Genomic DNA, 138,261 nt, shown 5'->3' on the forward strand with positions numbered 1-138,261 from the left:
GATGTCTCCCCAAGAGGGGCCTCTTGCGTTCCTCTGGCCAGAACTTCCAGAGCTCTCTCTCCCTTAGCTGAACTACCCCCCACAGCACTCCAATGGCAAGACCTCGAGCAGAAGGGTCAGGAGCCCTCTGTGTTCCTATCTACTCCAACCCTCTGGTTTTATGGAAGGAAAAGAGACAGGCCGGGGGGGCAGGAAATCTGAAGTTTAGAGGTGGTCTTGGATGCCCAAGTTCACCCACCACTGGGGAACTGGACGTGTTGCTTTGTACCAGGTACATGCCCGTAGGGAGCTGCCCTAAGCAGCAGTGACCAGCCCTCCAAAGGGGCAAGATTGAACTTTGTAGCTAAAGCAGCTCGTGGAGGAAGCAACGACTCTGAACTGAGGAGATCAGAGGCTCTAGAAGGGAACCCAGGGCTGCCAACAAGTGAACCAGTGAGCAGGAGAAAGCTTGCCCTCCCTTGTGCTTCTCCACTTATCCCGCAGAAGCTAAAGGAAGGTCCAGATGCAGGCTGTGTAAGACAGGAAGTAGAGCTGCTCACATTCTAGCTCCTCCATGGATCGATTGGGTGGCCTTCTTTCCCTTGTGCCTCATTTCCCTCTTCTGCAAAAGGAGCAGATCCGACGAGTTGACTCCCCAGGTCCCTTTCCTGCCTCCCACTGTCGGGCGGTGACCTGATTTCCCAAGATCACTCAGGGCTGGAGAAAAGCCCTCCAGAGCAGATGAGGCAGCTATTGGTTACTGCCTGAGCTCGTGGACTCAGCCTCTAGGCCACGAGCCGCATAGTGGTGGATGGCCTCCAAATTAGAAGGCGGCCATTTGTTGGGAAGGCCAATGGAGCTGATCTTGTTGGTCACTTCTTGCCTCTTCCTTACCATCCTTCTCCATCCCTTCCCATGCCTCCCCCAGCCCTATCTCACCAAGGGAGCCATGTCGGAGAGGGACGTAGGAAACCGGGCCTAGAGGGAGGCAGGGTTCAAGTGCAAGGGGCTTGAGAACCTCCCAGTCTCTTTCCCTGTTTCCCCTCAGTAGCAGCCGTTTTCTGCGGGTGGCACCCAAATTAGAAAGGACTTGATTAATGTTCTAAGCATCCCCACCCTTAACACACCAGAGTCCCTCACCTCAGCCCAGACTCAGAGGATGGCCCATGGAGGCGCCTCCCAGCTTCTCCATTGCCAGTCCCAATCTTCTGATCCAACAGGAAAATGGACCAAGCTGCCTTTCCCATGAGGCCTTTGGGAACCTCCTTTTGTCTTTCCATGAAATGGTAGAAGGAGGTTGGATGGGATTAACTCCAAGACCTCTTCTGGTCTTGTTCCCCCGCCATAGCTCACATCCATCCCTTTCTGGGGACTGACTTCTGCCATAGCCTCCTCCTTGGTCTCCCTGCCTCAAGTGATTTTTCCACAGCTCAGATCTGACCATGTCACCTCAAAGAACTCCATGTCCCGTCTTTCCTTGCTCTGACCCATTGCACTCCCAGAATTTCTTTCAGCACGACACTGGAACTTCTACATCATCTGCATCCCCGCTTCCTCTGGACACTCCCCATACCAAAGATGGAACCTGGCAGAAGCCTCCATCACCCATCTTCCAGGCCAGAAAGAGTCCTTGTAGCTCATTCTCCTTGGAGACCGTGCTGGATCCTGGGAAACCAGGCACGGTTCTACCTCTATCTCCAAAGTCTTTGCCCTGGCTCCTTGTATAATCCCTTTGCCGGGGCCGCCCACACACCTGCTCCCACTGACCACAGGTCCTCTCGCTCCAGCTCCCCACACACACACTCGCAGCCAGAACGTGATCTTCCCGTAGACATCAGAGTCTGTGGTTCCCGGCTTGAGGGGACCCGTAAGCCAGTTTAGTTTGTAAATTGGTAACACTCGTGACACACACAAAAACAGGGTCTCCCCGGGGGGCTTTGCCCTGGTTCTTTCTTTCTCAGATAACCTGAACTAGCCCTTAGCATCACCCCCAACCCAGCTGCCCCCGGAACAGAATCCTGGGCTTTCCTGCGAAGCACAAGCTTCTGAGAAGAAGAGAAACTTTAATTTGTGCAGCAAGGAAATCCCATTGAACTCTCATTGGAGTTCCTGGAAAAGAAGCTCTCCCAGGAGGAAAACGTCCCCCAGAGGCGCAGGGCCACTGGGCCCCAAGTGGACACACATGCCAGCAAATACAAATGAGCACGCAAATATTGTGTGCCCACATGTGGCACATGCACACACACGTGTGCATGCAAGTACATGGCACAATGCTTTGCACAATATACATACACAAACACACATGCATTACAAGGCACATTAGCCACACGCCCAAACACCTAGACACGTGTGTGCTCATGTTCACACTCAAACGTACCAACGCTCATGGGTCACACACAAGCACGCACACCCCTTTACCCACTCTTGACACGAGCTGTTTTTCCATCTCTTTTGTCCTTGAAGACCCGACCACACCCCCCGGCTTGCAGGCTTGGAGAGAGTGAGCGTATTCCCTTCACCTCATTTCCACTCGCACCCAGGTTCAGACGCTGCTGGCTGTTCCCTGCCAGCCTCCAGCTTGGGTACCAGTGCAGCTGAGGGCTCACTATCTCCCTTCTCTGCCCCAACCCCGTTGGACCCTGTTACTTCCGGACTTCCTGTAGGCAAGTGTCAAGCCCCAAGGCCCCCCACCTCCTCATCCCCTTTCATCCTCCAGGTCCTTCTCCTAACAGTTTTTCCCAGTGGCTTCCTATTGCCTCCCGAAGAACAGACGAGTTCTTCAGTTTGACGTCCAGATCTCTCCCCACTCTGCTGGGAGCCTGGCGTCCCGGCAGATTTCCCACAACCCCCTTAGCACGCTCCATTGCCATCAAACCCAGCATCCCATTTTTCATCGCCGGGCCTTTGGCCAGACAGCCCATCACCTTCCTCCTTCCCTCAACCTCTTCTCTCGGGTCTCCCTCAGGAGGGAGCCTAGCCCAGCCCCCTCTGCCCCAGCCGCTCCACTCCCAAGCAAGGACTCAGTACTGGGCATCTCTCCATGCTCGTGGCCTTGCATGTGGCATATAATACTATAGTAGGGGCCTCTTAAAAGCCTATTGGATCACATGTTTAACATGTATGGGACTGGCTGCCATCTGGGGGGGGGAAGGAGGAGAAAAGTTGGAGCAAAAGTTTTTCAAGTGTCAATGCTGAAAAATTACCCCTGCATACGCTGTGTCAATAAAAAGCTAAAATAAAAATGTAAATAATAATACTAATAAGCCTATTGGATGAAATTGGCCCCAGCCCCAGCCAGCCTGCAGCTCCTCTGCTGGCTCCAGCACGTAGCTCTGTTCACTGGGCTCCAGCAGATGGCACTGCCCCCCTTCCACCAGCTCCCAAGCACCGGGACCCAAGCATGGCGGAGCGCCACACAAAGGACCGGACCACACGGCTTTGTCCAGCTCTCCCCTCCCCATGCTGCGGGAACGACCCCCTTGCCCTTCTCCCAAGCCTCTCCCCACCTTGGGGCTGCCCTTCTCCCCAGACCAGGTGAGGGCCCAGGGAGCCAGACAGCCAAGAAAGCAAGGAACCCTTCAGGACCAAGATGGACTTAATTTGCATTGGTCTAATTATTGGGTTGAAACACCCCCCTCCATACCTGCCGATAGTTCAGCTACTTTCTTTTCAGAACTGCCCATTTCTCTCCTTGGAACATTTAGCCCCTGGGCTCCAGGCTGCCCAGATCTCGATCACTTGCTTAGCTAGCTAGGAAATGAGACTTGGCAGACTGGGGGGAAATCGGTTTCCCAGTGACCTGTTTCCCTACTCATTTTTACTACCTGAGATTTGTGCAAAAACTGAAACTGGTTCTTTGTTTAACCTTTGAAAACAATTTCTTACAGCTTTAAAATAAAAATTTAACAGTGTGTACTGGGCTTACATCCCAAAGAGATCTTAAAGAGGGGAAAGGGAGCCCCATGTGCCAAAATGTTTGTGGCAGGTCTCTTTGTAGTGGCCAGAAACTGGAAACGGAGTGGCTGCCCAGCAATAGGAGAATGGCTGAATAAGTGATGGAATATTATTGTTCTGTAAGAAACGATCAGCAGGAGGCTTTCAGGGAGGCCTGGAGAGACTTACCCGAACTGAGGCTGAATGAAATGAGCAGGACCAGGAGGTCTTTATACACTTCAACAATAATACTATATGAGGATCAATTCTGATGGACGTGGCTCTCTTCGGAAATGAGAAGATTCAATTCAGTTCCAATTGATCAGTGACGAACAGAACCAGCGACACCCAGTGAAAGAACTCTGGGAAATGAGTGTGGGCTGCTTGCATTTCTGTTTTTCTTCCCAGCTTATTTTTACCTTCTTTCTAAATCCAATTTTTCTTGTACAATAAGAGAACTGTATATAAATATGTGATTTGGAAACAGTTAATATAATAAATAAAAATTCAATACAACGCAAAAAAGTAAACTGTGAAATGGAAATTCATCCTTTGAGATGGAATTCTCTTTTTATGCTGTGCTGTACACATGGAAATGGATTTTGACGTTCAAAACGAATACAAATTTTCTTAAAAGATTGACTCACGACAAAGAGGGAAATCCCTTTTAACTGGTTCTTCTCGTTGAAGCGGAGTGCACTTTGGGCAGCCTTCCAGGGTTAGCTCTCTGGGGGCTGCCTTCACTAAGGGAGAAAGCTCTCCTCCATTCCAAGAGGCTGCAGTCACCTTTAAAGGGACAAAACAAAACGCATTTTGTTTTTAGCACTAACCTTCCCCATTCCGATCATTCTGAGAAAGATTTTCTGCAGGATAACAGCCCGGGCACCAGTCCCCCTGATGCCAGCCTTTCAACCGGGCACATTCTCCTACTTCCCATGTCAAAAGGTCAGCTTAAGAACTCTCCAACTGTGCCTGGGAAACTGAAACTTTGGCTAGATTAAAATTGACCTTTTTTTTTTCCTCTGGGGCACATAGCCAATCCCCAACTTTTCCTCATCCAAAGATATCAAAGGTCATCTGTTTCTTTTCTCCTCTAATTTGATTCTGGTATGACGTTTTACATCCAGACCACATAGCCATTCAGAGTTTACCTCCCTCTGTGTTCTCAGCGATTGGTCTAAACCCAATTTCTGACTAGTTTTTGCAGCCATTTCTGTCAAATATGGAGTCCTTCCCTTGGTTAATCCAAGATAACTTTTTTTTTCTTTTTTGCTGAGGCAATTGGGGTCAAGTGACTTGCCTAGGGTCACACAGCTAGGAAGAGTTAAGTGTCTGAGGTCACATTTGAACTCAGGTCCTCCTGACTTCAGAGCTGGTGCTCTATCCACTGTGCCACCTCACAGCCCCCCAAGATAATTATTTTAGAGAAACGATTTCACTTGGTCTTCTCATCAGTTCCCACTATTTCAATTAGCATTTCTATGCAGAAGACCCTCAGATCAACTTGTCCAGCCCTAACCTGGCTGCCAACCTCCAGTCTTGGATATACCAAACTGGATGTCTCTTTGTGGTTGCTGCTTCTGCTACTCGGTCATTCTGTGGCATTCTACTCTTCGTGACCCTATGAGCCATACTATCCATGGAGTTTTCTTGGCAAAGGTACCGGAGTGCTTTGTCATTTCCTTCTTCAGTGGATTAAGGCGGACAGAGGTGAAATGATGTCTCAAAGACATCTTAAATTCAACATGACCATAACTGAGCTTATCCTTCCCCCAAGCCCTGTCTTCTTCTTTACCGTTCCCTGTTACATTCTCAGCCTTTCTATATATTACCAACAAAATCCAGTAAGAATAGATAAAAAAAGGAAATTCCATTTAAAATAACTAGAGATAATACTGTGTATACCAGCTAATGCAGAAAGTTGTTTTACATCCCTATACATATTCATAAAGGGCTTTGTTGTCATGGCCTTCTCAAAGGAAGGAAGAGGAAGAGAGAGAATTTGGAATTGAAAATAAAATAAAAATCATTTATTTTCATTTTTTTTAATTAATTTTTTAAAACTATCATTGGGGTGGAAGGTCTAGAGCTAAGAGTCTGTGGATCAGAATAAGCTCTTCCACGTAAATCCATCATAATGGAAACCCCTTGTTCTGTAATCCCATTTACAGAAATTCCAGAATCACTCACAAGTAGACAGCACTCTGAAGGACCCCACCTAACTCCAAACTCCTTCATTGTACAGATGAGAAACTGAGGCTCTGGAGTATGGCAAAGTTGTTGCTCCAATTCTTGTCTTGGGCATGAAAATCTCACAACCAAACAAAGAAAAGAATGTAATAAAATTCCATTCAATAAGGGGCCATGGAAAGATAAAATAATATTTTCCTCTCAATTACATATAAAAACCAATTTTTCAACATTTGGGTTTTTTAAGTTCTGAGTTTCAAATTTTACCTCCTTCCCTTACCTCCTCCTTGACATGGTTAGCAATCTGATATAGATTATGTACATACATAGATTAAAAATTCATTGGAAACAAAATAATCTAATCCTAAAGAATGTCATATCTATCTAAAACCATTAGCAAGCATTATCTGTAATGGGGATAAGCTATAAGCTTTTCTAGTAAGCACAAGGATGAAACAAGGATATCCATTATCACCACTATTACTCAATATTGTACTAGAAATCCTGGTTATTAAAATAAAAGAAGAAAAAGAAATTGAAGTAATCAGAGTAGGCGATGAGAAAACAAGACTCACTCTTTGTAGATGATACAATATTAGGTTTAGAGAATCCCAGAGAATTAACTGAAAAACTAGTTGAAATGATTAAAAATTTCAGCAAGGATATAATCCGCATAAATCATCAGCATTTCTATATGTATTACAAACAAAATCCAGTAGCAAGAGACAGAAAGAGAAATTCCTTTTAAAATAACTGTAGACGATATAAAATACTTGAGAGTCTAATCACCGATCAAACCCAGGAAGTAAGTGCAATTATAAAATACTTCATACAAATAAAATCAGGTCTAAACAGAAGAATATGAATTATGCGTGGTATATGATTGTGATGGAATATTATTGGGAATGACAAGGAATAACAAGGGGAGTGGTTTCAGAAAAAAGAAAAAAAAACATGGCAAGATCTATATAAACTGATGTTTACATCAATAAATTTCTAAGATAAGGTTATCTAGGTATTCTGTTCCCTCTTATATTAATCAGGGTATAAAGTGAAGCGAGAAGAACCGGGAGATCATTGGGCATAATAACAGCAATGTTGAGCACCTTTGAAAGACTTGGCTACTCTGATCAGTGCAATAATACAAGACAATTCCAAAGGACTCATGGTGAAAAAAATTGCTAACCAGCTCCAGAGAGAAAAGGGATGAACTCTGAGTGCAAACGGAAGTATAATTTTCTCGCTTTTTTTGGTGATATGTCTAATATGGAAATGTTTTGCATGATTTCGCATGCCTAATTGATATTAAACTGTCTTCCTTCTCAGTGGGTGGGAGACAGAGAATCTGGAACTCAAAATTTTAAAAAGCAAAGAATGTTTTTTTAAAAAATTCAAAAAACTAAAACCAAAAACACAACTCTAGCAATTAGGCAAAACCAAGTAATGCCATCAATTGTCTGGCACTGAGTAACTTTGGTGTGTTACATAGACTAGGTATTTAATAAATGGTAAATTTGATTGAGAAGATTCTTTTTACAATTGCCTTCATTTAGCAATTCCAAGGCCAACTGACAATTTTGGGGACTTAGCATCAGTTAATCGATGTTTGTTGGCTGTTGATTCATTAAAATCGAACGACAGTTCTCCCAGATGTGAAAAAAATGAAGTAAAGCTGGAATCCGGGTGTGGGACAAAGTGGGGAGGAGGTTCCTAACCTACAAAACTGACTGAATTGGAAGGGTCTCTCTCTGTTTCTATAAATTCTCCTCTGTGGTATTTTCTTGCCCCTTTGGTCAAACCCACAGTCTGTCATAATGTCAGCCTCTCTGCTGGGAAGGGGAAGGCGGAAAGAGAAGGCTTTCATCCAGACTGGCCTTCCAGTAGGAAGCTCTTTAGGCTTGGGCTCGCTTTGCAAAATGAGGCTCTGTAACTAACTACTAATTAAGGCTTAAGAGCAGCTTAGAAAGGGTTCACAAAGGACACAATTTGGTGTGGATGCTGACAAATGTCTCAGATACTCCGCAAGATTCTGGACCGCTCCCGGTGGTAAAAGGGAGCCTCACTGGGTACATAGTCTTTCTGCCTTCCTTCCATTTTTGTTTTTAAGATGAGGGGTTGGAACTTCAGCTGCAATAAAAAATTCTTTCCATTTCTGAAAGTATTTTTGCACCAAGTAAATTCTTGCAGCCTCCAAATGATCCGGGCCAGGTTTTCTGGTGACTAGTATGTACCCATCATCCTCCATCTCCTGAGAATATGGGGAGCTTGCTTGGGTTATCCAAAATAGGTTCTCTGCCCTTTCATCCCTGGCTTGTCCCCAGCATGAAAGCCCTGGGGTCTTTGTTACAATGAGGACTTCACTCTCAGCTATCCTGCTTAAGATTACTGCTGCCTGTAGAGAAAAAAAGGCACCAAAATATTTTCTTAGGGTAATTCTCTCAGTACTTCTCAGCATTCTAATTCAACCAACCAATCATCTGAACATCTATTTAAACATTTATTAAACACCTACCAAGTGCCAGGTGCTGGTTTAGGCACTGGGAGATACAAAGGAAACAGTCCCGGCCCTCTAGAAGCTTACTTTCTATGGGGATGGGTGGCCCATGTGCCTGACTAAATATAGAACAGGTATGATGTGTATGTGTGGTAGCTATCCAATATCTTCATATTGGACCTGTGTGTGACCTGGTCAATGTTGGCGTGGGGATCTGGTCCAAAGGAGACGGCGGTTTCACCTTTTGTGGGGTACAGGAAGATGGCTGAGTGTTCTGGTCTTTCCTAGCCTCTCTCCAAGAGAGGAGTGACCCTGAACTCCTGGATTCTGTGGGAAGCTTCTTTTCCCAAAATAGAACCAAATGGGCCACAGGTCTCCTTCTATTCTTTGTGCCCCTTGGGGTTTATGCTATTAATAAGCCCCAGAGTTAGAGATGAGGCTGGTGGTATTTCTGTTCCTGGGAACACAGAATCAGTCCAGACCACCATTCCCAGGGATGCTAAAGACATCGTCATCTCTCACCATACCGTGGACTGTTTCCTGATTTTGTGACTGTCTGGCCCTGTATATTCATGGGTTCTGTCGATGGTAGCTGGGCTGGGACACTTCTCCCATTCAGCTCTTTTTTATTTTTTTATTTCTTTTTTTAAAAATTATTTTATTTGAAAAAACAGAATAAGAAAAAAAAGAAAACAGAAAAGGAATGCAAAACAAAATAAAGCATTATCATGTGCCCAGCAGAATATCACGGAGGTTCCAAAATATATAACAATTTACCAGATCAAGAAAGTATATCTGTATAGTATGTACGTAGAAGAAATTATATTTGTGAATGTCCATCTTTTTCTTTACTTCCTTGTAAATCGTTTTTGTTCTCTGCTGCACAACTTATGTACTTTATTCTTTCCCCCCCTTTCGTCCCCCACCCCCACTCCGAGGCAAGCTATAGTTAAGAAAAGATATGTTTATGTATACATATGTAGACACACACACACACATACCTCCCATACACACATCTTTTTTCTATCCCTGCTGACTCTTTCATTAATTTCTGCTCCATAACTTGTCTTGCTTTTACTTTGCCTCTCCAACCCAGGGATCCCTCCCTTGTCTTCTTCCATTTCCTTTTGCTTCCTCATTCCCCATCCTTTCTCTCTTATTTCTTTATAGGTTTTGGAGGGTCCTATACCCTTTATGATATATATTGTAGTATTACCTATTAAACCCATTCCCAATGTGAGTAGATTTTCAGAACTGCAAGCCCTCCTCCCCTCTCTAATGTCTCTGTGTCTATTCTTCCTCCATACCTCATTTGTATAACATGATTACCATTTTTATCTTAACTCTGCCAATCTTTCTTTTGAGTTATCCTATTTTTGATGAGCTTAACCAGGTGGTATAAATTTCCCATAATTTGTCCATGTTGATCTTAAAATTGATCTTTGATATTGGCTCTTTTCTGTTAAATTTTCTATTAAATTTGGGTTCGGTTCACAGAAAGTCCTGAAAATCTGCAAGTTTGCTGAATGTCCATTTTTTTTCTCATTTAAAGTTATAGATAATTTTACTGGATGTGATATATTTGTCCGCAGGCCTAGTTCCTTAGATTGTCAGGAGATACGATTCCAAGACTTGTGGTCTTTTATTATAGCTGCTGCTAAGTCTTATACAATTCTAATTATAGCTCCAATGTATTTGAGTTGGGGTTTTTTTCTTGTTTCTTGTCAATTTTTCTCTCTGACCTGGGGGTTTTGAAATTTGGCGGTAATATTCCTATGTGTTTTCCACAAAGGATTTCTTTGAGGTAGTGATTGGTGAATCTTCTCTATTTCTACTTTCTCTTCATGTTCTATCACTACAGAACAAGTTTCTTGGATTATTTCCTACATTGTTGTGTCAAGGTTCTCTTTTTGGTCACAACTTTCAGGCAGTCCAATCATCCTTACATCTTCTCTTCTTGATCTGTTCTCCAGATCTGTCATTTTTCTTATGAGATGTTTCACATTCTGTTCTATTTCCTCATTCTTTATAATCTGTTTTGTCATTTCTTGGTCTTTTATAGGTTCACTGGCTTCCCCTTGCCCGATTCTAATTTTCAAAGAGTTATTTTCTTCTTTAAGACTTTGTATCTCAATGTGGAATGTTGGAGGGGATGTGGGAAAACTGGGACATTGATACATTGTTGGTGGAATTATGAATACATCCAGCCATTCTGGAGAGCGATTTGGAACTACGCTCAAAAAGTTATTATGTGCATCCCCTTTGATCCATCAGTGTTACTATTGGATCTGTATCCCAAAGAGATTTTAAAGAAGGGAAAGGGACCTGTATGTGCAAGAATGTTTGTGGCAGCCCTGTTTGTAGTGGCCAGAAACTGGAAACTGAGTAGATGCCCATCAATTGGAGAATGGCTGGGTAGATTGTGGTATATGAAGGTCATGGAATATTATTGTTCTGTAAGAAATGACCAGCAGGATGATTTCAGAAAGGCCTGGAGAGACTCACACGAACTGATGCTGAGTGAAACGAGCAGGACCGGGAGGCAACAACAATACTATATGATGATCAATTCTGATGGACGTGGCCCTCTTCAGCAATGAGATGAACCAGATCAGTTCCAATGGAGCAGGAATGAACTGAACCAGCTAGACCCAGGGAAAGAACTCTGGGAGATGACTAGGAACCACTACCTAGAATTCCCAATCCCTCTATTTTTGTCCACCTGCACTTTTGATTTCCTTCACAGGCTAATTGTACAAGATTTCAGAGTCTGATTCTTTTTGTGCAGCAAACTAACTGTTAGGACATGTATACATATATTGTATTTAACTTATACTTCAACATATTTAACATGTATTGGTCAACCTGCCATCTGGGGGAGGGGGTGGGGGAAAGGAGGGGAAAAGTTAGAACAAAAGGTCTTGCAGTTGTCAGAGCTGAAAAATTACCCACACATATATCTTGTAAATAAAAGGCTATAATTAAAAAAAAAAAAAAAAAGATTTTGTATCTCCTTTTCTTGTTGAATAACTTTTTTTCATTATCTTATTTTTCTTGGATGGTTTTATTTATTTATTTTAGTTTTGCTTCAATATCTCTCATTCGATTTTAAAATTCTTTTTTGGTTCTGTAAATTCTCTCTGGGCAGGGAGCCATTTCACGTTAATCTTTGAGGTAGAAGTTTTTTATTAAAGGTTTTTATTTTCAAAACATATGCATGGATAATTTTTCACCGCTGACCCTTGCAAAACCTTGTGTTCCAATTTCCCCCCATTCCCCCATGCCCTCCCCTAGATGACAAGTAATCCAATATATGTTAAACATGGTCAAAAATATATGCTAAATTCAATATATACATATACATTTATACAATTATGTTGCTGCTGAAGAAAAATCAGATCAAAAAGGGAAAAACATGAAAAAGAAAATAAAATGCAAGCAAACAATAACAAAAAGAGTGAAAATACTATGTTGTGGTCCTAAGATCTCTTTGGAGATCTTAAAGGAAGGAAAGGGACCCACATGTGCCAAAATGTTTATGGCAGCCCTTTTTGTAGTGGCCAGAAACTGGCAACTGAGGGGACGCCCATCAGTTGGAGAACGGCTGAATAAATTATAATATATGAATGTTATAGAATATTACTGTTCTGTAAGAAATGACCCGCAGGAGAATTCCAGAAAAGCCTGGAGAGACATGAACTGATGCTGAGGGAAATGAGAAGAACTAGATCATTGGACATGGCAACAACAAGACTATATGATGATCAGTTGTGACGGACGTGGCTCTCTTCAACAGAACTGAGGCCAGTTCCAATGATCTTGTGATAAAAAGAGCCATCAACACCCAGAGAGAGAACTGTGGGAACTGAGTGGGGATCACAATGTAGTTTTTCACTTTTTGTTGTTGTTCCCTTGCATTTTGTTTTCTTTCTCATTTACTTTCTCTTTTTTTGATCTGATTTCTCTTGTACAGCAAGAGAATTGTATGAATATGTTTGTACATATTGGATTTAACATATATTTTAAGTTGTTTAACATATATTAATTGCTGGCCATCTACAGGAGGGGGTGGGGGGAAGGAGGGGAAAGTCTGAAACACAAGGCTATGCAAGGATCAATGTTGAAAAATTATCTGTGCATATGTTTTGAAAATAAAAAACTTTATTAAAAAAAAAAAAAGATCTCTTTGGGATACAGATCCAGTAGAGACACTGCTGGATCAAAAGGTGTGCACAGTTTGATAGCCCTTTGGGCATAGTTCCCAATTGTTCTCCAGAATGGTTGGGTCAGTTTACAACTCCACCAACAAAGCATCAGTGTCCCAGTTTTCCCACGTCCCCTCCCACATTCGTCATTCTCTTTCCCTGTCATTCTGACGGTGTGAGGTGGTAGCTCAGAGTTGTCTTAATTTGCATTTCTCTCATGAATAGTGATTTAGAGCCCCGAGTTTTTTGTTTGTTTGTTTGTTTGTTTTTACTTTAGTGTCCTCGTCAAGCTTCCCTTCAGTTCTCCCCACTCTGAGCAGGAACCCCAAACCTGCCCTCCTGCAAATGCCAGCAGCCAGCAGTGCCCCTGGCCCCCTGCCTCTACCCTCACCTGGGGCTGGGTCCTTCTCGCCTCTGCAGCACAGCTAGGCCCGAGTTCCTAATCCTGGGAGGTTCCCTCGGCTCCGGGACTCTAACCCCGACTCCACAAAGAGCACAGGAGGTGAAAGTCTCCTTTGTTCCTGCTGAGACTCCAGCCAAGCTCGACTAGCCCCAGGGGTCCCCGCTTGGTGTTTGTGTGGAGCTAGCCTGGAGGTGTTTGCACTTCACAGGGATTAAACCCAGCCCCTGCTCTTTCTCCAAATTCGCTGGAGCTGTGCTTGGAGGCCCCGGGCTGAACAAACCTTGATGTTTCCCCTGAGGCACAAATTTGTTCTATGGGGGATCGGGAGAGCTTGAAATTTACCAACCTAATCCGCCATCTTCCCATCATTCATTCATTCATTTATTTTTTTCCCCCTGAGGCAATTGGAGTCAATTGATTTGCTGGGAAGCCTTAAGTATCTGAGGTCACATTGGAAGTCAGGTCCTCCTGATTTCAGGGCTGGTGCTCTATCCTCTATAGCGCCCCCTAGCTGCCCCCCAGCTCTTTTTTAAAAAAGGAATTTAAACCATAACTTCAATATTAAACATTAAGACAACTGGTTAGAAATGGGGATTTGGGGGCAACTCTTTCCACCAATTGACGTTAGCACCCAGAATGGTGTGGCAATTTGGGGTCACCCGGGAGGCTTCCACCCAGCTTCATGGCCATTTCTCGTGTTTCCCTCTTGTCTCACAGGGTGAGACCTGGGTCCGGTGCAGCTTTTTCCGCTTTGTGTGACTCCCTAAAACTCTCGCCGGGTTGCACTCTTGCCTTCCTTCACATTACCGTACCCCCTAGTCCATTCAAGCCAGCCCCCCCACCGTTGCTTCCAGAGTTGGGGCTGGGGTTATTGTCCTTCATTTCCCAGGAGGCTGCGTGTGGCTAGGCCTGCCCATCACGTGAACATGGTCTGTTCCTTGGGCTACATGATGCCGGAGCAAGGAAAGGGTGGGGAACAGGGAGGAAGCACCTTTTATTACAGAAGAAGGAAGAGGGAGAGGGAGGGAGGACTGTGGGCGGACTCCAGCACTGCACCTCTTCCTCCGCGGTTCCTTCCTCAGATAGAGGGGATCGTTAGCTATGGGGTGCCGCAGCACACAGGGCACCGGGGTCAGGAAGGCTTGAGCTCCGACTCTTACTAGCTGTGTGACCCTGAGAAAGTCACCTAACCCCCGTTTCCCTCAGTTCCTTCAGCCGCAACATGGAGCTCATAAGAGCATTGACTTTCCAGGTTTGGTGTGAGGATCAAATGAGATCGAATTTGTCAAGTGCTCGGCACGTTGCCTGGCACAGAATGGGCACTATGTAAGCGATATTATGGTCAATCCCTGGGGGCTCTGCTGATGTTTCTCTGGATTTCTCGTGTGCAACATGTCTGACTGCATTTTAGTACATTCTTACACCTCCATTGAGCTGTTCCCCAATTGGGGGCGGGGGGAGCCACCACTTCCATGTAAACAACGCGTCTTCTCTGTCTTTCAGTTCCTTGACATGGGATCAGAGTGGCCAGTTTAGTCACTTAGGATACCTGCCAAGGAGACCCGTCCCCAAGCTCAGTCTTCCCTTAGGCCCTCCAACTTTCCCCAGGCCCGGTCTTCTTCCTCTTAGCCACTTTGGCCTTGGCATGGGCTGAAGCCTGAGTGCTTTTAATTTGCTTTGCCCTCCTAGGAGACATTCAGAGGCAATTTGGGGACCATTTCCCCCCATTCCAGGGTCTCTCGGTTTTTTGCTATTTCCACCATTTTTTTCAGGCGGAAGCTTTTCTTTCAGGGGTCACAGACATCCCTGGTGCTTTCCCATGTCCTCTAGCCCATTATGGTTAAGAATTTTCCCCCTAGACAAGAGGGTTGGGAAACCTGAGGATCTCATCTCATTCTTCAATATTTTAAAAGAGTGTGTAACCTTTTCAGATCTAGGTCCTGCTCCCGTTTCGAGCTTACTGTGCTATAGACATAGGTCTAATCTCAATCTAACTTCATCTCAATAGTTCCGGTCGAGTTCCAGAAAGGCAACGAGACCCCTGGGTTCCGGGACTGTCACTGCCCCCGACTGGCCGAAGGCTCTCTGCCACAGTACTCCTCGGGGCCTTGGGCAACTTTCGGTGAGTGAGCCATAGAGAAGGCTTTGAAGCGGTTTTGAAAGAGGGGGCAGCCTTACCTGGGGGTTCCCTAGACCAGTGACATCATGGGACCAAGCCTAAGTGTCTCCAGTCAAGAGCCAGTCTATGGCAGCTCTGGGAAGAACCAGGGGTAAATTGTCACTGTGAGCATTGGCCCGTCAGAAACAGGCGATCCAGGGCTTGATTTACTGTATTACTGACTAGCAAGACTTCAGAAAGGCTTCCTAAGACAGATCCACTTAGGAGGCTGTGCTCGTGGATTGTTTTTCCCCAATGAGGCCGGTTGTTGAACATTTACTAGCAAACACCTTTACTACTTTTAATAAAGATAGGTTGCTGTCCCTTGTTCTTGTAGCGGACCAAAATGATATCGCCATGTTAGGGTTGAGTCCCAGAGTGTCCGACCGTGGCCGGGCAGAACAACAGGAGCCGGGGATGCTCCACCACAGCTTGGACACAAAGGGTCCCTCTGAACATTCGGGGGCTTCTCTAACTTTACACATCTCATATTTCTTCAGATCTAATTCAATTCTGTTTTGCTCACAGAGCCCAGCACCTTCTCTGGTGAGGGCACGCCAGGCTGGGAGGTCATACCCACTGTCTCCTATGTTGTAAAATCACTTAAGAGAGACCTTGAGAGGGCCCTTGTTCCACTTTTTCTGACCACCTTGAGGACGCTTGGACCATGAGATTGACACACACGTAGCCAGAGCTGGCTCAGTGTTTGAGGCTCCGAAGGAAAGTATGGGAGAAGAGAGGGATTAAACAAATAGAAAGATACATAGATGGATGGACAGATGTGGTAGCCAGAGAGAGAAATAGATAGACAAATATAGTAGATGGACAGATAGGTAAATGGATAGATAGATAGTAGATAGACAGATATGGTAGACAGAGAGCTAAATCAATAGACAGATATGGTAGATGGACAGATAGATAAATGGATAAACATGGTAGAGAGATACATAGATATAGACAAAGAAATGGATAAACAGATATGGAAGACAGGCAGAAAGACAGATGTTAGCTATAGACGTATGGGTACATCGAGGTTGCTAGAAGTGAGATACAGGCAGTATATAGACAGACACACAGACAGATGTAAAATCGAGAGAGGAAGTTGACATAAAGAGGTCAAATGAGCAGCAAAATAGAAGAGAGAGGTGGAAAGAGAAAGGGAAGAGAGACTGTTTCCATTCTGGGCTAAAAGGGTGACTCACTGGAATAGAAGACGGATGATGGTTGGACCTCAACCACAGGGTGACATTATGAGTTCATGAATGATTGTTTTGGACTTTGTGGGAAAGAGAGATTCTGCGATATTGGGAGGGGGCCCGCTGGCGACTGGGAGTTCATTTTCCTGTTGATGGCAAAGGTTTGGGGAGGAGAATTGTATTGATTGCTTACAGCTGTGAGTCCTTTCTGGGTTTCCGCATGGTCTCTAGGCTCCCATAAGTCTTTTGAGGCCAATTCTGCAATGCAATAACCGAATCGTTACTTTGAAATAAGCCTAGAAGACCCTGTTGCCCATATTTGCAGATACCTCGCCATATGCTTTCCCAGAATCATCTCCGGCTGGGGCCAGTACGAGCCAAAGACCTTTGAAGTCATCGCCAGGACCACCCGGAGCCTTGGGTCACATGTAAGTTCAGGGGATTGAAGCAGATGGTCTTTAAGCTCCCATAATCCTAAGAGACTTTCCTCCTTTGGGCCCTTATTCCCTAAAAAGAGGGAGTTGGACTAAATGGGCTCTAAATTCCCACCTTCGCACTAAAGAAATAAGCAATTACTCCATATTGGCAGAGGGGAATTTATTTCAACACGACCACAATGTTTCAGAGGTCAGAAACTGTCCATGGGGAATGTAGAAATCAGCTTGAACATTCAGAAAAGATCTTCACACACACACATGCACCCTTGCTCACACACTCACTCAACACACACACGCACACACACACACACACACACGCACGCACACACACATGCACACACACACACACACACACACACCACTCATGACGATATCAAAAAGAGAAGTGGATGATTCCAAAGCACTTCCACATGGCAGCAGATTGCAGCGTGATGGCGTCGGTGGGAGTGGGTGCTGGCTCTTCCCTCTGGCTTTAAACATGGTACTTTTGGAGAAGCTCGCTCTGCCATGGCCTTTTCTTGTTAGGGAAAGTGCACGGGATCTTAATTTTGCGAAACTCCTCAATACATTTGTCCAGTTCCATAGCCATGCGTCTCCTCTCCTCGCTGACCTGGTCTCTATCCGATTCGTTATCCATTACTGTCTCTGGAACACTGGAATCCTCGCTATTCCATCTCTGGGTCAACTGTTTGACCTTCCTCACACGCTTGAAGGGCTGGCAATAATGAATAGATTCTGGCCTCGAGGGGCAGGGACCCTGCTCGGGCCAGACAAAAGGGACCAACAGCTGGGGCTCAGGTCTCCTAGGATCTTGAGAGGCCTGGTCCTCGACGGAGTCGATGTTAGCCAGACTGGCCACACAAGCCACGTCCCGATGACTCGGCTCGTGGATCGAAACCGTGAATCTGTGGGGCCCGGAAACAACTCCCACGCTCAGGTCATCCGCTGGGTGCGGCTTTGGCTCCCAAATGGTTTTGAACTTGGGTACCTCCTCTTTGCTGTCTCCTAGACAACAGGGTAGGGAAAGAGGGGAAGGAAAATAGAGGGAAAGGAAACAAACCGTTAGAAGCTGGGAGGAGACCACTCTGACCTTTTCACTTCTCCGCAGTCATGGAAGGAGTTACTTTGTGTAAGCCATTCACTTTTCCTAGCCTCAGTTTCTTAATCTATACAATGAGGGGGTTGGATCAGTCGGGATCTAAGATTCTTTTTCGCCCCAATGATCTCTAAAGGATGGCGGCCTAACATTAGAACCAAGAGAGAACTCACTTGGCTCGATCCTAACACGGGACAAGTGGACGGGAATCCTCAGCTCTACGACTTGCCTGATGAGCAGTCATACAACCTCTGCTCGTGGACCTCCAGTGAGCGGGAACCGAGCTCCTCCGTGGCCCGCTTCACTGGGAACAGATCAAATCGTTAAGACTTTTTGCCTTTTTATCGGCCTCTCCCAAATAGCCACCCTGTTTTCTCCCTTGGTTCTCTAGAGGCCAAACTCCACTGCAGCTCACGACAAATCAAATCATCCTCGAAATGCATGCCCAGATCATCTCCACCGATATCTACATTATCGGTTCCCTTAATCGACCCTCATACGTCATGATCTCAAAGACCCCCAAAGTGCTCCCCCTCTAGCAATGGCCATCCCAAAATGCTTCTGTCTAAGCCCATGACCTTCATCTCATCCTTCTGAAGCTTCTAAAGAGAAGGCTTCATACGCATCCTAAATGCTTATAGGTGAATGAGGGGGACTAGGATTCAAGAGGGAAGGAGGACGGTGATTTGGGGCCACTGAGTGCTGAGCTCTCTCTAAGTGAATGCAATGAATCACACCCCCATTCGATTTAGCCCAGTCCTTTATAGCCAGTCAAGCTCTCCGGGAAGGCTGAGCCTGCGCCACAACCCTCCCGGCACGGAATGAACTGCATGCACTTTCACCAAGCCCACCATCTCGGCCTTTACCCGTAGCACTAATGAGAGCTAGGGAGCATGGGGTCAAGCACCTCAGGGACGCCCACTAGCGATCTCATCTCAGAGCAAGGTTGGCCATTTCAAAGAGATGCGCTACTTGCCCGGCCCTCGCCCCCCTTCCCCAGATTAGCAGCTGAGCCCATTTCTCTATGTATCTGGTTTAGCCCCCGGGCTCCCACAAGGCAGATCGAGATCAGGAGTGAATGGCACAAACCAGAAGCCACATGGTACAACTTCCCCATCAATGGGACATATTTAAGTAGGGCAGTGAGGGGCCTCTTGGTGCTTGAGGATGTCTTCAGCTCGGTCCAGGTGGGGAGAAGCCTCGCCCCACGGCCATGTACATGTGCGACTGATGAAAAAATACACAGGCGGGTCAGAAGCTCAGAGTGATCGTCCTCAGGAGCCCTGCCCAAGCATTGGTGGGCACTGCCTCCCTACCCACCAGACCTTAGGGAATGGGCTTACTTGAAACTTTCTGCAGCTTGTTTTCAGGTGAACAGCTTGACACGGGGTCAGCACCTTGCTCTTCGACTGCCAAAGGGCTCCCTAAGAAAACAAAACATGCAGCTGCCCAAAGGCTCCGGCTTCCTGGCTCCTCCAGGTTTTACCCCCCCAAGGGCAAGCCCCCCCCCAGCGAATGACAGGAGATAGCCGGCCAAGCTTTTGGGTGAATGAGGGGGACCTAGGATTCAAGAGGGAAGGAGGGGGCCCTCCAGGGGGGGTTTGAGGTCTCTCTAAGTGAACGCAATTAGAAGCTATGAGCCGTGGGAGCATGAGCCAGGGAGAGCGCACAGCGGCCCCAGCCAGGGTCAGGGAGGACCGGAGCTCAGCCACCCAGAGGCAGCCCAGGGACCCAGTGATCCACTCTCCAGCCAGCCTGCCTTAAGCCCGGGGAAATCCCCTCCCACACCCTAATCGGACATAACCTTTGGGAGTTCCTGACCAGATTTCTGCCATGCCGTGCCTGCTTTGGGAGAGAGACAGAGACAGAAACAAAGACGAGACAGAGGGACAGAGCTAGAGACACAGAGACACACAGAGGGAAAGAGAGACAGAGAGAAACAGACAAGAGAGACACTGACAGAGACAGATGAGACAGAAGAACAGAGAAGGAAACAGACTTATTATAAGTTCTAATCACTACTTAGGATCAAGTAGAAAGTTCTCCATTTTGCCTCAGAAGTCCTTTCCAACCTGGCCCAACTCCCCCCGCCCCATTCCAGCCTGGTCTTACCTCCCTCCAGGCACTACAATCCAGTCAAACTGACCTCCCTGATGATCCTTACATACAACACTATGTCTTCTACCTCGGGACCTTTGAACTGGCTTTTCTCTGGGCTAGGAATCCTAGCCCTCCTTCCTCTTCCTTTATGTAACCCTGTTTCCCGACTAGCGCTTCAAATGTTTAAAAAAAGAACAGAATGAAGGTATCTCTTTTTTCTGGATCTCTTTTGTTCTCCATCATTTTATTTCCCAGAGAACCATTTCCAGGAAGGAAGGAAGGAAGGGAGGGTGGGAGGAAGGAGGGAAGGAAGGGAAAAAGGGAAGGAAGAAAGGAAGGAGGGAAGGAAGGCGGAAGGAAGGAGGGAGGGAGGGAGGAGGAAGGAAGGAAGGAAGGAAGGAAGGAAGGAAGGAAGGAAGAAGAAGGAAGGAAGAAGGGAAGGAAGAAAGAAGGGAAGGAAGAAGGAAGGAAGGAAAGAGGGAAGGAAGAAAGGAAGGAAGGAAGGGAGGGAGGGAGGGAGGGAGGGAGGAAGGAGGAAGGAAGGGAGGAAGGAGGGAAGGAAGGAAGGAAGAAGGGAAGGAGGAGGAAGGAAGGAAGGAAGGAAGGAAGGAAGGAAGGAAGAAGGAGGGAGGAAGGAAGGAAGGAAGGAAGGAAGGAAGGAAGGAAGGAAGGGAGGGAGGGAGGAAGGAAGGAAGAAGGGAAGGAAGGGAAAGAGGGAAGGAAGAAAGGAAGGAAGGAAGGAAGGAAGGAAGGAAGGGAGGGAGGAAGGAGGGAAGGAAGGGAAAAAGGGAAGGGAAGAAAGGAAGGAGGGAAGGAAGGCGGGAAGGAAGGGAGGAGGGAGGGAGGGAGGAAGGGAAGGAAGGAAGGAAGGAAGGAAGGAAGGGAAGGAAGGAAGGAAAGAAGGGAAGGAAGGAAGGAAGGAAGAAAGAAGGGAAGGAAGAAGGGAAGGAAGGGAAGAGGGAAGGAAGAAAGGAAGGAAGGAAGGGAGGGAGGGAGGGAGGAGGAAGGAGGAAGGAAGGGAGGAAGGAGGGAAGGAAGGAAGGAAGAAGGAAGGAGGGAGGAAGGGAAGGAAGGGAAGGAAGGAAGGAAGGAAGAAGGGAAGGAAGAAGGAAGGAAGAAAGAAGGGAAGGAAGAAAGAAGGGAAGGAAGGGAAAGAGGGAAGGAAGAAAGGAAGGAAGGAAGGGAGGGAGGGAGGGAGGAGGGAAGGAAGGGAGGAAGGAAGGGAGGGAAGGAGGGAAGGAAGGGAAGGAAGAAGGGAAGGAAGGGAAGGGAAGGAAGGGAAAGGAGGGAAGGAGGGAAGGAGGAAGGAAGGCGGGAAGGAAGGAAGGAGGAAGGAAGGAAGGAAGGAAGGGAGGGAGGAAGGAAGAAGGGAAGGAAGGGAAAGAGGGAAGGAAGAAAGGAAGGAAGGAGGAAGGAAGGAAGGAAGGAAGGAAGGGAGGGAGGGAGGGAGGGAGGAAGGAGGGAAGGAAGGAAAGAGGGAAGGAAGAAAGGAAGGAGGGAAGGAAGGCGGGAAGGAAGGGAAAGAGGGAAGGAGGGAAGGAGGGAAGGAAGGGGAAGGAAGGAAGGAAGGAAGGAAGGAAGGAAGGAAGGGGAAGGGAGGGAGGAAGGAAGGAAGAAGGGAAGGAAGGGAAAAGAGGGAAGGAAGAAAGGAAGGAAGGAAGGAAGGAAGAAAGAAGGGAGGAGAAGGAGGGAAGGAAGGAAAGAGGAAGGAAGAAAGGAAGAGGGAAGAAGGGAAGAAGAAGGAAGGAAGGAAAAGGAAAAGAAGGAAGGAAGGAAGAAAAGAAGGAAGAAGAAGGAAGAGGGAAAGAGGAAGGAAGAAAGGAAGGAGGGAAGGAAAGAAAGGGAAGGAAGGGAGAAGGGAGGGAGAAGGAGGGAAGGAAGGAAAGGAGGGAGGGAAGGAAGGAAGGAAGGAAGGGAAGGAAAAGGAAGGGAGGGAGAGGAAGAAGGAAGGAAGAAGGAAGGAAGGGAAGGAAGGAAGGAGAAGGAAGAAGAAGGGAAGGAAGGGAAAGGGGAAGGAAGGAAAGGAAGGAAAATGAAGGAAAAGGAAGCAAGGAAGGAAAAAAGAGGGATTGGGGTTTGGGGGGAAGAAGGAAAGAAGGAAAAGCAGGAGCCATTGGCTAAGAGTTAGGGAGGGAAGAGGGGGCCCTTGAAGGAAAAGCCGCCTAGGAAGCCGGAAAGTCATTTATGGAAGGGAAGGGGAAACGAGCCGGCTTAGGCCCCAAGCAAGGGCTGGAGGGAAGAGCAAAGGGAAGGAAACAAGGAGTGGAGGGAAGCCAGAAGGAAGGAAGCAAGGGAAGGAAGAGCACTGGGGGAGGAGAAGGAGAGACTGAAGGGGGGCCCAGTCTTGGGAAGGAAGGGAGAGGGAAGGAAGAAAGGAAGGAGGGAAGAAAGGAAGGAGGAAGGAAGGGAAGGGAAGAGAAAGGAGAAGGGAAGAGGGAAAGGGAAGGGAAGGGAAAAGGAAGGGAAGGGAGGAAGGAGGAAGGTCCAGCAAACTGGAGGCATCAACAGTGTATCCCGGTCCCTCGACTTTCAGCCCCCTAGAGAACAAAGATGCACTTTGTCCTTTCTGGGTGGAGAGGCAGCCAATTACAATCCCACCAGCACGCAGCCTTTATTTGTTGCTCTTTCCACAGACTCTGTTCTAGTTATGATATCGCTTGTCTTCCTGGCTGCTTCTGCTCCCTCCCTCTGCAGGAATCCACAGCCGCCTCCAGGAGGTTTGCTGCACTCTTCCTGTTCATTCTTTATTGTAGCCCCACAGCTGTCCGTGAATTGGAGCTCGGCTCTTTTAGCCGCCTCTCACCCAGCAGGCTGCTGTGATGTCTCTGCCATACTTGCTATCACAAGGCAGAACTGAACAGTTTCCTCGTGCGTGGAGTTCTACGCCCAGATGGGATATCTGAGTCCAAGGGCATGGACACCGAGATGTCACTGGTGCGCTTGGGGCATTGTAATGGGAGAGACCTTGGAGAAGTCCTCCTTTCTGGGCTGCCTCAGTTCTCTTGGCTCTCTTATGAAGCAGCAGTCTGCTCGCGTGCTTTCCCTCTGGAGAGTGGCCTTCAGAACCCCCCGAGGAGAATCTGGATTCTCTCAAAAAGAAGTCTGGGCACTATCTGAGACTCGAGCTCTCGTGCGGCCCGTCTGCGTCGGGATCCTCTTGGGGGAACCAGTTTCTAGGGCCCTTCAAGGAGGAGTAGGAAGAATGATCCGTGCAGTTCCCGTTTTCAGAGGGGCGAAGCCGAGGGTTTTGTCTCAATCTAACGGCCCTGTCTGAGGGACATTGCGCAGCATCAGCAACACAAACACAGGAAGGGACAGCCTCCCTGAAGCCAGCAGCCGGAGGGGCTGTTTCCCAGGCCGGGAAGTCATTAGCCAGGCCAGGAGCAGAAAAGAAAGCGATAATCAGCCAGCCATCTACTGGACCGTTCTGTCTCTGTGTCTCTCTATCTGTGTGTGTGTGTGTCCGCCTTTGTCTCCGTCTCTCTGAGCTCCCCATCTGTCTCTCTCTAATAGTTCTGTCTCTGTCTCTTTCTCTGTCTTCCTATCTCTTTGTCTGTCTCTTTCTCCCTCTGTCTCTGTATCCTGTGTGTCCCCCACTCTTTCTGCCCTGTCTTATCTGTCCGTGTCCTCCTTCACCCACCTGTCCCTTGGGGCCAACCTTTCCACTGCCCGTGGGCTCTCCGGGCGCCCTAGGGACCCCGGGACTTACGAGTCCAGAGCGGCTGGGGACGGCGGTGGGAGGGGAGGCGGGGCCGGGGAGCCGCCACTTTTGGGTGGGAGCCCCGGTTGCCCGGCAGCCGGTCCGTGCGTCACTGCCGACTGCCATGGAGCCCGAGAATGTAAACAGGAAAGGCCCGTCTGCGCCCGGGCCGTGACCCTCCCCTCTGGCCCGCATGTGTCCCAGGCAGCCAGATGTCCCTCGATCTTCTGACCTTCGGCCAGATGTTTTCTTACTCAAAACAAGCCAGCGACCAAGGCGACGGCCCCCACCGGGCGGGCCCTCGGGCGCCTGGATCGGCCTCCTCCATAATCCCCGGGAGCTTCTCAGGCCTCCACCGCCCGAGCCGGCCCAGAGGCCGCGACCCCAGGGAGAAGAGCGGCCCCCGGGGCCCCACGGCCCCTCCGCCCTGGCCAGCGACCGCAGGGAGGGGGATGAGGGCTGCAACGGAGCCGGCTCCGAGGCCTCGCCTGGAGGGTCCCGCGGATTGGGGTCCAGGGATGGGGCTGCCCAAGGGCGGCCCGGCCTGTCACAGGGAGGGGAGAAAACGGAGCCGGGGACAGACTTCCTGGGGGAAGGGGGCACTCCCGCCCACTTCCTGTCCCTCAGAACCGCGGCCGGTCCAGGACCCTGGAGAGCTTCCCGGGGGGACCCAAGGCTAGGCCGGCGCTCCTCTGGCCTTTCGCAAAGGGCAGCATGGGAAGAGAGGGAGTCCCCCAAGTCCCCAGATGCGGAGAAGACAAAGAACACCGGGAAGACAGAGGGGCCCCAAGCTCCCGAATGCTTGTATGGGCCCGCTCTGGGCTCTCGGGCAGGCTAAACATTCACTCTGAGGCCTCGCTGGGAAGCCCCAGGACTGCCCAGAAACCTCGGCACACCGTTCAAGGCCTAAGGCTTCAGTGCTTGCTTATCTGCACACCACAACAGACGTCATGGACAGGCCACTGAGCAGCGATGTTCTTTCTGACCCGGGGGGCCCAGAAATGGGCCCAAGCAACCAGAGCGAAGGAGCAGGGCGGCTGCCTCCTGGGCCCAGAAGCTCTGTCTACCCCAGACATGCCCAATAAGCCGCCACTTCCCTCCATCCTGGAAAATCAGGACACGGGGGGCGGGGGCGGGATCACAGACAGGCTCCCCAAAAGCTTTCAAACGGGCCCAAAAGATCGGGGGGGGGGCAAGCCCTAGGTTCTTTAAGACAATAGCCGACACTCCTCGGGCCCAGGGGAGATCCCGGAAACATGGACAACGGAGGGACTTCTCCTCCGCCCATTGCGAACCCTGGGGAGGCACTCACGGCCACACTCCTCGGCTCCCCTTCCAGGCCAAAAGTCATAGCTGACGGCAAAGAAAACAAATCCCAAAGGCCAAGGGGGACAGCAGGAAGCTCGCACTGAATGCCAAGGTCAGCCCATTCACCAGACACAGATCTCCTAGCAGGGACAGAGACACAAAAAGAGAGATACACAGAGAGAGAGAGACAGAGAGACACACACGAAAGGATATAGAAACACAAGCACAGAGAGACAGAGAGAGAGACAAAAGGACAGAGAATCGTACAGACAGAGAGACAGAGAGATAGAGACAAAGGGACATAGAATCATAGAGACAGAGAGATAGAGAAATAGAGACAAAGGGACATAGAATCATAGAGAAAGAATGATAGAGAGAAAGGGACATAGAATCACTGAGACAGAGAGACAGAGACAAAGAGACAAAGGGACATAGAGTCATAGAGAAAGAGAGATAGAGACAAAGGGCCATAGAATCATAGACACAGAGAGATAGAGAAATAGAGACAAAGGGACATAGAATCATAGAGACAGAGAGATAGAGACAAAGGGACATAGAATCATAGAGATAGAGAGATAGAGACAAAGGGACATAGAATCATAGAGACAGAGAGATAGAGACAAAGGGACATAGAATCACAGAGAAAGAGAGATAGAGACAAAGGGACATAGAATTATAGAGACAGGGAGATAGAGACAAAGGGACATAGAATCATAGAGACAGAGAGAAAGAGAGAAAGGGACACAGAATCATAGAAAAAGAGAGACAGAGAGACAGAGACAAAGGTACATAGAATCATGGAGACAAACAGATAGAGACATTGAGACAAAGGGACATAGAATCATAGAGAAAGAGAGATAGAGACAAAGGGACATAGAATCATAGAGACAGAGAGACAGAGAGAAAGAGAGAAAGGGACATAGAATCATAGAGAAAGAATGATAGAGAGAAAGGGACATAGAATCACTGAGACAGAGACAAAGACATAGAGACAAAGGGACATAGAGTCATAGAGAAAGAGAGATAGAGACAAAGGGTCATAGAATCATAGAGAAAGAGAAATAGAGACATAGGGACATAGAATTGTAGAGACAGAGAGAAAGAGAGAAAGGGACATAGAATCATAGAGACAGAGAGACAGAGAGATAGAGACAAAGGGACATAGAATCACAGAGATAGAGAGATAGAGACAAGGGGACATGAAATCAGAGAGACAGAGAGATAGAGAAATTGAGACAAAGGGACATAGAATCATAGAGAAAGACTGATAAAAAGGGACATAGAAAAACTGAGACAGAGAGACAGAGACAAAGAGACAAAGGGACAACAGTCATAGAGAAAGAGAGATAGAGACAAAGGCCCTAGAACAAGACAGGAGAGATAGAGAAAGAGACCATGGAAAGAACACAGAAAGAGAAAAACAAGGGAAAGAAAATAGAGACAGAGATAGAGACAAAGGGGAATAAATTATAGAGACAGAGAGATAGAGACAAGGACTAGACCCAAGAGAAGAGAGAAGAGACGAAGGGACAAGAATTATAGAGACAGGGAGATGAGACAAAGGACAAGAACTAAGAGAAAGAGATAGAGACAAAGGGAAAAGAACCAAGAAAGAGAGATAGAGACGAAGGGACATAGAATTATGGAGACAGGGATAGAGACAAAGGGAATAAAATCAGAGAGACAAGAGAAAGAGAGAAAGGGAACAGAACAAGAAAAAAGAGACAGAGAGACAGAGACAAAGGTACATAGAATCATGGAGACAAACAGATATAGACATTGAGACAAAGGGACATAGAATCATATAGAAAGAGGGATAGAGAAAAAGGGACATAGAATCACTAAGACAGAGAGACACAGACATAGAGACAAAGGGATATAGAGTCATAAAGAGAGATAGAGACAAAGGGTCATAGAATCATAGAAAATAGAAACATAGGGACACAGAATCGTAGAGACAGAGAGAAAGAGAGAAAGGGACATAGAATCATGTAGTTAGAGAGATGGAGACAGAGACAACGGGACAAGAATCATAGAAAAGAGATAGAGACAAAGGGACATAGAATCATAGAGACAGAGAGATAGAGACAAAGGGACATAGAATCTATGAGATAGAGATGAAGAGGGACATAGAATTATAGAGACAGGGAGATAGAGACAAAGGGACATAGAATCATAGAGACAGAGAGACACAGAGATAGAGACAAAGGGACGTAGAATCACACAGAAAGAGAGATAGAGACCAAGGGACATAGAATTATAGAGACAGGGAGATAGAGACAAAGGGACATAGAATCGTAGAGACAGAGAAAAAGGGAGAAAGGGACAGAGAATCATAGAGATAGAGAGATAGAGAAGAAGGGACATAGAATTATAGAGACAGGGAGACAGAGACAAAGGGACATAGAATCATAGAGACAGAGAGACACAGAGATAGAGACAAAGGGACGTAGAATCACAGAAAAGAGATAGAGACCAAGGGACATAGAATTATAGAGACAGGGAGATAGAGACAAAGGGACATAGAATCGTAGAGACAGAGAAAAAGAGAGAAAGGGACAGAGAATCATAGAAAAAGAAGACAGAGACAGAGACAAAGGTACATAGAATCATGGAGACAAACAGATAGAGACATTGAGACAAAGGGATATAGAATCATAGAAAAAGAGACAGAGAGACAGAGACAAAGGTATATAGAATGATAAAGACAAACAGATAGAGACATTGAGACAAAGGGACATAGAATCATAGAAAAAGAGACATAGAGACAAAGGGCCATAGAATCATGGAGAAAGAGAGAAATAGAAATACAGACCAAGGGACCAGCAGATCATAGAAAGAGATAGTAACAAAGGACATGGAATCAGCAAGAGACAGAGAGAAAGAGAATTGAGACAAAGGGACATAGAATCATAGAGATGATGAGAAAGGACATGGAATCACTGAGACAGAGGACAGAGACAAAGGACAAAGTGACATAGAGTCATAGAAGAGATGAGACAAAGGGCCATAGAGATCATGGAGATGGAGATGGAAAAGGACCATAGAATCATGAGAGACAGAGATGAGGAAATACAGACAAAGTGACATAGAATCATAGAGAATGAGAAACAGAGACAAAGGGACATAGAATCAAAGAGACAGAGAAACAGAGAGATAGTGACAGAGAGACAGAGAGATAGAGACAAAGTGACATAGAATCATGGAGACAGAGAGATAGAGACATTGAGATAAAGGGACATAGAATAATAGAGAAAGAATGATAGAGAGAAAGGGACATAGAACCATGTAGTTAGAGAGATGGAGACATAGAGACAACGGGACAAAGAATCATAGAAAAAGAGAGATAGAGACAAATGGATACAGAATCATAGAGACAGAGAGATAGAGAAATAGAGACAAAGGGACATAGATTCACAGAGAAAGAGAGATAGAGACAAAGGGACGCGCCGATAGAATTACAGAGACAGAGAGATAGACACAAAGGGACATAGAACTCATAGAACCTGAGATAGAGGGGTGGGACAAAGGGACATAGAATCATAGAGAAAGAATGACAGAGAGAAAGGGAAATAGAATCACTGAGACAGAGAGACAGAGACTAGGAGACAAAGGGACATAGAGTTATAGAGAAAGAGAGATAGAGATAAAGGTACATAGAATCATAGAGATAGAGAGATAGAGACGAAGGGACATAGAATTATAGAGACAGAGAGATAGAGACAAAGGGACATAGAATCATAGAGTCAGAGAGACAGAGAGATAGTGACAAATGGACATAGAATCATAGAAAAAGAGAAACAGAATGAGAGAAACAAAGGGACATAGAATCATAGAGAAAGAGAGATAGAGACAAAGGGACATAGAATCATGTAGTTAGAGAGATGGAGACATAGAGACAATGGGACAAAGAATGATAGAAAAAGAGAGATAGAGACAAAGGTACATAGAATCATAGGGACAGAGAGATAGAGAAATAGAGACAAAGGGACATAAATTCACAGAGAAAGAGAGATAGAGACAAAGGGACATAGAATCATAGAGATAGAGAGATAGAGACGAAGGTACATAGAATTATAGAGACAGGAGATAGAGAGAAAGGGACATAGAATCATAGAGACAGAGAGAAAGAGAGAAAGGGACACAGAATCATAGAAAAGAGGGACAGAGAGACAGAGACAAAGGTACATAGAATCATGGAGACAAACAGATAGAGACATTGAGACAAAGGGACATAGAATCATAGAAAAAGAGAGATAGAGGCAAAGGGACATAGAATCATAGAGACAGTGGGATAGAGACATAGAGAGAAGAGGAAATAGAATCATAGAAAAAGAGACAGAGAGACAGAGACAAAGGTACATAGAATCATAAAGACAAACAGATAGAGACATTGAGACAAAGGGATATAGAATCCTAGAGATAGAGAGATAGAGACAAAGGGACATGGAATCATAGAGACAGAGAGATAGAGAAATTGAGACAAAAGGACATAAAATCATAGACAAACAATGACAGAGAGAAAGGGACATAGAATCACTGGGACAGAGAGACAGAGACATAGAGAAAAAGGGACATAGAGTCATAGAACAGGAGATGAAAAGCCAGGAGACAAGGACATAGAATCATAGAAAGAAATATAGAACAAGGGACATAGAATCAGCCAGAGAGACAGAGAAAGAGAGATGAAGAAAAAGCATGAATCATAGAAGAGATAGAGACAAAGGGACATAGAGATCATGAGACAGGGATGGAGAGCCACAAAACAAGGGACTTAGGAGATCCTCCAGAAAGGGAGACCGTAACAAGGGACATGGAATCCATAGGAGACAGAGATAGAGAATTGAGACAAGGGACCCTAGAATCATAGAAGAAGATAGAAACAAGGGACATGGAATCTTACACAGAGACAGAGAGACAGAGACAAAGAGACAAAAGGGACATAGAGGCATAGAAGAGAGAGATAGAGACAAAGAGACCCATAGAATCATACAGACGGAGAGATGAAATGAAAGCATTACATAGAAGATCATAGGACAGGAGATAGAGAAATAGAGACAAAGGGCCATAGAATCATAGAGAAAGAGAAATAGAGAAATACAGACCAAGGGACCTAGAATCATAGAGACAGAAAGAAGAGATAGAGAAAAAGGGACATAGAATCATAGAGACAGATCAATAGAGAAATACAGACCAAGGGACCTAGAATCATAGAAATAGAGAGATAGAAACAAAGGGACATGGAATCATAGAGACAGAGAGATAGATAAATTGAGTCAAAGGGATATAGAATCATAGAGAAAGAATGATAGAGAGAAAGGGACATAGAATCACTGAGACAGAGACAGAGACGAGAGACAAGGGACACAGGTCATGAGGTCACAGAGACAGAGATAGGAGACAAAGGGACGCAGGAGTCACAGAAAGAGATGAGACGAAGGGACATAAAATCATAGAGACAGAGATAGAAATAGAGACAAAGGGACATAGAATCATGAGACAAAGAGACAGAGATGAGACAATGGGCATGAGACCCATAGAGAGCGAGACAAAAGGACATGGGAATCATGAGAGACAGGCGATAGGATCATAAAGACAAAGGGACGTAGAATCGCAGAGAACGACAGATAGAGACAAAGGGACAGAATTACAGAGACAGAGAGATAGAGACAAAGGGACATGGAATCATAGAGACAGAGGGAAAGAGACATAGAGACAAAGGACATACAATCATAGAAAAGAGATGAGACAGAGACAAGGTACCATAGAATCATGAGACAAACAGAGAGGAGACACATTGAGACAAGGGACATGGAATCATAGAGAAAGAGTAAGAAAGGAGAGAAAGGGACATAGAGAGATCACTGAGACAGAGAGACAGAGACAAAGAGACATAGGGTCATAGAAGAGACAGAGACAAAGGGCCATAAAATCATAGAGACAGAAAGATAGAGAAATAGAGACAAAGGGACATACAATCATCGAAATACAGAGATAGTTACAAAGGGACATACAATTATAGAGACAGGGAGATAGAGACAAAGGGACATAGAATCATAGAGACAGAGAGACAGAGACAAAGGGACGTAGAATCACAGAGAAAGAGAGATAGATACAAAGGGACATAGAACCATAGAGACAAGGAGATGGAGACAAAGGAACATAGAATCATAGAGACAGAGAGATAGAGAAATAGAGACAAAGGGACATAGAATCATAGAGAAAGAGAGATAGACACAAAGGGAAATAGAATTATAGAGACTGAGAGATAGAGAAATAGAGACAAAGGGACATAGAATCATAGAGACAGAGAGATAGAGAAATAGAGACAAAGGGACATAGAATCATAGAGACAGAGATAGACACAAAGGGACATAGAATTATAGAGACTGAGAGATAGATAAATAGAAACAAAAGGAGACAAACGGACATAGAATCATAAAGACAAAGACAGAGAGATAGAGACAATGTTACAGAGAACCATAGAGAAAGAGAGATAGAGACAAAGGGACATAGAATCATAGAGACAGAGAGACAGAGCCATAGAGATACAGGGACATAGAATCATAAAGACAGAGAGATAGAGACAAAGGACATAGAATCACAGAGACACAGAGACAGAGAAATAGAAACAAAAGGACATGAGATCATAGCCAGAGAAGGAGATGAGACAAGGGACATGAGATCATGGGGCATAGAGACGGAGAGAGAGAAGGCCAAGAGATCATGGAGGAAAGGAGATAGAGACAAGGGACAAAAGAATCCGTAGGACAGAGATGAGACAAACGACATAGAATCACAGAGACACAGAGACAGAGAAATAGAAACAAAAGGACATAGAACCATAGAGAAAGAGAGATAGAGGCAAAGGGATATAGAATCATAGAGAACCAGAGATAGAGACAAAGGGATATCGAATCATAGAGACAGAGAGATAGAGACATAGAGACAAAGGGACATATAATCATCGAGAAAAAGAGACAGATCCATAGAGACAAAGGGAAATAGAATCATAGAAAAAGAGAGACAGAGAGATAGAGACATAGAGACAAAGGGACATAGAATCACAGAGAAAGAGAGATAGAGACAAAGGGACATAGAGTCATAGAGACAGAGAGACAGAGAGATAGAGACAAAGTGACATAGAAGTATAAAGAAAGAGAGATAGAGACAAAGGTACATAGAATCATAGAGACAGAGAGATAGAGAAATACAGATAAAAGGACATAAAATCATAGAGACAGAGAGATAGAGACATATAGACAAAGGGACATATAAGCATAGAAAAAAAGAGATAGAGACGAAGGGACATAGAATGATAGAGACAGAGAGATAGAGACAAAGGGACAGAGTCATATAGAAAGAGAGCTAGAGACAAAGGGACATAGAATCATAGAGACAGAGAGATAGAGACAAAGTGACATAGAATTATAAAGAAAGAGAGATAGAGACAAAGGTACATAGAATCATAGAGACAGAGAGATAGAGAAATAGAGAGAAAGGGACATATAATCATAGAGAAAAAGAGATAGAGACGAAGGGACATAGAATGATGGAGACAGAGAGATAGAGACAAAGGGACAGAGTCATATAGAAAGAGAGATAGAGACAAAAGGACATGGAAACAGAGACAGAGAGATAGAGAAATAGAGAAAAAGGGACATAGAATCATAGAGACAGAGAGACATAGAGATAGACAAAGGGACAAAGAATCATAGAGACAGAGAGATAGAGACAAAGGGACAAAGAATCATAGAGAAAGAGAGACAGGGACAAAGGACATGGAATCATAGGGAATGAGAGACATAGACAAAAGGGACATAGAATTATATAGACAGAGAGATAGAGACAAAGGGACCTTAGAATCATACAGGAGACAGGTGACAGAGATCAAGGACAAAGTGACATGGAATCCTAGAAGGGGCAAGGGACATACAGAGATCATAGAGACAGAGAGATGAGACAAGGGACATGAGATCACAGGACAAGGAGACAGGAGAAATAGGAACTAAGGGACATAGAATCATAGAGAGAGATGAGACAAAGGGACATGAGAATCATGGGGAGAGGAGATGAGAGACAAGGGACATGGAGATCATGGGGCATAGAGGACAGAGGAGAGGCCAAGGATCATAGAAGGATGGACAGGACAAAGGGACAAAGAATCCTTGAGACAGGATGAAAAGGGACATTGAATCATAGAGACAGAGTGACAGAGAGATCGAGACAAAGTGACATAGAATCCTAGAGAAAGAGAGACAGAGGCAAAGGGATATTGAATCATAGAGAAACAGAGATAGAGACAAAGGGATATAGAATCATAGAGACATAGAGATGGAGACAGAGAGACAAAGGGACATATAATCATCGAGAAAAAGAGACAGAGACATCGAGAGAAAGGGACGTAGAATCGCAGAGAACGAGAGATAGAGACAAAGGGACATAGAATTACAGAGACACAGAGATAGAGACAAAGGGCCATAGAATCATAGAGATAGAGAGATAGAGAAATAGAGGAAAAGGGCCATAGAATCATAGACACAGAGAGAAAGAGTGAAAGGGACATAGAATCATAGAGACAGAGAGACAGAGATGAAATAAAGGGACATAGAATCATAGAAGATAGAGAAAGCAAAGGGACATATAGAAATCATATAGTTAGAGATGAAACCCATAGAGACAAAGGGACAAAGAATCATAGAAAAAGAGAGATAGAGACAAAGGGACATAGAATCATAGACAAAGAGAGATAGAGAAATAGAGACAAAGGGACATAAATTCACAGAGAAAGAGAGATAGAGACAAAGGGACATAGAATGACAGAGACAGAGATAGAGACAAAGGGACATAGAATCACAGAGATAGAGAGATAGAAACGAAGGGACATAGAATTATAGAGACAGGGAGATAGAGACAAAGGTTCATAGAATCATAGAGACACCGAGACACAGAGATAGACACAAAGGGACGTACAATCACAGAAAGAGAGATAGAGACCAAGCGACATAGAAATTATAAGACAGGAGACTGAGACAAGGGACATGAATCATAGAGTTAGAGAAAAAGAAAGAAAGGGACATAGAATTATAGAAAAAGAGAGACAGAGAGACAGACACAAGTACATAGAATCATGGAGACAAACAGAGACATTGAGACAAAGGGATATAGAATCATAGAAAAAGAGACAGAGAGACAGAGACAAAGGTATATAGAATGATAAAGACAGATAGAGACATTGAGACAAAGGGACATAGAATCATAGAAAAAGAGACATAGAGACAAAGGGCCATAGAATCATAGACAAAGAGAGATAGAAATACAGACAAAGGGACATAGAATCATGGAGAAAGAGAAATAGAGAAATACAGACCAAGGGACCTTGAATCATAAAGAAAGAGAGAGAGTAACAAAGGGACATGGAATCATACAGACAGAGAGATAGAGAAATGGAGATAAAGGGACACAGAATCAAAGAGAAAGAATGATAGAAAGAGACATGGAATCACTGAGACAGAGAGACAGAGACAAAGAGACAAAGTGACACAGAGTCATAGAGAAAGAGAGATAGAGACAACAGGCCATAGAATCATAGAGATAGACAGATAGAGAAAAGCGCCATAGAATCATAGAGACAGAGAGATACAGAAATAGAGACAAAGGGACATAGAATCATAGAGAAAGAGAAAGAGACAACGGAACAGAATCGTAGAGACAGAGAGAAAGAGAAAAGGGGACAAGAATCAAGAGACAAGAGACAGAGAAAGACAAAGGAAAGAATAAGAGAGAGAGATAAGACAAAGGGACATGGAATCATAGAGACAGTGAGAGAAATTGAGACAAAGGGACATAGAATCATAGAGAAACAATGATAGAGAGAAAGGGACATAGAATCACTGAGACAGAGAGATAGAGACATAGAGAAAAAGGGACATAAAGTCATAGAAACAGGGAGATAAAGAAATAGAGACAAAGGGACATAGAATCATAGAGAAAGAGAAATAGAGACAAAGGAAATAGAATCGTAGAGACAGAGAGAAAGAGAGATAAGAAAAAGGAAAGAATCAAGAGAAAGAATGATAAAGAAAGGAAAAGAATAATAACAGAGGGACAGAGACAAAGAGACAAAGGGACATAGAGTTTAAGAAAGAGAGATGGAAAAGGCCAAAAAAATAAGAGATAGAGAGATAAGAAAAGAGACAAAGGGACATAGAATATAGAAAAGAAATAGAGACAAAGGGCCATAGAATCATAGAGACAGAGAGATAGAGAAATACAGACAAAGTGACATAGAATCATAGAGAATGAGAAACAGAGACAAAGGGACATAGAATCAAAGAGACAGAGAAACAGAGAGATAGTGACAGAGAGACAGAGAGATAGAGACAAAGTGACATAGAATCATGGAGACAGAGAGATAGAGACATTGAGATAAAGGGACATAGAATAAAAGAGAAAGAATGAAGAGAAAGGGACAGAAATTAAGAGAGATGGAGACAAGAGACAACGGGCAAAAATCATGAAAAGAGGGGAGAAAAGGGATATAGAATCATAGAGACAGAGAGATAGAGAAATAGGACAAAGAGAATGATCCAGGAAAGAGAGAAGAGACAAAGGGACATAGAATTCAGAGACAGAGAGATGACACAAAGGACATAAACTAAGAACAGAGATAGAGAAATTGGGACAAAGGGACAGAATTAGAAAAGAAGAAGAGAAAGGGAAAAGAATCACTGAGAAGAGAGACAGAGAAAAAGAGACAAAGGACATAGAAAAAGAGAAAGAGAGATAGAGAAAATACATAGAATCATAGAGATAGAGAGATAGAGAGAAGGGAAATGAATTTAGAGACAGGAAGATAGAGAGAAAGGGACAAGAGCAGAGAGACAGAGAAAGGGACAAATGGACAAGAATCATAGAAAAAAGAGACAGAATGAGAGAGACAAAGGAATAGAATCAAAGAGAAAGAGAGATAGAGACAAAGGAAAGAATCAGGAGTTAGAGAGATGGAGAAAAGACAATGGGACAAAGAATGATAAAAAAAAGAGATGGAAAAGGGAAAGAATCAAGGGACAAGAGATAGAGAAATAGAGACAAGGGAATAAATTAGAAAAAAGATAAAAAAGGGCAAGAATCATAGAGAAGAGGATAGAGACGAAGGGAATAGAATTATAGAGACAGGGAGATAAGAGAAAGGGAAAGAATCAAGAGACAAGAGAGAAAGAGAGAAAGGACACAGAATCAAGAAAAGAGAGACAGAGAGACAGAGGACAAAGGAATAGAATCATGGAGACAAACAGATAAGAATTGAGACAAAAGGGACATATAACAAGAAAAAGAGAAGAGGCAAAGGGATATAGAATCATAGAGACAGTGGAAGGAAAGAGAGAAGAGAAAAGAATAAGAAAAAGAGAAAGAGAGACAGAGACAAAGGACATAGAATCATAAAGACAAACAGATAGAGACATTAAGACAAAGGGATATAGAATCCTAGAGATAGAGAGATAGAGACAAAGGGACATGGAATCATAGAGACAGAGAGATAGACAAATTGAGACAAAAGGACATAGAATCATAGACAAACAATGATAGAGAGAAAGGGACATAGAATCACTGGGACGGAGAGACAGAGCCATAGAGAAAAAGGGACATAGAGTCATAGAGACGGGGAGATAAAGAAATAGAGACAAAGGGACATAGAATCGTACAGACAGAGAGAAAGAGAGATAGAGAAAAAGTGACATAGAATCATAGAGACAGAGAGATAGAGAAATACAGAACAAGGGACCTAGAATCATAGAGAAAGAGAGATAGTAACAAAGGGACATGGAATCATAGAGACAGAGAGATAGAGGAATTGAGCCAAAGGAAAGAATCAAAGAAAGAAATAAGAGAAAGGGAAAAGAATCATGAGACAAGAGACAAGACAAAGAGACAAAGGAAAGAGTTATAGAAAAGAGAGATAGAGACAAAGGGCCATAGAATCATAGAGATAGAGAGATAGAGAAATAGAGAAAAAGGGCCATAGAATCATAGAGACAGAGAGATAGAGAAATAGAGACAAAGGGACATAGAATCATAGAGAAAGAAAAGAGACAAAGGGACATAGAATCATAGAGAAAAGAGAAAGAGAGATAGAGAAAAAGTGACATAGAATCAAGAAAGAGACATAGAGACAAAGGGACATAGAATCATAGAGACAGAGAGATAGAGAAATACAGAAAGGGACCTAGAATCATAGAGAAAGAGAGATAGAAACAAAGGGACATGGAATCATAGAGACAGAGAGATAGAGAAATTGAGACAAAGGGACATAGAATCATAGAGAAAGAATGATAGAGAGAAAGGGACATGGAATCACTGAGACAGAGAGACAGAGACAAAGAGACAAAGGGACAGGGAGCAAGAGATAGAGAGATAGAGGAAAAGGCAAGAATTAAGACACAGAGAGATAGAGAAATAGAGAAAAAGGGCCATAGAATCATAGAGACAGAGAAGAGAAATAGAGACAAAGGGACATAGAATCATAGAGAAAGAGAATAGAGAAATACAGACCAAGGGACCTAGAATGATAGAGACAGAGAGAAAGAGAGATAGAGAAAAAGGGACATAGAATCATAGAGACAGAGAGATAGAGAAATACAGACCAAGGCACCTATAATCATAGAGAAAGAGAGATAGAAACAAAGGGACATGGAATCATAGAGACAGAGAGAAAAAGACAAAGGGAAAGGATAAGAGAAAGAATGAAGAGAAAGGGACATAAAACTTGAGGCAAGAGACAGAGACAAAAGACAAAGGGACATGAGCCACAGAAAGGAAGATAACAAAGGGCCATAGAATCATAGAGACAGAGAGATAGAGAAATAGAGACAAAGGGACATAGAATCATAGACAAAGAGAGATAGAGACAATGGGACATAGCATTATAGAGAAAGAGAGACAGAGAGATAGAGACAAAGAGACGCAGAATCACAAAGGAAAAGAGATAGAGACGAAGGGACATCGAATCATAGAGACAGAGAGTTAGAGAAATAGAGACAAAGGGACATAGAATCATAGAGACAAAGAGACAGGGAGATAGAGACAATGTTACATAGAACCATAGAGAAAGAGCGATAGAGACAAAGGGACATAGAATCATAGAGACAGAGAGATAGAGACATAGAGACAAAAGGACATAGAATCATAGAAAAAGAGAGATGAGAGACAGACAAAGGTACATAGAATGATAGAGACAAACAGATAGAGACATTGAGACAGAGGGACATAGAATCACTGAGACAGAGACAGAGACAAAGAGACATAGGGTCATAGAGAAAGAGAGATAGAGACAAAGGACCATAGAATCATAGAGACAGAAAGATAGAGAAATAGAGACAAAGGGACATACAATCATAGAGACAGAGAGATAGACTAAGGGACATAGAATTATAGAGACAGAGATATAGAGAAATAGAGACAAAGGGACAGAATCATAAAGATAGAGAGATGGAGACTAAGGGACATAGAATTATAGAGACAGGGAGATAGAGACAAAGGGAAAGAATCAAGAGACAGAGAGACAGAAAAAGAGACAAAGGGACATAGAATCATAGAGAAAGAATGATAGAAAGGGACATAGTAACACTGAGACAGAGAGACAGAGACAAAGAGACAAAGTGACATAGAGTCATAGAGAAAGAGAGATAGAGACAAAGGGCCATAGAATCATAGAGATAGAGAGATAGAGAAAAAGGGCCATAGAATCATAGAGACAGAGAGATAGAGAAATAGACACAAAGGGACATAGAATCATAGAGAAAGAGAAATCGAGACAAAGGGACATAGAATCGTACAGACAGAGGGAAAGAGAGAAAGGGATATAGAATCATAGAGACAGAGAGATAGAGACAAAGAGACATAGAACTAAATAAGAGATAGAGACAAAGGACAAAGAATCATAGAGACAGAGAGATAGTAACAAAGGGACATGGAATCATAGAGACAGAGAGATAGAGAAATTGAGACAAAGGGCCATAGAATCATAGAGAAAGAGAAATAGAGAGAAAGGGACATAGGGTCATAGAGAAAGAGAGATAGAGACAAAGGGACATAGAATCATAGAGACAGAGAGATAGAGAAATAGAGACAAAGGGACATAGAATCATAGAGACAAAGAGACAGAGAGATAGAGACAATGTGACATAGAACCATAGGGAAAGAGCGAGAGAGACAAAAGGACATAGTATCATAGAGACAGAGCGATAGAGACATAGAGACAAAGGGACGTAGAATCGCAGAGAAAGAGAGATAGAGACAAAGGGACATAGAATTACAGAGACAGAGAGATAGAGACAAAGGGACGTGGAATCATAGAGACAGAGGGATAGAGACATAGAGACAAAAGGACATAGAATCATAGAAAAAGAGAGATGAGGGACAGAGACAAAGGTACATAGAATCATAGAGACAAACAGATAGAGACATTGAGACAGAGGGACATAGAATCATAGAGAAAGAATGAAAGAGAGAAAGGGACGAATCCTGGAAGAGACAGAGAAAAGAGACAAGGGCAAGGAAAAGGAGATAGAGACAAAGGGCCAAAACTTTAAAGAGAAGGATGAAAAGAGACAAGGACAACAACATGAAATACAGAGATAGTTCAAAGGGACAACAATTATAGAGACAGGGAGATAAGAAAGGGATAGAATCAGAGAGACAAGAGACAGAGACAAAGGGACTGAATCACGGAAAGAGAGTAGATACAAAGGGAAAAGAATAAGAGACAAGATGGAGACAAAGGGAAAAAATCATAGAGACAGAGAGATAGAGAAAAAGGGGCCAAGAATCATGACGGAGATAAAGAAATAGAGAAAAGGGACATAGAATCATAGAGAAAGGAAGATAGACACAAAGGGACAAGAATTTTAAAGAATGAGAGATAGAGAAATAAGAAAAAGGGCCAGAATCACAGAGACAGAGAGAAGAGAAAAGAGACAAGGGAATAGAAAAGGAAAGAGAGAGACAAAGGACAAGAATTATAGAGACGAGAGATAGAGAAAAGGACAAAGGGCCATAGAATCATAGAGACAAGAGATAGAGAAAAGAGACAAAGGACAAGATTCAAGAAAAGGAAATAGAAAAAAGGGACCAAGGGACCAGAAATGATAGAGACAGAGAGAAAGAGAGAAAGAAAAGGAAAGAATAAGAGACAGAGAGATGGAAAAAGACCGGCACCAGAATCAAAAGAAAGAGAGAAGAAAACAAAGGGACATGGAATCATAGAGACAAAGATAGATAAATTGAGACAAAGGGAATAGGATAAGAGAAAGAATGATAGAGAGAAAGGGACAAAAATATTGAGAAGAGAGACAGAGACAAAGAGAAAAGGGAAAGACAAGAGAAAGAGAGATGAGACAAAGGGCCATAGAATCAGAGACAGAGAGATAGAGAAAGAGACAAAGGGGAACATGAAAAGAGAGATGAGACAATGGGACAGAATAAGGAAATAAGAAGAGAGAAGAGACAAAGGACGCAAACAAAGAAAGAGAGATAAAAGGAAGGAAAGTCATGGAAGAGGTTAGAGAAAAGAGACAAAGGGAAAGAACAAGAGAAAAGAGACAGGCAGAAGAAACAATGACATAGAACCAAGAGAAAGAGGATAAGACAAAGGGACAAGAATCAGACAGAGATAGAGACAAGAGAAAGGGACGGAATGCAGAGAAGGGAAGATAAAGACAAAGGACAAGAATTACAGGACAGGGAAGAAATAAAAAAGGACAAGAATTAAGAAAAAGAGATGAGAGAAGAGACAAAGGTAAAGAATTTAAAGACAAAAATAAGACATTGAGACAGAGGGGAAAATTGAGACAAGAGAAGAGACAAAGAGACAAGGGTAAGAGAAAAGAGATAGAGACAAAACCATAGAATCAGAGAAGAAGAGGGAAACGAGACAAAGGGACAGAATCAGAGAAGAGAGATGGAGACTAAGGGACAAGAATTAAGAGACAGGGAGATAGAGACAAGGCAAGAATAGAGAAAGAAAAAGAAAGGGCAGAAACACTGGAGACAAAGAGAGACAAAGAGACAAGGACATAGAACTAGAGAAAAATAAAAAGGAATAAAGAAAGAGGAAGAGAAAAGGGAAGAATCATAGAGACAGAGAGAAGAAAAGACAAAGGAAGAATCATAAGAAAGAGAAATGAGAAAAGGGACATAGAATCAAAAGACAGAGGGAAAGGAAAAGGACATAGAATCAAGAGAAAAGATAGAGAAAAGGACATAAAACAAAGAGAAGAGAATAGAGACAAAGGGACATAGAATCATGAGACAGAGAAAAGAAATGAGACAAAGGACAAGAATCATAGAGAAAAAAATAGAGAAAAGGGAAAGAATCCTGAGACAGAGAGAAGAGAATAGAGAAAAGGACAAGATCATAAGAAGGGAGATAAAGAAATAGAGACAAAGGGACATAGAATCATAGAGAAAGAGAAATAGAGACAAAGGGACATAGAATCGTAGAGAAAAAAGAGGAGAAAGGCGAATAAGAAAAAGTGAGACAAAGGGAAAAATAGAGAAGAGAGATAGAAAATAGAAAAGGGACTAGAATCTAGAGAAAGGAGAAAGAAAAAAAAGGGACAGGAATCATAGAGAAAGAGAGATAAGGGAAAATTGGGGGAAGAAACAAAGGGACTGGAATCAAAGAAAGAGAGATAGGGAAAAAAAAGGGAAACTGGGGAATCAAACCCAGAGACAGAGAGAAGACAAAGAGACAAAGGAAAGAGGTAAGAGAAAGAGAGAAGAGACAAGGAAAATAGAATCATAGACACAGAGATAGAGAAATAGAGAAAAGGGCCAAGAATCATAGAGAAAGAGAAAAGAAAAACAGACCAAGGAAAGAATTTAAGAGACAAGAGAAAGAGAGATAGAGAAAATGGACAAGAATCAAGACAGAGAAATAGAGGAAAGGGACATAGGGCTAGAGAAAAGAGAAGAGACAAAAGGCCTAGAATCATAGAGACAGAGAGAAGAGAAATAGAGACAAAGGAATAGAATCAAGAGACAAAGAGACAGGAGATAGAGACAATGAAATAGAACCAAGGAAAGAGCGGAGAGACAAAGGACATGTATCAAGAGACAGAGCGATAGAGACAAGAGACAAAGGGAGTAGAAGCAGAGAAAAGAGAAGAAAAGGGAATAGAATAAGAGACAGAGAAAAGAGAGAAAGGGACATTAGGGTCATAGAGAAAAGAGAAGAGACAAAAGAATCATAGAGACGAGAGATAGAGAAAAGAGACAAAGGGACAGAATCATAGAGACAAAGAGACAGAGAGATAGAGAAACAAGGACATAGAACAAGGGAAAAGAGCGAGAGAAAAAGGACATAGTATCAAGGACAGAGGATAGGAAAGAGACAAAGGGACGTAGAATCGCAGAGAACGAGAGATAGAGACAAAGGGACGTGGAATCATAGAGACAGAGGGATAGAGACATAGAGACAAAAGGACATAGAATCATAGAAAAAAGAGAGAGGGACAGAGACAAAGGTACATAGAATCATAGAGACAAACAGAGAGAGACATTGAGACAGGGGGACATAGAATCATAGAGAAAGAATGAAAGAGAGAAAGGGACATAGAATCACTGAGACAGAGAGACAGAGACAAAGAGACATAGGGAAAGAAAGAGATGAGAAAAATAAAATCAAGAGATAGAAAGATAGAGAAAAAGACAAAGGGACATACAATCATGAAATCAAGAAGTTACAAAGGGACATAGAATTATAGAGACAGGGAGAAGAGACAAAGGGAAAGAACAAGGAAAAAAAAAGGAGAAATAAGAGAAAAGAGATAGATACAAAGGGACATAGAACCATAGAGAAAAGGGGAGATGGAGAAAAGGAATAGAATTAAGAGACAAGAGGAAGAGAAAAAGGGCCAAAATAAAAAACAGAGAGATAGAGAAATAGAGACAAAGGGAATGAATCATAGAGAAAGAGAGATAGAAAAAGGCTAGAATTATAGAGATGAGAGATAGAGAAAAGAGAAAAGGGGACAGAATCAAGAGACAGAGAGAGAAATAGAGACAAGGGTAGAATCATAAGACAGAGAGATAGAGAACAGAGACAAAGGGACATGAATAAGAGACAGAGAGATAGAGAAAGAGACAAAGGGACAAGAATCAAAGAAAGAGAGATAGACACAAAGGGACATAGAATTATAGAGACTGAGAGATAGAGAAATAGAGACTAAGGGACATAGAATCATAGAGACAGAGAGATAGAGACATAGAGACAAAGGGACATATAAGCATAGAAAAAAAGAGATAGAGACGAAGGGACATAGAATGATAGAGACAGAGAGACAGAGACAAAGGGACAGAGTCATATAGAAAGAGAGATAGAGACAAAGGGACATAGAATCATAGAGACAGAGAGACAGAGAGATAGAGACAAAGTGACATAGAATTATAAAGAAAGAGAGATAGAGACAAAGGTACATAGAATCATACAGTGAGATAGAGAAATAGAGACAAAGGGACATATAATCATAGAGAAAAAGAGATAGAGACGAAGGGACATAAAATGATAGAGACAGAGAGATAGAGACAAAGGGACAGAGTCATATGAAGAGAGATAGAGACAAAGGACATGGAAACATAGAGACAGAGAGAAGAGAAATAAGAAAAGGGACATAGAATCATAGAGAAGAGAAAAAGATAGAGACAAGGGACAAAGAATCAAGAGACAGAGAGGAGACAAAGGACAAAGAATCATAGAGAAAGAGGGAAGGAAAAGGGCTAACTAGGAATGAGAGACATAGACAAAGGGACATAGAATTAAGAGACAAGAGTTAGAGAAAAGGGAAAGAACAAGAGACAGGTGAAAGGAGATGAGAAAAGTGACAAGAACTTTGGAGAAAGAGAGATAGAGGCAAAGGGACATAGAATCATAGAGACAGAGAGATAGAGACAAAGGGACATAGAATCACAGAGACAGAGAGATAGAGACAAAGGGACATAGAATCATAGAGGCATAGAGACAGAGAGAGAGAAAGGCCAAAGAATCATAGAGAAAGAGAGACAGAGACAAAGGGACAAAGAATCATAGAGACAGAGAGATAGAGACAAAGGGACATAGAATCATAGAGACAGAGTGACAGAGAGATCAAGACAAAGTGACATAGAATCCTAGAGAAAGAGAGATAGAGGCAAAGGGATATTGAATCATAGAGACAGAGAGATAGAGACAGAGAGACAAAGGGACATATAATCATCGAGAAAAAGAGACAGAGACATAGAGACAAAGGGAAATAGAATCATAGAAAATGAGAGACAGAGAGATAGAGACATAGAGACAAAGGGACATAGAATCACAGAGAACGAGAGATAGAGACAAAGGCACAGAGAATTATAGAGCTAGAGCGATTCAGACGAAGGGACATAGAATCATAGAGACAGAGAGTCAGAGAGATAGAGACAAGGGATAGAGAATCATAGAGACAGAGAGACAGAGACAAAGGGACCTAGAATCAGAGAGACAGAGACAAAGGGGCATAGAATCATAGAGACAAGAGATAGAGGCAAAGGGCCATAGAATTATAGAGACAGAGAGACAGAGACAAAGTGGCATAGAACCACAGAGACGGAGAGACAGAAGAAGAGAGACTGAGAGAATGAGAGAAACACAGAGATTGAGAGATAAAGAGTGAGACAGAGCGATAGAGACAGCGACATATAAACACAGAGACAGACAGACAAAGATACAGGGAGATAGGGACAGTGAGATTGAATGACAGAGACAGAGAAAAAGAGTGAGATAGAGACAGAGACAGAGTGACATAGAAACACTTTGACAAAGAGACTGAAGACGAGAGACCGAGGGATAGAATGAGAGAAATGGAGAGATAGAGACAAAGAGAGAGACTGAGAGATAGAGACAGTGACATAGAAACAGAGACACACATAGTCAGAGTGAGACAGAGACGTACCAGCAGAGCTCATACTGTTGTATTCATGGGGAAGTGAAGCCCTCTGTCCCCTCCTTTCCTGTTTTACCTGTGCCTCCTGCAGTCTCTCATCTCCCTTTATGAGGGGGTCTCCAACCCCCGTGTGCCCCAGTGGTCTTTTCCTCTGTTGGCTGATTCCCCCCCGTCCCTTTCCCTGGTCCCGGTCCCCATCCCGTGTTCACACTCCGGGAATCCCCCTTTTCTCCTGTGTAGCTCCCTTGCGTCCCCATGTGTTCCACTTTTCCCATTGCCCCCTTCCCCCTCTGCTTGTTTCTTTGGGGACCGGAGGATTCCAGGGTTTGGGGTCCCCTAGGCTGCCCATGTGATCCCGTTACACAGAAAACCTGGATGGTTTTAGAGAAATGGGGGCAGTGGGAGAGAAGGGAGGTAGTCGCCTGTGCCCCACCTCCCCCTCCACCCCCAGTCTGCCAGACCCGGCCATTTGTCTAAAACCATCTTGGGTTTTGGAGAGGCCGAGAGCGGGAAGCCCCGCGGAGCCCCGTCCGCCGAGGCCACCGACCGCTGCCCCTTCTGGGGCCGTTCCCATCAGGCCTCTCTCTGCCGCCTGCTCTTGCTCCCGGGTCCGCGCGTGGCGATCCCTGTGCCGGTGGCGTGGGATCCGCGGCGTCCGAGTCCATCTGCCGTGCCGCCGGGCTCCTCCCGTCTGGGGTTGGCAGGGCCCCGAGGGCTTGGCCACATAGGATGACCTGAGCAAGTTCCCGTCTCCCTGTTCTCTCGAGCCTGTCCCGTGGCGGAGAGCTGGAGCCTGCCACGGCTCTCCACCCAAACCCGGGTCCAGGAGTGAACAGCTTTAAATGCCAGCTGATGTTTGATTGGATCCTGGGGGCAACAGGAGAGCCCTGGAGTTTGCCGAGTGGGCGGGAAGGCACCACGGTCTGACCTGTGCCTTGGGCGGCTGAATAGAGTGGGAGAGTCCCAAGTCTGGCAGAGCCACGGCGCCCCCGCTCTGGCCCCGGCAGCCGCTGCCGCAGTCCAGGCGGGAGGGAATGACAGCGCCAGAGAGGCGGCTGTGTCAGAAGAGAGAAATGTCGGCAAGGTGGAAGCGGCGGGCCTTGGCCACGTGGATATCGACTCCTAAATTGGGGCCGGAAGGCTGGGCCATCATAGAGGAGGATCTGGAGGAGAGGAGAGGAACCGTTCTAGACACAGTGACTGAGCTGAAGACGGCTCCTGGACGTTCGGGCTGAGCTGTCCATAGGGCAAATAGATGTGCAAGATCAGGGGCAGCAGAGAGCCTGGGCCGGGAAGGGGAGACGGGAGGACCATCGGCCCAGCTTGGGGTGACGGGAGGACCGTCGGCCCAGCTTGGCGAGCGTGCGAGGGGAGGTCGCCGAATGCCCGGGTCGGGGAGGGGAGGAGAACGTGGCGCACGAGGTGATGGACCGGGAAAGGGCCGGGGGCTCAGGGCCGGGAGGTCCCACTGAGGATGAAGAGGAGGTTTCTTAAGAGGTGCAGGGACGTGGAGAGAGGAGGAGAGACTGAGAGGAGACTCTGAACATGGAAAGGGAAGGCCTGTGGGTGATGGCAAGGGTTCAAGTGTGTGGGGGTGGGACGGAGAAGGGAGCCATGGGAAACAACTTAGGGAGAGTGGAAATGAGTGTGGAAGTTGTCTAGGGCGGCCCCTGGGGAGGAGAGACCTGGAGCCAGCCTGACCTCTTGGAGGAAGGAAAGGGAGGGGCCCGAGGGGAGGTGGGCAGATAACAGCCACCGGGCCCTGCGGGCAGCCCGGCTCTCCTTCCTGAGTCAGGCAGGAAAGGCCCTCCCAAAGGTCCCAGGACAATGGGCCGGCTCTGCCCGGAGCCTCGGCCCTGCTGGCCTGCCCTCTTCCTTTCCCGAAGGCCGGCCCTAGTTTTTCCTAAGCAGTCCCAAGGACTTCCCTGTGCTCTGCTCGCATCCCAAAGCCCTGAATTTCCGGCGGCCCCCACCCTGGCCCCGGGCCGAAGGCAGGCGTGGGGAGGGGAGGTGCTTTCTGAGCTCAGGCCCGGCTTTGGTGGCTTTCAAATCTGGAACCCAAATAAATTCCCGGAGAAAACGGTCTGGAGATGCCATTTTCTTAAGGGATCGACGCTCAAGGATGAAGCCGGTTTTCCAGGCCTTCCTCTGGCCCAGACTCAGGGGGTTGGAGGAGGGAGTGGAGCCAAGAACAAATGCAGGCTGTTCCTTCAGAACGGAGGCCCTCGAGGCCAGAGCCTTCATTTCCCAGATGAGGCGACCGAGACCCCCAGAGGGGAAAGCAAGACTTAGAGCTGGCACTCAGGCCTTTGGACAGAAACGGGGGCAGGAGCGTAGTGGGGGCTGGGGGGAGGGGCGGCGAGGAGAGAAAGGCTCAGGAGGCCGGAGCCCAGCCCGCTTTCCCACCCTGAGATCTCTAGTAATTCTGTGACACGGGGGCCACCGAGAAAAGACGAGACGGGCGGCCACTTCTTGTCCCCGTTGGCGTGCCGTCTGTGGGGCTAGACCGAGCCCCAGGGAGAACTGGCTGGCGTCTCCTGGGAGCCGGCTCCACGTTGTCCCCTCCGGAGGAAAGCCGCCATCTTGAATTTGTCGAGCCTCCCGGGCTAGGCCAGACAGCCAGGAAGGAACGCCCTCCCTGACTGGCACTTATCGGACACTCCCTAGCCAGCCAGTCCATCCTCCGGCAGCCTCTCCCCTGGAGACTGTGAGGATGCCCGGGACGGCCGGAGGGGCCGGCGCGGGAGGGACCAGGGGAAGCAGCCCACCAGACGGGAGGAGGGACCCCCGGACGGCTCCCAGGCAGAGGGCGGTCTGATGTCATCGACCACTCATTTACCCAACATGCAACGGGCCTCCCCCCCAGGCCTGAAACAGAGATTCCTGGGATGTCTGAGCCGGAAGAGTTATAAATGAAGACTAGAGACTGGCGCACTGGGTTGGAGTCCGAGGCCCCAGGGTCAGATGCTGGGTGCACCCCTCACTACTGTGTGACCTCTTACCTCCTTCCTGAGGCCTCAGTTTTCCCATCTGGAAGACGTTCCTTTAAATCCAAGAGGCCCAAAGAAGGGGAGGGGGCCGGAAGTCTGATGGCCAAGTGCGGTCAGGAGCATCTGAAGGGAAGGCTCTGCCCCCGAGAGGGGGGCGAAGCCCGGCACATTCATTACCAGCCCGAGAGCCTTCCAGGGCACTTGCAAAGCAGGCACCTGGAGCCTCCACACCAAGAAAAACTAAGGCGCCAGCTACCGCCACCTCTGGGGGTTCCGACTCGATCCCCTTGTCAGCATCGCATGTGACAGATGTGCAAACTGAGACTCCGGCCGGCGAAGCCGTCTGCCCAGGCTCACCGAGGCAGAGGCCGGTGGGGCACAAAGAAGCAGCCGGCAAAGGCCAGGAGGCCGACGGGCCCACGGGCCCTGCCGAGCAAAGACACTAAGAGAGGAGCAGAAGAAAGAGGCAGAGAAGGAGGAGGTGGCTCTTTATTGTTTCCTCCTTTATTGAGTGTGCCCAGTAAGTGCCGGGGGCCAGCCAACATAGAAAGCACTGGCTGCCACCGTCGGGGACGCCGGAGATGGACAGGGAGCTCCTCCCCCCTTCCCCCCAAGCCGAGGAGCCTTTCGGCCCCTTCACATTCGGGACCATCCGGGACTTCCCGAAGGTCACAGATTCGCCCTTATTCACCCTGAAGCCTTAACTCACCTTGCACTCTGCAGCCTTGGAGGACCACAGAGGCATGGATCCTCTGGGCGGTCGCCCATCCCCCTTGCCCTCCTCTCCCCCGCCTCTGCCGGAAATCCCCCTCCCCACCAAAGGCCCTCGGGGGCCGCCATCTTCCTCCGGCTCTCTTTATGGGCCCATTACGCATCGAGCTATTTTCGAGAAGACTGGAGCTGTGGGAGGCTTTCCCCACCCCACCCGGGAGCCAGGCATCAGCTTATGGAAATCGCGGTGTCCGAGTGAGCCGGGTGAAAGGGGCTCAGGGAGGGGGAGGGGAGCCGGCAGCCTTTGGGTCATCCCCTTCTCCAACTGGGGAGCTTCCGTTCACAGCACGCGTCTCCCAACCCGCCCCCATCCCGCTCCCTGAGACACCGTAGCAGTATGTATATATGTACACGTGGAGATGTCGGAGCCCGTGACGGAGCTTGCCGTCCACCACCCCGAGTCGCCACCCGAGACCCCGATCCAAGGGCGATGTGGGAGCCCCCGGGCCTCTCTCGTAGACCTGTTTTTCACGTTTAAATGTTTCCCTCGGTGACTAAGGTTAAAAGCAAAAAAGGTGCTGGAGAGGGGAAGGAAGCGGGGTGCCAGGAATGACTTTAGGGATAGTGAACGGGGGGAGGGGGGACAGGAGCCAGGGGCACCGGTCTCTTCTTAAAGAAAAGAGCCGGCATTGGCCCAGAGTGGGAAGCGGGGAGGAAACTCTGGGGCTTCTATTTGTCGGGTGTTTTTTTTTGTTTAAGTATCACTCACGGTAAAAAATATACTCGGTGTAAGAGGTCCAGATCTTGTCGTCGGCCTGGTCCTGAGCGCAAGCGCAGGTGCCCGTCGAGTTGGACGTCACCATGTGGAAGCCGGCGGTGGCCAGTTTGTCGAAGGCTTGTTCTAGGTAGTTGAACTTGAGGTAGTAGCGGGAAGTGTACCGCTCGGGGGGGCGGTCGGGGTCTCGACTCTCGTTCAGGGTCTCGCCGAACACTTCCTTGGCCAGCGAGATCTTGCCGCACACCATGATTCGGGCCACGCGGCGGAACTTGGCGTCAGTCTGGCTATCCCGGCCCAGGGTGTAGGAACCCCGGTAGCCTAGGGTGATATAACCACTCTTGCGGGAGGCCCCGGCGCCGGGCCCGGCGGCCCCCGGGGAGTCGCCCGGGCCGCTGGCCGACACCGACAAACCGGAGGCGGGGACGGGGTGCGGCTCTTCGGAGTCGCTCACCCTGAACTCGTCCGCCACGGAGTTGTTCCCGGCGTCGGGGGCCAGGATCTTGACGAGATCCGGCAGTTTGAAGAACTCGGCCTCCCTCTTGAGCCGGCTCCGCTCCGGAAAGTGGTCCGGCAGCACCAGCTGGTGGTCCCTCATGTAGTCTAAGACGTAACGGAAGAGGAAGCCGTCCCGATCCACGAAGAAGCGCCCTTTGTTGTCGCGGGACAAGGACAGGGGGTTCTTCTGACTGAACATCTCCCAGAGCAGAGAACCTTGGACGCTGACCAGGGTAGGGTAACGGGTGATGTACACCTGGCCCCCCACGTTGAGCTCGATGATTTCGGGAAAGGCATCAAACTCTCCTTTCTCTTTGGCGTTGTGAACTACTGCCATCATGTCCCCTTCGACTGCAAAAGCAAAAGAGACTCAAAATTACGGGGGAAACGGTGACGGACACGCTGGTGGACACCCCTCCCCCCGGCCCTTCTGGGCCGCGCGGCAGAGCAGCGTGGGTAAAGCGGACTCGACGTCCACTGGCCCTGGGCGGGCCTGATGTTCTCAGGACGTTTTCAAAATTCCCTTTGGGCCAAGAAAGCTACCCCCACAGGAAGTCTCCATTCTGCCTGCTCCCTTCCTGTAGCCTCGAAGGCCAAGCCAGACTTCTCTAGTTCTTAAGAACAGATGATCCTTCCCCAAGATACTGCCCAGTCCCACCTCCGACGGGCTCCCAGTCGCCCGGCCCCGAGTCCCACATCTCCAGGCAGGCTTGGCCTTCCCACCGCCCGCTCCCTCCACACCTCCCCATGGCTCTGAATCCCACCCTCTCCTTCCACGTCCACATTCTCAGTGTCCATTTGCTGAGCCCGGTCCCTCCCCCCTCCATGAAGAGTCAGAGCTAAAAGGAACAAATCCCTGCATTTCACAAGGGAAGAAACCGAGGCAGCACAAGGAGGTGGCACATACAAGAAATGACAAGAGTCTAGGTGTACGCCCAGGTCTCCAGGGTGTTTGAATGGATTCAAATGCAGCCTCTACCCTTGAACTGTGACTTCAGGCGAGTCTTTCAGTGTCTGGGAGTTGAGAGCTGGGAGGCTGGGTGTGACCGGAGATGACAATGGGGAAAGCAGTCACTGTTTCCATAGCCTCAGGCATTGTGCCACGTCACCATTATGATGCCATTATGTCACCCCAACAACCCTGAGTGTTAATCATTATCCCCATTGCACTGTTGAGGACACTGAGGCAGTGATGAAATGACTTGTCCAGGGTCACACAGCTAAGAAGTATGTGTTAGGATTTCCAGAAGCCTTTCAGTAGAGATAAGAGGGTGGTTAGAGAGAGATTATCCAGAGAGGATTGACAGAATTTGTGTTGGGGAGAAGGGGGAGGGGGACAGAGATAGAGACAAGGGCGGCCGGACAGATAGGCCCGGGGGGGGTCCCCGGCTGGGACCTTGGCCCGATAACGGAAAAGTTGAGAAGGGGGCAGGGCTTTGGGGGGAAAAGTCAAAAATCCTTTGACTTCTCAAGTCTTTAACAACCATGGCATTTCCCATGACCCCCCTGGAGCCGGGGAGACCAAAGACCCAGAAGGGGACCTGGGGGAAAGGCAGCTGCTTGCCCCGTGCCCTCATCTCGCCACTCCCAAGCGGCGCCCGAAGCCGGCAGAGCCCCCAGGAACACTCGGGGCACTCGCGCCCGGGCCATCCTGGGAGAGCTGGAGCTCCCCGAGAAGGTGGCCCCTTACCTGGCGAGTCACCTGCGGACAAGGTGAGCTCTCGGGCGCCGGGGGGGTTCGGACGAACAGGCCACGAGGACGGAATCCTCTTAATTCATGTTTTTCCTCCTGGAGCGTTCGGTCCCTCTTCAAACAGCTGGCTGGCAGCTGGATCCTGCTGGTCTGAGCAGCTCTGATCAACTGAGGGAGGGAGGGGAGAAGGCAAGGAAGGAGGAAGGGGCTGGCTCTTCCTCGGGTTCTGATGTCGGCAACCCCATTGTTGGCAAAATTCTAAGCATGATGCCATCATTGCTAGGCAACAGGTGAGCCACTTGGGCTCAGCCTGGCCCTCTGCAGGCCCCCCGGCGGGCCCCCCATGGCCCCCCACCCCCGAGCCGGGCGGCGGCAGGGCCAGCTGCGCCCCGCGAAAGTGATGGGGAAACTTCCTGGGGCCCTCCAGACCTGGCTGAGCCCCAGATGAGGCCAGTGGGTCCTGGAGGGCCCCAGAGAGCGCGCGTGTGCCCCTGGGTCAGCAGCCTCGTGGCGGGGCTTCATGTCCAGCCCGCTCCCCTCCCTGGGGCAGGGAGTGGCCCCTCTCGCCTTCCTGGCTGAGGCTCAGGGGCACAAAGGCAAAGAGCCTTGTTCAAGGTCACTGGGCCTGGGGGGGGGGGGCGTGGGGGTTAGGCCAGCTTCCCTCTGCCAGCCTTGCCCAAACTGTTGCCGAGAGGCTGCCGGGGCACGCTGGCCCTCGGGGGAATCCTCCCGGGGCTGTGAGGCAAAAGCCCAGCCTCCTGGGAACCTTCCTGCCCTGCTGAAAAGCTGAGGGAACTGGGGGGCGTCCCTGAGGCTCCAGGGCCTCGGGCTTAAGGAAACCCCCCAAGAGCCGTTGGCCAGGCCCTCCACAGCGGGCTGGCTGCCCCTGCTGCCCTCTCTGCCCCTCCCCGCTGCATTTCTTCTAGAGCTCTGCCCCCCCCAGCTGCCAGCCCCCCTCCCTCTCTAGCACCCCCAGCCGAGCTGGGACTGACTCCCGGGGGGGGGGGGGCTGCAGGCCGCTGTAAATGGCGGCAGCGGTGCCGGAGTCAGGGAGGGGGCGGCGGGCCAGGGCAGCGGCTACGGCCCGAGCGGACCTCTGCAGACCTGCCCGCAGCCCCCGCCCCCACCCCCGGCACACGCAGGGCGGCACGTGGGCTCCGTCCTGCTGCAATCGCTCCTGCAGCCCCCGCGCGAGCCTCTCTCCAAGCCCGGGCCGCCCCCCGGCCCGGCTCCGTCCTTCAGGCTGGCCCGCCTGGGTCCCCACCACCCTCCCCCTTCCGGGCGCCCGCCCGGCCTCGGAGCGCTCAGGGAGCCGGGCACAGGGTCCGCAAGACGGGAACGCGGGGCCAACCTGGGGGCGCCCCCTTGTCCGGCAGCGAGCGGTCCCGGGGATCCAGGTGGACGGAGCCCAAGGCTCCAACTGCAAGGGAAGGCGGAGGGGGGGCCAGTCGTCAGTGGGGGCGGTGGGGGCGGGGGCTGCATTAGTGCAGAGCCGCCCCCCCTCCGTCCCCCCCCCAAAGAAAGGAGCAACACTTGAATAAGTTGGAAGAGGGCGAGAGGCGGGGGCGGGGGAGGCTCCGGGGAGCCCGGCTCAGACAGCAGCATCGGGCCACACGCACAAACAGGCGCCCGCACTCACGTCCGCACTTGCGCCGACCCGTCCTCCCCAGCTCGGGCTCCGCCGCCGCCGCCGCAGCCCCCCGGGCCCCGCCGCCCGCTCTCCTCAGCTCTCGGCTCGAGGCCGCTCCATGGCCCCCGGGGCCGCGCCGCCGTCACCGGGTCCGGCCTGCTCCGGGCTCCCCGCGCCTGCTTCCCCGGTGGAAACCGCGGACCGTGTGCGTGTGCGTGCGGGTGTGCGCGCCGGTGAGTGCGCGTGTGGGCGCGCGAGTGTCTGTGCGGGCGGGTGAGTGAGTGCCCGCGGGTGAGTGTGTGTCCGGTATTTGAGGAGGGGAGGGGAGCCCGGGGGGAGGGGCGAGTGGGAGGGGCTCTCCCCCACAAAGCCACCCAGAAGCCTTTACAGCCAGAAGGGGCTTTAGACGTCAACTCATTTTACAGAGAAGGAAACTGAGGCAACGGAAGGACCGCTTGGGAAGCCAGATCCCCTGATCGTGCCTGCGGGGCATCCGCGCAAAGGGACCCAGACACAGCGGGGGGGGGCCCCCCTCCTTCCCCCGCTTCCCCCCCCCATAAACACCAAGAGATTGTTTGTTTAAAAAAAAAGTTGGTTTCCCTCCTCAGAAGCCGCCTCTGCAATCCCTTCCCTTGGGGCAGGAGGCAGGAAGGAGAGGCCGTTTCCAGGAAATTCTCTGGTTTTCCAGACTGCGTCTCAGCAGAGCAGGGGGGGGGGGGGGGAGGCCCAGCCTGGACAGCTCCCAGCAGCCCAGAACCCCCCCCCCCCCCCCAGGCTCAAAGCATTGTCAGTTAGAAGTGACCCTGAACATCCCCTGGTTGATATGATGGACTCCAACATCTTCATTTTAGGAAAGGGTGAACAAAGCCCAGCGTCCCACAGCCGGGAGGTGGCAGCTCCCCCCGCCTCCCATCAGCAAGACCCCCAAAGCCCAGGAACCCTCCTCCCCAAAGCCTGGGGACCCTCCTCCCAGCCCCCCCCCCTTACTCACCCCATCTTCTCCTCTCCAAACCAAACTTCAGTAAACACTGGAGCCCGCTGGAAATCCCACTCATTCCGGGCTCCCCTGGCCGGCCTTCCCAGCCAGCCCCAGCCCGGCCCCTAAGCTCCGAGGAAACCGGCCTCCTGTCCACGTCTGGCGCCCTTTCCCCGAGCCTTCTGGCATTCCTTCAGTTGCCGACCCCAAAAGGCCGTGTGCTGGGGCATCGCCGGCTGACCCCGGGAAACCGTCTCCAACGGGTCCACGAGCCCAGCCCAGAAGCCAGGAGCCCACCCTGGAACCCACCACCTGTGGAGCCTCCCCAGTGGGAGGATTCATTCAGACCCTGCTTCCCCGTCCACAGCCTTTCTGCCAAGTCCACATGTGCCAGGGATGAGAAGGAATCCAAAAACCACCCCTCCCCCCAGCTCCCGGAGGACAAGGCGCTCACTGGGCCCCCCCCCAGGATCGCCCATTTTACCTCCTGCCTGACAAGTCCTTCCAGGCCCCACTCCTGAGGTTTGACTCCTGGGGGCCATTGCCCCGGGGACCCCCCGACCCCAAATAGGCCGGGCAACAGCCTCTCCTCATTATGCCGAGGGCTCCCCCCAGCACCAGGGGCTTGGGCAGCTCCCCCTCCCTCCTTGGCATCCAAACCGCTCCAAAGGTTGTGACCCCTGAGTTCTCCCAGATGGCGGAGGACAGCCCCCCGTTGGTGACGTGATATTTGGGATCAGAAGGACCCGAGCCTCCTTCCTCCATGAACCTCCTTCCTCCACGAACCCCCTTCCTCCACGAGCCTCCCTGCATTTCATAGGCAGCAGACGGCTCAGGCAGGGAAGCCTCCTGGTTGGCTTCTAGGCACAAGCGGCCTCTGCTCCACCTCCCACTTCCATCCACAGCCTTGAACACAGATGCAGGGGGGAGGGTCGTCACTCACTGCACAAGCATCGGTGGCGACTTGATCCCGGCAGGGTCAGGAAGTGAGAGATCCAGAGCTGGCTACACTGCGGCCTCGGCCCCAAGAAGCTGGCTTCTGATTCAGAGAGAGAGACACAGAGACACAGACAGAGAAACAAGGGGGGGGGGGGGAGAAACAGAGACAGAGACAGCGAGAAGAGACAGAGAGAGACAGAGAGACAGAGACAGAAAGACAGGGACAGAGGGAAGGAGAGAGAGGGGAGAAAGGGAGAAGAAAGAAAGGAGAGAAGAAGCAAAGAGACAGAATGGACACAAAAAAGAGAGAAGGCAGGGAAACAGGAGAGAGAAGGACAGAGTATGTGAGGGAAAGAGACAGGACAGACACAGATATAAACAGAGGAGAGAAAACCAGAGAGACACAGACAGAGGTAGAGAGGGCGTGTGGGGGAAAGAGACAGAGAAGAGACAGGACACAAAAAGAGACAGAGAGAGACAGAGAGGACACAGAAAGGTGCAGCAGGTTTCACGGGGCCAACTCAGCACGTGCCCACGGCTCCCGGCGCTCCCAGCACAGGAACCTCAGGCCCAGCGCTGGGCCTTGGCGGGTGACTTGGGCCACGTGAGCCGGGGGGGGGGTTCAGGAAGTAATCAGACCCATCACTGTGCCACGGAAGCAGTAGTGATGGCAAAGGGTGAACTTCACAAGCACCAAATGGGCAGGAGGACCCAGCTGGCAGGTCTGGCTAGGGGGCGCTCCGTCCAAAACCTACCTGGGCATCTCAACAGCTACAAGGGCAAGGAAGGGCAATCGTGGATGTGTGACCCCAACCCAAGTGGGACCTGATCCCACATTGAGCCAGACAAGACCCCTAATTCTCAGAGGAGGAAACTGAGGCAAGGACGTGCCCAGCCACATATTCAGTAAGTGTCTGAGGTGGGATTCAAATCCAGGCCCTCCTGCCTCCGAGCCGGGGCCTTGGGTCATGCTGCCTTTGACCCTGCACTGGCCAGAGCCCATCAGTTCAGAGAACCCCGTTTTAGGAAAGCCGTGGAGGCCGCACAGGGTCACAAAGAACCCAGAAAAGAGAGTGAGTGGAAGGAGGAAGGAGAGGGGAAGTCTGGGGGTGTTCAGTGGCCAAACCTGGAACAGGGTGATGTCAACACGAGTGCCCGAGTCCGCTTTCAGGCCGGCCCCAGGACACGCCAGCCACAGAGCCAAGTCCTAAGGAAAGGGCCGCCACTCAGGCCGGCTGCTCATTTGCCCCGTGAGCTGCCGGTAAGGGGCCGCCTGTCCGGCCGGAAAGCCCTCGGTGGCCACAGCCGTCACCCCCAAGGAGACGGAGATCGACCGGGGAGGGCCCGGGGACTTCCTCAGCGAAAGGCTCCCTGGAGCTTCTCCCTCAGCACCAGGCCCAGGTAAGGAGAAGATGTCCCCAGTGTAACTACCTGTCCTCAGCCACATTCTGAGCCAGAAAGAACCACGGGAGGTTCCTTTCCCACCGGTCTTTGGGATGCAGTGGTGGGATTGTGTCCCGGTTCTGGATCTTGGCTTTCCAACCTCTCTGTACAACGAGAATTGACTAGCTGATCTCTGACTGAGGCGTCTTCTGGAGGGGGAGGGCGACTACAAGAAAGGGAAGCAGCTCCAAGTCATTATTAATCAGAGAAATGCAAATTAAGACAACTCTAAGATACCACTACACACCTGTCAGATTGGCTAAGATGACAGGAAAAAATAATGATGAGTGTTGGAGGGGATGTGGGAAAACTGGGGCACTGATGCATTGTTGGTGGAGCTGTGAACGAATCCAACCATTCTGGAGAGTAGTTTGGAACGATGCTCAAAAAGTTATCAAACTGTGCATACCCTTTGATCCAGCAGCGTTTCTACTGGGCTTATACCCCAAGGAGATACTAAAGAAGGGAAAGGGGCCTGTATGTGCACGAATGTTTGTGGCAGCCCTCTTTGTAGTGGCCAGAAAATGGAAACTAAATGGATGTCCATCAGTTGGAGAATGGCTGAATAAATTGTGGTCTATGAATATTGTGGAATATGATTGTTCTGTAAGAAATGACCAACAGGATGATTTCAGAAAGGCCTGGAAAGACAGGAACTGATGCTGAGGGAAGTGAGCAGGACCAGGAGATCATTCTATACTTCAACAACAATACTAGATGATGACCAGTTCTGATGGACCAGGCCATCCTCAGCAACGAGATCAACCAAATCATTTCCAATGGAGCAGGAATGAACTGAACCAGCTACGCCCAGAGAGAGAACTCTGGGAGATGACTAAAAACCATTACATTGAATTCCCAATCCCTCTATTTATGCCCACCTGCATTTTGGATTTCCTTCACGGGCTAATTGTACAATATTTGAGTCTGATTCTTTTTGTACAGCAAAATAACAGTTTGGTCATGTACACTTATGGTGTATCTGATTTATATTTTAATATATTTAACATCTACTGGTCATCCTGCCATCTGGGGGAGGGGGTGGGGGGGTAAGAGGTGAAAAATTGGAACAAGAGGTTTGGCCATTGTTAATGCTGTAAAGTTACCCATGTATATATCCTGTAAATTAAAGGCTATTAAATAAAAAAAAAAGAAAAGAAAAAGAGAGGGAAGCAGCATTTATATAGCGCCTACTGTGTACCGGGCACTGGGCTTAGTGCTTTTTATAGATATTATCTCATCTGTTAACATTTCTTTGTTCCCCACCGGCTGTTCCATGAACACCCCCCAGGATCAGCTCACCACGAGCGGGCAGATTGTCCCCACTTCCCTGCAGGAGGTCTCCCTCCTCCTGGCCCTCAGTTGCCTCTCCTCCTCCGCTGGAGGGCTGGGGGCAGGACTGGTGAACGCCTCCCAAAGCCGCCCTTCGGAGAGGGCTCGCCACGGGCCGGCTCGCTTCATTCCCCTGGGTTTCACTTGGCTTTCCCCACCTTCTCTTCTCCCCATCCGGTTGTGAGCTACTTCGGGGCATGACCCACCGGAGGCACTTAACATTGACTGCTCGTCACAGCAACCCCGAGAAGCAGGCGCTATTGGGGGTCCCCGTTTGGGTGGAAACTAAGGCAGCTCGAGATGATGGGGACCCACAATTAGTGAGTGTCTGAAGCAGGATCTGAACTCGAGCGGGTCTTCTTGATTGCAGATCTAGCACTTTACATGTTCCCCTTACCGCTCCCACCACCAGGCTTAGGCGGGCGTTCTCTTCCTGAGCACACCTTAAAGAATCATTCCTATGGCAGCTGGGTGGCACAGTGGGTAGAGCAGCAGCCCTGAAGTCAGGAGGACCTGAGTTCAAGTCCACTCTCAGACACTTAACACTTCCTAGCTGTGTGACCCTGGGCAAGTCACTTAACCCCAATTGCCTCAACAACAAAATAATAATAATAATAATCCCCACTTCAACACAGAGAAACACTTGCTTCCAGAACCCTAGGGACCCCAAGTGCCCCCCCACCGCCACCCACGGGCGGACCGCCGGACCGTTTCCAGTCTGGTCTTTAACACAAGCCATTCAAAGGAAAAACCCCTTGGATAACGCGTTGGACATCCCCGCCAACTACCGACCAGCGAGCAAATAAGCCGGGAGCCCCGGCAATGGCACCCCCTCCCTCCCCCAGAGAACCCCCAACAGCTGACGGCAGAGTACGACCGTCCCGAGAGCGTTCTTTCCTCTCCGGGACTAGCAGCCTGTTCCCAAGGCTGTCGCTGAGGGGAACGATGCTTCATGGGAGCTGCAGGGCACCGACACCAATTGCTAAGCAGCTGCCTCCAAGGGACAAGGCCAGTATTTTACCATCGTGCCAGGCCGGCTTTCCTGCTTTCCCCCCCGTGGCCGCCGCTGTACCCCCAGCCGCCACCGCTGGTGGGTAGGAAATCTCGAGTGCCCCAGGACTGGCTGCCCCAGCCCACCCCAGCCCTCATGGCCCGAGTGCTAAAGGAGTCTCCCAGACATGACAGGGAGCCGTGGATTTAATGCATAGGGAGCATTTCCAAGGAGAATGTACGGGGGAGGGGACAGTGCAGAACGGAGGCTCGGGACACAGACTGGGCCACAATCGGTCCATCTGGGAGCTTTGGGCGTAGGATCACGAAGGGACGGAGGCCCCAACTCCCACTAATGAGTGAAGAAGCCCTTTGAAGAAAATGCCTGCCGTGGGCAGTGAGAGGCTCTGGAGGCAGCTGGAAGCGGGAGCGGGCCAGCACCTGGCCTGGGCTCGGGAGGACGAGCTCAAATCCAGCTTCAGCTCTGTGCAAGTCATCTCAGCCTGTGCCTCAGTTGCCTTATCTGCAAAATGGAGTTCACAATAATCCCCCTCCGAGGGCTACCGGGAAGATCCAACTTGCAAGTGTCAAAGCGCCCTCCAAAGGTCACCACTTCTTCAAGGAAAACCCATCCTGTTCCCGGCCTGCCCGCCGCAAGGAATTGTTGGAAAAAAGGGTCACCGTCCTTACGGCTCCCCTCACCCCGCTGGGCAGGCGAGCCTGAGCGCGCCGGGGGGGGCCACGCTTCCTGCCCCCGAACACCTCCTGTGGCCCTCCACCAGGGGTTAAGGGAACAGATACTCACCGGCCCCCAGCACCACCACCAAGGAGAGCCGGCCCCAGGGACAGGGCCCTGCCAACCTGCCTGCAAGTGGCGACACTCAGCAGCCCCCACAGCCATGGGCGGGGGGAGGGGGGGCTGCAGAAAAGGTCAGCATCCCTGCCATCTGCTCAGCAGCTGTGCTGAGAACCTCGGGGGGGGGGTCCTACTTCCGGCCCAGCCCCCACAGCCATTATCCAGGGGAGGGGCACAACGGCTGGGCAGGGGAGGCCAAGAAGCCCAGGACTGGCATCGACAGGGGCTTTAATCCAGGCCAAGGTTCCCCCCCCCTTTATGTCCCACAAGTTCGGAGTTTAATGCCAGGGAGAACCTCCCAGACCGTCATTTCATCTGTTCATTGTTAAGTGACTTGCCCAGGGTCCCACAGCCAGGAAGCATTAAGTGTCTGAGAGTGGATTTGAACTCAGGTCCTCCCGACTTCAGGGCCCCTGCGCCATCCATTGCACCACCTGGCTGCCCCAGAACCCTCACCTTAACCTGCCCTCTCCCCAGGCCTCCCTCTTGCACCTTGCAGCAGCTCCCTTTGCCCTGGGAGCTGTCCCAGGTGCTCAGACTTATTCTGCTTTCCCTGGCTCCCCTTCCTAACCTGCACCCACCTCACTGGGCACTGCTCCAACTCCTCAGGCAGCCCCGCCCTTGGATTTCTCCCTCCCCTCCTTCCCTCCTCCCCTCCTGCCCTCCTCCCTCACTCCTTCTCTTCTCCTTCCCTCCTCCCCTTTGCCCCCCACCCCGTTTGTCCCTTGTCAAACCCTAGGCCTGCCTCCCTTCCCCGCTGCGGCTTCCACTGCAGGAAATGGCCCCCGCTGCAAACTGCTGCCCTCAGATACTCCCCCCCGCCCCCCGCCGCCCTCGGCTCTGGCCTTTGCTCGTGGATCCCCTAGTCCGCTCTTCACAGCCTCCGCCTGCAGCCTCCACTTCTCTCCCGGTAACTCCGGGCCTGCTCGTCCTTTCGCCCTCCACTCTCTGCTGGAAAAACTGAAGGTAACCCTGGGAGCTCCCTCTTCCTTTGGCTTCTACATGTGGAATACCCTCCACACCAGCCCTCAGCTTCTCAATCCAGCCTATTCCTCTGAGAAAGAGACGGCCCTCCTTTTCTTTTTCTTTCTTTTTTTTGCTGAGGCAATTGGGGTTAAATGACTTGCCCAGGGTCACACAGCCAGGAAGTGTGAAGTGTCTGAGATTAGATTAGAACTCAGGTCCTCCTGACTCCAGGGCTGCCGCTCTATTCACTATAGCGCCACCTGGCTGCCCATGGCCCTCCTTTTTAAATTCCCCTAAGCACTTTTCTATCCCCTAGTCTTCTCTCTTCTCAAAATATGATGCCCCCTCACCTTCCTGGGAGAAGTCGTTCATTAAGCTCCCCCTTCTCCCCTTCTCTATGTTCTCTTATTTAATGTCATCCCCCACACTCTCTTCCCTGATAATAATCCCTGCTAATCAGGTAATCGGCTCTACCTTCTCCAACAGATTCTCTCTTCTTTGCCTCTTTGTCTCTGTGTGTGTGTCATTTTGCCTCTGTCTCTGTCTCTGTGTGTCTCTTTGTCTCTGTGTGTCTCTTTGTCTGTCTCTGTCTCTGTTTCTCTCGCCATCCAGGAGGAAGGGGCTCTGCGCCAGGGATGCCACGGAGCAGGGGCTCATTGGTGCCGGCCCCTCCAGAGGCTGCATCAGGACTCCATCCCCACAGAGCTCGGCATAACCGGGGGAGACACGGGCCGACCTGTGGGGCCTCCGGCGGAGCCAGAGCCACGGGAGCCCCTCCCGTCTCCGTGGTGGCCACTGGCCCCCTCTTCCTTCCCCCTCCCCGAGCTTGGCCTCCCCGCTCTCCCACCTTCCCCGTTAGAGGATTCCATCACCATGTAAGTATCACGGGCTCACTCACCCTCAAGCCTGAGGTACTTCTTGCCAAAAAGACCCACTGAGGTAAGTGCCCGAGGCCCGGTTTCCCACCCGGATAGCGGAGCCCCCAAAAGCCCGAGGAGACCCCCGTGTGCCGGCCACGCGGGCGACGTGGGGGCTTCGGGGAGCAGAGGCCGCGGCGTCCAAGCTGGAGGGGCCGCCTTGCAAAATGGCAGCCCCAGATTCTCCGGGCAGGAAAGGAAACAGATCTTGAGAGAGCTGGCGCAGCCTTGTCCTCCAGCTCGACCGAGTCGGCGGCCGGATCTCCCCCCAGAAAGAGGCTGAAGGACTCCCTCGTTCCGGCAGCCTTCCTGGCAGACACGTGGCCTCCCCACGGCGCTCCCTGCCGGCTCGGCTGCTATCCTCTGGCAGGTGTGCACCCAGGGCTGGCCACTAGGTGGCACTAGAGCAACCTCTCCCTGGCCCTTTGTGGGTACCCACACTGCCCCCTCTGGGCCTTCTCAACAGCGTGGTCTCCCACTGCTTGCCATGGTGCACGAGCCTTCTGGGAAATCAGATATCATAGCCAGGAGATGTCACAAAGCTGGGGGGCGCAGAGCTTCCCACTGGCAACCGTTGGACGGGCCTCGTCCCAAGGCCCACGGGCACGGGCCCGACCGAGCTTCGGGAGTGAAGTTGAGAAAGGGCCGGGCTGCTTCGGGGAGCCGTCTTCCCGGGGCTCCTTCCTTGGGGGGTCTGCAGCGGCTTCGGGCTCTTCCGCCTCCTCCCTGGCGGCAGGAAGCCGGAAGCGATTCCACACGCCATGCGGGGAACCCCGGAGGACTTGCTGCCTTTGCCCCAGCCCCAAGAAGGGCCTTCACCAGTACAGAGAGAGGCCACAGCAAAGGGCCAAAGCCCGGGGCCCGCATGGTTCTGAGGACAGCCTTCGAGGTACAAAGTGTGAGGTGGGGGTCCGAGAGGGCTCCGGGAAATCAGGGGCCAGAGGGCCGGGATGGCGCGGGTTTACAGTGTCCGAGAGCGAGACAAATGACATCTGCCCTCCCCTGCCTGCAGACAGAAAGACACGAGGCGGGGCCGGTGGGAAGTCAAGGCGGCGGGGAGAGGGCGCCAGACGGTCCTGGCCAAGATGCAGCCAAGGCCTCGTGCCCTGTCGGCTTCCGCACTGGCTGCAGAGGCGGCCCTCCTTCCCCTAAGAGCGTCAGCGGGCACTAGGGTGGCTGACTACGATTCCCTGATTCTGTGCTTCCAGGGAGACTGCCAGCTGCACAGAGAAAGGCAGAAGAATGAGAGAGACAGAGACGGACAGACACAGAGACAGAGATAGAAAGGCAGAGAGACAGAGACACAGACACAGACACAGAGACAGAGATAGAAAGGCAGAGAGACAGAGACAGAGACACAGACACAGAGACAGAGATAGAAAGGCAGAGAGACAGAGACAGAGACACAGACACAGAGACAGAGATAGAAAGGCAGACAGAGAAAGAGAAACAGACACAGAGACAAAGATAAAAAGGCAGAGAGACAGAGACAGAGAGAGACAAAGCGACAGACACAGAGACAGACAGAGAGAAGGCAGAGAAAGGAGAGAGAGAGAGAGAGTCCAACACTGTCCACAGGCAGCCATAGGTCCTCACCAGAAGTGCCCAGGAAGCCACGCGATGTGTGCAAATACCCCAAGCCCCACGTCGTGAGGCACCCCCCATCTATCCAGGTCCCCATGGGGAGGCCCGGATCTCCGGCCGGGCCATTCGCAGAGCCAAAGGCCCCTCGGGGAGAGCACCCAGGGAAGGCCTGCTCCCCTCCCCCCCCACCCTGCCTTGCACCAAAATGACCACACACACTCTCTATTTAATCAACTATTTAATCAACTATAAACAATAGACCTGTACACTATACAGTATAAAGTTTTCTAAAAGTCTATACAAATCAAACAGTAATCACAGGAAAAAATTGTACTTAATTTTATTTCTTTCATTGAAGAGATCCCTGGGAAAAGGGTTGTGCCTGAGACCAGGAGCTGGAAAGACCTGGGGGGAGGGTTGTGCAGAGTGGGGAAGTTAGCCTTTTAGCCCCCAGAAAACACCTGTAGATAAAAGGAGCTGCCTCTGGAGGTAGTGAGCTCCCTGTCACTTCCAGTGTTTGAGCAGAGGCTGGACTAACCACCTTTCGGGGGAATGGAAGAGGGGCCGCCCACGTGGGATTCCCTCCAAGAGCTCACACCCGCTTCCTAGATGCAGGAAAATCCTTCTGGCTCTGAGCCCAGAAGAAGAACGGGACAGAGAAGGCCCAGGGAAGCATCTGGAGGCCAGGAAGAGGAGCCCACCTGGCGTGAGCACGGGGCACAGCCCAAACAGGCAGGGGCCGGGCAGGCGCCCATGGCCGGGAGTCGCTCAGCGCCTCTCAACAGCCCCGAGGCCCGGCTCGGCGCCGTCAGCCCTGGTCCCGGGAGCCGGGACCCGAGAGCGGCCAAACGGCCCGTTTTCCCGCCCCGTCTGCGCCAACAAAGGCTCTGCGGGAAACAAACCGAAGCCAAACGCTCCCAAGAGGGGTCGACCGTCAGGACCCACCACGCCGACAGCGACAGAGCGATGCTCCGTCCGGCCCGTGACGACAGCAGCCCCCGGGTTCCGAGTTCAGATTGTCCTGACACCCGAGGGGGTTGGCTCTGATACCCTGCAACATCCCCCCCACCCCCAGCCAACTTAGCCCATGCCCCTCCTCCCAACCACCCGCCAAAATGTGCTTAGGAAACATAAAACTCACTTTAACATGGGAACTAGAAAAGGAACGGCAGCGTTCCCCCCGGGCCGAGGACAAAGCCCGGCCGGTCTCACAGGCCTCGGCGCGAGGCGTGGCGTACCCTTGAGGGAGCGTGGTGCCGAGGAGGACTTGGCGGCACCGTGCCCCCCCAAAGGAGGGACCTGATGTTATAAACTTGGGGTTCCCAAGTGCCCGGGTCTAGAATTTGCCAGTGTCTCTGGGGAGAAGCGGGGGGGAGTCACCCTAATGGAGTGAACGGACCCCCTAATGGAGTCGCATCGGGGAGCTCTTTCCTCTCTCCATCCCCTCCTTCGGCCGCTAGCTACAGCTACGAGTCAGCTCAGAGAGCAGGCCCTCAACACCCCTCGACTGGAGACATTTCCTCGGAGGTTGGGAAGCAGCTACAGTCCCTTTGGAACCCAAAGCACTGGCTGCGAATACAGTTCTTCTCCGCGGTCATGTGATTAGTGGCCCCTTCAGGGGAAGCAGAAGACAAGGCAGGAAACCGTGTTAGGCCCGGCTTTTGGGGCCAACTGAAACGGGGAGCCCTCAGTGCAAAAGGCACGTGAGAGGCCGGGGCCCAGCTGAGCCCAGCTGAGTCCCCGAGATCCCCATACCAAGGAAACCCCAACACCAGAAAGCCCCTGGCAGGCAGGGGGCAAAGCACCCGACTGGAAACAAAAGCAGGCAAAAGGTGGCGAGAAAAGCTAAGCGGCCGGCGGGACCTTCCGGCCAGGACGGCTCCAGCTCGGAGGCCCTCGAGAAGGGAAAGGGGAAAGGTCAGTGGGAGAAAACCCATCCTGCCGCTCTCTCGCTCAGGAGGGCAAGGGAGGCGGGACTTGCCAGTGGCGGCAATGGCGGCAGCGACAGCCAGTAGTCTGTGCATAAGAGGAGGCGGAGAGGCTCCAGAAATCGCTGCCATTTATCTCCTCCACCCTCCTTGGGGGGGGGGGGGGGTTGAGACGAGGCCGGGGCGTGGGGGCTCGTGTCGCCCACTTTGCTCTATTTTTCTACATTTTAGAGGCCTTCCCTGCGTGACTCAGCTAATGTCCAAAATATTGTCTGCTGGTGTATTGGGAAACACTGTTTCTAAATGAGCCCCGCTGGCCTGACGGTAAGCGGGCAGCAGGGGCTCACTCAGCATCCGAGTCCATTGGCAGGGAAGTGGGCAGCAGGAGGTACCCTGAAGGAGCTGCCAACTGGTCGTCTGGGTTCCACTGCTGGGGCTCAGTCTTGGAGAAAGATCCCAGGGAACTTGCCAGTTTCCTGGGAAGAAAAGTACCTGATCACCCAGCAGCCCCCCAGCCCTGCCAGAAGCTGCCAGCTAGCCCGGGAGCAAGGCCCCGACCGCCTGCTCGTGGCCTCTCTCGGCCAAGGGCCTTCCGGCCTCAACTGGGCCGTGGCAGCCTCGACTAAGTCACCACAGATGGCAACTCCCCAGGCTTAGCTTGAACCCAGCAGCCTGCTACTTCTGGGCAACGGGCTCGGGGTCCGGGACCGGGGGGAGTGGATGCGGGCACGGGAAGGAAGGAGGAAGCTCGGTAGGGGGGAAAAACCCGGGCAATGACAAATTACTTTGCACTCGTGTCCCTCAAGGGCCTACGTGGGAGAGGGGGGTATCGGAAAGTTACCGGCTGACTCACTCCAAACACTGATCCGAAGCAGGGCAAGAGCTGCTTGGTGGAACGACAGGAAGGAAAAAGAAACAACAGAAAAGAAGAGAGAAAACAGGGTTAACTCAGCCCAGACGCAAGCTCGCAGCTTCTGTTCACTCGTGGCTGTGTTCAAAGGCGTGGCCACAGCCACGGAAGCCACCCACTGTGGGCCGAATCCCCGCCCAGGCGTCAGCGAAGCCGGGCCCGGGGCCCGAGGAGCTCGACGGGAAGCTCCTGGCTCACCCTCCTCACTCTCCCTCTAGGTGCCATCCCGGCCCCCTCCTGGCAGCACCGTCAAAGCAGAGGGCCTCATGGCGGAAGCGGTGGCTGATGATGGCGGTGGCGGTGACTGTGGCATGGGACGAGGAAAAGGAGGAGAGGAGGGAGGAGGGGAGGGAAAGGGAAGAGGAAAAGGAGGAGAAAAGGATGAGGAGGAGAGGCAATGAAGAGCAAGAGAGGAGGGAGGAGAAGAGATGGCGGCAACCAGGCTCACATCATGATATGCCGCCGCCGGTGAAGGGCCAGGTGATCCGAACGGGAGAAGCTGCGGTCACAGTCCGAGCAGTGGAAGGGTTTGATGCCCGTGTGCTTGCGGAAATGCCGGGTCAACTCATCCGAGCGAGCAAATTTCCAGGTGCAGCCTTCCCAGGTGCATTTGTATGGCTTCTCTCCTGGAATGGGGACACAGCAAGGAAGCGGGCGTGAGCGGGGACAAACACACACGACACGGTGAAGGGCTCCTTCCTGAACCTCCCCCTCTGCCCGAGGGAGGGGCCAAGCGGCTAATGAAACAAAGAGGTAGAGCACCATCTGCGCCCTGGCCGTCTCTTTGCTATCATCCTTCCCACGGCGGACGGTCAGATTCTTCCCAAAAAAATCCACCCTCTCCCAGCTGAACCCATTTCAATATGGTGACATACAGGTTACTCGGGGAGCTACTGGGTAACAGACGCACCGTCCGCCAATCTGCATTGGGAAAAGGAGTGTGGGAAAGTACAGTGGGAGCACCCAACGGGGTTGAACTTGCAACAGTCCAAACTGGAGCCAGGCTGGCAGAGTGGGAAGCGTGCTGACTTTGGATAAGAAGAGGACAAGCGATAAGACATAGCTTCCACCCACTGAAAAGGTGCTAAGAGAAAATGGCTGTCGTCACCTGGTCAAGGCCACAGACAAGTACAGATAAGCTCTGGACACGATACTAGAAAATAATGAAAAGAAAGGTATTCAAATGAAGAGGGGATGGGATGGGAAAGGTCTCCTGTAGATGATAGGATTTGGACTGGCAAAACCAAAACAAGGGTCCCCCAAAAAGTCCATCCCTCCTAGCTCGAGGAGACACAAAGGTCTATGGACACCAGGACAGAGGGCCAACCGGGCACCTGAGCAGGGAGTACTGGGGCAGAAAGAGATCGCAGAGAATTCCTAAACTACTGCCATCCGGCACCTCTGCCCCCTACTGTACAGTTCCGGTTTCAGATCCAGGGTGGAGAGGAGGAGGTTGTGAATATTGGCCCTAGCTATGTACCCGGCAGGAAGTGAGTTCCAGAACCATAGCTGTGGGACTCTGAGCCCAGGAACAGAGCAGGCTCTCAATTGTAACCTTTAACCCAGCACGTGAGCCTAAAGTAGAAGAACCAGGCTAGGGGTCCCAGACCAAATCGGGGACAGAAATTCAGCCCATCCAAACCTGCAGAACCTCCCCGTGAGCTAACAGTGAGTGAGTCCAGCAGCCATCTATAGAAACTAAACCACACGTGAGCCACGGAACTCTGGCCGGCAGGACAGGGAGCAGCCCCCTCCCCAGATCACAGCACTTCAGAAGTACCAAAACAAGCAGACCCCCATACTGAGCCAGGAAAGCAGCAGAACGACTTATAAAAGGAGGCAAGCTCAGGCCAGCCCTCCCCACCCCTCAGAAGTGGGGCAGAACTCGGCCTAAATATCATGTCTAAAGTCAGGAAAGAAGCTGGGAGAACGAGGAAATAAAAGAACATAATCGTGTAGAGCTAGTACAGGGAAAGGAGCACTCAAATGAAAAAGAAGAGAAAAACCATTTAAATAAGTGCCTACTATGTACCAAGCTGTACCTGTGCTAAGTGCCATTTTTAAACCCTAGCAAGTAGTGCTAGTATTATCTTCATTTTATAGCTGGAGGAACTGGGGTTAAACAGAGGTAAAATGACCTGTCCAGGGTCACACAGCTAGTGTCTGAAGCTGGATTTGAACTAAGGATTTCTTGACTCCAGAATCAATGGTCTCTTTACTGTAGTGCCTCCCTTTCCCCTCAGCTATCTCAAGTTCAACATACAAACCCAGAAGAAGAGAATGACTTGAAAACATCGACAAGCAAAGCCTCAGAGAGAAATACACTGGGACACACGACTAACAAGAATTCCTAGAAGAAAATGAAGTTAAAGAAAGAGCAAAAAGAAATTTTTTTCAACCCCAAATAAATAAAAATAAGTAAAGGGAAGAATGGGAAAAGAAGAGAGAATTAAAGAAGAAAACTATGAAAAGACAGGTAACAGCTTGGAAAAAAATAGAAAAACCTCAGTGAATAAAATAAGTCCTGGAAAATTAAAACTGGCCAAATGGAAGCCAATAACTCCATGAGATACTCAGAAACAAAACAAATTCAAAAGACTGAAAAAAACAGTAGAAAATGGGAAATGTCATCTTAGGAGAGACAAACGACCTGGAAAATAGATCAAGAGATAAGTTAAGGATCATTGGTCCACTTGAAAGACAAGAACAAAAAATAGGCTTCATATTTTGGGGGGATGGGGCAATTGGAGTTAAGTGACTTGCCCAGGGTCACACAGCTAGGAAGTGTTAAGTGACTGAAACCAGGTTTGAAGTCAGGTCCTCCTAACTTCAGAGCTAGTGCTCTATCCACTGTGCCACCTAGCCGCCCCCTAGACGTCATATTTCCAAAAAGTCATAAAAGAAAACTGCCCAGATATCTTAGAATTAGAAGGCAAAATAGAAATGGAAAGAATCTACCAGCTGCCTCCTGAAATAAACTCCAAATTCGTGGGAATATTATAGCCAAAATCTAGAGTTCCCAGGTTTGCAAGAAAACCAACCTTCTAAATGAGGTGGATGAATATTAAAAAACAAACAAACAAACAAATATAAATTGCCCAAACGAGAGGACCAGAAAAATAGAGTATTTAAATAAGTGTGTCTTTCAAAAAAAATAAATCGAACAAGCCATAAGTGAACTCTTCCGCATCCTCCCCAAAACTAAGATTAAATGGATTTACAAATGAATTTTACCAGATACGTAAAAGAATAATTAACTCCAATACCATATAAACTGTTTTGAAAAAATAGTCAAGGTCAAGAGTCCTCAAAAATTCCTTTTGTAATTCAAATCTGTTCTTGATACCTAAATCAGGAATAGTTAAAACAGAGAAACAAAAGTAGAAATCAATTGCCCTAATGAATACAGATGCAAAATTTAAAAATAAAATATTAGCGAGGAGATTCCATCAATATCTCACAAAGGTCATACATTGTGATCAGGCTGAGTTTATACTAAGCATGCAGGGCTGGCTCAATATTAGAAAAATTATTGGCATAATTAACCATATTAATAACAAATATGATACAAATCATATGATTAAGAGATGCAGAAGAAGGTTTTGGTAAATCATAATCAATACAATAGAAAACACAAGAATAAACAATTTCCTTAAAATGTTAAGTGGTATCCATCTAAAACCAAAAGTCAGAATTATCTATAATGAGTATAAGCTAGAAGCCTTTCCAATAAGATCAGCAGTAAAGCGAGGATGTTCATCATCACCATAACCACCCTTACTATTCAACTGGGCCTTGAAATGTCAGCTACGCTAAGAAAAGAAAATGAAAGAAGCAGAAGCAAAGGAACCAAACTATCACTTTTTGCAGATGATATCCCTCCTTAAAGAATGCTAGAAAGTAAACATTGTAACACGTATATGGCATTAGATAGTTGAGATGTAGATGAGGGCAGTTGGGGAGTGTGATAGGCAGCTATGGCAAAGTAAACAGAGCACTGGGCCTGGAGTCAGGAAGATCTGATTTCAAATCTGGCCTACAGACATCTGCTAGCTATGTGACCCTAGGCAAGTCATTTAACCTTTTTTTTTTTTTTTTTTTTTTTTTGCCATGGTTCCTTCAACTGCAACATGGGGATAATAGCAGCACCTACTTCCCGGGATTGTTGTGAGGATCAAATGAGATATTTGTAAAGCACTTAGCACAGTGCTGGGCACAGTAAATGCTTGTTTCATTCTGAAAAGCATTTTGGATCTGTGGCCAAAGGGCTATAAAACTGCATACCCTTTGATCCAGCAGTCTCACTAGTGGGTCTGTGTCACAAAGAGATCATAAAAGAGGAAAAAAGGGCCCACGGGTGCAAAAATATTGGTAGCAGCTCTTTTTGTAGTGGCAAGGACCTAGAACTGAGTGGATGATGAGTAGGCTGATTTCAGAAAAGCCTGAAAAGACCTGGACGAACTGATGCTGGGTGAAGCGAGCAGAAGCAGGAAAATATTGTACACAGGAACCACAAGATCATGCGATGACCAAATATGATAGACTTAGCTCTTCTCAGCAATTCAGAGAGCCAAAGAAATTCTGAGAAACTGCCACTCATATCCAAAAAGGGAATATGGAGATTGAATGTGGATTGAAATGTACTGTTTTCACCTTTTTTTTCTTGTGTTGTTTTCCTGTTTCTCCTGGTTTTCCCCTTTTGTTCTGATTTTGTGATCCTGATGTAGCAAAGAAGCCCCAGAGAATAAGGAAAAAAAATCTCCATGGGGGTCAGGGTGGATTGTAATCCACAAAGGAAGGCTTGATTTCACAATAGAAAAATGATCAATATAACAGATCATATTAACAACTAAAACAATAAGAACCACAATTGCAATCAGCAAATAAAGACTGGCAAAATAGAAGCCTAACCCTAAATTCGCGCTTTTTTGAACTCACGCTGACTGCGGGCACTATTTACTGTATAAACATAATTTATCATTTGTATCATCATGTGTCTTTTTTTACCCTAAAGGTGTCATACTGACATGTTTAATGTCAACAGAACGGGGGCGGGGGGGTGGGGAGGAGGGGAGAAAGAGGGCCTGTCGCTGCACTGGTCAGAATTAAAATTGTATTGCGTAAAAAAAATACAACCACCATTTCTGGAAAAAAAACATTAAAAAGGTCAAGCATGGCGGGACACACCTGTGATGGCTGCTACTGAGCCACCAGGTGGCTTGGACTGGGCAGTTCTAATCTATTCCAATTGGGGGGTCGCACAAAGTTAGGCAGTGATATGGTGAAAATCCAGGAGGGGTCAATCGATCTGAGTAGCTGCTGTATTTATAGCCTGGGCAAGATAGGGAGACCCAGTCAGTGATTGATAGCTAGATAGCTAGATAGATAGAAGATAAATAGATGATAGCTGGATAGAGAGACAGACAGAAAGGAGAGAGAGATAAAAGACAGATAGATGAGAGATAGATAAAACATAGATAAAAGATAGATAGGTAATGGATACATAGATAAAAGATAAATAGATGATTGATGGGTAAAAGATAGATGATAGATAAATAGATAGAAGACTGATAGATAAATAGATGATAGCTGGATAGATAAGAGATAGATGACAGATAAAAGATAGATGGATGGATGGATGGATGGATGGATGCTCGATATAGAGAGAGTGGGGAATCTTTTTTTGCCAAGGGCCATTTGGATATTTCTACCTCTTTCGTGGGCCATACAAAACTGCAGATTGTTCTTTTTCTGAGGGAAACCCACTTAGATTCATTCACCTGGGACGCTGGGAGAGGGCAGGGAAAGAAGAGGAGCTAGGAGGAGATGACTGACGTTAAATGTGGAGTTGACTAAAGAATCCGATGGATCCATCTCGGGCACCTGCTAACGGGGGGCTCGGTGGGTAAAGTGCAGGGTTTGGAATCGGGAAGACTCATCTTCCCGAGTTCCAATACGGCCTCAGAAACTTCCTAGCCCTGAGCAAGTCACTTCACCTGGTTTGCCTCCATTCTGTCATCCGTCAAATGAACTGGAGAAGAAAATGGCAAACCGCTCCACGATCTCGGCCAAGAAAACCCCCAGTGGGGCCACCGAGAGCTGGACACAAGTGAAAAATGACTGAATGCTTAAAGGCACTTCCCCTCGTCCTTCTCAGTGGTCTCTCTTCTAGGGATCCCCCCCCCCAGGCAGTTGGGGTTAAGTGACTTGCCCAGGGTCCCACAGCTGGGAAGTGTTAAGTGTCTGAGATCACTTTTGAACTCAGGTCCTCCTGACTTCAGGGCCAGTGCTCTATCCACTGCGCCCCCTAGTGGCCCCTCTCTTCTAGTTTTACTCCTTTCTTCTTCCCCACAGCAACAGCTTTGGAAACCCAGTCTCCTGGTTGCCCAGGAAGGGAAGTCCAGCTCCCTGTATATCCCAGCTCTCCCTTCCGTGGCCCTCTCCAGCACCCCTTTCCCCATCTGGAAAATACCACAGAGAGTGGCGGAGAAATACCATTTCTTAGTCCCAGCAGGGTCGGAATATCGTTCATCGGAGCCCTGGGCTCACTTTCACCCCACGCCGACTTCCTACCTCTTCCCCACGTGACATCGCTGTTTGCCGAGGGACTGAATAAAGCCCTGATTGCCTGCTGCCAAGGGAACGCCCAAGAGGGAGCGATTGGACCCCGGGGCTCTGGACCCCGGGCTCCCTCGGAGGCCTCCTCGTTCAGGTTAGGAGCTGGGGAGGGAGAGGGCCCGAGTGAATGGCTGGCCATCTTCCTCAGTCACTACTGGGACATCAAGGAGAGGCTCCTTTTTGAACCTCACGCTGGCTACTGTGGCTACTGCGTCAAGAAGGCAGCAAATAAAGGGGGAAGAATTGCCAGGATGTGAAAAGGCATACCTGGAACCCCTCCCTACGGGGCAGCCGGATGGGCCAGTGGATAGAGCCGGGAGGACCTGAATGCAAATCGGGCCTCAGACACTTCGTGCTTTCTAGCTGCCTGATCCTGGACAAGTCACTGAACCCCAATTGCCTTGCCCAAAACAGACAAGAACAGCAAGAGCAGAAGCCCCTCCCCCGGTCCAGAACGGGAGCCCTGGGCCTCCTTAGAGCAGCTGTTGGGCCCGGGGACATCATCCCTCACTTTGAAGATGGTTCTCCGCCACAAGAGACGGCACGATGCCACGCAAAGGATCCTGGACCGGAGGTCAAAGGACCTCAGTGTGACCCCCCCCCACTGATACTTAGTGGCTAACTCACTTCCCCCACTGCCCACACCTGGTTCTTCATCAGTAAAATGAGACATGGAACCAGATGAGCCGAGGGCCTATCTCGCTCTCAATCTGAGGGCCCAGGAGATGCTGCCAAGGTGTGGAAGGCCAAACCGCTGAAGCGGCTCGCAATGGGAACAGCGAGTGCAGAATGGGAACAGCGAGTGCAAAATGGGTTAACCGCAAGCGAACGCTCCCTCCAGCCCCAGGCCTCAGGCCCCCCGGGGCCAGCAATCTGCCCCCCCGTGAGGGACACCGAGTGACCGGCCTTGGCGCCAGCCTGCCCGTGCAGGGGGCCGGCTCGGAGTGCGGGCCTAAAAGGGGCCAGGCAGGACAAGCCCATAGAAAGCTTGGGGAGAGGGGGAGAGGCCTAGAAGCTCCACCCCCTGATGCCCAAGTGGGGGCAGCATCGGGCGGGGAGAAGGACCCCCCCCGCCTGCCAGCTCTGCCCCCCTCGGTGTGGGAGAGCCCCTGGCCGGCCTCCCAAAGCGACGGAATCGGCTTTCGACAGAGGAGATCACTGAGATTCTCAGAGACAAAGCCAGTCGCCCAAAGTCACAGAGCTAAGGAGTGTCCGGAGTGGAGCTCAAACCCGAGTCCCTCGACATCAAGTACAGCATCCTTGGCATCTGGCCATGCCCTCTCCCGTGGACAGATGAAGAAACTGAGGCCGGGAAGGTCGTCCCATACCACAGACGGCGCCCTATGCCACAGCGGTTCCCTTTCGACTAAGACCCACACCATCGTTCCCTCACAAGGACACGGGGAAAGTCCCTCCTGAAGGGCAGAGCAAGACTGCGGTGCCGAGAGGAAAGACCCCTGGCAGTTGTTCCTGGGCCCCCACAGCCGTTCCTGGGCCCCCCCGCAGCCGTTCCTGGGCCCCCCCGCAGCCGTTCCTGAGCCTCCCTGCAGCCGTTCCTGGGCCCCCCCGCAGCCGTTCCTGGGCCCCCCCACAGCTGTTCCTGGGTCTCCTTCCAGTTTACAAAGCACTTTGGAGTCCAGGAGATTGGAGTGAGATAAGAGACGGGAGAGGGGGGAGGGAAAAGGAGGGGAAGAAGAGGAAAGGAAGAAGGAAAGTGAGGTAAGATGAGAGAGGGGGGGAGGGGGACAAGAGTGAAAGAAGGTAAAGGGGGAAGGGGAAGAGACACAGAGAGTGAAGGGCAGAGAATGAGAGGGAAAGAGAGAGAAAGAGCCAGAGGCAGAGAGAGAGCCAGAGTGGAGGAGAGAGAGAGGGAGAAAGCGAGAGAGGCACGGAGGGAGAGGGAGAGAGAGAGAAGAAAGAGAGAGAAAAGAGAGAGAGAAAAGAGAGAGAGAAAAGAGAGAGACAGAAGAGAGAGAGAGAGAAGAGAGAGAGAAAGAGAGAGAGAAGAGAGAGACAGAAAAGACAGAGAAAAAAGAGGGAGAGAGAGAAAGAAAAGAGAGAGAAGAGAGAGAGACAGAAAAGAAAGAGAAAAGAAAGAGAAAGAGAGAAAAAGAGAGAGAGAAAAGAGATACAGAAAAGAGAGGGAGAGAAAAGAGAGAGGGAGGGAGAGAGAATAGGGGAGAGAGGGAAAGAGAGAAGGGGGGAAGGAGGGAGGGAAGGGGACAGAGAGAGAGCTGGGATAGCCATGGGCTGATATGGGAGGGCACTCCAACTGCCCCTTAACACTGTGGGGGGGGGGGGGCGGCCTAGCTCCAGCAGCAGGAGGAAGCCAGTGGTGGAGGAGGAAGCGGCCGGAAGGGTGAGCCACGGCAGCCTCCCTCCCAGGCTCGGCCCTAATGACCCACGAACTGAGTGGAGCGGGCCCCGGTCTGGCCCGACGCACGGCGGGCAGGGCGGTGAGAGGGGTTGCTGGCCATACCAGTGTGTATTCTCCGATGGGCCTTCAGGTGGGAGCTCTTGGTGTAGACCTTGTTGCACCCCGCAAAGTCACACTGGTGAATGCGCCTCTTCTTCAGGTCAGGGGACTCGGTGTGATGTATCGGGACCCCCACAGACCTGGACAAGGGGGAAGAGACTGAGAAACCCAAGCTGGAAAAGGAGCCGCAGCCTTGGGAACCACGCATGGACCCCACCCACCCTTGTGCGCACCCATTGCTTCCCCAGAAAGACCTTAAATGGCAACCGCCCACAGCACGTGTCCCTTCTGCAGCCGAGGGGCAGATACTCACTCTCTCTGCAGCTCCTGAAAGGCCGCAGACACAGACACAGTCTCCCCCACACTGTCTTCACTGTCGCTCTGCACTTCCACGGGAGACATGGAGCTGGGGTCCAGTTTTACTGAGGGAAAAAGAAGAGAGAGTGAGAACCGGCAAGAGCCTCTGCCCCTGTCCCCCCTCTGCCCTTCAGAAAGGGGACGAGAGGCTCAAAGGCATCGGGCCCTAGATGCATCTGCTACCCAGCCGCAGAGAGAAGTGCACGGTCAGAGGTTTGGACGCCATCTGCATATCCTTAGCCACTCTACTCCAGACGCACCCGGGGCAGGCTCGGGGTTGGCACCGCTCCGTCCGATTCCTGACTTCAGGGGCTGCTTTGGAGTGCTCTGCTGGGGCCGAACCCTAATATGCCCCCGTGGCTTCTGCCCATTGGCCAAAGGCCGCCTAATGGCGGCGAGAAGTCCCCGTGTCTTCTGTCCATTGGCCACAGGCCCTCCCAGTGGGGGCGAGAAGTCCCTGTGACTTCTGCACATTAGCCACAGGACTTGCAGTGGGAGGTGAGAAGTCCCCGTGGCTTCTGTCCATTGGCCATAGGACTCCCCGGATGGGGTCAAGAAGTCCCCGTGGCTTCTGTCCATTGGCCATAGGACTCCCCGGATGGGGTCAAGAAGTCCCCGTGGCTTCTGCCCATTGGCCATAGGCCTCCCGATGGGGACAAGAAGTCCCCACGGCTTCTGCCCATTAGACACAGGCATCCCAGTGGGAGGTAAGAAGTCCCCGTGGCTTCTGCCCATTGGCCATAGGCCTCCCCAGATGGGGTTAAGAAGTCCCTGTGGCTTCTGCCCATTGGCCATAGGCCTCCCGATGGAGGTGAGAAGTCCTCATGGCTTCTGCCCATTGGCCATAGGCCTCCCGATGGAGGTGAGAAGTCCTCATGGCTTCTGCCCATTGGCCATAGGCTCCCGATGGAGGTGAGAAGTCCCCGTGGCTTCTGCCCATTGGCCACAGGCCCTCCCAGTGGGGGCGAGAAGTCCCTGTGACTTCTGCACATTAGCCACAGGACTCGCAGTGGAGGTGAGAAGTCCCTCGTGGCTTCTGTCCATTGGCCATAGGACTCCCGGATGGGGTCAAGAAGTCCCCGTGGCTTCTGTCCATTGGCCATAGGACTCCCCAGATGGGGTCAAGAAGTCCCCGTGGCTTCTGCCCATTGGCCATAGGCCTCCTGATGGGGACAAGAAGTCCCCACGGCTTCTGCCCATTAGACACAGGCATCCCAGTGGGAGGTAAGAAGTCCCGTGGCTTCTGCCCATTGGCCATAGGCCTCCCCAGATGGGGTTAAGAAGTCCCTGTGGCTTCTGCCCATTGGCCATAGGCCTCCCGATGGAGGTGAGAAGTCCTCATGGCTTCTGCCCATTGGCCATAGGCCTCCCGATGGAGGTGAGAAGTCCTCATGGCTTCTGCCCATTGGCCATAGGCCTCCCGATGGAGGTGAGAAGTCCTCATGGCTTCTGCCCATTGGCCATAGGCCTCCGATGGAGTTGAGAAGTCCTCATGGCTTCTGCCCATTGGCCATAGGCCTCCCGATGGAGGTGAGAAGTCCTCATGGCTTCTGCCCATTGGCCATAGGCCTCCCGATGGAGTTGAGAAGTCCTCATGGCTTCTGCCCATTGGCCATAGGCCTCCCGATGGAGGTGAGAAGTCCTCATGGCTTCTGCCCATTGGCCACAGGCCCTCCCAGTGGGGGCGAGAAGTCCCTGTGGCTTCTGCTCATTGGCCATAGGCCTCCCGATGGAGGTGAGAAGTCCTCATGGCTTCTGCCCATTGGCCATAGGCCTCCCCAGATGGGGTTAAGAAGTCCCTGTGGCTTCTGCTCATTGGCCATAGGCCTCCGATGGAGGTGAGAAGTCCTCATGGCTTCTGCCCATTGGCCATAGGCCTCCGATAGAGGTGAGAAGTCCTCATGGCTTCTGCCCATTGGCCATAGGCCTCCGATGGAGGTGAGAAGTCCTCATGGCTTCTGCCCATTGGCCATAGGCCTCCCGATGGAGGTGAGAAGTCCTCATGGCTTCTGCCCATTGGCCATAGGCCTCCCGATGGAGGTGAGAAGTCCTCATGGCTTCTGCCCATTGGCCATAGGCCTCCCGATGGGAGAAGTCCTCATGGCTTCTGCCCATTGGCCATAGGCCTCCCGATGGAGTTGAGAAGTCCTCATGGCTTCTGCCCATTGGCCATAGGCCTCCCGATGGAGTTGAGAAGTCCTCATGGCTTCTGCCCATTGGCCATAGGCCTCCCGATGGAGGTGAGAAGTCCTCATGGCTTCTGCCCATTGGCCACAGGCCCTCCCAGTAGGGGCGAGAAGTCCCTGTGACTTCTGCACATTAGCCACAGGACTCGCAGTGGGAGGTGAGAAGTCCCCGTGGCTTCTGTCCATTGGCCATAGGACTCCCAGGATGGGGTCAAGAAGTCCCCGTGGCTTCTGTCCATTGGCCAAAGACTTTCCCGGTTGGGGGTGAGAAGTCCCCATGGCTTCTGCTCATTGGCCAAAGGCTTCCCGATGGGGGTAGAAATATACTCTCTTCTCCAAGCAACTGGCCCAATGACAGAACTAAGACTTGAAGTTTTTGGCCCCTCTCTCATTCTGCCTGGAATATTACCTTCCCAGAATCCCCATGTACATAGCCTAACCAGAACAGATCTCCACACCCAGTTCTGATGCTGTGACCCAAGCTTCCCATGGGCGTCCATGCCCCAGGCAGCAGGGCTCTCTCCCAGGCCACCCCGTGGGCTTTGCCCCAGCTTGGTGGTAACCACCCATGCCAGGTGGGACGAAGGTGGCCTGTGAGCCAAGCTGGCACGGGGAGCCTGGGAAAAGGGAACGGGTAGTGGTGGATGGCCCGGGCAGAGCTGACCAGTGCTGCTTCTGTATGAAAGGAAGGCACATGAAAGGAGAGAAAGCATAGGATTCCAAAGGATGAACAGCAGTAAAAGTAGCAGCCCACGCCTAGCATCCAGAGATGGATTGAGCACCAAAAGTTTCCATTGGACGCTGGATGAGGGTGAGTGAAAAATGCCTGAGGCTGGCTCCCCAGTACCCTAAGGCCGGGCAGTCACCAGCCTCCTAAAGAGGAGCGCCGAACCCTCCTTCTCAAGCCAGGTGGGGATCCAGGCCGCTCTCAGCTAGGAAATGATGGGAGGCTAGAAGTTCCATCCAAAATGGCCACAAGACCCAAGAAGGCAGGCTCTGGGACATAGCTCAGTCACAGAAGTCAGGGGCCAAGGTGGGGGGGGGGGGGCCAGAACGGCCCAAGTGGTGACCTGCTACCTTAGCAGGAGGCCGCGTGGCAAGGAGGCCCTCAAGAGGCAGCAACTACGGGGGTACCCAAATGCCCCAGTGATCGTTACTCTGTATTGTCCCTGGAGCCAAGGTAGCCTCAGGGATTCGGCCTTGAGAAGCTTAATATAAGTTCGTGTACCAAGGGCCAGCCCCGCTCCTTCTGTACCATCCCACGTTCATTGTGAAAACTGACCCAGCGCCACCCTCCCCCCGACTTTACGAGCCAGCCGATGTTCCAAGTCAGCGTTGCCTTTGTCGTCTCTTTCTACCTGGCCAGTGGAGCGGGCGTTGGCTGATTTAGGGCCTTTGGGGGATCCTGCAGTTTGAGATCTCAGCTGGGGCTACATCAACCTTCTGCAGGGGCTCAGGAGCAGAATGGACGGGATGTCGTTTGAAGCCCCCATCATTCTTCATTACCAGCCATTTGCTTCAATAACGCGGGATGAAGTTGCCATTGTATCCCCTGGCCCTTCTGTCTTCAGCCGAGTCTCCTGGATTTGTAGGAAGGCGGACCTTTGCTCTGACTAGACAGTGAGCGATCTGATTGGACACAAGTAAGTGATCGGACACAACCCGCTTCTAACTGAAATAATAATATCTTCATCTACGATAACAAATCTTCTCCCTGGAGCCAAAGGCTACTCCATGCCCTTTGGAAGACACTATTTGGCGCTTGCTGCCGCCGCGCATGTGGATAGCCATTTCTTGATGGAACTGACCGAGATATCTGGGTGGTTGCTCGGCCTCTGGTCTCTCATGATTGTTCTACCTTTCAGCTGCTCTGGAGGTTTAGAGAGAAGTCATCAGAGATGCTTCGTCTTCAGTGACCGTACCAGCGGCGCAAAAGCGCCAAGATCGCCGTGGTGTTCTTTCATCAGGAACCCAGAAATATCAGCTGGCCCGATGAAGGGTTCCCACAGGATGGGCTTTCTTGTGGCCTTGGAGGACAAAGCCTGCTCCACTGTCTCCTCCCAAGAGGGCCGGACTCCCACGCACCGGCAGCTTGCTCGTTCCTTCTGGTTTCGTTTATTGAATGTCGACTAACCAACCAGCAGTTATAAAGCGCCTACTGTGTGCCTGGGCCTGGGCTAGTTGATTCAAGTACATCAAAAGAAACGATATCTACTCCCAAGGAATCTGTGTATTAATGTGTAATGGGAGAGACGCAGATCCAGAAAAGCCTCAGACAGAAGGCAGGGCCTGAGCTGTCTCAAAGCTGGAGGGGGGGAGCCAAAGAGAGCATGGGGTCCCGAAGGTAGGGCCAGAGCCGGCTCGAGGGAAGGCGGGGATTCCATATGGTGGAAGTGAGGAGGGAGGCATCCCAGCTGGGAGGTGCAGCCAGAACAAAGGCACAGATGGGGGGGGGGGGGCGTGCGGGGAACGGGAGTCGGGTTGGCCGATTCACAAAATAACATCCAAGACTGAGGGCATTTGGTCCTTCCAGAAGTACATCATTCCCCTGTGGAGTCCCCCCCCCCCCGCCAAATGTGTCCCCTCTGGCACCACAGCCCCGTGGCCATTCCACCAGAGGGGCGCCCCCAGAGGCAGGGCCGTGGCAGAGTTGGGGGCTGGCTTAGCTTTGCTTCACAGCCCAAGATTTCTCCCGGGGGGGGTGCAACCAACAGGTGAGGTACCACTCTAGACACAATTAGCTCACAGCAGGGCTCCACTGGCAGAGGCGAGGAAGCCGCGAGCCGATGATGCCCTGCCGCAGTTATGGCACGGGGCGAGAATTGTGCTGGATAGTGCAAACACAAGGACAAAGACGACACGGTTGGGGACCTCAAGTGGCCCATGTTCTATGGGGGGGAAACGAGTACCTAGAAAATTCAACACCTGCAAAATCACTTTGGGGGGAAGGAGGGCACTAGATAAATAAAGTTTGAAATAGAAAAAGGGGATAGATCAAGACAGAGCTAGGCAGATAAATGGAGGGATAGATGGATGGAAGAATGGGTAGACAGACAGAAATAGACAAATAGGTGGATAGATATAGACAGAAGGAGAGAGGAAAAAAAGAGAGAGGAAAAGGGGAAATTGGATAGAAGGGAAAGGAAAACAGACAGATGGATAGATAGGTAGATAAATGATAGATATGGTAGATAGATGATGATGGATGGGCAGGGAAATAGAAGATAAATGGGTAGATAGACAGACAGACAGATAGATAGATAAATGGATGTACAGATATGGTAGATATAGATACATAGATAGATACATAGATGGACAGATAGGTAGACAGACAGATAAATGTGTAGACAGATATGGTAAACAGATAGATAGATAGATGGATGGACAGATATGGTAGACAGAGAGATAAATGGGTAGACAGACAGACAGACATTCAGACAGATAGACAGATGTGGTAGTCAGACAGATGGATGGATAGATGGACGGACGGATAGGTAGGTAGACAGACAGATAAATGGGTAGATATGGTAGGCAAACGGATGGATAGAAAGATAGCATAGCTAGATAAATGATAGATGATAGCCAACTAGATGAATGGATACATGATATTGACATAAACAGACAGGTGGATAGATGGATGGAAAGACAGACATGATAGATGGATTGATGGGCAGATAGAGGCCAATCGGCAGAGGGATAGCTGATAGCGAAAGAGACAGGTAGGTACATGGACAGAGGCAGATATAGGCAGATGGACGGATGGCCAGCCGGACGGACGGACAAGAAACGGGACAACAGAAAAGGCCGGCCCCCCCGTCCCTTTGGGTTGGGGGATAGAAGCCAGCAAACGAGCCAGACCCTGCCCACAAGGAGCTTACACCGCACTGGGGAAAGAAGAGGAGCGGGGAAGGCCGGACTGGGGGACCAGAGGGAGGGGAGGCACCCACAAGCCTTTCCCCCCCAAACACTCAGCAGCCCCCAGGAGGCTGCCTTCCTCCCAGACGCCGGGGTCCCATCCTCCCAGACGCCGGGGTCCCATCCTCCCAGACGCCGGGGTCCCATCCTCCCAGAGGGAGTGGGGCAGGAGTGGAAGTAGCGGGTTGGAGGCGGAGGAGGGGGAAAGGAAGCGCTTACCAGAACCGGCATTTTTGCCATCTCCTCCGATCAGCGGGACCGTGATGGCGGCCGGGAGCTGGAGCCACAGTGGTGAAACCAGGGACACCACCAGGGATGGTCTGGGTTCCCCATCGGGGCAGGGTTGACCGAGGAATGGTGGATCAGGGGGGATCCCTGGCCGCTGCTGCCCTGGGTCGAGGCCAGGATGGAGCCGGGAGACAGCACGGCCGGGATGGCCGAGGTGGAGGGGGAGCCCAGCCCGAGGGGACACCGCCCACGGGCGGCTGGACCGAGGGGGCCACCAGCATGGCCGAGGGCAGCAGTGGGCTGGTGTGCGGCGGCGAGGCTTTGGGCTTGTGCAGGGACAGGTCCACCGGCTCGGCCTGGGGCCCGCCATTGGGGCCGGGAGCCCTCGGGAGGCCGCTTGTCTCACTCGCAGCTGGGTGCCCCTGGAGCTGAGCTCCAGAAGCGAGGAAGACGTCATCTTCCCCCTCTCTGTCAATCCCGAGAAGCCTTTCCTGTAGTCTGCAGCAAGGGCCTGTGAGGGGGGGGGGAGCAGGGCCAGGGGGGCAGGGGAGCCCGGGAGCCTGTGCCCAGAGCCCAAGGGGCCGCCGCCCACTTCTCCCAGGACAGAGACCGCCGAGTGCCCCGGGAGCCCCTCGGAGGCGGGCCAGGGCCGTAGAGCCCGACTCCTGGGAGGAAAGCATCGGGGAAGGGCAGGGGACGGGCCACCAGGGGCTGGGTCGGAGAACGGGCTTGATCCTTCCCCCACCAAAGAGAACCAAGGGAAATCAAGTCCTCCCACCCGAGAGCTCCACGGAGGGCTGCCCACCCGCCCCTGGCACCCAGACAGCAGCCTGGGCCCTTTGGGCAAGTCTTGGGGGGAGGGGGCGGGTGGTCAGCTCCCAGGCTTGGGGACCGGAGGCCTGGCCGGGAGCCCCCAGGCAGGATCGGTCGGCAAGGCCCCGAGGAGCCTCCCGGGAAAAAAGAGGAGCCCGGCCCAGCCGACGCCCTGGCACAAAGCCTTGTTCCGACCCCGGGAAGGTGGGAAGGGGGAACCTGCTCAGATCCTCCCCTTGGTGGGGCCAGGGGCACCGGGCCCGGCCCCAGGCCCGGCCCCCGCCCCCCCCAACCCCTTCGATGTGTCTGCCTGTGGGACTCTCCACACTCACTTTCCCTTACAAATTTTTTTTTTTAAAAAAAAAAAAAAAAAAAAAAAAAAAAAAAAAAAAAAAAAAAAAAAAAAAACCCTAAATTTTTCCCCAAAAAAAAAAAAAAAAAAAAAAAAAAAAAAAAAAAAATTTTTTTTTTTTTCCAAAAAAAAAAAAAAAAAAAAAATTTTTTTTTTTCTTTCCCCTCTTTTTAAAAACTCAACACATTTTTCACTTTTTTAATCCTTTAAAAAAATTTTTTAATTTTTAAAAATTTTTTTCAAACCAAAAAAAAAAAATTTAAAACCCCCCTTTACCCCCTTTTTTTTTTTTTCACCCCTCCCCCTTTTTTCTCTTTCCCCCCCCTTTTCCCCCTTTTTTTTTCCTCTTTTTCTTTTTTCTTCTTTCCCCTTTTTTTTTCCCCCTTTTTTTTTTTTTTTTACTTTTTTTTTTTTTTTTTTTTTTTCCCAAAACCCCCCATTTTTCAATTTTTCTTTCCCTCCCCCCTTTTTTTCCCCCCTTTTTTTTTCCTTTCCTTTTTTCCCCTTTCTTTTCCCTCCTTTTTTTCCCCTTAAAATTTTTTCTTTTTCCCCTTTTTTTTCCTTCCCTTTTTCCCCTTTTTTTCAATTTCCCCCCTGGGGGTTTTAGCCTTTTCTTTTTCAAAACCAAAATTTTATTTGTTTCCCTTTTTTTCCAACCTAATTTTCCCCCCCCCCCCCCACCCCCCTTTTCTTTTCCTTTCTTTCCCCTTTTTTTCCTTTTTTTTTTCCCAAAAAAATTTTTTCCCCCTTTTCTTTTTTCCCCTTTCTTTTCTCCTTTTTTTTTGTTTTTTCCCCCTTTTTTTTTTTTCCCTTTTCCCCTTTTTTCCTTTCTTTCCCTTTCCCGGGGCCCCTTTTTTTTTTTTCCCCCAAAAAAATTTTTTTGTCTTTTTTTCCCTTTCCCCCAAAAAAACCCTTTTCCCCCTTTTTTTTTCCCTTCCTTTTCCCCTTTTCCCTTTTCCCCCCCCCCTTTTCTTCCTTCCCCCCCTTTTTTTTTTTTTTTCCCTTTCCTTTTCTTTTCCTCTTTCCTTTTCCCTTTTCCCTTTGGTTCCCCTTTTCTTTTCCCAAAATTTTTTTTTTCCCACCCCAAAAAACCCCCTTTTTTTTTTTCCTCCCCTTTTTCCCCCTTTCCCTTTTCCCTCTTTTTTTTCCCCCCCCAAAAAAGGGGGTTTTTTATTCCTTTTCCCCTTAAACCCCCTTTTTTTTAGCAGCTCCTTTAGCACTTCAGATTTTGCCAAGTACTTGATATGTTATCTCCCCACTAACAACCATGGGAGGGAGAGGCTATTATCATCCCCAATTTACAGACAAGGAAACTGAGGCACAGGGAAGTTGAGCGGTTTGCTGGGAGCCACCCAGCGGAGGAGCATGTGAGGCGAGATCGGCACGTTAGTTTGCGTTCCTAACTGCCGGCCCGGAGCTCTGGCCCCCACGCCGCTTGGCTGTCCGGGGCCCTTCTCCTCTCAGTGCCTCAGTTTCCTCCTGTGCCATATGAGGATACTGGACAAGACGTCGAAGTTCCCTTGTGGCTGCGAATTAACGAAAGAATGGAAGGGTCCGCACTGGGTGCTTATTCCACACAGAGCCCCAGGCCGGACACTGGGGCTGGAGGCGGGAGAGCGGCCGTGGCCCCTTCAGGGAGCAGCTTTTGGAAGGAGCCTCCGGGAGGTGGGCGCTCCCAGAGAGTCGGGCGCACCCTGAGAGTGTGGCCCAGACCTGCTGGCCAAAGGACGGAGCGGGAGTTCCTGTTTAAAACCTTTTGGATAAAAAGCATTTTGCTTTTGTCTGAAATTCATCGCCAAATCGTCCCCGGGCCGGCGAGCAAGCCTCCCCTGTGGAGAACGAACCCTTAGAAGGCAGCCCGTGGGCCGGAGCTGCCGGCAAGTGGACCGCTGCCCCCTGGAGGCCCCCACCCCTTCGGGGGCAGAGAGTTCCATGCTCCCCGGGGCCCATCATGTCCCAGGAGGCCACTTCCTCTCTCACTGCTGCTTTCTCCTCCTCCTCCTTCCCTCACTCTTGCGTCTGGCCCTTCCCCATTCCCAAAGCCGCCCGGTCTCTCGGGGGCATCGGCCCGTGACGTTACGGCCACGGCAACTGGGGTCCCCACGTTCCCGCCGGCTCTTCGCTTCCCCGAAAAGAGCTCCAGTGGCGATCTGGGAAGGGGGCGGTGCTGTGCATGGGGGGGGAGGGGCAGGGGGGGATGCTGTGACCTCTCCTTCCCCTCTCACCTCCTGTAGTGATGGGGATGGGGGGAGGGCACAGCTGCTCCCTCTGCTTTCAACTCCCCTGAGTACCCAGCAATCAGCAGGGTGAGGGACATGGCCGTTTTAGGCCCTCTTTTCTGCAAGGTCAGACCAAGTCACGGTCAAGACATCTTTTTATTATCTCTGAGGGTGGGGGTCCATCGAGTCTCTGCTCGCATATTTACAGTGATGGGGAAGTTACTACGTTACGATCAGATGAGTGTAAATCCTGGGACTCTTGGGAAAGACAGTTTTATTTCTCTTAGCCTCAGTTTTCCCAACTGTAAAGTAGAGCTAACGCCAGCCCCTCCCTCCAAAGGTTGTGGTGAGGATTCAGTGAATTCAGGTCTGACTCTGATGTCACAGCTCCAGCAGAATGACCCAGGATCCTTCCGAGCCGACCCAGTTCTGGGCAGCTCTGTCCGAAAGCTTTTTCTTAATGGGAACCAATGGCAAGGAAAGGAGGCAGGACTGGGCAGGCGGCACCCAACAATGGGAACGGAGTGAGTAAAATGAACCTGAAATGGGCCTGGCGCAGGGGGCGGGGCCAAGATGGCGGAGCAGTGAGAGGCGTGGCAGCTCAACTCCCGGGCACAGCTCCTCCAGACGGCTCTAGAAGCGGCACCAGACTGAGGCCTGTTGGGAAACAAAACCAGAAAAAGTCCCAGTGAGTTCTCTGGGTGGTCCAGGTCAGTGACTGAGAGATGTTCGGTCAGTAAATGTTGGCGGGGAGGGGGCGATGGAAGCACAGCGCACCCAGGGAGAAACAAGGGAAGCCCAGGACTGAGGCTGGCGGTTGCGATGGGGCCACTTCTGGGCCCCAGATCCAAAGGGCATCGAGAAGGGGACCCAGGCCGGGCTGGGGGAAGTAAGTGTCCTGGGCCGGGTTGGGGAAGGCCAGGGTGAGGCTTAGGGACTTGCGCTTAGACGGAGGGAAAGGAGTCCCGTGTCATGATGGGGGAAGATGGCTGGGGGAGGGCGGGGAGCCATGTTGGGTGGCCCTGGCTCGTGTAGCAAGAGAGAGCCCAAAGCCAGCAGCGGCAGCAGTCGCGGGGGGCTCGTATCCCAAGCCCGGAGCAGGGTCTGGCTTTGAGCATCTAGTCCAGCCCAGAGCAAGGGAAGCCCACGGTTCTGCTCTGAACCAGAGGATGGACAGCGGCATCTACTGCTGCTCAAAGCAAGGCCTGGGCCAGGAAAGCTGGGCCCGGGGAGAGCCCCGATTGGCATTGGAGCAAAAGGGTCGGGTGCCTTTGGGAGCGCTGGAAGCTGGCTTTTCCCAGCCTGAGCTGCCTCCTGCGATGCTGGGACTACACGGCACCAGCAGCAAGGAAAGCCCAGGCCTTCCCTGCACGAGTACCCAGAGGCTGGCTCCCACAGCCTCCGACAAGAAGCTGAGAGAAAGAAAAAAACGAGGCACACCTAGAGAAGGCTGTGAAAACTGGAGCCAGGAGCAAAGCCTTAAAGTGCATGGCTCAGGCACAAAGTCCCATGGGAATCCTAGGACATCCGCAGGAAGCCCCCCAAAGCCTCTTTAATCTCTCTAAAAATGAATTCCGATGCATTGTTGGTGGAGTTGTGAACACATCCAGCCATTCCGGAGAGCAATCTGGAACTATGCCCCAAAAGTTATCACACTGTGCATCCCCTTTGATCCAGCAGTGTTTCTACTGGGCTCTTTGGGGTACCAAAGAGATACTAAAGAAGGAAAACGGCCCTGTATGTGCCAAAATGTCTGTGGCAGCCCTGTTTGTAGTGGCCAGAAACTGGAAATTGAATGGATGCTTATCAGCTGGAGAATGGTTGGGTAAATTGTGGTATATGAGTGTTATGGAATATTATTGCTCTGTAAGAAGTGACCAGCAGGAGGATTTCAGAGAGGCCTGGAGAGACTCACATGAACTGATGCTGAGGGAAACGAGCAGGACCAGGAGATCATTATATACATCAGCAATGATACTGTATGATGATCAATTCGGCTGGACGTGGCCATCTTGAGCAATGTGATGAACCAAATCAGTTCCAATGGAGCAGGAACGAACTGAACCAGTGACACCCAGGGAAAGAATTCTGGGAGATGACTAGGAACCACTACATAGAATGTAGATTGGGAAATCCCTCTATGTTTGTCCCCCTGCATTTTGGATTTCCTTTGCAGGCTAATGGTACAATATTTCCGAGTCCGATTCTTTTTGTGCAGCAAAATAGCGGTTTGGTCATGTAGACTTATAGTATAGCTAATACTTTAATATATTTAACATCTACTGGTCATCCTGCCATCTGGGAGAGGGGGTGGGGGGAAGGAGGGGAAAAATTGGAACAAAAGGTTTGCCAATTGTCAATGCTGTAAAATTGCCCATGCATAGAACTTATAAATTAAAAAGCTGTTAAAATTTAAAAAAATAAGGAAGAGAAAGGGACCTGTATGTGCACGAATGTTTGTGGCAGCCCTCTTTGTAATGGCTAGAACCTGGAAACTGAGTGGCTGCCCCTCAGCTGGAGAATGGCTGAAGAAATTGTGGTATATGAATGTTCTGGAATATGATTGTTCTGTAAGAAATGACCAGCAAGATGTTTGCAGAAAGGCCTGGAGAGACTGACACGAACTGATGGTGTGTTGGAATCCTAGTGTCAACTCAACTTGAAACAAGGTGAAAACTCAAGGGTGATGTCAGAATCCTGGGGTCAACTATGGTGAGTGAAACGAGCAGAACCAGAAGATCATTATATACGTCAACAATACTACATGAGGATGGATTCTGATGGAAGTGGATCTCTTCAACAAAGAGAAGATCTAACTCAGTTTCAATTGATCAAGGATGGACAGAAGCAGCTACACCCAAAGAAAGCACACTGGGAAATAAATGTGGACTGTTTGCATTTTGGTTTTTCTTCCCGGGTTATTTTTACCTTCCGAATCCAATTCTCCCTGAGCAACAAGAGAACTGTTGGGTCCTGCACACATAGATTGTATCTAGGCTATACTGCGACATATTTAACATGTCTAGGACTGCTTGCCATCTGGGGGAGGGGGTGGAGGGAGGGAGGGGAAAAATCGGAACAGAAGTGAGTGCAAGGGATAATGTCGTAAAAAAATTACCCTGGCATAGGTTCTGTCAATAAAAAGTTATAATTATAAAAAAAGGAATTCCGAGCACTAGAGGAAAATAAGGAACAAGAAATGGGAACGGAGCAGAAGGAGGATCCACAGGGTGGTCCAAGAGGTAAAATCCTCTTCAGGTGGCAAACGTTCCCAAAATGGGAACGGAGTAAACAGGATCGAACGAGTTCGTGAGACAGCAAGAAATATTATTTTTTTTCTTTTTCTTTTTTTTTATTTAATAGCCTTTTATTTACAGGTTATATGCATGGGTAACTTTACAGCATTAACAATTGCCAAACCTCTTGTTCCAATTTTTCACCCCTTACCCCCACCCCCTCCCCCAGATGGCAGGGTGACCAGTAGATGTTAAATATATTAAAACATAAATTAGAGACACAATAAGTCTACATGACCAAACCGTTATTTCAGCAAGACATATTAAAAGAAAATCAGAAGATTGAAGAAAATTGCAGAAAAAGCCAGGTTTCTCCAGAAAAACGGCCAACCTGGAAACGCGCTAAAGGGAAGAAGTCAAAATTTCCCCAGAAAAATCTGTTTCTAAACAGAATAAGAAAAAGAGGCAGGACTTGGGAGCTTTGAGAGAGGAAGGGGGTGCACTGGGGGAAAAGGAAGGGGGGAATTACCTCACAAAGTCATCCTGATTTCTCAGTGATGAGTTCCTGCCTGGACCTGGACTGAGTCTAAACCCCCTGGGGACACCTGGTAGCTCTCTTCCTCCATTCTCATTCCTAGAATTGGGATTTATGAAGATTTTAAAAGGGGATGCCTGTTAAATGTGCCTTAGACCCTTCATCTTCTCAGGGACCTTAAAAATCTTCTTCTCAAATCCCCACGTGTCTAAAGATACCCCAAAACCAGAGAGGCCCTGAAAGGTTTTGGCTGTGGTCCCACCCCTTCACTGGTTCTGTGGGCCCCACCCCTACTGGTTCTGGCTGCCGCTTTGTTTTTCCCTTGGATGGGGGACCACAGCCAGATGGTCTTTCCATGGGCAGGTTTAGTCAAGTTAAGAATAGTACCTGCCCCATTGGCCCTGGTGCCCGGTTAGCCAGGCCCTGAGGACCATGACCAGTCTCCCACCCATGGGGATGTTCTGCCTCATGGTCAATTGTGTTGGGTTTCCGTACCTTTCACAGGAAGGAAGGAAGGAAGGAAAGAGAGGAAGGGAGGGAGGGAGGAAGGGAGGGAGGAAGGGAGGGAGGAAGGGAGGAAGGGAGGAAGGGAGGAAGGGAGGAAGGGAGGAAGGGAGGAGGGAGGGAGGAAGGGAGGAAGGGAGGAAGGGAGGAAGGGAGGAAGGGAGGAAGGAGGAAGGAGGAAGGAGGAAGGGAGGAAGGGAGGAAAGGGGGAGGAAGGGAGGAAGGGAGGAAGGGAGGAAGGGAGGGAGGGAGGGAGGAAGGAGGGAGGGAGGACGAGGGCCAGGGGTTCCAAATAGCTCGACCCTTGGTCATGATCGAGAACAAACACGGGCATCTTGGTGATATTCTTTGGAGCTACTTGCTCCAAACTCAGGAATCCAAACCCAAAACAGACACTATCAAGCACTTCTAGAGAACCATTCGCCTCCGTCCTCCCTGTGCCCTCTGAGTGCCCAGCAACAGTGGCCACCCTCCACACAGAGCTCCTGTCCCTAAATAGAAAAGCTTCTCCCTTCTTGGTCCCATCTGCCCCAAAGCCCCCTACCTGGGCAGGCCCACCCGTGAGCAGGAACCCCGTCCCCTGCGGTCCAGCCTGCCAGTTCTCTGCCCCGGCACCCCTGGTGCCAGGGGCTCCAGTGCCCCACTGTCAAGTCAGAAGGCTGGCCACAATTGGGCCTGGCTGTTTTGCCATGTTGAGGCCGGCTCTACTTTGCCTGAGTATCTCCTGTCTGCTTCTCTCAGCCTTTGGAGCTAATTTCCTCCTTCAGCTTCCTTCCTCTCCTCTGGGAATGACCGGCTTTCCCCCGACTCCCTCTTCAGGTCATTTTGGTCTATACCACCACCCTACCCACGTGAGCACAGCCATGGGAGGCCCTGGTGTTTCTCTTCCCAGAGAATGTGGTCAGTGAGTTCCCTGCCTCCGTCCCAGGTCGGGATGAACATGCCAAGGACATGATTGGGAACTAGGACTCACAGGTGTGCAGGCAGCGAGTCACCTTGCTATTGGCCCCAGTGGGATGCGCCCAAACAGGGAACCATGGGAAACACTAATAGAAGAGCCCAGGCCCAACGTCATTCCTCATAAGACTCGTCTGGTTATTTGTAGTAGGGAAGAGGGGAATGATGGGAGCTCCTCAAAATGCTCGAGCTAAGGCCCCTGCCCAGGACTGGGCCTACCTCACACCCAGAGGCCCAAGGGCGAGACCACAGGGCCCACGCAACTTCAAGATGATTCTCTAACTAGAGAGACCGTGTTCTATGTCCCATGAAAGAGTCCCATGTAAGGAGCTATGGAGGAAGGGAGGAGGTCTGAGCCCAACCCACCCAGCCCCATCCATCTACAGCCTCACACACCCCTCGGGGCCTTCTTCCCCCCTCCCCCCCCCCACGCCAGCTCACTTCTGGGCCTTAGTTCCTCTCCTAAGATGGGGGAGAAAAGGAGCATTCATGTGGGCCCTGGAGCTCTCCAAGGTTGAGGCCCTGTTGTGACAGAAAGGAGTTCTAAGTGGGGCCTCCTTCACGGGAGCCAAGCCACGGCAGCCAGGCCATGGGAGCCAAGCCACGGCAGCCAAGCCACGGCAGCTAAGCCACGGCAGCTAAGCCACGGCAGCCAAGCACTGGGAACCGCCGGAGCAAGAATGGCTGTTTCTGTAGGTTCTTCCGGGGCTGGGTCTTGGGGCTCAGGCCTTTGTTACAAACCTTTCTGGAGGCTTCGGGGGCTCCTCACTTGGAGGACAACTCCACCCTGTAAGCCTAGGCCTGTGTTTTGGAGGGAGCCCGAAAACTAGGGCCCCCGAAACAAGACAAAGCCCCCCCCCCCGCTTCCCTCCCCGGCCACGCAAGGATCTGGCTCGGGGTTGGAGAATGGACTGGAGGGACAGAGGGAGAGGAAAACCTGAGAACAAAAAAGGGAAAAACCTCCCCCACAGCCCAGTGGGTGGAAAGGGCCCGGGGGTTGCCATGGCAATGAGATAAAGCCCAGGCATCTCCCCAAATGAGAGGGGAGAGTAACCTTTGCACACGGTCCCTACTCCAGTGTTGCAAAGGGTAAAGGGATACGTTCCCTACCTACTCTTTCACACACAAAATGCACTTCCTTTTCAAGCCCCTCATCCAATGGGTTTCTGGCAACCCCTCCCCCTGCCCTGTGATTGTGGAGGCTCATGTCACCCTGGATTCCTCAGTCTCCCTCCCACAAGCCCTCCCCGTATCTAAGCTGTTGCCAAGGCCCAGCGCTTCCACCTTCCCAGCATCTCTGGGATCCGCCCCCTTCCCCCTCGGACACCGCTAGCCCCTCGAGCGGGCCCTCCCTCACCACCTCCTGCCAGGGCTATTACAATAGCCTGCTGGGAAGGGAGGGGTCTGCCTGCTTCAGGTCTCGCCCTGCTCCAGCCAGCCACCAAAGAGGCTTTCCCCAAAGCACAGACACAATCATATCATCTCACACACATGCACACACACACACACACACCACACACACACCACGCACACATACATACATACACACACACACCCCACATGCACACTCTGTGTTCTCCCATAAATCCCTTTACTTCCGGGAACAAATACAAAGTGCTCTGTCTGGCATTCATGGCCCCTGACAATTCACTTCATAAAAGCCTGTTGAATGAATGATGAATGAGTAAATGAGGGAGGGAGGGAGGGAGGGAAGGAAGAAAGGAAGGAAGGAAGGGAGGGAAGGAAAAAGGGAGAGAGGGAGGAAAGGGAAGGAGGGAAAGATGGAGGAAGAAAGAAAATAAGAGGGAGGGAGGAAGGAAGGAAAGGAGGGAGGGAGGAAGGAAACCCAGCATGGACCAACAGCTTAAAGTCATACAGATCTTGCAAGAAAAGAAATGGTGGCGAGCGGCCCAAATGTGGCCCTCATCTAAAGCCAGTTCCCCCTGAGGCAGAGGCAGAGACAAGGGGCAATGAGGAGCCCAGCCCTCGAGGTCCAGGAGCCCCCCCCCCCCCCCCCCCCCCCAGAAGCTCATTTCATTGGGGCTGAGAAGGACCAGCCCCATTTCCTGCAGGTAAGACGCTCGCAGGGTGACCCCCACACAACTAAGGTGAGTCCACTCCTAAGCCGAGAACCTCCCGGCCTCGGGCTCCGGCCCATTTGTCACACTGGGCCTCCGGGACCGGCCGCCACCGGCCCCCACCAGGATCCCTGCCAGACACAGACTGACTTGGCTTTCAAATACACTTCTGGAAGCTCAGCCGTATCTTTGTTTTGTCAAAAATCCCCCCATTGCCTTTGAGCCTGCTCGGCCACAGGCCTGAAAGACCCTCTGTTGGGGCAAAGCCCCGGCCACACAGAGCCTCCGCAGCCAATCCGAGCCTCCGCAGCCAATCCGAGCCTCCACAGCCAATCCCCTCACTTTATGGAAGGGAAACAGGCACCCAGGAAAGTAAGAGGCTTAGCAAAGGTCTGTGGGAGCCTGGACTCCTGGCTCCCTTTTCTCACCCTGTATCCAAATGGTTGCCCCAACCTTACATTTCCACTTGACCTCGCATTTCCACTTAACGTCTTTCTGCTCTTCTCTGTTCCCGCCCCCAGCCTGGCCCACGCCCTCAGCCCCTGCCGCCTGGTCCAGAGCAGTAGCTGCTGGTGGGGGCGGGAGCTGGGCTCCATCCTCCTTCTGATCCAAGCCATCGTCCATTCTCTCACAGACTTTCCTTAAACACAGACCCATCAAACACAGACCCGACAAACACAGTCTTTCCCCTCCTGGAGATCACATACAGAATGCTCCACTTGGCATTCGAGGCCAAAGGACAGAAGTAGGATTGAAAACTGCGTCTCCGACACTAAAGCCGGGAGCCTTTCAGCGAGGCGTCCAACAGTCGCCATGTGGGCTCACGGGCCGGCCCGGGCGTATCCCGGGGAACCTGCTGGTGCCGGCCCCCGACTGGCCTTCACTTCTTCCCAGAAATGCCGGGCTCCGCCGCTGCCGAGGCCCCTGGCCGCCGGGCGGCCTAGACTGAAACTCAGGCCCCCAGCCTCCATCTGGGCCGCATGGAGTCACTGGAGACAGAAAATCAGCCCATTCCTTGTCTACAAAACAGTTTAGGAAAATGAATTTTGGGGGGCCGCAGAGAAAGACTCATTGCAGCCCAGCAGTAGCAATACACCCCAACCCTCCCGCCGGCTAAGGTGCTAGGGAAAGAGCATGCTGGGAAAGAGCATGCTGGGAAAGAGCATGCTGGGAAAGCCTGAGACTTTCATTCACCTGGAGGTGACTGTTATTTGACAGATAAGGAAACTGAGGTTTAAAGAAGCTAACGAGGACCCACGGTACGAATCGGGCCCAGATCTTCCAGACTCCGGCATCTCTGCCCACAAGAGCTCACTGCCTTCCCTCACTCTTCTCTCATTGCTGGGACGTGTCCAAGTTCAGATCTGAATTCACTTTTCTGGCCTCCTTACCCAGAAGAGCCCCAGCACTGCCGCTTTTTAGTCTTTAAGTGTTTAGCTCTCCGCTTTATAAAGGAAACTGAGGGCAACCCCTCAGATTCCCTTTCCCAGGAAGCCTTTAGCTCCCCACCTACAGATATAAAGCCAGACTTGCCATGCCAAGCCACCAGAGGGTGCCACAGTTCAAATCAGGACTCAAATACTGACTAGCTGGGAGACCCTAGCCACGTCACTTAACTCTATGTACCCCAGTTTCCACAACTATAAAATGGGGCTGATTTTCATTTCTCTCACATCACAGGTAGCTGTGAGGCTCAAATGGAAACATATTTGCAAATAGCACTGAGCCTGGCACACGCGGTGCTTAAGAAAAGCTGTTCCCTCCTTTCGGCCTCTGCCATGTAATGGTTCTAGGTTCTAAATGCTCCTGTAGCCTGAGAAGGATAAACTCTGGGACTGCCAAAGGTCACTCTACGAAGGGGCCAGACAGAGAAAAATTCAAGTCATTGCTGTTCCCGAAAGGTGATCTTCACCAATGCCCCACTAGACAGGTCTCAAAAGGCAGGATTAGCCCCATTTTACAGGTAAGGAAACTGAGGCTCCTAGAAGCAAACCCTGTCCACAGTTTCACAGCTACTAAAGAGCAGAAGTGGCATTTGACCCTGAAGCCAGATTTTTTCCCAAACTCCTCTCTGCCTCCTCTTAGGCTTTGGACAGAGCCGATCAATCCCACCCCCTGAGGCTGCCGACGCCCAGAGCCCAGTCAGAAGGGTTGGGTTCTGATTCTGCCCCTCCCACGATTTGCTTGAACTTGAGACACTCCTGCTACTGGTGAATGCAGCCTTCTATCAGAGTCCAGTGGCTATCTGCTTATTGGTTCAGTCATTTTTTACTGCTAACTCTCTGTGACCCCATTTTCCTGGCAGAGATACTGGAGTGGTTTGCCATTTCCTTCTCCGGTTCATTGTACAGATGAGGAAACTGAGGCAAACAGTGACTAGCCCAGGGTCACACAGCCAGTTAAGTGGATGAAACCAGATTTGAACTCGTCTTGCTGACTGAAGGCCCAGCACTCTATTCGCTGCAGCCCCTCCCCCCCAGCTGCCCACCACTAGGGTGTAATGCCTTTATTTCCATCCTTCTCAACCCCCTCCCAGTGGGAATTAGTCAGCTCTTCCCTCTGAGCCAAACCAAGCGATTCTGACGGGCAGCATGGCTTAGTAGATTGGGACCAGAGAGTCCAAATGGAAGCTCAGCTCCTTAGCACCTACGTGATTCTAGTCAAGACATTTGAGCTCCCCGAGCCTCAGTTTCCCCCAGCTGTACAACAGGAGCTGTAAGAGACGAGCCAAAGGCTTCCCAGCTTCAGCACGCTACAATCCCCTTCCAAAATTCTGCTTGCAAGCTGAGTGGAACGCAGAAGGCCCAGGACCAGACCCACCGGGTCTCTCGGCTGGCCCAGCAAAGTTCGCCAAGCCCTAAAACCGAACCGTTGTCCCCTCCCCAAATGCAAGTGAGCAGCAGGAAAGCCGGCCTCCCGCCCTTCACTTCCACATTCCCGAAACCGGGGCTTGATCCTTAAAGAAAAAGTTCACCAACATGAAGTGTAACAGAGGAAGCTACTTGCTCTGATGTCATTCATGGGGCCACTCAAACCTGCTCCCTGAGAGCTCAGACCCGCTCCCTCGGCTCCCCGGGGGCTCAGACCCGCTCCCTCCCAGGGTGTACCTTTACAGCCAAAGGTCTGACCCGCCCCCAGGCTCTCCACAGCCAGCCAGGGCCCAGCTTTTCACCTGTCGCACTGTTGACAAGTCCCAATGACTGCTGTCCCCTCTCCACATCCTCGTCAATAGAGCTCTCCTTTGCTTTAAGTAAGAGCGATCAAGCAAAAGAAAACACTTGGCCGAGTCCAAAAATGGCCATCCCTATAATATCATCTCATCGCTGTCTCCGGAGAGGTGGGAAACATGCTTCATCAGCCCTCTTTGCAGCTCCTCGGCAGAACCAAAGGTATAGATCAGGGGGCTTCAAACTACAGCCGCGGGCCAGATGCGGCAGCTGAGGACGTTTATCCCCCTCCCCCAGGGCTAGGAAGTTTCTTTATTTAAAGGCCTACAAAACAAAGTTTGTGTTTTTCCTATAGTCCGGCCCTCCGACAGTCTGAGGGACAGTGAATTGGCCCCTATTTAAAAAGTTTGAGGACCCCTGGTATAGAGCATGTGAGCCTCTGCCCCGTCTGTTGTCCGTTTACTATAAGAAAGCATTCAGTGCTCCAAAACAATAATCAACATGCTTTGAGACCGATTAAAAAATTAGACAAGTCAATCAGAAGCAAAGGAACACCATAACCTAAGGCCTGATAAGCCCGAGAACATAAATGACTTGGGCAAGAACTCCCCGTTGGAAAAAAAATTGCCAGGAAACAAGGAAAAGCAGTTTGAGCGAGGGGAAAAGGATAAACCATCCTCCTCTACCATATACTACAGTAAGTTCCAAGGGATGTTCAAAGGCCGCATCACTTCTAAAAATCGGAGGAGATGGAAGAATTCTTCCCAGTTACGGAGAGGAGAGACTCCTTAGCCAAATGAGGGACAAAGGGCATTACAAAAGGTAAAGTAGATCATTTCAACTGCAGGAAGTTGCCAAGTTTTTCAGCCACTCAGATAAGGAGAAATGAATTGGGGGGTGGGGGGGAAATAGCTCTGATGCAAAGATCACTCGGAGAAGGTTGTGATAGCCAAGATCCAGAGGGAGTGAACACAATTCTAGAGATGGAGCTGATCTCCAAGGATGAAAAGCGGAAGATGGGGGAAGAAACAGCTCTGGAGAAGAATCGCAAACTCGCCCCACAACATGAAAATGCGCTCCAAATCACGAAGGAAAAACTCAGCATGAACAACCCAGAGCTCTCATCTCACAGCCTGCAAACCGGACCAGGCCACAAAGTGGGGAAGAGTCCGTATTGGAGGTGACAGAGTGGGGAATAGTCTGTGTTGGAGGTGATGAAGTGGGAAATAGTCTGTGTTGGAGGTGATGAAGCTGGAAATAGTCCATGTTGGAGGTGACAGAGTGGGAAATAATCCATGTTGGAGGTGACAGAGTGGGAAATAGTTGTGTTGGAGGTGACAGAGTGGGAAATAATCCATGTTGGAGGTGACAGAGTGGGAAATAGTTGTGTTGGAGGTGACAGAGTGGGAAATAATCGGTGTTGGAGGTGACAGAGTGGGAAATAGTTGTGTTGGAGGTGACAGAGTGGGAAATAGTCCGTGTTGGAAGTGACAAAGTGGGAAATAGTCTGTGTTGGAGGTGACAGAGTGGGAAATAGTTGTGTTGGAGGTGACAAAGTGGGGAAGAGTCCGTATTGGAGGTGACAGAGTGGGGAATAGTCTGTGTTGGAAGTGACAAAGTGGGGAATAGTCTGTGTTGGAGGTGATGAAGCTGGAAATAGTCCATGTTGGAGGTGACAGAGTGGGAAATAATCCGTGTTGGAGGTGACAGAGTGGGAAATAGTTGTGTTGGAGGTGACAGAGTGGGAAATAGTCCGTGTTGGAAGTGACAAAGTGGGAAATAGTCTGTGTTGGAGGTGATGAAGTCAGGAATAGTCCATGTTGGAGGTGACAGAGTGGGAAATAGTCCGTGTTGGAAGTGACAAAGTGAAATAGTCTGTGTTGGAGGTGATGAAGTGGGAAATAGTCCATGTTGGAGGTGACAGAGTGGGAAATAGTTGTGTTGGAGGTGACAAAGTGGGGAAGAGTCCGTATTGGAGGTGACAGAGTGGGGAATGGTCTGTGTTGGAAGTGACAGAGTGGGAAATAGTCTGTGTTGGAGGTGATGAAGTCGGGAATAGTCCATGTTAGAGGAGCCCCAGGGAGACAATCATGTACACGGCTGGACTGATTCAACCACTTTGGAACCGGGAGGCATCCATTATTCTTCAAAGAATGTGATTCCACAAAGCCGATGCTACCCCAAAGGTTCTCCTCCAGACAGACGGCCAAACCTTTCAAGATGGGGTGGCGGGCGAGGCCGAAGACCAAGAGGCCACTGCTCGTCACAGCTGTTGGCCACTCACATAGAGTACCAAAAGGTACTTCTTCCCTGTGGAAGAAGATGGATCCTTGGTGATGGAAGAGGGATCTTTGAGGCGATGTCCTCCGGGTGCTCCCCTTCAGGGATGACTCCCCAGACAGCACCAAGCCCCCAAACTCAGCAAAGCTTCCTAAATGAGATCGTGATCGCTCCAAAATCTGACCTAGTTAACTATCCATGCAAGAAAAACCAAGCGGATGAAGAAGCTGCCAGCCAGGAGAGGTCATTTAGCGGTACAATGCATACAGCGCTAAGTCTTCCCGAGTTTAAATCTGGCCTCACATGCTTCCCAGCTGTGTGACTCTGGGCAAGTCACTTTACCCTATTTGCCTCAGTTTCCTCATCTGTAAAATGAGATGGAGAAGGAAATGGCAAAGCATTCCGTATTTTTTTCCCAGAAAAATCCAATTGGGGTCACAGAGAACCAGATACAACTGGAAAACAACTAAACGAGAAGTGAGAAGCAGGATTTGAATCTGGATCCCCTTGATGTCAAGACCGTGTTGCCTCTAAGATACCACAAAGTGAGGAGGAAAAGTTACAGTCACAGTAGCTAAAGATACAATCAAGATCCAGAAAGACATTGTAGGTTAAAATGTTAAGCTCAGTCATCACAGGGAAGTGTGTTAGGAAGATTTGCCAAATCTTACTCTTGGGTCCCCAAATCCCACCTTATAAGAAAAATAGCCAGGAAGTGGGGACGGCTCTGGATTCAAATCCAGACTTGGAGATTTAAGAGCTGTGTGAATTTAGCGAAGGTACCTTCCCTCTCGTGGGTCCCTCAGCTAGAGACCTGAGATGACTCCCCTTCTGCCCTCCGTTTCTCCTCTTCTGATGCCCATCTCAGGGTGGGAGAGGGACAGGCACCTTTCTGTCTTGGGCGCTCAGGAACCGGCGACAAGATTTTGAGGCGCCCAAGCTTCGGCGGCACGGCCCCGTCGCACCCCCTGCCCTGCCGGGTCTCACCGGCCAAGCTCTGAACCGTCCCGGGCCCCCACCTCCCGGGAAAGCCGACCACGGAGCAGTTCGGCAGAGGGCAAGCCGGGCAGGGAAGGGCTGAGCCCCCCCAGCACGGGAGGGCCAGCCGGAAGAGCGGGCACAGGGAAGAAGGGAGTGGGCCTGCCCCTTCCGGGTCCACGGGGCTGAACCAGGAGCAAGGGGAGTTCACCTGAGGCTGGGGTCCTTCAGGATGGGGGGGCTCTCCCTCACTAGAACTCTAAGTAGACATGGCTGACTACTTGTTAGGGATGTTACGATGAGAACGGGTTGGGTTCCTTCCAACTTTGGGGGTCAAGGGTTCCCAGATCTCCAGAGGCCAAGCCTGGACAGCAGCAGAAAAATGTAGAAAGGGTCACCGACTCCATCCCCCATTCTGTCGCTCAATAGGTTTGGGTATGGGCCCAGAAAGGTCAAGTCAGGCTAGGAGGAAAGGAAGAAAAGCTCAGACAAGGCCAGGGGAGGGCTTCGAGAGCAGCACGGCTGAAAGGGCCCCGCCGGAGGGTGTCCTTCCCTTACACAGACGGACAAAGACACACAGATGGACACTCAGAGGGGACACACGGATGGACACGGACACACGGATGGACACTCAGAGGGGATACACGGATGGACATTCAGAGGGGACACACGGACGGACACGGACACACGGATGGACACTCAGAGGGGACACACGGATGGACATTCAGAGGGGACACACGGACGGACACGGACACACGGATGGACACTCAGAGGGGACACATGGACGGACACGGACACACAGACGGACACAAGGACGGACACTTGGAGGGGACGTGGACATACAGGGACACACAGACGGGCAGGGACACACGGACAGACACTCGGAGGGCACACACAGAGTGGGACACGCAGATGGACACCGTATTATTTTAAAATGGAGATTTGATTGCTATCTCTCTTTTTTTAACATCATCTAAATTTCCCTCCCCCTCCTAGAGAGCCAAACATCATAATAAACCTTTTTGAAAAGCAGCAGAACCAATCCCAGGATGGAAGAAAGCCTGAGGGTACACGCAGTGTTCCACGCGTGGAGACCCTCATCTCTACAAAGGAAGGGGGAGGACCCAGTTGGCTCCTACTTTACCCATAAAGAAAGAGGAAGATCAAAGACCTGAGGGGCCTACTGTATGCTGGGTATACAGACATGGGCAAAAAGCTTCCAGGAAGGACTTGAGCCGGGTAGGGCCCCATCTCGGTGCCAAGCAGCAGCCTGAGAGCTCCGGGAGGGCAGGGCCCGTGCCTTCGCCCTCCTGAGTCCCCAGCGCCTGCCTGGAAGGGCACTCGGCACCCAGGAAACCCTTCAATCCATTCGGCGTTCCTTTAAAAAGGTTTCCAGAACAGTCTGTCAGGACTGAGTGCCCCCATGGCAGTGGGCGGGGGGCTGGGCTGCGCCTGCCCACTTCTGCTTTCTCCTGGGGGTTTTCCCCAAACTCTCTCTGCACCTCCCCTTTTCTTATCACCTCACACAACTCTCTCCTGTCCATTTGGGAAGCAGCACAGGTGAGCCCGGGGTAACCAAAGGCTCCGGCCCCCAGAGCACTGGGCCTGGACACAAGATGAGGTGAATTCACATCTGGTAACCCTAGCTGTGTGACTTTGGGCAAGTCACTTCACCCCATTTGCCTCGGTTTTCTCATCTGCCAAATGAGACGGAGAAGGAAATGGCCAACCGCTCTGCTACCTCTGCCAAACCCCCAATGGACGCAACTGAAAAGGATACCAGCCGTAAGGGGCGAGCCCGGTGCCTACCATGCCGGCATCATGCTCTTGGCTGCCATCACACCGAGTCTGAGTGGGGCCGGGCTGCTACGCTTGCTCTCCTCGGAAAAGAAACAGCACGTGTGTACAAAGAATGGCACTGGGCTCCCCATCAATCCAGAGCTGGAAGGGGCTCTGAAGGTCATCCGGTGCCATTCTGTCATTTGTCAAAGGACTTGACTAAGGTCAAGCGGTTCAGGCCGAAGCAAGAGGAGACCCGGGCCGAAGAGGCCGAGATTGAGCCAATCCGTGCTTCTGGTGCCCTCTCTCGGATGGGGGTCAGAACTGAGCCCTTTTCTTGTCTTTTTTCAAGGGAAAGAGCTCAGAGAAAACACGCTCTTGGGCTGGAGGCCAAGTTTGTGGCCATGAGAGTGGGGGCTGGGCCGGGCCCCAGGACTATGGCAGGGCACCAAAGTGCCAACAAGGACTCGGGCCAAGTCAAGACGCCGGAACTCCGCGAGCGGGATAATGTCCACAGAGGGGAAAGGTGAAATACAAACAGCGCCCCCCCCCACAGCCTGGCCCCACAAAGAACTTCTTGCATGCCGACCCTCGGCAAGGCCTAGGACACGGGCTTCCCAGCATCCTCCTCTGCAATGCCCGGCTAACCCCTCAGAATACCGAGGGCAGCTGAACACAAAAGCAGAAAAGGGCAAAGTCTGAAACAGGATCCCAAGGCAAGAGGGAAAAGAGGAGGTGGAGGAGGAAGAAGAAGAGGAAGAAAGGGAAGGGAAGAAAGAAGGGGAGAGGCAAGGAGAAGGGAAGGGAGGAAAGGGGGAGGGAGAAGGGGAAGAGGTAGGGGAGGAGGAAAAGGGAGAAGAGGAGTGGAAGAGAGACAGTCAAAAATGGAGCAGCAGCTGAGGACCTTGGGAAACTCGAGACCTTGGTTATGAGGGTAATAGAAGATGCCCCCAAAGAAGCAAGCTCCAGAGCCCTCGTCCCCCATCTTCAAACAAGCACAGAAATAAAATTGTTCAATCTGGTATCAAGAAGACAACCACCTACCTAAATGGACAACCGAGAAGCTTGATTTGGATAGTGCCTGTGTGGTTGGAGAAGCCCCCCACACCACCCCAAGGAGACAAAGCTCAGGAAGCTCTCACCCAGAAGCCTTTGCAACATGTCACACAGCTCCGATGGAAAAGGAGAAATACAAACGCCACTGATTTTGTACCAGCTTCTAAAAGAATCTCCTGAAAGGAGAAAGGACCGGGGAGGGGGGTGCCATGGGAGCCACTAAAACAGACGGTCTCGAATGTGAAAGCAAGCCAGAGAATAGCTCCCACAGTGAGCTGAAGCAGAAGAAAAACAATCATGAAGCAAAAGGATGGCAAGTATTCCAAGGTGGCAAGATCTGGAGACAAAGGTCCCGGGTTCAAATGCTGGCTCTGTTATTTACTATTCAGATCACCCATCTTTACAGTGGATGGGGATCAGTTGGCCTGGAGTTGGGGGGGGGGTGTCTATGAGCCTAGGACCACGTTTATATGGAGCCTTCTAGTTCTAAATCTACTCACCAAGTCAGAAAGCTATTCTGGAAGAAGAGTCACATCACTCAAAAAAGAAATGTACCAAGAACCGCATTCTCCATTGGTACAACTCTTAAAATGGGAGCTAACCAGGGTGAGACAAATAAATAGCAAAAGCCCCTGCTGCCCATTCCCCAACAGAGAAGTAATCAAGAGACGGAAATAAACATTTCCCCCAAGAAGAGTTGCAAATGATTAACAATTACGGAAAGGAGAGCAAATCACAAAGAGGAAGAGAAATGCAAATCAAAAGGCCAGCAGGTCTGACCTCCCATCACAACCGGCAAATTGGCAAAGATGACAAACCTTGGAGGCTGTGGGAAGAGGCTAACCCATAGCCGGTGAAGCTGGGGACCATCACAACCCCTTAAAAACCAGAGTCAGCAGCCTTAGAGCTCACTCTCTCCATTTTGACCAGCACTCTCTCTGGCCATCCCACATGCCTGGAACACTTTCCCTCCTTGGCTCCACCCACTGAGCTCCCTGGCTTCCTTTAAGTTCCAATTCAAATCCTCCTTTCTCCAGGAAGCCTTCCCAAGCCCTCTTCAATCCAGGGCCTTCCCTCTGCTAGTCTCCTTCCTATTATTCATTTCCTATTTATTCCGTACATCTGGTCTCGAATATGCCGCTTGGCTTATTGTGTCCCCATTAGACCGTGAGCTTCTAGAGGACAGTGACTGCCTTTTGCCTTTCTTTGTATCCTCAGCACTTGGTACTATCATGGGCATGCAGCAGGTGCTTAATAAATGTTTACAAACTGAAAGCAATTTGGAATTATGCAAAAGGTGATTCAAAATGTCCCTGTCTGTTTGACCCAGAGTCCGCTATGAGGATCATATCCCAAGGAGACTACTGGGAAGACGAAAGTCCCCGATAAGAGCGAAATGTTTGAGTGGTACTTTTGGGGATAGTGGAGAATTAAAAGCAAAATGCACCCACAGACAGGGCAATGGCTAAACAAATAGCGGCCCTGGGACGTCGTGGAATATTTCTGTGCTGTAAGAGATGATGTGCCTGGGGAGACTTACATGAACCGATGCAGAGGGAAGGAAGCGGAGCCCAGAAAACAACCTACACAACAACCACAACTACCGCCGGAAAGGTCACAAAACAATCCAAAGCCGACATTGTGGCGTGACAAAGGACAAGCATGGCTCCAAGAAAAGAGTGGCCCTGCCCTAGTCCTCTGCAGGAGTCGGGGGGGGGGGGGGTCCACAAGGGAGATGGACAGGTTTCAGACTTTGGGGATGTATTGATCAGTCGGGTGGATGTTTTGTCTTCTGGCTTTAAAACATACTATTTGCTATATGGAATGACTCTAGGAAGGGACGGGGAGAGATCCTGGAGAACTCTATGGTGATACAAAAAAAAGACATCAATAAAACCTTATTTTAAAAAAAAGCTGTTAAAACAATAATGGGAATTCTTCCTTGGACCAGGTCTGGATTTGCAAAGCACTTTGTGACTGTTGTATGCCTCCTATGGGAAGTCACCGTGATTCATGGTCCTGAGTAAAGGGAACATTGATTTCCTCAAGGGGGTCCAAGGTCCCAGAAGACGGCCTACCAGAGGTGGCGATTGGGCTGAAGAAGCAAGGTCTCCACGAGTGGGCATGTATAAGGCGTAGGGTGGGCCGAGAGAAGGAACTGGCCAGCTCAGATCCGGGAAGGTAGGAGAGGAGCTAGCAAGCAGCCCTCCAAGGAAGAAGGGAGAGCTCAGCGGGTGAAATCTGGCTGCAAGAACAGACTCAGTCACGATGGGGAGAATCTTAAACACAGGCAAAGGAATCGCTCTTTTCAGCCACGTCCAACGAGGAGCCAACACGATGCCATTTAAACAAGCGAGGCTGTGACGTTCAGAACATAACTTGGGGCCACACGCAGATTATTCAGCGCAAGTAGATTCTGAGGCGATGAGGCTATGAGGACCCAAATCAAGAGAAAGTCCAGAGGTAGGCGGGAGCAAAAGAATACTGAGTGGGGAGAGGGGGAGATTTGAAAGCAAGAAGACTCCGAAGTTCTGAGCCTGGAGAGCCGAAGAGAGGGGCAGCTGCTGCTGATCACTACGGGAGCACGGTTAGCATCAGGAAGAAGGCCAGGTTTGGAGGTGAAGAGGGCCGGGCACAAAGGCTTGGACCTAGGGGCCATTTGAGAAGTGCTGCCCGGTTGCCCCAGAAAGGGCCAGAACAGAGCAAAGAAAAGAGGGTGATGTGGCCAGCCATCCAGGCTGGGTCAGCAGTCCTAGAGAGGGGAGCCAAGCTGAACCATAGGAAGAGATGAAATCACTAGGGAAGAATGGAGAGGGGAGACTAGAACTGGACAGCCTAGGGCCTGGAGGGAGAAGATGACCCAGCAAAGAACACCAAAAACCTAAAAGATACATGCAGGAGGCTGGGTGGATGCCACTGTCAAATACTGCAGAGGTCAGGAGGAGGGGAGAAAAGGTGTTGGATTTGGCAGCTAAGAGTGCACAGGTTCAGGTTAGTGGTTCTAACTCCAGAAGGAAGGGGGGATTGTGGATGAAGAAATAGGAGCAGCAGGGACAGCTAGGTGGCGCAGTGGATAGAGTACCAGCCCTGAGTTCAAGAGGACCTGAGTTCAAATCTGATCTCAGATACTTAACACCTCCTAGCTGTGTGACCCTGGGCAAGTCATTTAACCCCAATTGCCTCAGCAAAAAAAAAATGAATGAAGAAAATAAATAGGAGCAGCAGGAGTAAATCAGCACACACCCCCCCTTTCTAGACCTTTAGCAACAAAGGACCCACGAGAAGGGACGAGAGCCTAAAGAGGTGGCAAGACTGTGTTGGGGAGACAGTGGGACGAAAAGTTAGTCCTGAGGAGTGGAAACCTTCCCTGGTCTCTCTGAAGGAGCCCGAAAAGTGAGAGAATGAAGATCAGAGTGAGAAGAATGGGGTAATTAGTGCAGATGGGAGGGGAGGCTGAAGAAGAGAGTTCTGGAGGGCTAAGGCCATGGGAGGGGCTGAGTGAGCTACTGACATCAAATACATTCAAAAGTGAATTCTTCCAGACTATCAGAGAAAACGTAATAAATCCCTTTATGACACAGATTCTTAAATACAGCAAATGATCACACCAGACCCAGATTTTTAAAAAATAAATATAGCATTGATACCCAAATTGAGTATAGATAGAACTGAAAAAGAAAAGCATGGGCTAATATCACTAATAAAGAGATGACCTAGTTCATCATAACATTCATTCACTATCTAACGGCCCATTCAGCAATAAGGAGCTAAGCTGGGGACGCGATTGGTTATGCTTCTAGAATATCTGGGAGAAAATGAATGAAGAACTTAATTGAGTTGAGGAAGGCAGCGGCAGATCAAAGATAGATCAAAGATAACCGCGGAGAAGTTCCGCATATCTGAGATCTCCACTCTTCTCTCTCCGTCTGTTCAAATTCATATTCCCTTTGGCTTTCGATAATGTAAATAGCTGATATGTGGCACAATGGATATAGCACTGGCTTTCGATCAGAAAGATTTATCTTCCTGATTTCAAATCCTGCCTCAGACACTCCCTGGTTGTGTGACCCCGGCCAAATCACTTTGATTCCATTTGCCCGAGTTACCTTATCTGTCAAACAAGCTAGAGAAGGAGCTTGGGAGAATTCTGGGAAGATGGCCGAGTAGGTTGGAACATGACAAGCTCCCCAGATTTCTCCACAAACAAAACAAAATAGCGCCCCGCCCCGGGGGAAACATAGAGCAGTGGAAAGCAAGTCAGAGACTGGGCAGAACAGGGGGCCTCCTGGGACAACCAGAGCAGATTCAAAGATCCCAGAACTCAGATTTGGCCCAAATGAAGTGTAAACACCTCCAGGCTAGTTCCTCTGTAACAGCAAACAGGAGCCCTAGGGATCGCCTCCACGCCAACCACAAGATTTTCACTCCCAGCCAAAACCAATTCAAATATGCTGGCGTTACCATTAGAGTCACACAAGACCTATTACTGGCTACAATAAAAGACCACAGGTCTTGGAATATTATATCTGGACCATCAAAAGAATTAGAGCTGCAGCCAAAAATATATCCACAAAATTAAGCATAACCTCGAATGAAAAAATGGACATTCATTGAACCATCAGATTTTTCCGGATTTTGTTGCAAACAAACCTGAACTCAACAGAAAATCTGACTTATAAGAATCAACATCAAAGATTAATTTCAAAGGATTCGGTAAAAATATACTATGTCTTACATGTGGAAACGTAAACCGCGTGTCCAAGATTGTCATTGATGATTGGGTAGTCCAGAGGAAAGATTGGGGGAGAGCTGAATATGACATGACTCCCCAGAGCAAAACCAGGCAGGAAAAGGTAAAAACAAGAATTCTACTAGAAGAGCGAGGTATGAGAGCAAGAACTAACACAGACGGGGGAGAAGGGCTGCTAGTTCTGAAATCCCACTCACATTAAAGTTAAAGTGGGAAAAATGCATATAAATGCGTGGGGAGGTGGGTATAGGTAGGTATATACCAAGAAGGGTATAGCCCCCTCCAAAATCTATAAAGAAAAAAGAGGCAAAGTGGAGATTAACTGGAGTGGGATAAGGTGATTAATAGGAAAGGGAAGAAAGGTGGGAAGGAAAAGATAAAGGAAGGATGGGGGGGGGGTGTGGAGAAATTAAGTAACAGCAAGACAAGTTAACTGGTAGAGTTAGCAGGGGGGCAGCTAGGTGGCACCTAGGATAGAGCACCAGCCCTGAAGTCAGGAGGACCTGAGTTCAAATCTGGCCTCAGACACTTAAAACTTCCTAGCTGTGTGATTCTGGGCAAGTCACTGAACCCCAATTGCCTCAGCAAGTAAATAACCAAACGAATGAATGAATGAACAAGCAAACAAACAAATAAATAAAGAGTTAGCAGGGATAGGAAACGAAATATACACAAACACAATTATCGGGAGCAGAGTTCATTCGGGAAAAACCAGTAGGGGCCAGTAATCACTGATCTCAGACAAAGTCAAAGTTAAAAAAGATTCAATCAAGAAAGAAATCTATCGTGTAAGTCAGACATATGACTCTATGTGTAGATGTGCACATATATACAGATATATATGTGGAGACGTCTACATAAATATGGCAGGACTTAACTGGAGCCTGCTTAAGGGAGGTGGGAGGGGAGGAAAGGGAAAGCACACAGCTGGGACCCAAACAAAAGGAAACAAGGCTGGACAGCTCTGAATACAATGTTTTCTATTATTAAAGACACTACCCTGAACCTGAAATGGATTGCTACATATTCCGCATACTCTCCTATGTTCTGCTGGGAGTGTAACAATGTTTTTCTTTGGTTTTTTTCTTTTTCAATCCTGTATTTCGGTTTTAGATACATTGAAATGAAATTAAGAGCCAAAGAAGGAAACAGTGAAGGAACCACCTCAGTATCTTTAGCAACAAAATTCCAAACAGGGTCACGAAGAGTCAGCCGTGGCTGAAATAGTTGGACAAGGCTGGGACTTTATGGAGAGGAGGAGGAGGAGGATTTCTATATTTCGCTAATTTAGGTGGGGGGGGAGGGTTGGAGATTTGTTATAATCAGATTGTTTGGGGAAAGTATTCCAATTATTCAAACTAAAGTTATTCTTGGTTACTGAAAGATCCCTCCTCCAGAGGTAGGCCAGGGGCCATGGCCGACCACTGGCAACGGGGAGGGCAGAAAGGGCTCACCAGCGGGGCTCTGTCAGACAGAAGGGAACGGGGCCTCGGGAGCGAAAAAGTGTTGAGGGAAAGGGCCTCTGGGAGCTGAGCAGCCCACCTGCCCGCCGCTTTCCACTCTAAGGCTGCAGACTAAAAAGCAGAGACATCACTTTGCCGCCAAAGGCTGGTCCGGTCAAAGCTAGGCTTTTTCCGGCAGCGGCGTGGGCTGGCAGGGTTGGATCGTGAGGCAAAAGAAGCGAGGCTGCTGAACTGTGGTGCAATCGTGAACCTCTTGGACAGCCCGGAGGTCAACACAATCTGTACTTGGAGAACTGAATTCAGGCCGTTCACTCCAAGGTCAAATACTAAAGCCGAAGTTAGATACTTGACCACACAACCAGGAGATGGGACTCGTCGGGGAAGATCCAGTTACCGGGAACGACTGAAGGCAAAAGGAAACGGCAGAGGACGAGCCGGACGGACGGCGTCATGGAAGCAACAAACATGAGCCTGGATAGACTCGGGGGCTACCGAGGCTGGGGAGTCCACGGGCTCCCAATAGTAGGACACAACTGAAAAACAGCACCTAGAGCAGCCTAAGTCCCACCCCTATGGCAGCCTGGGCCCTAGGGGGTAACATGGGGGGCGGGGAGGGATGGGATACGTCTCACATTTATGTCTGCTGCTCGAACTCATATCCAGCTGCAAAGTCTGACTGGGTTTCTCCTCTGCTCAATAATGTTCACAGCTCCCCGGAATCTGAAGGATCAAACCCAGCAAGGCCATCTAAAGGCCTTCACGTTCTGCTTCCAATTTCTCTCCAGACCGATAGCTTTCTCACGTCATGGGATCCACCCAAAGTGGCCTGTTCCCAGCCCCTCACACACCACGACGCACTTTCCCCAAAGGCCGCCTGCCCCGTGCCCTCACTGCTACCCCTGGGCTGGCCCAGCTCCTGTCCAGTGCTTGCACCCCTTCCTACAAGGCCTTCGTGGACATGAGGGCTGGATGCTCCCGGAGGCCAGAGATTCTCTCTGGTGGGCCGACCTTTGTACCCGGAGCTTCCAGCGGATCCCAGGAGTCTCAGACACGCCTGTGGAAGGCAATTCCCCTAGGCTTGGGATGGAAACAGCCATCCACATCCAGGGAGAGAACTATGGAGACTGGACGGGGACCCGAGCAGAGTATCTTCACCTTTGTGTTGTGGGCTCGCTTGGTTTTCCCTTTTGTTTTGTCCCTTTTTGACCTGCTCTTTGCACGCAGCATGACGAACATGGAGCTCTGTTTAAAAGAACTGCCTGTGTCTGGCCTATATTGCACTGCTTGCTGTCTTGGGGAGGGGGAAGGGGGAAACTGAGGGAGGAAAATTTGGACGGTGCGGTTTTGCAGGATGGATGTGGAAGACTATCTTCGCGTGCGTTTGGAAAAATAAAATCCTAGTCAAAAGCGCTGGTTGACCCGGGCTGAACCGATCCGGTACCAGCTGGTACGGCCTGGCACTCGCCTGAGCCCGTGGGATGGCCCCCCTTGCCTTGCCCTTCTTCCTTCTGTCCGGAGCATGGGTCCCAGCTCCCACTTAGCAGTCAGTGACTTCAAGCAAAGCGACAGATGGACCAAAGCTGGCAGGGCTCTTGAAGTCACTGAATGCTCTAGTCTAGAACCCAAACCAGACCACATCTACCAGGACACCGCGATGGCTTGCTGCACCAGGAGCTGATGCGAGAGGGGCCGTGGCCGGAAGCAGGGAAAGGGTGCCGGCCCCAGGGTCAGGAACCCCTGGCCTTTGCCACTTGACCAACCGCTCTAGAACAGGCGCTCAAGCTCTCAGCTCAGCAGGATGGCACCATCCTGGAGCTGGAAGGTCCCGCAGAGACCCCCGGGCTCCCCGGACGACAGCTAGATCAAGGGAAGAGAATAGGAAGATAAGAATATAGATTTGGGGAACCTGAACGACCCGTCCAAATGGTCACCCTTGGGACCGTGAGGAGACACGAGAAAGTCTGATTCTGGTATTTTTCAAGGCGAGACTTCACAAGGATAAAGAGCAGCCGTGGCATCGAGGTGCTCGCCACGGTAACAAGTGCCACCACCTCACGCCACCTTGGGTTGCCGACCACAGAGGGCAGAGGGACCATCCCCTGCCTGGCGCAGAAGGGAGCCCAGTTCTAGGCACCTGTTTGGAGGTAGGGGAAAGGTCCTACTCACGCCACCCGGAGGGGCTAGGCTTGAGAAGAACATGCACCTAAATGCCAAGGGACCCTTTGGCCCCTGAGCAGATGAAGGGTGAAGGCCTGCTTCTAACATGGCTCTACTTGGGTAGCGGACCAAAAGGGGTCCCAGGAAGATCCTGAGGGCCCAAAAGCCTCAACCTGGGCTTTTATCTGCCAGCATCTGAAAAGAGACTAGAGCCCCCCAACTGAATCACTTCACTCTCAGAGCCTGGAAGCCTGCTGTGCCCCCCAACACACACACACACACACACACATGCAAACATGCACACACACACACATGCAAACACACACACGCGCGCGCACACACACACACACGCGCACACACACATACCCTTGCCTGTTGTTCCTTCCAGCCTGAGCCAGTAAGATGAGACTGACCCCGCTTGCTTCCCAGGAAAGACCGGGGAGTGGGGGGAAGCCCATCCCAAGCTGCCCTGGGCCCAGCTCACTGAACAGAGCCCCAGCCTTCCATCAGGATGCTCCGGAGCTGCCAAGGCCTCTCCTCATCAGGCCTCTGAGGGTGCCCAAATTGGCCCCTGCCCCACATCCCTCTGATCCTCCTGAAAGGGAGGCTGGATTGGCAGCTGTTTTAGAGGGAGTCCCAAGCTGAGCCTTGGAGAAGGAAGGCCACTGGCTTTGTTGAGCCACCACAAGTCCCAGCTCCCCTGACTCCCCAGACGGCAGCAGGGGGGAGTAAACATTTCTAGATACTGCTCACTCTGTGCCAGCCACTATGCCCTGAGCTTCGTGCAACTGTTCTGATCCTCACATTAACTGTGAGGATTTTACAGCTGTGGAAATTGAGGCCCGTCCCACAGCCACAGCAAGTGTTCGGGGCTGAGAGTGAACTCGGACCAGACCCGGCTCTGTATCCACCACAGCAGCACCGGCCGCCCCCAGTGCTCCTCACCACAGCTAGAACACCCTCAGCCTGGAAGGTCCTGAACTCTGGACTCTGCTGAGGAAGAAGCCCAAGCTCCCGGCAGACTGCAGAAGTAGAACCCGGGCAGCTCCTGCCCACCAGGCCAAGACAGTCCCGCAGGGCCCACCTCTTTGTGCCCCAAATGCCGGCTAGCCCCTTGGCAAGACAGACCTGGCCCGCCACTGAGCCCAGGGGAGGGAGGAGACACAAAACCCAGCGCCCGCCTAGCTCTACCACCGGGTAACCTGGGCTTAGCCCTGCCTCAGTGGGCCTTCCCGGAAGGTCCTAGGCAGCAGGTACACTGGCCGAGGAAATCTTTCTTCCCCCCACCACCCCCCCAAGCCCAAACCAGCACCGGCCGACCACCCAGGGGCGCCGGGCCAACTTCATCCCCACGGGCTCCCTCGGCCGGTCCCACCCCCCGCGGCTCTCAGCTCCCACACCCAGCCCCTACTGCGCGGGGGGAAAAGGGGCCTCTCCCGCGACTCGAGTGGGGGGAAAGAGGCGGGCAGGGAAACAGAGAGAAGGATGGGAGTGGAAGGACAGGGAGGGGAAATGGGAATGGAAAAGGGAGGCGGGAAAGGAGGTGGAGAGGGAGGCAAGCAGGAGAAGGAAGGATGGGGAGAAAGAAAGGAATGAGGAGGGGGAAAACAAGAAAAGGGAAGGAGAATGGAAAGAGGACGGACAAAACGGAGATAAGTGGAAAAGCGCAAGAAACAGAAGGTGGGGTGAAAGAAGGACAAGAAAAAGGAAAGGATGGAAAGAGGACAAGCGGAGAAAAGGAGGGGGAAGAGGAAAGGGACGAGAAGGAGAAACGGGAGGGTTGGAAAGAAGAAGAAAGGGAAAGGAAATGGAGTGGAAAGAAAGACAGGAGAAAGGGGAGGAGGGAGAAAAAGGGAGACAGGGAAAAGGAGGATGGGGTGGAAAGAGGACAGACAGGAGAAACAAAAATAAAGGAAAGAGGCGAACAGGAGAACAGGGGGGATGGGAGTAAAAGGCAAGCAGGGGGAAAAGGGGGGGTAAAAACCGGGCAAGAGGAAGGGAGGGGAGGACGGGCAAGCGAGAGAATGGAAGATGGAAAAGGGAGAGCGGGAAAAATAGAGTGGGGGAAGACAAAAATGGGAGGAAAGAGGGAAGAGACAAAAAGAAGAGGGAGAGGAGAGAGAAGAGAGGGAGAAAGGAGGGAGGGAAAGAGGAAGAAGGAAAAGGGAAGGGAAAGAGGGAGAAAGGAGGAAAAGGAGAGAGGAAAGGAAAGAACAGAGGGAAAAAGGGAGGTGGAAGAGGAAAAGCGAGACAGGAAAAGGAAGAGGAAAGGAAAGGAAGGAGAAGGGAAAGGAGAGAGGAAAGAGGAAGAGACAAGAAAGGAGAAGGGGAAAGAGGAAGAGAAGGAGAAAAGGAGGAAGAGATGGAAAGAGGACAGAAAGGAGAAAAGGAGATGGAGAGGGAAAGAGGGGAGAAGGAGAAAAGAGAGAGAGGAGAGATGGAAAGAGGAAGAAAAGAAAAGAGAGGAGATGGAGAAAGAGGAAAAGGAGGAAAAAGAGACAGGAGAAAAGGGAGAGATGGAGAGAAATGGAAAAGGAGGAAGAGAAGGGAGAAAAGAGAGTGGGATGGAAAGAGACAGGAGAAAAGGGAAAAAAGGAGAGATGGAGAATGGAAAAGAGACAGAGGGAAAAGGAGAAATGGAGAGGAAAGGAAGGAGAGAAAAGGAAATGGAGAATGGAAAGAGGGAAAGACAGGAGAAAAAAGGGGGAGAGATGGAAAGAGGAAGACAGGAGAAAAGGAAGAGATGGAGGAGATGGAAAGAGGACAGAGCAGGAGAAACAGAGAGATGGAGAGGAAAAAGAGGAAGAGAAAAGGAGAAAAAAAGAGAGAGAAAGGAGATGGAAAGAGGAGAGAGACAGGAGAAATGGAGAGAAGGGGAAAAGAGGACAAGACAGGGAAAAAATGGAGATGGAAAGAGGGAAGAGACAGGAGAAATGGAATGGAAAGAGAGAGAAGGAAAATAAAATAATGGAAAAAAAAGAAAACCCGAGAGAAAAGAATGGAAAAACAAGAAACAGAGAATGGAAGATAAAGAAAAAACAGGAGAAAAGAGAATGAAGTGGAAGGGACAAATGGGAAAAAGAAGATGGGGGAAAGAGAGGAGAGGAAATGGAGAGGGAAGAGACAGATGGGAGAGGAGATTTGGAAGAAGACAGAGAAGGGAGAGAAGAGAGAGAGTAGAGAAATGGAGAGAAGAGAGGGAAGAGGAGAAAAGGGAGGAGAAGAGGAGAGAGGAAGGAGGAGAGAAGAGAAGAAACTGGAGAGGAGAGAGAGAGGGAGAGACAGGGAGAAAAGAGAGAGGGAGAGGAGTAAAAAGAAGGAGAGGGAAAGTGGGAGGAGGAGAGCGATTTGGAGAGAAGAGACAGAGACAGGGACAGAGAGGGACAGAGAGAGATGGAAAGAGGACAGAGACAGGAGAAACAGAGAGAGATGGAGAGATGGAAAGAGGACAGAGACAGGAGAAACAGAGAGAGATGGAGAGATGGAAAGAGGACAGAGACAGGAGAAACAGAGAGAGATGGAGAGATGGAAAGAGGACAGAGACAGGAGAAATGGAGAGATGGAAAGGAAGAGACAGGGAGAAAGGAGAGGTGGAGAGAAAAGAGGACAGAGAAGGAAACAAGGAGAGATGGAAAGAAGAGAGAGAAGGAGAAAGGAGAGAATGGGAGAGATGGAAAGAGGAAGAGACAGGAGAATGGAGGGAAAGAGAGGAGAAGGAAAGGAAAGAGAAGGGAGAAACAGAGAATGGAGAGATGGAAAGAGAGAGACAGGAGAAAAGAGAGATGGAGAGATGGAAAGGACAGAGACAGGAGAAAAGAGAAATGGAGAGGGAAAGAGGAAGACAGAGAAACAGAGAGAATGGGAGATGGAAAAGAGGGCAGAGACAGAGAAAAGAGAAATGGAGATAAAGAGGGAAGAGAAGGGGAAAAGGAGAGATGGAAGAGGAAGAGGACAGAGAAGGAGAAAAGAGAGAGAGATGGAAAGAAGAGACAGGAGAAACAGAGAGAGATGGAGAGATGGAAAGAGGACAGAGACAGGAGAAATGGAGAGAGATGGAGAGATGGAAAGAGGACAGAGACAGGAGAAATGGAGAGATGGAAAGAGGAGAGAGACAGGAGAAATGGAGAGATGGAAAGAGGAGAGAGACAGGAGAAATGGAGAGAGATGGAGAGATGGAAAGAGGACAGAGACAGGAAAAGGAGAGATGGAGAGATGGAAAGAGGACAGAGACAGGAGAAACGGAGAGAGATGGAAAGAGGAGAGAGATAGGAGAAATGGAGAGAGATGGAGAGATGGAAAGAGGAGAGAGACAGGAGTAGAGAGAGAAAGGGGAGAATGGAAAGAGAAGAAGGAAAAAAGGAGAGAGAGGAGAGAGGAAAGAGGAAGAGACAGGAGAAAAGAGAGAGATGGAGAGATGGAAAGAGGAGAGAGACAGGAGAAATGGAGAGAGATGGAGAGATGGAAAGAGGACAGAGACAGGAAAATGGAGAGAAGAGAAACAGAGAAAGGAAAAGGGAGAAAGAGGAAAGAAAAAACAGGAGAAACAGAGAGAGGAGAGATGGAAAGAACAGAACAGGAGAAAGGAGAGAGATGGAGAATGGAAAGAGGGAAGAGACAGGAGAAATGGAGAAGATGGAGAAATGGAAAGAAAAAAACAAAAAATAGAAATGGGGGATAAAGAACAAACAGGAGAAAAAATAAAGATGAGAATAAAAAACAGAACAGGAAAATTTAAATGGAGATGGAAAGGGACACAGATGGGGGAAAACAATAAAAAATAAAAAAAAGATGGAAAAAACAATAAAAATTTTTAAAAAGACAAACATTTAAAAAAGAAAGTCCAAGAGCGATGGAAAAAAGGCAAGAGGAACATCGAAGACAGATTAAAAACATTTAAAAAGAAAACATAAAAGAGAGAAATCAAACAATGGAAGAAAAAGGCAAAAACAAGAGGGAAGACAGATGGGAGAGGAGAGGAGGAGAAGAGACAGAGACATGGAGAGAAGAGAGAGAGTCGAGAGACAGATGGAGAGAAGAGAGAGGCAGAGAGGAGACAAAGCCGAGGAGAGACAGATGGAGAGAGGAGAGCGATTTGGAGAGAAGAGACAGAGACAGGGACAGTAGAGGGACAGAGAGAGATGGAGAGAGGACACACAGGAGAGAAGGAAGTGGGGAAGTGGAAGGAGAGCATGGGGGAGGGGCGGCCCCGCCCCGCCCCGCCCCGCCCCGCCCGAGGGGCCACCACCTCCCCCCGGTTGGGCTGGGGCCGCTGGGGGCCGCCGTCCGCCGCCAGGACCCCGCGGGGCCGCCAGGCGTCATGCGTCCGGGGAGGTTGCCTGGGGGGCAGGCCCCGAGCGGCGGCCCCGATGCCCCACCGGCAGCGGCGGTGGGGTTGGGGGTGCGAGGCCCGTGGCGGCTCACAGCCCCCCTAGCGCCCCGGGCCCCAGACGCGTGCACGCCGCATCCGGCCGGGGGGCGGGGAAGAGGGGGGGAGGCCCGGTGCCTAGCGGCCCCCTCCCCGAACGGCGACTCCCCGGCGGGCCTCCAGAGGCGCCCGGGGTTCCCAGGAGACGGAGGCGCGCCCCCTTCGGTCCGCCCATCCGCCCCGGCCGCTCCCCCGGGGCCCCAAGCCCCGGGCGCCCCCCTGCCTGCCCGGCCCGGGCCCAGGGCCGCGGGCCGTGGCGCCCACGGCCCGGGGCCGGTGGTGGGGAGGCGCCGGGCCTGATCTGCGCCGCCCTGCCCCCTCCCTGCCCTGCCCCGTCCGCCCGCTGGGCGGCCGGGCCGGGCCCTCCCAGGGCAGCCCGGGGGTCCGGGCCGGCGGGGCGGGGCCGAGGGGCCAGGGAGGGGCCGGGGCCCGGAGGCCTGAGACCCTCCCCCTCGCTCGGGCTCGGCGGCGGGCGGGGGGGCGGGGTGCCCTCGATCTGCGGGTTTCCCCCCGTCCCGGGGCTCTCTCCAGCAGGGCGATGAGGTGTGAACGGGAGAACAGCCCCACCCTGGGCTGCCCCTGGGTGGAGCTCCTTAAAAGGGACCAGCGGCGGCAGCGCCAGCCGAGGAGGCCGACAGAGGGGGAGGGGCCGGGGAGGGGGAGGGGGCCCGAGAGAGGGTGGGGCGAGCGCGCCGAGCCACAGCGGGCTGGGGCGGGGCCGGAGAGGGGGGGGAGGGGGGGGGCCCGGGGGAGGGACGGAAGGCCGGGGAGGAGAGGGGGGGCGGGGAAAGGAGGGGGGACCCCGGGCTGCCGGGCCGCCCGGCCCCGGCCCCGGCCCCTCCCGTGCGGGCGGGGGAGGCCGAGCAGCCCACAAGGCCGGTCCCTCCCATCCCCAGCCAGGTACGGCCCTCCCAGAGGCTCCGCGGGCCCAGGAGGAGGAGGAGGAGGAGGAGGAGGAGGAGGTGGGCTCGGGGGCGATGCTGGGGAGGAGCTGCCTTGGTCTGCCACGGCCCCAATTGGGCGGAGGCGAGAGCCGGGGATGCCTGGGTGGGGGTGGGGCGGGGCTGCGGGGGGAGGGGGGCGGCGATCTAGCGACCTGACAGCTGGGTGCGAGGGTTCGGCGCGCTGAGCTCGCCATGGCAACGGCGAGCGAGCCCAGCCAGGACGGGGAGAGAAAGAGGGAGAGAGAGGGAAGAGATGGGGAAAGGGAGGGAGGGAGGGAGGGAGGGAGGGAGAGACAAGGGAGCCAGAGAGACTGAAGAAGGGAGTGCGAGAGAAGGGAGCCAGAGAGTCAGAGGAGCGTGGGGAAGGAGAAGGGTGGGGGGGTGGGGGGTGGCGGGAGGAGGTCACGACCGCTACCCCCAGCGGAGACCACGACGGAGACGGGGAAGGCAGGGAGGCCGCCCGAGCCTTGGGGGACCCCCCCCTCGCCGGCCTGGGAGGATGGGTGCAGCTCTCAGCCCCCCTCCCCCCAGCCATTTTCCCGTAAGGTCCACACGGACAGCCCACCACCGCCGGTGGCGGCGGCGGCGGGCTCTAGCCACAAAGGTCCGGCGGGGCGGCCGCGAAGCCTAACGGGGCCCCGAGGGGGCGGGAGCCCGGGCGCGGGCCTGGCCTGGAGCCGCCGAGGGAGGGGAGGCGTCCGGCGCTCGGACCCTGGCAGCCGGCGAGCCCGATCGGGCCTGCCGGGCCGAGCGCCGCACCTGGAAGCTGCCGCTCCTACCTTGGCCACTTCCTAGCTCGGCGATTCCCGACGAGGCGGCCCCTCCCTAAGCCTCAATTCCCTCCTCCGCCCAGCCCGGAGGACGCTACCTGCACCGCCCCCGCCCCTCTGGAGCATGTTCCGAGGAAACGGGCGGGAGCCTCCGAGGGAGGCTGCCGGGCGCTGGAGGAGGCTGGCGGGCGGCCGGGCCGGCCCGAGGACTGGACTGGGAGCCAGCACGAGATCTGGGCTTATTCGGCCCCTGCTTTTGCTACTGAACACCAAGGAGACCGAGCCCCGGGCGGGAGGGACTTCACCTGGCTCCTCTTACCTGGCAGAGGAAGGGATTTCCCTAGTGGCCTCTAAGGTCCCTTTCAGCTCTAGGTCTGAGCCTCGGAATCAGGGCTCGTTCTCTTAGGTGTGGGGAGAGGGGGGAGGGCACAGGCTGCAACGTCACTCTGCTCCGATCCCCGGGAATGTCGCCTATTACCAGAGCCCGCAGCATCATGGGCCCTCCCATTCATTAACTTCCCGGGGCTTTGGGGACAAGCCAGCGAGGCTGCTCCCGCATTCACGCAACCGCACTTGACAGAAAGGGAAACTGAGGCTCGCCGAGAAAGAGCGAGAGAGAGAGACTCGCCCGGGCCACCCGGTTAGATTGGAACTCGAGCCTCCATTTGCGAATCTAAGGGGAGAGCCTGGGACTCCCGTCCCGGCCTCCCTTCTCCGCCCGCGGGGCCGAAGCGCACCGGCCCGCGTGCATGGCCCGCGGTCCCACTCCCGGGGAGGGGAGGGGGGCGGGGCCCCCGGCTTCTGCCGGCCGAATCGGCCGAGCCTCTCCCCGAATAAGGTGCGGGGAGGACGGAGACGGGCCCCATCCTCAGAAGGGAAGTCCCAACCTCGGCCCCGCTCCTTGCGCGTCAGGCTCCTCGCACGGCCCCGGGCCAGGGGAGAGGTGGAAGGGTCCGAGGCTTGAGCCGCAGACGGCCCCGTTTTCCCCGGGGGAGAGGGGATCTCGGGGGAGGGCTCGGGGGATCCCGGGAGAGGGCTCGGGGGAGGGCTTGCGCTCCCCCCGCCCCCTCCCCCGCCCCGGCTCCGAGAACGCTCGAGCCCCGCTTTTCCTCCTTCCCCGGGAAACTAGATCGGGGGCCCGGGCCGAGGCCCGGCAGCGGCACTTTGACACCCACGGGCGCGCCGCGAGCGCCGCGCGAGGCGGCCGATTCGGACCCCGGGCGGGGAGGACCCGAGGCAGCGAGCGGCGACTGGACAGAAGCAAAGGCTCCTGCCTCGTGGCGCCTAGGCGGTGGGCTCTCGGGGCCGAACGTGACGTGGTGGCGGCCGCGGCCAATGGCCGGGCCGGTCGGGATGAAGTGGCCTTTGTTACAGCGGAGGGGCCGGGCGGGAGGAGTTATGGCAAAGTTGCGGCGCTCCCGATCGCCGGGCGAGCTCCCCGGGAAGCGCGCGGGGCTCTCGCCGTCCCGGCACCGCGGCTTCCGCTCCCCCTGCTCCCGGCCGGGCCACCCCCCGGGGGGCTCCGCTCCGCGCCCTCCCTGGCCCCTCTCCTTCCGCTCTCACCCGTGTGCAGGGAGAATCTGGCCCGCAAGGCCCCCCAAAAGCACCCTGGGCAAACCGCGGCCCTCCTTCCTCCCGTCCATCCTTCCGCCGGCGCTCTGCCCTGCCCTGGGCTGGGCCGGGCTGCGAATTGGGAGGGTCCCTGGCCGAAAAAGGGGCCGGGCTCCCTCCCTAGCCCCGGAGTCCGAGGGGGCCAGCACAAGGGTTAAATTAAGCCGGCTCTAATGAAAAATGAGAGGTAGGGGCACCCCGTTCAGGCCCTCCCCCCCCCTCCCTCGCCCTCCCTCCCCCCTCGGTAGCCCAGCTGACGAGCTACCCGGGTGGGGCCCTGGCTGAGGGCTGAGGGGGGGAGGGCAAGCCTCCTCCAGGGATTTACCCTCCTCCCCCGCTGAACAAACAAAATTGTGGTCCGGCCAAGAGGAGGAACCTTGGGGCTGGGGGGGACCGGTCCCTCCGAAGACGGGGGCCGGCCCGGGGTACCGAGGGGAGGGGCCGGGGGGGGGCGTGGAGCGTGACCGGCGGCAAGCTTGCACCCTGAAGTCACTGCTTTTGGGGTCCCAAAAGGTGGCGGCTGAAAGACCCGGGCCCCCTCCTCCACATGTCCCGTGGGGCCGGGCCAGGAGGGAGAGGCCCCGAGGGGCCACCTTGTCCCAGGGCTGGGGGTCGGCCAGCCAGCGGCCGGGCCGGCTTCCACCCCCGAGAGAGGGGGGGGGCGGCTGAGCCAGGAGGGGAAGATGGAAGCCGGGGCCAGAGGAGGAAGGAGGGTTTAGGGGCACGGGGAGCCGGGGGGCCTGGAGCCGCGACCGGCGGCAGGTGGGAGAGGGCGGTGGGTCGCCTGGCCGGGAGCCATCCCAAGCAAGCTCCAGCCCGCCGGCCTGGCCCGGCCTGGGGGAAGGGCAAACCGGGCCGGGCCGAGACAGGCTTGGGAACGGGTGGCCCCGGGGAGCCCGCTTTGGGGGTTACCCAAGACAACTTTCCAGGCCGTTTCCAAACAAGACGGGAACTCCCTGATTGGCAGCTCCGAGGAGGGCAGCGGGAGGGAGGGGCGGGGCCTGCCCCGCCCCGAGCCCGGAGCCGGCCTGCCTCCTCCTGCCCCGCCCCGAGCCCGGAGCCGGCCTGCCTCCTCCTGCCCCGCCCCGAGCCCGGAGCCGGCCTGCCTCCTTTCCCCGAGGGAGGGGCGTTGCCGGCTGCGCCCTTCGCCCTCCCCCTCCCCTGCCCTGGGCGTTCTTGTCCCTTCCCATGGAAACGGACCCCCCCACCCCCCCCTCCCCGGGAGAGGCCGGGGCCGTGACGGCCCCTGCGCTGAATGAATCACTGGCAAGCCGCTCCGAGATCCCTCAGACTCTTCAGGGAGGACGGGGCGGGGGTGGGGAGGGGAGCGCCACCGGGCCGCCGAGGGCTATGGGGGCCGAGCTCTGCTCCCGAACCAGATTTCACCGGATCCTCCCCCCTCCCCTCCCCAGCCAGTGGGCCCCGTGATCTCCAGCCACGCACAGGCCGAATTGGAACTCGGGTCTCCCCGGCCCGGCCCTCCGTCCTCCGGTCCAGTAGGTCCAAGGTCCTGGTCCCCGGGATGGGGGGAGGAGGAAGAGCATGAGGCTGCCCCGTTGGTCAACGGGCCTTGGGCAGAGGCGCCTCGGCGAGCCGGGACATCCCGCTGCGGGACTGTGTGCCTCAGTTTCCTCCACTGTAAAACTGAGATGAAGCAGGGATCCAATAACTGGAAAGCGCTCCCCCCAGACGAATCTGCCTCCCAGCGCCACAGCGAGCACGTGGATGCAAGCTCAGAAACAGGCTCACACACGTCCCCCGTGGCGCACCCCCCCCACACACATACACCCGCACTCGCTCGTGGACCATCCACGTCCTCCGCAGCCACCCCTAGAGCCCTGCGGTCACAGCACATACGCGGAGCCCAGCTTGGCCGAGCCCCGGCCTTCCCGGCCGCCCTGCGCTCCCTCCCCGGCCCGAAGGAAGCAGGCCAGGCGCTCTCCCACAGGCCGGCTCCCCGCTCCTGGCCCCCTGCTGAGCCCCTGGACTCAGAGACCAAGAAACTAGGATAGGCCAGAATGGGGAAAGGGACTGGGGGGCGGGGCAGATGGCTGGGCCGGCCGGGGTGGGGAGAGAGCAACGCATAGTTCTAGCAGCCTCCCTCCCCCATCCTGAGGCCCTGCCTCCCCAGCCCCCCTGTCTTCCCCTGAGGGGGTCAGCCCTCCCCGCAGGCTCTGGGCTGTGTAGGGTGCCAGCCTCTGAGGGAGCCCCAGCTCCGAGAGCGGCCCATCCCCCACTCAGGGGAGGCCGGCATTTCGGCCGGAAAGCCCTGGAGGGAGGGACTAGAGGCATTATCATGCTCATTTTACAAATAAGATTGGGGGAAGTGACCTGCCCAAGGTCACCCAGCTAGAAAGGGATGGAGGAGGAATCCCCAGCCACATCTTCCTGTTTGCCCTCCCCCATCCCTCAGGCAAGAAGCATCAGACCAGACCCTCAGGGAAGACAAGACTGGCCTTGAGCACCCCCCCCAAACACACACACACCGAGGGCCACGTGCCTCAGGGAACCATGGGTCATCTGGTCCAATCCGGCCAGCGTATGGAATGGGAGACAGAGACCCAGAGCCCGAGGCCCACAAGCACCCAGAGGGAAGGCTGTTTAGCCAAAGCTCTAGTACCCAGCGTGGAGCTGGCCATACTAGGGAGTCAATGAACCTGGGTGGGACTGACTAGGGCAAGGGAGGGGAAACTGAGGCTCAGACAGCACTAGTGACTTGCATGTGGCTGTCCAGCAGAGGAAGGAGTCAGACTCAGATGTCTCCTGATGGTCTCGTCCCTCATCATCCCTCAGCCTCAGACCCTCCTTCTCTGCCCAATCCTACCGCCCTAAAGCACGAGTCCGGGCGCCCTGCCTGCAGTCAGGAGGACCCGAGTGCAAATCTAGCTTCCTAAGCTGGGTGGCCCTGACCAAGTCACTTCACCCTGTTTGCCTCAGTTTGCTTCTCTGTCTAATGAGCGGGAGAAGGAAATGGCCAAGTTGGAGCATCTCTGCCAGGAAAGCCCCAAAGGGGCTCCCAAAAAGTCCCACGGGAGCCCCCAGCTACAAAGCTGGTCCTCAAAAGGCTTAGCATCTGTGGGAGAGGGGAGGGGCAGGGCTTGGGGAGGGACTGCAGCCGGTGAGAACCAACAAAGCAGAAACCGGCAGGCTCCTGGGAGCTAGAAACCAACTCCCCAAGGTGGAAAACCCAGGTTGGAGCAAGGACCCTCCGGGGTGAGACCTGGGGGCAAAGAGGCCCCGACTTCTGTGGCTCTGGAGGCCGTGGAGCCTCCAACTCAGGGGATTTCAAAGAGAGGAGGCCCCCAGAGGGGAATGAAGCCCCTGGAGGCTCTGAAGGCCTTTTAGGCAGGGAGGCCCCCAGAAGGGAGGCCCTGGAGCAGGGAGGCCCCTCCCAGGCCAAGCCCCTTCCAAGGAGCCTTGACCTTCTCGGGGCAAGGATGAGAGAAAAGAACGGGGAGTGGCCTCCGTCCTGTATCCTGTATGTGGGAGGTTGGGCACCTCTTCCCCCCCCCAGGCCTATGCCCAGTGAGGCTCCAGAACTGGACTGTGACCGTGGAACGAGCCCCCCCAGACCCACGGCCCCCAAGGAGCCCGGGAGCCGGCAGAATGATTGCCCCCACCTCTGCTCTCCAGAGCCTCACCCAACTTGACTGCCAGAGGCCAGAGGCAGCCCTAGGACTGCACCTCTGGGCACCTGTGACCCCCCCCCCCATTGCCCCACTGCCAACTGGGAAGAGGAATTCTAAGTCTCAAACCCAGAGGGGCCAGATCGCAACCCAGAAAGCCTCCCGACTCCCGACCCGTGACGACGACGTCCTCGCCCACGGACAAAGCTCCCCGTTGGTTCCCTGCAAAACGGCTCGGGGGGCGCCGGGGACGACGCCCGCCCGGCCCCGATTCCGGAGCCGGGCTGGGCGAAGCAGGAAGCGGGTCCCCAGTTGGTCGGATTCCAGCGAGGGCCGAGCTGGGCAGGGGAAGGGCACGGCTCACGTCCGGCAGTCCAGGCGTGGGTCAACAGCATGCTGGGGGGGGGGGTCACGGGGGAGGGCCGGGGAACTCTACTGATGGGTTAAATATCAGGGAGGGAAGAAGCTCCATGAGGGGCCACCAACTGAGAGGGCCCCGGAAGCAGCTGCATCCCCCTTCCCCTGAAGTGGGAGGGGGGGGAGTGGAGGAGAGGGAGTGGGGAGAGGGGTTGTCTGCAGGGATCCCATTGGGGGCAGCAGGCTCCCCTCCACATGTACCACAGAGGGGTGTGCCTGACAACTGGAGCATCCCTGGTCGAATGCGGGGGCTCGGGCCTAGAGCTAGTCCCCCCCACGCACCCCTTTGGCAACAGGGACCAGGTGCTGGGAGTCCCTCGTGTGCTCGGGACCTTTAGGCTGGGGAGGCCGTCCCAGAGCCGGGAGACGGGACTGGGAAGCACTCGCCCCCCCCCCCCTCCCTGGGACTCCAAGGCCGCAGCTCCTTCCTGCTATCTCTCAGGAGCCTGCCACTGGAACTCTGGGAGCCAGCCCCAGGCCGGTCTTGCCTTGTTTGGGATGGAAACTTCTCAGCGTCTGAGGCAGCCCGAGGGGTGGGGAGAGCGGATGGAGCACCTGCTGCCGGAGCCCCCGGACCTCCCCGTGGAGGCCACAGGTCCCCGGCTCCAGAGCCATAGCGGCCCCCTGCCCCGCCCCAGCAGGAGGAACAAGGATGCCAGGGATGATTATTCTCGTGCCCGGAGGACTAATCCTGGGAGCAAGGGAGGGGGCGAGGCTCCTTCCGGCTCCCTGACTGGGTCCCAACTATAAGACGTGACATTTTCTGAGACCTTTCCAGACTTGAGCCTCTGAGAAAGGCTTTATTATTAGCTCGGTCGAGGGGTTGGGAGACTGGCCCGGCCGTACCCCTGGGAGTCCAGAATTTAGCCTCTTTTCTGGCCTCGGGCCCACAAACCCCCAAACATTGGCCCCCTTGGAGCAAACAGTGGGCAGGCACTTATTAAGCATCTGCTCCTTTGGGCCTGGAGTCAGGAAAACCTGTTCAAGTTCTGCCTCAGAAACTATCTGACTTCACCTTACTTGCCTCAGTTTCCTCATCTGGAAAAGGAAACAGCCAACCCTTCTCTGCCAAGAAAAAGCCCGGCAGGGTCCCAACGTCAGACGGGCCCGAACGACGAAGGCCGACCGAATGTGCTCCGGGCCGAGCCCTGAGCCCAGGCTGGGGATCCGGAGCCGGTTTCGATCGGCGCTCCGGGGGCTGCCCTTCCGTGCAGACTATGGGTCTGCATCCGTTGGTGGCACGAGGCGGCCCCTCCACTAGCAAAGGGGCCCATGGAGCAGAGGATTAAGCGGCCTGCCCGGCGTCTCCCAGTCAGCCTATGGGCCAGGCAGGACTAGAACCCAGAGCTTCCTGGCTCTAGGTCAGCCTGCTCCCCTCCACGGGGCAGCTCGAATGTGGGATGAACAAGGGAAGGGCCGAGAGGCTCCAGAAAGGCTTCCAGCAAACCCGGTCCCGAAGGAAGCTGGGAGACAGCGTGCCCCCGGAGTGAGGGGTGGCCCCAGGCAAAGGGGCCAAGGTGGGAAATGGCGGCCGTGGGAGAGGAGTGGGGCTCATTGGGGCCCGTTGAGGAAGAGCTAGTTAATGGGAGAGGCCACAGGAAGCCCCCAGAACTCGGTGAGTCGGGGCTGGGCTTTCCGAAAGCTGGGTTGCTGATCATTTGGAGACAGGAAGAAGGAAAGACCAGAGGCCAGATGGAGGAGGAGGCCATGACCTTAATCCCTGGACTCCAAGAGGTGGTGAGGGCAGTGACGAGGCGAGAACAGGGGGCAGATGGGAGTGAGGGGATAAAAAAAAGAGGGGACCGCCACCTCTGGCAGTCGACCGGATACGTGGGTCAAGGGACAGCGAGGAGGCAAGAACAAAGCTGGGCTGACGAACCCGGTCGCCCAGGAAGATGCCGGAGTCCCCGGCACTCAGGAAGAAGGAGGCCGGCTTGGTGCCGGGACTCCACGCTGGCTTTGGGGCCTCCAGCTCAGAGGGCAGAAGTCAGGAGATAGGGGAGACCTGAGGGTCTGGGTGGCACCTATGTGGAAGTGAGACCCAAAGTCAGGGGAGGCCGGGAGGCAAGCAGGACCAAGGGGGCCCGGGCCAGAGCTCTGGGGCAGGGACCCCCTCGGGCAGCCCCCAATGATGGGCCATTTATGGAAGCCTGAGAAGGATCGCTCACATGGGACAGAGAAGTGAGAAGAGGGTGGGTATGGAAGGGAGAGCTGTCAGTAACCAGAGACAGAGAAGAGGGAGAGAGAGATGCACAGAGACAGATACCTAGGAGGGGGAAAGAGACAGGGAGAAAAAAACAGAAGGGAGAGACAGACAGACACAGAGAAACAGAAGAGGGAGGGGACAGAAAGAAGAGGGAGAGAGACAGAAACAGAAGAGGGAGAGAGACAGAGACAGAGAGAAGGACGAGATAAACAGACAGCGACATGCAGAGAGAGGAGACAAAGGCACATACACAGAGAGAAGGAAAGAGATAGAGACATACACAGAAAGACAGAGGGAGAGAGAAACAGAGGGAAATAAATACAGGAGAGACAGAAGAGGGAGAAACATGCAGAGAGAGAGAAAAGGGAGAGATACAGAAGAGGGAGAGAGACAGATGCAGAGACAAGGATATACACAGAGAGGCAGAGACAGAGATACAGAGACAGATACACAGGGAAACAAGAGGGAGAGAGACAGAGACAAGAGGGAGAGAGAGACACAGAGAAAAGGGAGAGAGGCAAAGAAGAGAGATGCAGAGAAAGAAGAGGAAGAGAGAGAAAGAGACACATGCGGACAGAAAAAGGAGAGAAACATGCAGAGAGAGAAGAGGGACAGATACACAGAGTGAGAGATAGAGGGAGGGAGAGACAGAAAGAGAGTGATAGACAGAGAGAAGAGGGAGAAAGAGACAGATAGAGGCAGAAGACAGAGAAAGATGCAGAGAGACAAAGATGCAAAGAGAGAGAAGAAGGGCAGAGACAGAAGAGGGAGATAAAAGGAGAGAGATACAGAGAGAAGAGGGAGAGAAACAGACACAAAGAGAGACAGCAGGAAGACAAAGAAGAGGGAAATGGATGCAGAAAGACAAGAGGGATAAAGAAGCCGAGAGAAAAAGAGAAGAGGGAGAGAGACACACAGAGACAGAGACTGAAGGGGGAGGGAGATGCAGAGAGAGACAAAGAAATGGGAGACAGACAGAGTTGGAGAGGGGAGAGAGAGCTGGATAAGTAGTTAGAGAGACTTCTCTAAGCAGACTGCGAGAGACGGATGGATGGGTGGACACAGACAGATGAGGAGAGAGAGAGAAATGGGGAGAGAAACAGCGACCTGTAGGACACCTGGATGGATGCAGCCAGACAGGTGACTAGCCAGGTGAGAGCTGGAACTAGACCTCGTAACACACAAACACGTATATATACCTTTCGCTTTGACGAGGGGCCAGTTACTGGGGAGCTGCCACCTGCAGAGGGAGGCTGGGGGCTCCGGGCAGCGTCTCAGGCTGCACGAGCAGGGGCGTCCTCCTCGCAGGGAAGGTGCCGGCTCCGCCACAAGAACGCCAGGAGGCCCTGCAGCAGGCTCGAGGGTGGGTCACCGCTGAGGCCCTTGGGGAAGGCTGCGGGCCGGCCCCTCGTGGGCTCGGAGGCCCTCGAAACGGGGAGCCGTCGGTACCAGGATGTTCCCGGGGACTCCGAGGCCCAAGGAGTACGTGAGCCTCTTTTCTCCTTGGCGTCTCCATGTTTCTCCGGGCTGCTTAAAAGGCAAGAGATGGTCCGTGCTCCTACTTGGACGGCACCTTTGAGAGAACCGGGTGATACTGCAGTGCTCACCGTGCCGGGCCTGGAGTTCCAATCCAGTCTCACTTATGAGCTGGACAAGTAACTTAACCTCTGTCTTCCTCAGTTTCATCATCTGTAAAATGGAGGTAACAATAAGAGAACCTCCCTCCCAGGGTCGCTGTGATGATCAGCTGAGAGCATACTTGCAGAGCACTGAACACTGTTTCTAGCTTCCAGGGAGTTCTCTACAGCCTAACACAGAGCCCGGCACAGAGCAGGTACTCAGACGCCTGCCCCCTTCCTATCGTGGGTTGATTCTCTGATTCTCCTCATGTCACGGAAGAGGCCCCGAGAGGGTTGGAGGGCGTTCAGCCTGGCAGGAGCACTCGTGTCTGGCTGGGGGGCAGCCTTTTACCTCTTCCACCGTCACGAAGTGGCCGAGCCATTCTGGTCTTTGCCAGCACCTCCCCTGCTTTATCGGCTCACTGGGCATCGGCCAGTTTCTGCTAAGAAAAGGCTACCCGGTGCCATCCCACCGGAGGGCAAAGGGGCAGATTGGACCTGGGCAGCTCAAGCACAAAAGGTCCAACCAGACCCCCTAGAGAGCCCTTCCCGAGGTCCCGCAGATGGCACTTCCCCAGCTCTGTGGGGCTCACCACAGATCTTGCCCCTCCCTGGAAAGCTAGCTCATCCCATAGTAGAGGCCCGGTAGGAAACCCCGGAGGCTGGGCAGAGAGCATTGTAGCGAGGGAGACCCGCGTTTGAATTCTCCCTCTGATACGTTTCCTAGACGCAGGACCGGAGGCAAGCTGCCTAACTTTTCTGGACTTCCGTCTCATCTGTTCCCCTGGATGACTTTTTAAGTCCCCTCTGAGTCCGAGATCTCTGCTCCTCAGATCTCTCTGGAGATCTGATACCAAGACCCCAGGAAACGGGAGCTTCTATTGGCCGTTGAAGTGATCCCATAAGCGTCCCGATTCCTGAACAAGCGTTGCCTGGGCAGATGGCGAGACGAAGCCCAGAACCAAAGGGAAGACTCCCCAAGGGCCCGTGGGTCTGGAGGGAAGAGGAGAATGGGGGAACGAGCCCTGCTTGCCTTTCAGGCTGGGCCACGTTCCAAAGGCTTCCTGCTTTACCCAAGAGCAACTCTTGCCCTCGTTCCCCTCCTCACTTCTACAGGAACAGGGAAGTCGGTAAGGGGAGACTCAGGGAGAAGTTGGGGGGGGTCAAATGGGCTCTGCTTTCACCCAAGGCCTCTTCCTGGGGCCCAGATGGAGGGACTGGAGCAGGGACATCTCAGAGGGCTTCAGCGGGAACTGGACTCTCGCAGTTTCCATCTCCAAGCTCCCAAAGTCCCCGGCAAAGAAATCATGTCACCCACCCGGCAACTGGAGACTCCTCCCGTCAGGACACGGCCCACACCTGGCTTTCTCCCCAAGTCTTGCCCCGGGCTTTCAGTGGGAACTTGGCGAATCTCCTTCCTCTTATGGAGCCCAGCTGCCCTATGTCTAAGATGAAGATGGCTGAAATCTCTTTCTGCTCCCAAGCTGGGGGAGTCTGTGACTCTGGGACCCCCCCCAACAGAAGAGCTGTTCCACCCCAAATAGTGAGAGGAGGACGTCAGAAGTAGCTAAAATCCCCTCAATTCCCTGTCAGAGCTTGAGGACCCTTGAGAGGAGGACAGAGGGAAGAAAGGGAGGGAGAGAAGTTTTGTTGCAACTGGGACTTGCCGAGGAAGCCTCCACACAGCCCTCCCCTTATTTTTCACTTTTACCAGTTCTCACTCAGTCTTCCATTTCCCCATGAGGCTTTGGGTTTTCTTTGCTCTCCGGAAGCTCCCCAATAAGAAAGATCAGATGAGGATGCCCAGCTAGATGTCAGTGCCCCGAGGACTTTCACGTCCGCTTACCTTCACGTCTCTTGGATAATAAGGGAGGCGGAGAAGCCTTGGTGGAGAGAGGCCCCTTGGGCATGGGGGCACGGTCATCTCTCCTGCTTCTCTGTCTTTAATCCCCATCCTTTGGCCTCTTCCAGCCCCCATTACTGCCTAGCATAGCGCCTCACACAGAACTGGCACTCAAGCAACGCTGGATGAATTGGATGGATGGATGGATGATGGTAAATGGATGATGGATAGATGGTAGGTAGATGATGGATGATAGATGATGAATAGTGGATAGATGATGGATGGTGAGTGGATGATGGATGGATGGTTGATGGACAGATTAATGGATGATGGATGATGGGTGGATGGAGGGATGATGGACAGATGGAAGAATGGATGATGCATGGATGAAAGGATGATAGATGGATGGAGGGAGGGAGGGATGACCAGTAGATGGATAGATGGCTGACAGATGGTAGATGGGTGATGTATGGATGGTGAATGGATGATGGATGACGGATGGATGCTGAATAGTGGATAGATGGTAGATAGATAATGGATGATAGATGGATGACGGATGTTGAGTGGATGATGGATGGAATGATGGTGAATGGATGATAGATGCATGGATAGTGGATGGATGGATGAAAGGAGAACACGGACAAAAGCTGCCAGAATTTGGATTGGGTTTTGCCAGGCGTTTGGCTAAGCCTCAGGAGTACAGAGACATAGGTGAAACTCAACTTGCTTTCAAGAATCTTGGACTTCACCAGAAAATGGGCTCCTCACTTCTCCCCCAAATCTTCTCTCCACATGTTCAGCTCAGAAGAAGATGGGAAATACCCAACTCTGGACCAGGTTGCAGAAACCAAGTACAAAAGAGAAAAGCTTTAATTTGATCTGGCTGGAATTAAGGATGGAGAGGCATTTACTGAGGAGGGGGTGACCCAGTCAGACCAGCACTTTAACATCAGCCAATGAAATTCCCGCAGTTCTAACAGGGATCCATTTCACACACTCCTCATCTAATTCCTCTCTCTGCCCAGGTGGTTTATAGCATACTCCAATGACAAAATCAAACCCGTCTCTCCTTCCACTGGCATTTACTCAAATGTTCTTTACCATGCTCCCCCTCTCGAGCCTGGTACTCGACTTCCTCCCATGAGAATAACTGTTTCATATACCAGTACTGCTCCATCCCATCTCCTTCGTTCTATTTCTTTTGAATAAACTATATCCATCCAGAGCCAAATTCTAGCCACCCACCAAATCTCAAGCGATATGGGTTACGTGCCCATCTTGTTTGTCGGACATTTGAGGGCCCGAGTTTTACCACTGGCTCCTTTCTTTCTTCATGGCTTATGAATTTCTAGTGTTTTCACTAGTCTCTCTTTCTGGAGAGTTTCATGGTCGTGTTTTGTTTTGACAATGCGAAAATTTCCAGATCACTCCCACTGTGGAAAAGAGCTCTCTGATAACTAAGAAAACAAGTTAGTAAAACTAATGACGGCAAAATCATGTGCAAGTACAGGCAGCAGCCCATAGCTGGAGAATTCCCCATCTCACTGTTTGTTAAACGAACAAAAATCAGTTTTTCTTTCCTTCCCGCCCTCTGCCCCTTGGGGAAAAAAAGGGGGGAAAAAGTCATAAGAGATATGGAAAGACCAGCAAACCAAATGCGCTCACTGGCGATATTCTTTTAGACACACACACATACACATAGGTGCACACACACAGATCCCTTGTTCGATCTCCTAGAGCCATAAGCTTCTTTTGGGGAGTATAGTTGTTCCAGCCCCACTCGTCCTTCTGCTTGAGGCATCTGCCGGGCCTTCCCCTACCGTGCCACCTCTGTGCGATCTCATCCTTTTTCAGTTTAAATCTCTTTTGATTAGATTTGTGCGGCACCTGGCAAACATGTTCTTCCCGGCTTAAGGGCCCAGCTAAAATCCTCCTTAATGCTGGAAAGATGTTCTGAACATCCCAGCTGGGTGAGAATGACATTGTGAGCAGGAGCAGATTGGCACAAGTCTCAAAGGGCCGCTCCAGCCTCCATTTTTTACTCAAGGAATAAAAACGAGTGCTAATTAACACCATCCTTAAGGAAATAGTTTTAACCTCATAACGTCAGGTCAGGGTAGAAGCAAAGGAGAAAGATCTCATTTTGGAGCCACGGGGACGCATGGCCAGCGGAACAAGGCCCATGAGCCGCTCGCCAGGCCATGGCTATTTAGTTTCCCAACAAATCTGTATTATTATTATTGTTGTTATTATTATTACTCCCACTTTGCAGATAAGGAAACTGAGATTGGTAAGACAACTCCTAAGGGTCAGAAGTGGGACGCAAAGCCAGGTTTGTGTAATGTGAAACTCCGGATTTGCTACGCCAAGCTCTGGTGACCTTGGACCCCGCTCTGCGGGACCTTCACCATGCTGCCGGACCACTCTGGGCCCTTCCGGTTTATGTATCGTGTCCTTCCCAACATCCCCAGCCCCACGTCAGCCACAATGGCCCCGTGCACTTGTCTGAAGTCAGTCCTGCCAATAGCTAAGCCCCCCATCAAGTCACACTTCGTGGCACACACTGAGCTTCCAAGACTGGCTTGGGTTCAGTTCCGGACCCAGTTCTGGGGTATTAGCGAGCAGGAGCGTCCAGACCAAGCAGCCAGGAGGGCGAAGGCCCCGGAATCCATGGCACGTGAGGTTGTAGAGCCAGAATGGACCTCGAAAGCCATCGAATGCACACACACGGACGTGATGGGGAGGAAACTGAGGCAACCTAGAGAGACTTCTACCCCCGAAGCCAGGCCACTCTCAGTCCAGCAGGGGCTCACATCCGAATGTTTGCAAAATGGTGCTGAAAATAAGGATGGGTCAAAGGACCCAGGCACCTTTGGCCTGGAGAAGGGCCCGCTCAGCTGGGGGCCCTCAGGCTTAGCTCCGGACACCTGAAGCCCGTCCTGTGGCCCCAGAGGGTGGAACCAGATGGAACTGGAGGGGCAAGTCATAGGAAGGCAGACTTAGGTGGTTAAGTTTCTCACCATGACCCCTGTGCCAGAGTGGAAGAAGCTGCTTCCAGACAGGGGGCACGGATAAGAAGAGGAGGCTTGAGATCCCCTTTGTCAACCTAGGGTTTCCCAGGTGGGGACAGGCTTCTGAGGACTCTAAAAGCATCAGCCTTTGGCAGCCTCCAGCTTCCTTCTGCTGCCTGCCATTCGCTAAGGGCCTGTCTTCCTAGGCCATGCTCGCCATGCTCTGTGCCAGAAGGCCCCCAGATCGGCTCTAACTTCTAAGGAAAGGCTTCCTTCTTTGCGCCCCCTCTAAGCCCCAGAGGATCCTCAGAGTAGAGCGCCATTATGTCATCACAGAGAGTCTGGAAGAGTGGGTTGGGACCTCAATAGACTCCCGGGCCACTTCATACACCAAAGGCGCCACCCTGACCACTGGGTGTCCAGCCTCTGCTTTCCCAGCTCACTCCTGGCTGGTCCCCTTTTCCTAGCCTCCAGCCTCCATCTGCCCCTCGTGGCTCCTGGGGCTCCCCCGCTATGTCACAGTCCTTCCGGTACCTGATAGCTCTCAGCCCCAGGCCCAGTCTTCTCCGTGACAGCACCCCTCAATCCCATCAGCCAATTCCAAGCAGCTCCCTCTACGATCCTGCACGGCAGCCCCCGTGCCTCAGCCCGAAGCCTCTGAGCCACGGAGGTGCAGGGCAGCCACCTGAGGAAGCCCTCAGGTAGGAAGGGCTGCCCAGGCAGAGCTCTCCCGGTGTGGGGTTGGCTGGAGTCCTCTGACATTTTCCCTTCTGTTCCCTTAGTGGCAGAGATAAAAATATCTCCCACTAGCCTCCTTCTAAAGTGCTTGTGAAATTGGATCTCTAACCTTTATCCTCCTTCATGTATCTAGGGAGGGGACGCCTCCTGACGATGGGAGGGAAGGCAAGACAAGGGAAGGGAAGGGAAAAGGGGAAGGGAAGGGAAAGAAAAAGGGGAAAGGGAAAGGGAAAGGGGAAAGGGGAAGGGAAGGGAAAGAAAAAGAGGAAAGGGAAAGGGGAAAGAGGAAGGGGAAGGGGAAGGGAAAAGGAGAAGGAGAAAGGGGAAGGGGAAGAGGAGGGGGCTTTGAGGCTGCTGCCTGATACTGGCACTTCATAGATGTAGTCTGACTATTCCTATACACATCTATTTACTGATGAGGCTTGCATTTTTCTAGTATAATTAGTACTACTGATGTCCAATCATTAAGTTCTGGGTAAAACCAAAGAAAAATAATTAACCTAATTCTGACTCTGCCTGATCAACTCTGCCCTAGAAAGGAAGGGGAAAGGGGAAAGGAAGGGAAGAGGGGAAGGAAAGGGAAGGGAAAGGGGGAAGGAAAGAGAAGGGAAAGGGGGAAGGAAGAGGAGGGGAGGGAAGGGAAGGGAAGGGAGAGGAAGGGAGGGAGGGGAGTGAAGAAGATGAAAAAAGCGGGATATAGCTTTGCAAGGCTCCACCAGATGCTTGCAGCTATTTGCAAGGTCACTTGAAACCGAGCTCCGCTCTGGCTGCCTGGTGCCGAAGGCATCTCCGAGGGCCAATGGCACTTGCATACCATGGCTGTTGATCCCCCCGAAAGACTGCAGTTGGGCCCCCGCCCACCCACTAGCCCTAACTTCCCTGCCAGGAATAACTTGGTGGAGGCCAGCTGGTCTGGCTGAGCCCCGCTTCTCCCTAACTGGTGGCATTTCCTGTCAAGCTCTGGCTGACAGGGTCCCACAAGAAGTGAAGGGACCAGAGCCTCTTGGCAGGATGCAAGGCTCCGAGTCCTCGTTCCGGGGCAAAATGCGTACACTGCCAAACTGGTAATGGAGTGCCGGCTGCTTTGGGGGCCTTTGGGAAATCCTACGTGGTTGCCATTGTCCATAGTCACAGCCGCCATGGGTACTGGGCCTTTCCATCTCAAGAGATTTCAAGTTTGACTCGCTTCTCAAGAAGCAATGAAAGTCTGGCTCACCCCATCTTACTGATGAAAATACTGGGGCCTTCTTTTCCCATGTGTCACTAAAGGCTTCACGGAGAAGAGCAGAAACTGGAAACTTTACCATCTGTCAACCTTTCCCATAAGGCCCTTGTGGGGTGGGTAATGTGGGTATTCTCAGCTCCATGACAGATGAGGAAACTGACGCTTGCCCACAGTTCACAGGATCACAGCTGGAGGGGAGTGACTTGGCTAAGGTCACACAGAGCCAGAATTCAACCTCTGGTCCTCTGATTCTTCTTTCTGCTCGCCCATGTTTGAGGTGCCCCCTGTGGTTAGAACAGTGTCGGGGGCGGGGGGAGCTACTGTTCAGAAAGAGCTGAGGCAACAAGAAGGGTCAGTCTGCTTGGCTGATAGCAGGAAGGTCAAGGAAAGGATGGGATGAAGAGAAGGATAGGTTGAGGGAGGTTCCACAGCCTTAGTTGCTTCACTTTTATTTTTGTCTGGGAGAATGAGCTCTACCTGGACAGGACAGAACAAAAAAGGGTCACAGCTTAGTGCCAAGAGATGAGGAGAAGGGTCACATGATTAAAAAATAGAAAATACCAGATCAGTTGAAATGATATCTTTCTATAGGCAAGAGACTTATTTAATCTTTAATAAATTTCATAATAATTAACCGGAAAAACAGATGAAACCCAATAAACTAGAGTCAAGGGACCACAGATACAGAGCTGGAAGGGACCTTCAAGGCTCTCAAGTTCAACTTCCTCTTGTTATCAATGAGGAAACTGAGTCACAGAAAGGTTCTGTGACTTCTTCAGGGTCACAGAGCAGGACTGAAAGCCCAGTCTTCTAGGCTCTCCGCTATCCTGCCTCCCATGTCCTCTCTTGTCCAAATTACCCAGTTTTCCTCCCTTTTTTCTACACACACTGTCACACCTGTTTTCTGTGTCAAGGAGAATGACCTCCAGACAAGAAAGAACTGGACAAAGATCATGACTAAGAAACTAGCGGCCACAGTAAGTGAGGAGAAAGTCACGGGAACCTCAACTTATGTAATGCCCAAAGGAACGACGTCCTTCTTGGCCATGGCAGCTGCCCCATTGGCAGAAACGAGGGAAGGGCCACCATAGGCCTAGAGGAAGACCGGTGGGGTTCAACTTGTGATTACAGGAAAGAAAATGGAGTCTGCAAATTGGAGGCCAGTGAGCCTGACCTGGGTTCCGAAAAATATCCTAGAGTGGATGGTTCTAGGATACGTTGGTGAACCTCTAGAAAAGGAAGCGGGGATCTCAAAGGGCTGGTCTGAATTCCTCAAGAACAGGTCAACTGAAGCTAGCCTGGAAAATGAGAGGAAGACAATGGGTCCAAGTGACCTAGAATTCAGCAAAGCCGCAGATACCAATTTCTCAATATTCTTGCCGATGAAATGGAACGATGTGAACCAGAAGGGGGCAGACTAAAGAGGAGCAAGAAATGGCCCAGAGGTCTCTTGTGGAGCTAGACAGGGTCTGGGCTCGGTCACATTTGTCTCCATGGCTTGGACAAAAGGCACTGATGGTTTGCTCATCGGATGTGCAAAGGGTACACAACCAGAAGAAATGGCCAACACCCAAGAGGACAAGATCAAGATCTGGAAAGATCTCGACAAGTTACGCAGAATAAGATTGAATTCAATTAAGATAAATTTAAAGTCTGACGCTTGGGTTCAAGAAATCATCTTCACAAGTGCAAGGTGGGAAGAGCCAACCTAAAGGATAGCTAGGGCTTTTAGTGTGTGACATCCTCAGTCTGAATCAGCACTACGATGTGGCGGAAGAGCTTCCTGAGCTCAGAGGATGATGGTTTCTTGGTCCTCTGCCCCGGTCAGAGCACAGTGGAAGTATCATGCTCAAGCCTGGCTGCCTGCTCATTTGAGAGGACATTACTAAATGGGAGGTCTTCTAGAGCAAAGCCTTTTAAACTGTGGGTTGCAACCCCAGATGGGATGGGGTAACTGAATGTGGGGTCACAAAAAAAGTAAGAAATATTCTACCATGGGGCAGCTAGATGGCGCAGTGGATAGAGCATCAGCTCTGAAGTCAGGATGATCTGAATTCAAATGTGATCTCAGACACTTAACACTTCCTGGCTGTGTGACCCTGGGCAAGTCACTTAACACTAATTGCCTCAGCAAAAAAAGAAAAAAGAAAGAAAAAATCAAGATTCTGCCAAGATTTAATTCATTATGTAAAAATAAACAAGCCCATTGATCTCATTAGTATGTAAATCTGCTTTTGTCTTTAATAAATTTACAAATATATGTATACCAAAGAATTATTATAAGACCAATTTCTTTATGATTTACTCTCAGTAAATGTTTGGTTTGTATACCCATTTTATATATTCACGTGTCCAGGATTATGCCCAAATTCCCGAGGTGGCCGGTGGGAAAAGTTTAAGAAAACCCTTCTAGAGGAGGGCTAGCAGAACAGTGGCGAACTCAAGACCACGCCGCTTGAAGACAGCTGGAAGGACTTGTCACCCTCATGCTTGTCTCCTCCGGAAGATTCTCAAGGACAAGAGGAGTGAGCTGGGCTGTCTGGTCCCAGAGCAGTAGGGAGGGGAGAAAAGAGGTGATCTTCCTACTGATTCCAGCTCTTTCTGAGTGGGAAACTGAGGGCTTCCCGTCCTTGGAGGTCTCCAAACAAGGCTGGATGAGCCCTGGTCAGATACGGTACCGGCAGAATTCTTTTGCAGCTCTGAGCTCCCTTCCGAGTCTTTAATTCTAAGAAGAGTGGCAGAGAATGGTAGGGACAGAACAGACTGTGGGTGTTGGGGCCAAAGGGAGTTTAAATATCAACTTTCCATCCGGGGGTGTGAGAGATGGCAGAAGGTGTAGGATAGTGTATGAGGGTCCCAAGAGAAAGCGTATGGGCAGAGAGAGAACAGGCAGTGGATTCAAAGGCACAGGCAGGATCTTAGAGGGGAGGGGCCCCCATCTAAAGTGTAATCCCAACGGCAGGTAGCGTCGAGAAGGAAAGGAACAAGGCCAGCCTCGGACACTTGCTAGATGAGGGTAAGGAAGCTTCCTCACTAGTCGCGTGACAAGTCACAACCCGGCCGCCCCAAAACAAATGATGGGAAGTTCTGCAAAGAACCGTCACCTATTCGGAAGCACAGGGAACATTCAAAATCACTCAATGTAAGAGAAGGGCGATCCCGGTGACCCCGGGCTTTCACCTGCTGCAAATCAGCACAGGTAACCAATGAGGACAGACGCTGGTGCATTGTTGGTGGAACTAACGTGCAATCGTGCAAATCGAGTGACTGAAAGGGCTCTCCCCTGTGACCCAGAGACTCTCTAGCCGCCACCTCAAGAAAGCCCCTGATGAGCAGTCCGCCCCCTCCCAGATATACATAGCAGCGCACAGCTTGCGCCTTTCACTTGTGCCGATGTTCAGTTCCTGCTCCAGGTGGGCTGGCGCCCCTGCCTTGACTCTTCAGGCCTTTGTGTTCAGGCGCTCCATTCGCGCGGGGGACTCAGAAAGGGGCAAAAGCCAGTCCCTGCCCCGGGGGGTTCCCGGCCTGATGGGGGGCAAACAACTCGGCCCAATGAGCCACATCCAGGAGAAAGAGGAGACACGGCCAGAGGAGGGAGTGGGCCAGGAAAGGCACTGAACGCCAAGAAGAGCATCTGGATCCGGGGGGGGGCGGGGTCACTGGGTTCTACTGAGTATGTGTGGAAGGAAGAAAAGGGGGGCGGGGGGGGGGGAGATGCAGTGGAAATCGCATCGCATTGGAATCCGAAGCTACGCACCAGGCCCTCCGGGGAGCCCTGAGTTGGGCAGCGTAGCCAAGGGCCCCGAAGGCCTTCTGGCCTGGCCTCCCGCCCTCCCTCCTCGGGCAGCGCGCCTGCGCAGCTTACGCTCACGCACACGCACAAGCACGCGTACACGTACACGCACATGACGGCGGTGGCAGCGAAACGGCGTCAGACCTAACGAAACGATGCCCGAATGGAAGGCCGAGCAGCCTGCGTAAGCTTTGGGCGCCCTCCGGAGGAAGAAGAGGAAACAGCCGACAAAGGCCCTCGTTGGGCAGACACCGCCCTTCTTCCTCCTCCCCTCTTCCCCGCCAAGCCACCTACCTTTTCCAAGGCTTTTTCTTTTGTTCGGTTTTTAGCAAAAATGAGTATTGTTCTTTTTTTTACCTTTTTTCTTTTTTGAGTATTTGTTAAAGACTTTTCCTGCATCTATTGGGACAGGCGAGGACTGGGGGGATTTGTTTTACTTTTTAATAAGATCGATGCAATTTTTTTTCCTGATGTGAACCATCCTTTCATCCCCACTAGGCACACAGAGTGTTTCCAAGGAACGATGTCGGGGCCAAATCTCCACAATCTGTTGGACAGAATTTAGTGAAATTGTTTCGAATCACCATTCCTTCGTGATATTGATCTGGAGTTTGGGTTTCCTTCCCTCTGTGCC

The 138,261-nt window shown here is 51.6% G+C and overlaps 2 protein-coding genes across 9 annotated transcripts; both read right to left on the bottom strand.

Annotated features, from left to right (window-relative positions):
- Positions 1-17,140: 17,140 nt before the first annotated feature.
- LOC100934822 (BTB/POZ domain-containing protein KCTD12-like) lies at positions 17,141-53,611 on the bottom strand. 8 transcript variants are annotated; one of them, XM_031944329.1, is made up of 7 exons: positions 53,464-53,610; positions 53,176-53,244; positions 51,822-51,992; positions 49,628-50,482; positions 19,435-19,515; positions 19,181-19,318; positions 17,141-18,000 (listed from the first exon to the last, which is right to left on the bottom strand). In XM_031944329.1, the coding sequence occupies exons 4-7, from the start codon at positions 50,469-50,471 to the stop codon at positions 17,468-17,470; spliced, it is 1,596 nt and encodes a 531-aa protein (XP_031800189.1). In that variant the 5' UTR covers positions 50,472-50,482; positions 51,822-51,992; positions 53,176-53,244; positions 53,464-53,610; the 3' UTR covers positions 17,141-17,467. The 8 variants fall into 8 exon arrangements, with proteins under 8 accessions (XP_031800189.1, XP_031800190.1, XP_031800191.1 ...); XM_031944330.1 differs by adding an exon at positions 51,039-51,382 and having other exon boundaries at positions 51,822-53,244; XM_031944333.1 differs by adding an exon at positions 18,265-18,395 and having other exon boundaries at positions 17,909-18,000; positions 51,822-53,244; positions 53,464-53,611.
- Positions 53,612-63,678: 10,067 nt separating this feature from the next.
- On the bottom strand, positions 63,679-119,324 carry LOC100935085 (Krueppel-like factor 8). Its single transcript, XM_031945092.1, is given in 12 exon segments — positions 63,679-65,861; positions 66,239-66,268; positions 66,744-66,921; positions 75,393-75,529; positions 75,703-75,811; positions 82,067-82,122; positions 82,124-82,207; positions 82,209-82,311; positions 82,314-82,449; positions 82,482-82,586; positions 85,999-86,116; positions 119,102-119,324. Coding segments are annotated over 12 exon segments (1,269 nt in total). The 5' UTR covers positions 119,182-119,324; the 3' UTR covers positions 63,679-65,728.
- Between the last annotated feature and the right edge of the window lie 18,937 nt (positions 119,325-138,261).

Source organism: Sarcophilus harrisii, chromosome X, assembly GCF_902635505.1.
Source record: "Sarcophilus harrisii chromosome X, mSarHar1.11, whole genome shotgun sequence".
NCBI classification, from domain to species: Eukaryota; Metazoa; Chordata; class Mammalia; order Dasyuromorphia; family Dasyuridae; genus Sarcophilus; species Sarcophilus harrisii.

Coding starts and splice junctions, on each gene's coding strand:
- LOC100934822 (XM_031944331.1), bottom strand. CDS start 50,471: ATGATGGCAGTAGTTCACAACGCCAAAGAGAAAGGAGAGTTTGATGCC. Junction 19,516..49,627: donor CACCGAGTATATTTTTTACC/GTGAGTGATACT, acceptor TTGTTTTCTTAG/GGAGCCCTTTGGCAGTCGAA. Junction 19,319..19,434: donor CAAGCTGCAGAAAGTTTCAA/GTAAGCCCATTC, acceptor TTTTTTCATCAG/TCGCACATGTACATGGCCGT.